Consider the following 144,179-nt stretch of genomic DNA (forward strand, 5'->3'; position numbering starts at 1 on the left):
TTTAACTAGTTCTAAGTTCTAGGGGACTGATGACCACAGATGTTAAGTCCCATAGTGCTCAGAGCCATTTGAACCATTGAACCACTAAGACAACGATGAAGGAGTTACATATTTTATGGTAGAGAAAGATTTAGAAACAATATGGACCAAAACCTCTGAAGTCTAAATATGCCAAAAAGGCTACAACAACAATATTATTGCACCTTCCATCACCTAAGAGTATCGCTTAAGGCACGACGGATGATAGAGATCTATTTCCGTTGTTTGTATACCTAGAAATGATCGATATGTTGGTGAAATACACAAACCAGGAAATCGAACGAATAGCCTGGCGATTCAGTTCTGTCCAATGGTATTCTGTATCCACAGACAAACTGGAGATGAAAGCAATTTGTGGGTCAATATAAAGAATCGGATATATGAAGAACTGTCGTTTGAGCACCGAAGAAATGTTTTCAAAAATTTACGAACCATCGATCTTTCGATTTACGATGTCTAACAGTCTGAATTTTTTATCCGTGCTCTTAGACGTAATGACAAGAAAGTTCTGGACTCACTTTACCAACCAGTATGAAGGCCACTATATGCCATCTGAATGCTTCACTGCATATGAAACGTTACTGTGCTGCAGAGGACTATATCCCTCAAAATGTTTATGCCAAAAAATCCTGGAAAATACAGCTTAAAAATTATCAGCATATGTAACTAAATAACGTTTTATTTTTTTCATATGGAATTCCTTACGTTGGTAATGTACGGAAGGAAAAAGGAACAGTAACCCTCTCCATGCAACCGAGATATGCCCTACAGGTTTTTAAATCTGCAAGAAACACAAATACAAATATTTCAACAGACAATTGGTTCACATCGTGTGAATTAGCAGAAGACTTGACCGAAATCAAACGCATATTAGTCGGTATTTTACGCAAAAATAAACCACAAATATCACCGGAAATGATGAACTACAGGAACGCACGTCCTAAGTTACCTCGTTTTCTCTACAACTTTGATAAAATGCTTGTTTATTTACACCACAGATATACAAAAGTGTAATTATTTTATCATGTATGCATGATTCACTTCGAATAGATGCCCAAAAGCCAAACCTGAATTCTACAGTATGACAAAATGTGGAGTGGACGTTTTCGACCAGCTGTGTCACGATTTACAAACGTAAAACTCCAAGATGGTCACTCCGTTATTTTTACGGGATTGTGGATGCCGCTGGAGCGAATGCATTGGTACTCAAAACTGAATCGCTCCCATACACACAGTTTCTTTTGTAGGAAACGCGGCCGATTACTTAAAAGACTTTCCCATGGATTAATGGAACCATTTATGAAGAAGAAGGATTACTTCTGTACAAAACGCGGTACCTGTTTGTGTGGTGAACGTAATGACGTGGCCTGCTCCAGTTCTCTTGCAATAAAGCAAAGTAATAATAATTCCAATTTCATTTTTTGTTATTTTTGAATTATTTTATAATACCACTTGTCTACCTTGTTGGACTATAGTTGACTAGTCAAGTGATATGATGAAAGTACCTATCCGTCTACGATTTGACACTAATAAAATAATACATGTAAGGCTGATGACTTTTGAAGATATACCTACATATTAATAATATAAATCAAATGTTGAGTTTTACTGTTTCTTTTTCCCAACAACATCTGATTTACTGATATCAGTTACAAGATTTAATTATGCTTGAAAATACAAACATTTTTCAGTGGATGGCATTCAACCCAACATAGTTGTTAAAGTCCTTCCAATGCAACTATTGGGGAGAGATTTAACAAACCACTTCAGTAGCAGAGCAGAATATGAGATTCGCTTCACCGATATTTCCGCGTACTTCGTTTGAGAATTCTAGCCACGGGGACGCCGTTTAACATCCCAGAAGTTTACTGCATCTACGTTGAGCCCACCTTGCACCTGACGACAAACATTGCTCCACGACCAGTAGAAAATCTGGTGCCAGCTCGAGGAAGTCCGAAGGCGTGGCTTGGAAACAGAGTGAATCCGCGAGAATTTCAGGTGACTAATGGCTGACGCTAGAGATCGGCACGTACTGACAGTATTAGTATGTTACAAAAACCATTACATCATCAGAGCATGGAATAAGGAAGACAAAAGAGATCTTCGGTACGGAATTATTATCCTAGGGATAACAAGACTAATATTCTTACAATCATATAGAAATAATAGTATTGAACAAGAATGCTGCTAGAACTGAGGGTGTTTAATTGCCCATTTCAACTCTATGGCCATTTTCAGGCTATCTGCAGTCAAATACGTTTTTTAAACAGTTGCAAAATTATAACTAATAATTACGTTTGATTGATAAATTATATAAGCCTCTATTCCTCAGAGAACTGTTTTCTTTTCCTCTCCAACACACAGCAGTAGTCGGCCATTCCATCTTCCCTGTAACATCCTCTCAAACTTCTTAATGTCGTGGTGAAGCCCTCCTACTTGTTCTTCGCTAGTTTGCCAGATTTTCAGGGAAGCAGTCAGTGTCATAGTATAGTTAATGAACTTCCGCACCCACGTTCAATGTAGTTTTCACAACGCTTTTGTAATTTGGCGGTTTTTTTTCGTTAAAAGATGTTTGCTAACTGAACTGAAAGCAACATTCATTGTACTCTCAAATTCGTGATACTGCTTCACTTTGTGAATTTTAGGACCTACAAAAATTCCAATTTAAAACGATTCAAAATATTTTGTTGACACCGACCTACATAGGGAGGAACGATCGCCACAATAAAATAAGGAAAATCAGAGCTCGTACGGAAAGATATAGGTGTTCATTCTTTCCGCGCGCTATACGAGATTGGAATAATAGAGAATTGTGAAGGTGGTTCGATGACCCCTCTGCCAAGCACTTAAATGTGATTTGCAGAATATCCATGTAGATGTAGATGTAGATTCTAGATTTCTGAAAGGAAATTTCGTAGAAAGGTACTTACACTAGGCTACACCTTGTGGAAGGCCTCTTAGAAATTGCTTCATCAAGCCCAATTTGATGCACAGCGGTGTAAGCAATGTTTATGTTGTCCGTAAATGGTTTATGCACGATTTTTTGGGGCCAGGCACAAAATGTTTCCAATTTAGGCAAACCTTTTCACTCCCATGTTTTCACTTCGTCTGGCAGCCCCTCTCACATAAAAAGCAGGGCGTTTTCGTGTGTCCAGCTAGATTTCCTAATAAAATTCCTATAAAAAGGTATAAAACTTGATTCCACTGTGAACAAACTAAGAACTGTTTTGAAATAAGTATAAAAAGTTAATTAAGAAAACAAATTTAATTCCATTCACCTGACATCACGCAGACCAGTGTCATCACTGAAGAGCATTGTTCATTAGAATTTGACTTAATACAGTTAAAGCACAGAAAATCAAATGGATGAAGAACTTAATTTTAATTAATGTGCAAATTAAAATTACCTTCACTGTTTGCTTTTATTTATCGGTATATTAAGTCGACATCTTTGTTTATGAGTGCTACATTCAAGGGATACGTATTTGGAATGTCTACCACATCACGGAGTTCTAATGTTACCATCAGTTAACATGTGCCAAGCAGGTGATCCCGGGTTCGAGTCTCGGTCGGGGCACATTTATCAACGCCTATAAGCAGCTAAAGGTCCTGATTTCATTATCATTTCATTTTACAAATGTGGTGTCTCAAGCTGCCTTCATTGTAAATGTTTCTCAATTTTTTCTTTCTGCGGCAGTCTGATTAATTATTTCTTATCAATGTAGCTTCAGGTTGAAAAAATTATGGTTCTCTCATTATATCACAGGTAGGTTTATTAGTTTCTTGACACATCTGAGTGACCATTAACTCAGTGCTCCCATCTTTTTATTAACTTTAAGCAATGTTACTACTCTTGTTCAAGTGCGGAAACCTTGTTCGTATGAGGTTCGTATCAGTTTTTATAGTTCTTTCGTGCAATGGATTTTTTCGAAGCAAAATTATTCTGGTCCCGTTAAATGTGATTTCTTTTCCAACTGGTAATCTGTGCATAACATACTACGTCATTTAGCTGGTTCACTGGATCATCAAACTTCATTTGCGGTTCCTCAAAACTTTTGTTAACTGGGGATTGCTTTTGCAACAGAAAATGCTTTTCCGTCAGAGTTTCTTGTTATCCAAGAGCTTCCGCTGTCAGTCTGAATCAGTTGTCATTTTATTCTGCAAGGTTTCCATTTCAGTTTTAATCACTGGTTGTTTAGCTTGAATTTTTTGAAGACGGATCTGTACACGTAATTATTGATTGGTCATTATTACTAACGACTTCTTGTGCCGTTCAGGTTTATCTCCCTTTAATACTAAATTATACTTCATTATAGAAAAGTTCTCAACTATAGGGAGGTGTCAACAATCAGTCAAGTTTCTGCTTATTTTCTGTTACGTTACCTCAGTGTCAATCATCAACTGATTCCCGAAGGGCTGTATTCGGTTTGTAATGTTCTTCATACGCTTAAAGAAATCATTCTCTATCTGTATTAAAGTCAGTGATAGTGTTGTGTATTGCTACTTGTAAGAGTACAGTTATCAATAGCTTATAAATATATCGACAGCAGAAGCCCAGTTCTTGTAGTATCGAATATTTCGTCCGTAAGGGACGGCATTATGAGGGCTGCGACTGTTGATTTATTCAAATAAAACAGTTTCTGCGTTAATAATTTGTTTATTTAGCCACTAAGCGTTTCGATGATTCACACTATCATCTTCAGATGGAGAATTGTTTATTTACTTGTCTGGTGTTGGTGAAGAGTACAGATGTCTTCTCACAGTAGAAGACCAAGGGCAGTGTGCGTTATTTTGCGTTTTTTGAGGGGCTATTGAGGTGTAAAAAGTCTGCATATTGCCGCCTAATGTATGCTCTCGCCCCACTGCACTTTCCATTTACAATGATTTGTGCAATGGGCTGAACATACATCTGGCAGTATTATCAGAATTTTTACAACTCTGCAGTCCCTCAAAAGCAGCAAAATAACCCTACACTCCCCTTGCTCTGCTATTGTGAAAATACGTCTGCATTCTTCATCAACACCAACCATGTAAATAAAAATTCTAGACCTGAAGAACCATCGAAACGCGTAGTGGCAAAATAAAGAAATTGTTGACGCACAAACCGTTTTATTTGTGTCTTATAGTATCGTCGATGTTCTAGAAGGTCCTGGAATTACATGTACAAGTTAACAGTAACGAATATAAAGTTTAGTCATGAATTATATCGAATCGAAAAGTAAAAAGAAAGGGTGTAAGATTCGTGTTCGCGATTAAAATTTCAAGTAAATAATTTGTATTCCTAGACTGTTACCTGAAATGCTCCTCCATGATATTGACAAGAGGGAGATTGAGTTAATAATTAAATCACTAAAGACCAAGAACTCTCATGGATATGATGGGGTATCTAGCAGAATACTGAAGTATTGTTCTATGTATGTTAGCCCAGTTCTCAGCCATATCTGTAACTTTTCCTTTAGGAGTGGTCGGTTTCCTGACCGATTAAAGTACTCGGTAGTGAAGCCACTTTATAAAAAGGGAGACATTGATAATGTTGACAATTATAGACCTATTTCTATGCCATCGGTGTTTGCTAAAGTTATCGAGAAGGTTGTATATACAAGGTTGCTGGAGCTTTTAAATTCACATAATTTGCTGTCAAATGTTCAGTTTGGTTTTAGAAATGGCTTAACAACTGAAAATGCTATATTCTCTTTTCTCTGTGAGGTTTTGGACGGATTAAATAAAAGGTTGCGAACGCTAGATGTTTTCTTTGATTTAACGAAGGCTTTTGACTGTGTTGACCACAAAATATTACTGCAGAAGTTGGACCATTATGGAGTAAGGGGAGTAGCTTACAATTGGTTCGCCTCTTACTTTAAGAACAGAAAGCAGAGGGTAATTCTCCGCAATATTGAGAGTGGTAGTGGTGTTCAGTCCCAATGGGGCACTGTTAAGTGGGGTGTTCCCCAAGGGTCAGTGCTGGGGCCACTGCTGTTTCTTATTTATATAAATGATATGCCTTCTAGTATTACAGGTGATTCAAAATATTTCTGTTTGCTGATGACACCAGCTTGATAGTGAAGGATCTTGTGAGTAATATTGAAACAGTACCAAATAATGTAGTTCATGAAATCAGTTCGTGGCTTGTGGAAAATAATTTGATGCTAAATCACAGTAAGACTCAGTTTTTACAGTTTCTAACTCACAATTCAACAAGAACCGATATTTTGATCAGACAGAATAGGCATATTATAAGCGAGACGGAACAGTTCAAGTTCCGAGGCGTTCGGATAGATAGTAAACTGTTGTGGAAAGCCCATGTCCAGGATCTTGTTCAGAAGCTAAATGCTGCTTTATTTACCATTAGAACAGTATCTGAAATAAGTGGCACTTCAACACGAAAAGTAGTCTACTTCGCATATTTTCATACGCTTATGTCGTACGGTATTATTTTTTGGGGTAATTCTTCTGATTCAAAAAGGGTATTTTTGGCTCAAAAACGGGGCTGTTCGAGCTATATGTGGTGTAAGTTCGAGAACGTCTTGTCGACCCCTATTCAAAAATCTGGGAATTCTGACATTGCCCTCACAGTATATATTTTCTTTAATGTCGTTTGTTGTTAGCAGTATTAGCCTATTCCCAAGAGTTAGCAGCTTTCACTCAGTTAATACTAGGCAGAAATCGGATCTGCATGTAGAATGCATTTCCTTGACTCTTGTGCAGAAAGGAGTGCAGTATTCTGCTGCATCCATTTTCAATAAGCTACCACAAGAACTCAAAATTCTTAGCAGTAGCCCAAACTCTTTTAAGTCTAAACTGAAGAGTTTCCTCGTGGCTCACTGCTTCTATTCTGTCCAGGAGCTCCTGGAAGAGCTAAAAAATTAAGCGAATTCCAGTGTTACATTGTTGATTTTCTTCATTTAAACTTACGACTGGTCACCTGAATATGTTTTTTTTATTTCATTTTATCTGTTTCTAATATCGTGTTATAATTTCATGTATTGACTCGTTCCTTGACCATGGAGACTTCTCCTTAATTTGGTCCCACGGAACAATAAATAAATAAATAAATAAAAGTGAGACAGTGGAAGGCAACGGACGTCTATCGCTAAACAAACTGAGTTTTGTTCGACTAGGAGCAGCTGATGAGGAGATATGAACTGCCTCGAGTAAATTAATAGAACTGAATTTGAACGAGGGACTCTTATTATACCAAGAATATTATTAAATATGATTGGCTATGAATAGAGGAAGCAGTGTGCACATTGGTCTTGTTACACGGTTCAAACAGTAGCCGCCTGTGTAGATGATGTTCCTAACTCCTTTACACTCGTCTGATAGCCATAAAATCGAGTCAATTTAACAATTTAAACCAATTCAGGGTGAGGTTACATGTTGCTACAAAGACCACATCTACTGTGGGCAGGTCGCTGGCAGAAAGGGCATCGCGGGCTGCCGCTGCGGCAGGCGGATCAAACACACACACACACACCCACACACACACACACACACAAAGCGGGCTAGCGAGGCGGTCGGTTTAGCTGGGCGGCGGCGGCGGTGACGGCGGCGGTGTCTGAGCGCGCACGACTGCTCCTGTTGGGTGGGGCGTGGGAGAGCGCACGTGAGCCGGGATTAGCCCCCCTCCCTGCCCCCTCCTCTTCACCTCCTCCCCTTTCCGCTACTGCACCACTGTATTCTCGCCGCGCCGCTAACTCTGCCGGACTGGAGCGCTTGCTGGTTCCTGCTGCAGAGTTAACCCCACGCACCTGGCAGCGACGAGTGCCACTCGTGCTAACACTGATGTAACACGACAGGCAACACGGCTCCACTTTTGCGCACGTATACGGATTCCAATTTGGTTGCCCAATCACCTGTAGTTATAGCAAACAGCTCTCCTCTTCCTCAAATATCTGCTGGCCCCTCAAATGAGTGGTCGTTCCAGCGATTCCTAATGACGTTAATCTGGATCTCAGATTAATACTACAGCCTGAATCTCTGCCTGCCACTAACAGCTCATCTAAGAGGTCCTGGTATAATTTACATTTTCTAGTTGGGCGTGTAGAGGCGGGAGATGTGTCGCACGCCCTCGTCTGCCTCTAGTGTCAAATGGTGGATAACTAATTCAGGAAAATGCTAATGGATAAGTGCCACGTAGCACGACGCGTAACCTAGACAATGCTTTTACTCCAGTCAAAAATGAAAATGATATTAGAAAGAGGATGTTACCAATTGGAACATAGTCTCAAGAGGGATCCGTGGGAAACGAAAGCTAATAGATTACTTACACATCTGCACAGCCACTCTAGCGTTTATGGAGGAGAGCACCTCACATTTCACTGTAGTTCCCCCATTTTCCTGTTGAATTTGCGTACAATTCACGAGAAAAAGACTCCTTGTAAGCTTCGTATGCGCTAGAATCTCTCTAATTTTACCTTTATTCTCATTCCTACAGGTATATGCATGCAATACGTTAGTTGACCCTTTTTTAGAAACGATCGCTTTCGGAAATTTAAAAGTAAAATACACCGCCGTGCACGACAAGTCTCTTTTGGTGTCTGCCGCTGAAGTTGGCTGAACATCTCTCTGACGCTTTCTTCCTTAATAAACAAACCTATGACAAAATGCGCTGCTCTTCTTTAGAACTTTCCTTTGGAACACTGTCAGTCCTACCAATTTAGGGTCACAGACTGGAGAGCGACGAGGCTTTCTTCGGATACTTCTATTGTATGTTATGAGCGTTCCGCCCATTTGCCGACGATCGCTAGCGCCAATCTATGTACCGAGTGTGACGTATAGCGTAACCTGTAGTGAAGTGCCGAGCGCTTAGAAGACCCAAGACAGAGCGATTACGTTGGTCGGCGGAACGCTGTTAGAGAGTCGTTGGCGGCTTGGAAAAAATTCCGACTGTTACAATTCAGTAATGGACGCAACTTACAGACCAACTGTACGCACACCGCCATGTAGAATAACGAAACAAAGCTTAATGAAGACAGAACCAGCGAAAGTACAGAAGAGCCAGTAACCTCATTTTAAGGGCGAAATTATGGCGATGGTGACCCTCGTGCCGCGCCACCGTTACCAAAAACACCCTTTGAATTACAGAAGTTTGAATAATTACTATATTTAGGGAACTTTTGAAAATTATATCTCAGCAACGCGTTATGCAATTGCAACAACTAATTTATCAGTAGAAAGGTCTCGTAGAGCCACATCAGGTCTCAGAATTACAATTATGACGCAAAAATTTTTAATTACGGGCAAAACACGTGTTTTTGCAGCAAAGAAGTTATTTTTCACTAATTACAAAGTACATAAATAAAATTAGCGGTAGTGCCCTAATTTAGAGACAAGTAAGGAATACATAAGCCTGAAACATATTTTCTTATATTCGTTTAATATGGAAAAAAATGGAAAAATTCGTAATCGTCTACCTAAAAATATCAGTTCTAAGTAAACTATTAAATATAGAGAGAAATCATGTTCATTAATGGAATGCTAAAATAATTTACATATAACTTCATAATTATGTAATATGTATACAACAGTCGAAATTTTAATTTTTGTATTTAAACTACATTAAGTGTCTTATTTGAATAACTCAGTAGGACACGGAGGATTCAAATAGACGGCAGCCATCTTGAATCGGGTTAGTGTGAACTCAGATATAGATGATGCAAAGCCTGTCTCGCATTGCGGCTCGGGAGCTGCAGTGCGCGCGTGGAAAACTTTTTCTGAGCATTAATTTTTTGACTTACAATTTTTCTACGATTCATAGCGCCAGTACGTTGCAAAAAAAATGGTTGAAGTGGCTCTGAGCACTATGGGACTGAACCTCTGAGGTCATCAGTCCCCTAGAACTTAGAACTACTTATACCTAACTAACCTAAGGTCATCACACATATCCTTTCCTGAGGCAGGATTAGAACCTGCAACCGTAGCGGTCGAGCAGTCGAATACGTTGCAGTTGTAGAAATTTCTCGAGTTTGCTACAGGATATTTTAGAGGTCGTTCGGTCTTGGAAAAGTTTTTGTGTCGTCCTGCATTCGTGGACTTGACTGTTTCTGTGCACAGACTAATGCAGACAGTTGAACTTGCGCAAATTTTGCCTAGATTCATTGGGTGAACGCCGAGTATTTTCGTGGTGAGAAGAAGTTGAACTAGTTTCATCGTGAACAACACTCGCGAACTTTGATTTTATTTCGCTGCGTCGGACATACTCAGTAAACTAGATTTTCATTTATTGATAAGTGAGACAGTGGGGACTTGCGATTCGATCGTATCGCTGGTTTCATAATATCGTCCTTCCTTTCGCGATTTATTGGGAACATTAACTGTGCATTCACGATATCTATCGCGAAAGTTAAGCCCTTGGTGTCGAAATATGCTTTTTTATGCAATTTCATGTGAGAGGTAAAAAAAATTGTTTATCCCATGAAACATTTCGAGTGCGTGTGCTGTTGACTACAAACAGTGCGTTTACGCCATGAGTGTTCGAGCTGGCCCCATACTCGATGACGAAGCCAGATTTACCGAAGTCCAGCCATACACTGGGAAGGCCCTCTGTTTAGTGAGACGGATGTAACAGTTGCTTCACATCTTTCTTTCTTGTGCTGCGTACCGGATATCATTCGGGCGGAGCGCACGTGGCGGCTCAGAGCTAAGTTACGATCTTCACAGGCTGGAGGAACGGTGAACAAGAGACAATTCTCGAACTGCAATTATTTCTGTTGCATTGTCATAGCCACCATCAAGAATGTAATTTAACATCATTATACATCGCCCTATAGTAAGGTGGGCTACACTTCTTGAGGATTATTCTGGTGTGTTTGAGTCTGGCATCTGCGTCTCCTACGAGTAGTTTGAAGTGTTAAAACCACATTAAATCACTCCGTACAGATGCTCCGAAATATTTAATATTGGTGCTTCGACATGTTGTCTAGGAAACCACTCTGCTGCTCTGTTGAGTTCTATAGTAGGTCGTTGTGAGCATCACATTAAGAACTCGATTGATTTCTTACGCCGATTAGAGGAGACTTTTCATTATTTCCCGCAATCATGCTCTGTATGTACACTCTAAGACAAAACAACGGCGCACCACGAAGAAATCGTCCGAATGGGTCGGAAGTCGATAGATGTGATGTAAAGGTACAGATAAACAAATTATTACAGTTACAGAGAAACTGGGGTGATTTATTGAAGAGAAAAAGGACAAAAATGTATATTTTGGGTCACTCCAGTTACTATCGTGTAGACTTTAAGAAACGCGTTTATTGAGGCAAATCTTCTTTTTCCTGAACTCAGATCTGTGTCGTGTAATTTCCACATGTAAAAGAAAATTTTCGAAAGTAGTAATGAACTTTCGGGTTTCTCATCCACTCTGATCTCTGCATAAAATGTGGGATACTGATGATATTACAGTATTGTATATTTAGACTTATCATACGCGATAGAACTTTCGACTTTCTAGATCTGATATACGAAGGGTCGCAAGAGAAAATAATGTTGAGTTCCTTTCAAGTCATACCTTAAGCTTTATGGAAACGTCTTTTCTTCTTGTATTTGTCCTGAATGGCGAATTTTGAGGTTCTTCACACATTACCTTTTGTTTTTCCACGACATTCTCGTTCACGTTCCCATTTCTCATTCGACGGTATTACATAATATTGCTTGTATTTTATACGTTTTTGCTTACGATATACTTTATCTACAATTTTCTTTCCGCATGAAGCCCATACATACGAAGGCAGCAAAGTATAATGAGGTCCGACCAAATACTTTTATTATATACACGTCCGCTAGAATCTGTATGCCACTTCAAGCGGCTGCGATAAGAGAAAGAGTAATATTTAGGGTTTAACGATGCATTAGCTAAGAAATCATTATGGACAGTAACGAGTAACAACATTATACTTTCATTCCCGCTCTTCCATAATCAATAATTCTAAAACTGGCTGTGACGATCTACGTCAGAAATAAATTTCTCCAGCCATCAGGTTATGACGAATATTTTCAGATGTTCCTCTTTGGTTGTGAGGAAATGTAGGAACTCGCTGTGACTTGGCTGAAAGAAGAGAAGGTGTATAATAGGCACGATTTTATCACTTCCTTCTTGCCACTAGACCAGGGAATGAAAAATCATAAAATTAAATTTGGCTCAGTACTTATAAATCTAAATGGAAAATAGACCAAAAGTTACAGAATAGCATTTCTATATATTTTTTATTCATATACCTATTGCACCATGCTGCTACCTACTTCAACTGTTTAGTCATGTTCACAAATCACAGTCGACATTTACTCAACGGGGCATTTATCAGCCTCCGTCTTCCAAAGCAACATAACCACGTTGCTAGTGTTTCTTTGAGCAGCTGCGGGACGCACACGACTAAAACTTCGCTGATCACTTGGAACATGGTATACTTAGATGTGCTGCAGGTGTCACTTCTTATGATACACAAACCGTAACAGAAGTTTCATATTTAGATGAGGAACCTTGGATGTCAAGAGTTCGATCACGATGTTGGACGATATTGGTATATCTGAAAGGAAATATGATGCATTCTTATAGGCAGAATAGTGCTTCCAATTGCTGCGAAATAAACGGATGACGTGAAATCTGTGTACCTCAACAGGAACTCTGTAAAGGGAAATTATATGCGAATATTGGTGCGGGTCACACTTCGCGCGTCAAATAGCTGAAAATTCGGCTGGACAGCTCATAACAATGATATAGAATTTCCTGCGACAATGCTTAGTTTTGAACACGGCCTTGTAATATAAATAAACCTCACCACTAGAAATGTCAAACAAAGAAGTGCTAAGTCTTATAAGTAACTTAGAATCTGTTAAGAGTGAGAAGTTTTAAGTACAGTGCACAGAAAATTACAAAAATTTACGTAAAGTTCTTTCATTTCGTTTTTCCAACACCATCAGTAACACTTACCGGCACAAACTGCTTTGAAATACATTATTTATTATCAGTGTGTAGACTTTATACTGAATCATACGTGAGATAAAATGTGCTGTGAGTTATGATCAGAAAAAAAAGCTCATTATAAATTAAATGTAGCACTCATTTTAGCATAAAATACGCTGAAATCACGGAATAGCATTTCTATATCGCATGTTGAATAAAACTTAATATATTAGCTCTTTAACAATCAACATCTAAGTTTTGTAACATTCGTCCATTGTTCAGAAGTTACCTGTACACTCTTTGTGACATAGTGCTGTTTTCTTCTGAGATACACATTCCTGTTATTTTAGTGCATGGCTTCACGCGTTCTTTTTTGGAAGTACTTCTTTCACTATGCTAACATCTTGCACGATGGCTGCCATTATATTCTCTATATGTAATAATCTATGACAAAAGCTAATACATAATTAAAAGTACGAGCATAAACCATCTTCAGATTCTGGATTATATAAAACAATACATCAGGAATAAGCCATGTTCTACCTAGGACAAACAGACCGTAATATCCACACCAGATATACCAAGAAAATTACGGCCTGTACCCATGGCAGACACAAAGCGTCAGCAATAGTCTTACACATACATAATGCAGCACATCCAAAGGGAAAAGAAGAGTAAAAGGTTAAAGCAGTCATGGAACAGATGTGTTGGAAGAACAGGAGGCACAGTCACATCCCACAAAATATGAAGACAAAATACTCAATTAAAAACTGGAAAGTTGCTAGTGAACTTCTTAGGATGCTTTGAATGTGTTCTTAAACAAGAATATAAAATATTGTTCTATGGAAATAGGTACCCTTTCAACTAATGTACGTACAAGCATACTATGATTCAGATTAAACACAAAAAAGTCAATCTGCACTGACGTGTAGTATACCTACTCTGTGGACAATCTCTACTGTCATGTCTCTTCTGGCAATATGTAAGATATGCTTGTGATTTTGTTGCTATTTCTTTCCGTTTTTTACGTGTAATGTGGACTGCAAACTGTGTACGCGATGTTTAACATATGGCAGCTTTTGCATAAGAGAGCTCCAAAGATATCGCCAGTGAAACGTTTTCCCAATTTGGTATTATCTATATACAGGGTGGTCCATTGATCGTGATCGGGCCAAATATCTCACGAAATAAGCGTCAAACGAAAAAACTACAAAGAACGGAACTTGTCTAGCTTGAAGGGGGAAACCAGATGGCGCTATGGTTGGCTCGCTAGATGGCGCTGTCATAGGTGAGACCGATATCAACTGCGGTATTTTGAATAGGAACCCCCATTTTTTATTACATATTCGTGTAGTACGTAAAGAAATAGGAATCTTTTAGTCGAACCACTTTTTCCGCTTTGTGATAGATGGCGCTGTAATAGTCACAAACGTATAAGTGGTCCAACTAAAACATTCATATTTCTTTACGTACTAAACGAATATGTAATAAAAATGGAGGTTTCTGTTTAAAAAAACACAGTTGATATCCGTCTGACCTATGGCAGCGCCATCTGGCAGGCCAACCATAGCGCCATCTGATTTCCCCCTTCAAGCTGGACGAGTTTCGTTCTTTGTAGTTTTTTCGTTTGATGCTTACTTCGTGACATATTTGGCCCGATCACTATCAATGGACCACCCTGTAGAAATATCCATCATCATTTGCAAAATTACATTTGTTTATAGATTACAGTAAAGCCAACAGAATAAACCAGCAGCTAACACATAAAAAATATCTGGTATAGGTGCCATAATACACGCAAAACCCACTCGAAAATGGAACTCACTTCCCGAAACGGGTCATGCAAGAAATAAAAGAAAATCGTAATTGGAGGCAGCATAAACCAGAGAAACATATGTTTCATAGCACTATGGGTAAATTTTTGTACTACTCATCTACATGACTACATTTTTTATTCAGATTCGCGAAAAAATACGTAAATCGAAAACTGTTTCTAACCAGAGGACAATGTTCCACTGACGCAACAAAATAGACGCCATTGGATACGTAATGCAGCGAGCGTACCGAAGGTCTACCGCCTCATAATTCCCGCTGTACTTGCTTGGATCATCCCGGAAGCACGCATATCTGTGCGTCGGCAGCCGCTGCTTTGTGAGTTTCATCACTGCTAGTAAGCTGTCGCCAAACCTGTCCTCATGACACAATCTGAATTAGGGTAGGTGACATTCCTAAGAAAAATAATAATAGTTTGGGCTGTTGTCTAAACTTATCGTAGAATCGGTACCATCTTAAGTTTCAAGCTTGGCAGTGTTCGCGGACTTAAGCCGGTTATGAACCATTGTATTGAAGACTGAAATTAGCTATCTCAGCCAGGATATGAAATGCTTGTGAAACCATGGATCCTCTGATCGTTCACGATCCAGAAGGCAACAGATCCCAGCACTCAGGTTGCTGTACTGCTCCTTGACTTACGGAAGCGGTTCCATAGCGTACCGAACTGTCGCTTAGTAAACATAATACGAGAATACGAAATATCAGACCAGTTTTCTGCCAGGGCGGAAGAGTTCTTGGCAAGCAGGGTTCATCTACGTTCTTAACGGGGAAAAAAACAGCAGCTTGGGAATATCCCAACAGGGTGTTAAAGGACCATCTCCATTCCCAGTATACAGATATGAATGACCTAGTGCATAACGTTACTATTCCCATTATCTGCCCGCGCATGGTATGTATTTACAGGGTGTCCCAACTAAGAGTTGTTAGGACCAAGTTCCTCTCGTTTTCGGCAGATATTCGTAATTTAGTTTTTGCAATGTATAGCTGCAGTCGCCCCAAAGATATACTGCTCATCACGTCTCTCAAGTGACACCCAGTTCGACGAAAAGCGTCGCAGTGTTTCCCATTACAAGCAAAATGATTTAGAAAACGGAAGTTTACGTGCCCATTCTATAGAGCAATCACCGACCTGTTTAGTGGGACGTTTGTTTTATCGATATGTATTACACATAGAAATTAAAACGTGAAGAATAACCGGTACTCCACTACTCTAGCAGCATCTCTGCATGCCAGTAGCAGCCAACATAGGCCAGGGCGCTGAGCAAATATATATGAATATACATATATAAAATAATAAATGTTATTATTATTATTATTACTAATCTAATGAATTACGAAGTCTTAATTTACAAATCTTATAAATCGTAAGTCAGTGGAGTCGCGGACTTTTGCTTACTTTACGCCGTTGAGATTTCTGGAATTTGGTTATATGCTTCTTCTTCCTCCATAACTACTTCTCATTTTTGACCGTTAATACAATACTGATGTTTATCGGACTTCCTCTTCAGATGCAGGCAGCTACAGTGACATGACTTTAGCATAATGTGCGGAAGAAAAGAAAACTTTCGTTGTTTTGCACTAAAAAGAGTTCTCACATTTCATACTTTCATAAAAATTATTATTCAGGTAACTCAATGTCTACTACACACTTCTCACAAGAATACGTCTTCTCCCCACGAGAACTAAAGACAAAGACTTCTAAATAAATGATAAAAGAATTGAATGAAGTTTCCATCATTTGTCGTTCGCCTTCTGGCGTAGCATAATAAATCTTATCCGACGCTTAAAGCGGTCGTGATAATGATTATTATCATTGGTTTTAAATTATTGTCGTAGTTAGTTGGGGATTTTCCTTATGTACTTATACAGTGCTTCTCACTCACTGCTGGAGTACTGGTTATTATCCATGTATTAAAGTCCATGTTAATACAAATCGATAAAACGAATATTGCACTTGACTAATTTGGAGAGCACCCTATCAAATGGATATGTAAAATTGATGTTTAAAAATCGTTTTGACCGTAATAGAAAATAAATCCATCGACTCTGCGTCATATGAAGGACGTGAAGAGCAACTTTTGTTTGGGGTGACTCCAGCTACACGCCACAGAAACGGTATTGCCAATATCTGTCGAAACACCAGAGAAAATGTATTTTATGACTCTTAGGAAGGTCACTGTCGCACAAAAGTAAAAATGCTACCAACTTTCAGTGAATTACAAGACGTTTTGCAGAGATTATGGCAGTTGACCGTCAACATAAACGTTATATGTCTTACACTGTAAGACAAAAATAAACAAATAAATGAAATAAAACGAGACGCACAACGAAGAAATTATCCGAACTGCAGAGAAATCAGTAGATGCAAAGACAAACGATTACAACTTCAGAAAAATTGGATGATTCATTTCCATTAAAGACCTTCACCGACTGAGCAATAACGCGTTAGTCCACCTCTAGCCCATATGAAAACCGTTGCTGGACTCGGCGTTGGCTGATAGAGTTGCTGAGTGTCCTCCTGGGGGATATCGTGTCAAATTCCGTCCAATTTCCGCATGAGATCGTCAAATTTTCGAGACTCTTGGAGGGCCCTGATCATAAGACTCCCAAGACTGATAATTGGTGGGAGATCTGGCGACCTTGGTGGCCAACGTAGGCTTTGACAAGCAATAGAAACTCTTGCGTGTGTGTGTGTGTGTGTGTGTGTGTGTGTGTGTGTGTGTGTGTGTGTATGAGTGAGTGCGGGGGGGGGGGGGGGGAGCATGTGGGCATCATTTTGCAGAAATGTAAACCCCGGATAGCTTCCCACGAAGGGTAACAAAATGGGCCGTACAATGTCGTTGACGCACTTCTCCACTCCAAGGGCGCCGCGATGACAAGCAAGGGGTCCTTCTATTAAAGGAAATGATATCCCAGACCATCACTTCTGGTTGTCGGGTCGTATGGCGAGTGACGTTCTGGTTGATATCCCACGACTGTCTGGGTCGCCTCCAGGCACGTCTTCGCTGGTCAGTGATACTCGATCCGAAGCGACACTCATCACACTAATATTCCAGTCAATGAGACGCCCCAAACATCGAATACCAACATATAGCCCGCCATACGGCCGGATAACCAGGAGAGATAGTCAGGGCGGCTATTACCTTTCGTAGCAGGATCCAACAGGTCGTCATAAGCGCCCCCTTTACAGCACAATGGTACATCGACGAGATTCTAAACCCCATTTTCTTGTCCTTCATGGCAAGCCATCCTGTGTTTACATTGCAGCAAGATAATGCGCACCCGCATAGGGCGAGAGTTTTTACTCCTTGTCTTCTTCCTTGAAAATGTTCAAATCTTTGTGAAATCTTATGGGACTTAACTGCTAAGGTCATCAGTCCCTAATCTTACACACTACCTAACCTAAATTATCCTAAGGGCAAACACAGACACCCATGGCCGAGGGAGGACTCGAACCTCCGCCGGCACCAGCCGCACAGTCCATGACTCGTCTAATCCCGCGCGGCGTCTTCTTCCTTGACAAAGCTCATCTTGACTGGCAAGGTCGCCAGATCTCTACCCAATAGAAAACGCTAAGAACATTATGGGCAGGGCCCTACAACAGTATCGAAATTTTGAAGATCTAAAGCGCCAATTGGACGGAATTTGGCACGCTATCCCTCAGGAGGACATGCAACAACCATATTTGTCAGTGCCAAGCCGAATAGGTGCTCGCATAAGAGGCGATGGTGGACCAGCGTGTTATTGACTTGCTCAATATATAATGATATTACAGTATTGTGTATTTTGACTTATCATGCACGTTAGAACTCTCGACTTTCTAGAGCAGATACACGAACAGTCTCTCAAGATGAAGTAATGTTCAGTTTCTTTCAACTCAGGATCTAAGCTTTCTGGAAACGCCTTTTCTCTTGAAGGGAGGCGCGCGGGACTTGCCGAGCGATCTTAGGCGCTGCGGTCATGGACTGTGCGTCTGGTCCCGGCGGACGCTCGAGTCCTCCCTCGGGCATGGGTGTGTGTGTTTGTCCTTAGGATAATTTAGGTTGAGTAGTGTGTAAGCTTAGGGACTGATGACCTTAGCAGTTAAGTCCCGTAAGATTTTACGCACATTTGAACATTTTATTGAAGAGACTAAGTGCCGATCTTTATTGAACTAATCAGAAACAAGATTCAGCCGAAATATACGTAAAGCGTTTCAACGCATTGTAAAACTTGCTTAGCGTCAAATTCTCTATGTACTCCTAATAAACTCAACACCACAACATGATCTCAGTTGATACAATCCGCAGACGCCAATCAGAATGGCTTTATTTTAATATACATATTCGGTTGTAGTTTAAGCTCAACACGCGACCTGTCGTAGTGCAGTAGACCAGCCAGATTTTTTCTCTGTAATCATTAAAGAACAACACAATTTTTTTTAAATTAAGCAAAACATAGGAGATATTAAATAGCGACAGCATCACTTTCCACATTCTGCTCGATTATATATTTTACTCCAATATATCTCACTCATTCCGCTCTGCTATCCGAACTGTAGGTTTAATTTCCATAAGGTAGTCAACATGAATATCTGCACGAATGGATCAAATAATCCAATTCATAAAATATTATTACGGGTCGGGTAGTAAATTCTGTAACATGTAAGGGTTGCACCTGTAGTAATATAACTCTTACAGGTCATGACTGGCGAGAATTAACACGTTATTATAATCACAAGCAGTAAAATATGAGAGGTCTCTAGGCATGCATTAGCGAATACTAATGACTCAGTGCATGAAATTCATAATTTCAATACGGTGAATAATTTCTCTTTTTTATTTACTGGCGTTTGGTGTTCACATTATGTAGACAACTCTGTCACGTAACCGGTACGACTGATACGAAAAAGTTCTGTAGAAGTACATACGGAGCACACAGTACATTAGAACAGCACATCATACTAATGAACATAGTAGGTACTTATATTTATATGTGCATCTAACAATATGTCAAAAGCCGTATGATAATTTTATACGTTGTGAAATTTCTAACGTGAAAGCACTGTTGGTGATTGACATGAAACTAACACTTTCTGATGTTCAGATGCACGATCAAATTGGGGAATTCCTGTTGCCTGCCCTGTTGTTACAAGTTTGAATACCACCGCAATGGAGTCGCATCCTTCCTGGACTTTTGGTACGGTCTGCTGCATTCCCCCTTCTTCAAGGAGCAGGTTGTAGCTTATGCGAGAGTCACCCGCTACTAATTCCTCCAATTTACTTTCATGGAAATTACAACAAGTATACAAGCATGACATCAGAGTTAAATAGAGCAAAAATAAGCTACATTTTCTCACACTTCCTTATAGTTGCCACCGTTCATTTTGCAGTTTTACCAGCGATGAACGACAACCCGCATTCTGGTGTGCTGCGGAAATTGAAGGTACTCTTGTTTTAACCAGGAAGAATGTTCACAGTGACCTTCACTTAAATCACAAACTGAAATCATAAAATGCAAATACGTATTATCAAATACTGAATATTCGGACAGATTGCTCCTCCATAGTAACTAGCAGCACGTAAAGGGACAGGAGGATGTTACACAAACGTTTCTGAGACTAGTACCTTAAAATGGAAAAATATAAAATTCTCTGTCCTGTAAATTCCGAAGACCCCTTCCCCCCCTTCGACTTAAAATTAATGAGCTCCTAGAGATGACTCTGCTGTAGAATAACCGACACTAACCTTGTTTCATATTATATTGTATTGTATTGTATGTTAACTGGGGTCCTATAAACGACGGAGAGGCTGCGTCCCCGCTGGAGCCGCAGTGGTCCACAACCCCACGACGACTACCTCAGTCCACTTCACCCCCCGACGGCCCCACACCGAACCACTCTTTCAGGATTATTGTGCGGTTCGGCCCCCGGTGGACCCCCCAAGGGAACGTCTCACACCAGACGAATGTAACCCCTATGTTTGCGTGGTAGAGTAATGGTGGTGTACGCGTACGTGGAGAGCTTATTTGCACAGCAATCGCCGACATAGTGCAGCTGAGGCGGAATAAAGGGAACCAGCCCTCATTCGCTGAGGCAGATGGAAAACCGCCTAAAAACTATCCACAGACTGGCCGGCTCACCGGACCTCGACACAAGTCCGCCGGGCGGATTCGTGCTGGGACCAAGCGCTCCTCCACAATCCGGAAAGCCGCGCCCGTAACAATTTGAACAAGCTAATGCCAGCCGCTGTCTTGCTGCTTTGGTGACAGCATTTATGTCTGGAAAATGTTGGTCACATAGTCTACCCTTCACAGGCCGACAGAGATGGAACTTCAAAGGTGCTAAGTCAAGACTAAACTGTGTATTTTGCAAAACAATCCAGCCGAATTTGGCGATGGGTTCCATAGTCGCAAAACTGTTGTGGAGCCTGATGTTATCGTCTTGGAAGCGGTAAGGAAATTCAGGGCTTGGACCTAGTCAGTGTCGTCTTCTGGCGTTCTGAATTGACAGACGCCTGAAGCCCAAAACTATCAAAAGAACCGTACCCTGTCTACCCTAGAAGAGAGTGCACGTAATTTTGAGTGCAGATACCAGTCTCTTGAAGATCGTCTGCGTTTCCGAATTCGCATATCGTCACCCATGGCTGTTTATTGGATTCCGGCTCGTAGCGTTGACACCATTTTTCGGTGGTGATGGTGTTCACAAAACTATCACCTTCAATCTCGTATTAGTCCAACAAGTCGTTTCAAATTTCCACTAGATGATTTTTTTTTGTCTTGTGTAAGCGTATATGAATCAGTCTAGCACACACTTTGCGATAATCAAAGTTCTGCAACATTTTATCTAAGGCATTACAGCCGACACTCAGCTGTGCAGTCAATTACTTGTTGGTAATCCGCTGATCATCGCAGATGAATTCTTATATAAATTGAGGATAGAGGGGTAGAGGGAGTTGGGGAGAGGGGTTGAGAAAGGAAAGGAAAGTAAAGGAACTTTTTATGTTTGCGATTTAAGGCAGAATCAGTGGCGACGACCGAAAATGTGTGTCCGACCGGGATTCGAACCCGAGATCTTGCTTGGCACTTGCTTTAACCACTGCACTATTCGTTTACAATATTAACCGCCGACTATACCGACACGTCTCTCAGCCGAACCACATTCCCATCTATCGGCACCTACGGCATGCTCACTACTTTGAGATTCCCGCAGGTGATCGAATGTAATTTTGCATCCGAACTAAAGGTGATGCGTTCATTGCCTATCGAGGCGAATCAGTTGTATGAATGCGTGGTGTCTAGTGTTTCATACACGTTCGAGAGAACAAACACCATGCATCGATATAAGGGATGAGTTACTTGAGGCGTCATCTGTGAAAGACGGCACCTGTGCAGGGTCGACCCTGCCTCGGGCTTGTCATGCACATCCCCTTCCCACTGTCGACCCAGTTTGTTCAACAGTGATGAATTCAGTAACACTGTAAGTAGGCTGTTTAGGTTTTTGTGTTGGTAACGCCACGTAGCGCTCTATATGAAAATCACTGACTGTGCTGTCTGAAGTCTGTGGCTGGTTTGCATTGTTGGAATATTTGCTATTGTAGTGTTGGGCAGTTACACGTGAACAGCGCGTAGCGTTGCGCAGTTGGAGGTGAGCCTCCAGCTGTGGTGGATGTGGGGAGAGAGATGGCGGAGTTTTGAGAGTGGATGATCTGGACGTGTCTCCATCAGAGACAATAAATTTGTAAGACTGGATGTTATGAACTAATACATATATTACGACTTTTCAACATTATTGTGGTAAATACATTGTTCTCTATCAAAATCTTTCATTTGCTAACTATGCCTATCAGTAGTTAGTGCCTTCAGTAGTTAGAACCTTTTATTCAACTGGCAGTATTGGCGCACGCTGTATTGCAGTAGTTTGAGTAACGGAGATTTTTGTGAGGTAAGTGATTCATGAAAGGTATAGGTTATTGTTAGGCAGAGCCATTCTTTTGTAGGGATTATTGAAAGTCAGATTGCGTTGCGCTAAAAATATTGTGTGTCAGTTTAGTGTTGATCACAATAGGTAAAGAGAAAAATGTCTGAGTACGTTCAGTTCTGCTCAGCTGTTTGAAAATCAAACGACGTAAGAGGTTTATCACCACAGTAATTGATGAAATTTTTCCAAGAGGACGTTTCATATGGCGACCTTGCCAGAATACCTCACTGGAATCTTTTGATGTTATCTTGCAGTTCGTGTAATTAGTGTAGTTATTGTTTATTGCTAGAGTGTAATTGTAGAGAGAATTTCCTTTGTAGTTGTAGTTTTTCATTGTTGTACAGTAAAACAGTTGTGGCATGCATATAGATTTGCACCAAGTATTTCGCAGCTGCAAGTGCAATTAATTAGATATTATTTTCAATGCCTTGTTAATGTGTATTCTTATTTTGCTCTTCAAATTGTGCTATTCTGTGTTATTGTGTGAAATATTGTGACAATAATGGCGTGTGAAAAACGCAATACTAGACTCCAAAGTAAACTGAGAAATGATAATGAAGACGAAAGCAGTGTGTTAGCGCCACCTTGTAATGAATTAACTAATCTTCAACATAGTAATTTGGTAATTGTGCGTAGGGGAATGGATCAGGCAATAAATAATCGTGTAGACAGTGAAACAACTAGTGAAGAGGGTAGTATTGTCGATCGGTCAGTCGGCAACAGCTCTCCACAGGGATCCAAAATGACAGGACACAATTTTGCAAATACCGTACATTCAGGTTTTGGTTCATTACCCGTTTCTCAATCAACTCAAGACACGTTTTCTGCTTAGCAAAATGCGAATACTGCCGGTGCACATGCATTGCCGAAAAGCACAGAGGAACATGTTCCAGGCACCTGTGCATTGTTGTTACAATTTATACAATAAATGGGACAACAGCTTCAAAAGTTAGACACAATAGAACAAAATCAGAGACAAACACAGCAACAGCTTCAAAAGTTAGACTCAATGAAACAAACGCTTGAACAAACACATGAAGGTTTAACTGCTGAGTTACTTAAAATTGAACCGACATATCAAAAAGTCTGTAATGACGTAAAAACACAATTTTGTGAGCATTTCCAACCAATTTTTTCGCGTCATGAAAATGCATTACAGAACCACGAAGCAGTCATAAAGGAACTGCAAGCTATTGTTCATGAAAGTCACGACACCTTGCAAGCTAAAATTTGCTCAGTTGCATCTACTGATTCGGTTACACAACTTGCAAAAACTCAGGAAAACTTAAAAGATACGATTTCAACACAAGTGGACACTCTGAAACTTGGTTCAGAAAAACACACAGAGGAAATAATTTCACTATCGGAGAAAGTAGCCGAACTTTCGGATCAGTTCACTAACTTATCTACAAAGGTAGATGATGATCTGAATGACACAAGACCTGTAGCCATCACTGACACAGAAGAGTATGAACAAATTAAGAAATTCAAACAAAATCAGAATCAAATTAATACGCAACACAAAAGAGAAATCCGGGAAGTACAAGATCAGTTGGCACAAGTAATACAAAAATTACATATTTCAGAGGACACTCGCGCTCCAACACGGGAAGAGGGACTTAGAAATACGGAACAACCACAAAATAATAACACAGGACACTTCGGAAATTATGAAAGAAATTGGCAAGGCACACCGAATTTTGAGATGGAACCGCCGACACGACGTAACAATGACCGACATGCGACTCGCTGACATGATGATTTTGACTATAAGCTGTTCATTACTACACGTAAATTCAAAACATTTAACAATTCTGGCAACGACATTCATCCACAAGCGTGACTCCATCAATTCTCTCATTGTCTTCCTCCCAACAGGTCATTAGAGCACAGATTAGAATTTATGTGTGGCTATTTAGAGAATGAACCAGCTGTAAGAATGCGATCGGTCATTCACGATTGTCACAGTGAAGGAGAATTTTATCATTCCTTCCTCTCAGCATATTGGTCTCAAGCTACACAACACCGAGTAAAACATAGCATCATAATGATGAAACACTTCGAACAATCTGAATTTTCCAGTCTTGTCAAATATTTTGAAGACATATTGCGTAAGAAAAGTATCTGTCAAACCCATACAGCCCCTCAGAACTCATCTGCATTTGCTTAATCAAATTGCCTGAACATTTATGACATATTATTTTGGCAGGACGTTGCAAAGACGACATTGAAGCTTTTCAGGGACTGTTACGAGAACTCGACACTGACAATCGCGGGGCGCGAAAACAGGAACACAACAATTACAGGTCACAATTCCACGATGTAAGAAATAATAACTGGACACGTCAAGGCCATTCTTACAACGAAAATCGTGACCAAAACAGACACCACCCGTATGACAACTGTTGGCAGAATAGTAGTTACAGAGAAAGATCGCATTTCCGTGGTAATGAATATGACACAGATAACCATAGAAACACACAATACGGGAACCAAAACAATTGTTATCAATGGAGACAGAATAACTTTAGACGCAACAGTTCAGCGCGCAGTTACGATTCAGGGAGAAATTCTCCACCGCGGGACCGGCAAGAAAGAAACTATAGAATCTACCGACATGACGACATACGATATAATCGTAACGACACACCTGAATTTCATCAGAACTGGTGGAATTCAATCAGGGCAGGGCCCTCTCGACAAGGTGGATTTGTAGAAGTTAGGTCTCCTAATCCTAATAACGACGCACGCCAACAAAGAGACAATAGGCAATGACTCGCACCGCAGGCAGCCACGTGCGCCAGCTGGCTCAGAGAAAAATAACATAGACGCTAACCCTCAGAAAAATTTTAGCATTCCTTACCGATGGTTACAACATGATAATTGCTTTGAAGTTAAAACTCGGCGCACTGGAAAGGGTAAAAGATTGCACCACATTTCACATGTAAAACCGTTTATTGAGAGATAATCTGCTTTTTAACTTAGTCTTTGCCATAAAATTTTTCACTTCACGTTACTAGTACGCTTTGCCAGACTTAAAAACTGTTAACATGCAACAATGTTGGAAGTTAACTATCCAGTCAAGAACCAAGAGAACTTATTTAAATAGTAATTACGAATGCATTGTTATAGTGAACATATGGCACACTGTTGTTATTTCTACATTCTTGCTTGTTAGTTGCAGGATTATGTAACGAATATACGGCTTACATACTTAGAACATATACTGCTAACGATATTTTAATGCAATATTTTGGTTTACTTGAAAAGCCATTCTTTATTTGAAGTACTTTCTGTAAGTTTAAAGATGACTTAGTATTTGGTTTCTTTGACAGCTACACGATTATATCACGACACTGCTAATGTGTGACACATTTTACATTGTTTAATTTGCGGTGTATCTGTTTTATATCTGCACAGTTTTTCTGTATTATTCTGGAAAGTAAAACATGTTTTAGTAGTAACTTTGTGGTGTAGCTACAATGAGACAGACTTTTCCGTAGCACAACAATGTGTTACAGTGCAGTACTTACTTCATCACGGCAATAAGCGTAATAACTACGATATCTATACGCATAGCATTTCACTTTGTTTATTACAAGGTACTGCAGAACTTTGCTTACAGAGGACGATAACTACGACACTTCCACAGAATTACCTTACAGTAAGATGCACATTTAGCGCTAAAGGACATGCATTTGAGTGATTAATTTTGTACTTAAAACATTTATTTTTAAAGATTTTTGAATTACAAAGATACAAAGATTTTCCATGACACATTTCATTCCAATGCTGTAATCTGTAACACCTGAGGGTATAATTGCATTAATCCTAAGGGGGGTACACACTTACTTTGTGTACCATGTGTAAAACAAGCACAAGGAGCCCTAGCTAACGTGGTATTTGCTTATACAACTTTACACATCGGTACGATATTTCTCTAACACATAATTACACAGGTATCTGATCATTTAACTGAGAGAGACGAACATTTTTTTTTTTTACTATGTCAGTGATACATCTTTATGTAACTACACAGTTGGATAACTTCACACTTATGAAATTGTATTTTGTCTGTACTTTGTGAACTGTTCATATTTTTTTGGAACAATTGTGACACTATGAGAACTCTGAATATCGTATTTGATAAGTGATCATGATTTTTGAAGTACGTTCGAGGTATATCACTTTATTGAAGGTTTTGAAATTATTGAAAGAAGCTGCAACGATTTTGAGATGTGATTCATCTGTTATTATTATGACGACAATGTGTATTATGCATTTGAGGTATGTTTATGATCAATAAGCTGATGCTATAGGAGGAATTTGATTATGCTATGTATTTATTATGACGAAATATTGAAGAAGTGTCGATGAATATGTATATGCGTTATAAGGTAAGGAATAATGAGTAGTGGTTAGGGAATCTGATTTGTGAGGAAGGATGTTGGAAACCAAGAATCGTACTTTAAGAGGTATGAAATGTGTGTACATGTGTGAATGTGTCATAATGCAGGCAAAAAGTTTTTGGACACTGTTATATTTATAGGAATTTATTTCTACCCTTTTGTAATGCAAATTCTCGACCTGTGAAATTTTTTTATATGAGACTGTCACTGTAGTGCAAACTGCTGTCGTAAATATTTCGGTAAAAAAGTGACCTTGACATAATGCATTGTGGACGCCCAGCTGCGCCAGTCGCCTGGAGAAAAAAGAAGCCATTAACCTCGCTTTTGACATTCCTTTGTAGAAAGCATCACAAATACGACATGCTCATTACTTGGAAACATATGATTACACTTTGGAGCTTGTACTTTGTGTTACTTACTTAAATGCTTATGAATTGATGGGAAATATTCTTACATTGGCACATCTGATTATGACAAGTGTCTTTCTACAAGAGTGGAGAGAATTTCTGTTGACTTATGAAATGCCAAATGGCTATTGAATAATGTTTTTATGCTTTGCTTTGTACATAGTTGCTTATTTTATTTGATATCTGGTTTCCAGCTGTGTTGCAGCATTGGTTTTATGAAATAAAATTAAATGCTTTTGCTTATGTGAACACTTTCTGTCAACAGATCTGTTAAATAATAATTTTGTGATCCACATTCTTAAAAAAAAGGAGCACTTGGAAAGGAAAGAATAATAAGAAGGAACTAATAACAGTAACTGCATACATAATTGTCTTTTCATGTACTTGGTAATTTTTTTTTCTAGAATAAGTTGTTTGTGGTGCACCTCTTTAGTGACACAGACATTAAAATGTGAATAGACATTTCCCTTAGCTGCATTGTTGTCTTTAGTGTACTATTTTTTCTGCTTGTGGGTTTCTCATGTTTAGATATAAGTTATTACATTTGCTGCTGCAGTTTGCCAGGCATAGTGCTACTAAATTTCATTTTGTATTATTCTGTTAAGCCAGTTTTACTAATGATTTATTTTTCTTGTTTGCTGCACATTGCCTTATATTCGTTGTAATACTGCATTTGCTTTGCTAATTTAGATATACTGCTGCTTGCTTTGCCAATTTGCATTTTTTTTTGTCATTGCTGTTTGTGTAATTTTTTTTTGCTGCTGCGTGGCATCGTCCCTTAGTATATATATCTGAGCTCAGTAAACTTAAGTTAACTTAAGAGGAGGTAGGCTATATAAGAGAATGAGTTGCGAAGAATAGGAAAAGAATGCATTGAGAGGTTATATGAAAAAGATTTGGGCCAAAATGAGTATTGTACAATGAGAAATAATTATTTTGAAAGAGGATATGAACAAAACAGTAGGCTTCAGGGACAACAGGTTTGGATAGGATTTTTTTTTTTTTTTGGGAACAAATGTTGAAATTAGAGGAAAGATCTATAGAATGAAGATTTGGGTTGGACTGCAGCACCAAATGCTACACTGAAAACGAACCCTGTCCTTTCCTTTTGTGTTATTCCGCTATGTGTTTGTGTACCCTTGCGTATTTGTGTTTTTCCCGTCTTTATGTGTTTAGCTAATAAGATTTATGTTGTAGAATTTTTCTAATACTAAGCTACGTTCACTATGATGAGGAATACTGTTATCCTCAAATATAATTTGCATTAATAACATGTTATTTACATTGGAAAGCTGTTTAGACATTATTTTCGAAAGCTATTCTGATCTTTTACGTATTTACTTATGTCATAATTCCTGTAACACTGATGAATATGTTTATTTCTTTTGTTTTGTAAAGACAGTATTACTATAAATGTATTCTGTATTATTATGTTTTTTAATGATATTTTCTGTACCTTTGTAATTGTATTCTCATGTTATAAAATTGTAATTGATACCATTTCATCAAATTAAGTAACTTGTAAGCATTCGTTTCAGTGCACACATTTCTGGTGGTCATAGTACATGCACAATATGTGAAAAAAGGGACTGTTAGTGCTAAGATGTGTGTTGATAATTCAGCAAAGGACTGGTTGACAGCATTACTTGTTCTAAGAACATACCAAAAAGTTTGTGAGTGCACAAGTGGTGGTTTATAGACTTGCTATATTGTCTGCAAGACTCTTTAATGGTGACTGTGCACCCACACTGTCGCAACAGGTGGCTGCTGGTCATCTCTACAAGGACTACAGTGGGTCTACACCTTTAATTACCCACCAATACCATTATTTCTACCAGGACTACAGTGGGTCTGCTCTGTGCTGACCTACCTACCAATATTCTTCGAAACTTCGACTGACTCTGCTGTGGGTTTGCTCTGTTGTGGCCCACTACATGTCTGCATGACAAGAGTCATCATTGTCTTTCTGTTGGAAGGACAACACTAATTCTTCAAGACTGCATGGAAATCCGCTACTTCAATGTGCATTTTCTTTTACCGCTCAGAATTTGAGAAAAAAGAACTGCAATTACTAATGTGATGAATGATCTGGACTGTATTTATGACAAAAACTTTTGCTTTTGACCAACAGTGTATCAATAATTGTGTGCATTTGATATGTTAGTTAGCGTTAATATAAATAAAGAATTACCAAATAATTATTGGGCACTGCACAAAACAATTTGTAAAATATTTTGTTGGGAGTATGGGGGCTATTTAAGTAGGCTGTTTAGGTTTTCATGTTGGTAACGCCACGTAGCGCTCTATATGAAAATCACTGACTGTGCTGTGTGAAGTCTGTGGAATATTTACTATTGTATTTTTGGGCAGTTGGATGTGAACAGCGCATAGATTTGCGCAGTTGGAGGTGAGCTGCCAGCAGTGGTGGATGTGGGGAGAGAGATGGCGGAGTTTTGAGAGCGGATGATTTGGACGTGTCACCATCAGAGACAGTAAATTTGTAAGACTGGATGTCATGAACTGATATACACTCCTGGAAATTGAAATAAGAACACCGTGAATTCATTGTCCCAGGAAGGGGAAACTTTATTGACACATTCCTGGGGTCAGATACATCACATGATCACACTGACAGAACCACAGGCACATAGACACAGGCAACAGAGCATGCACAATGTCGGCACTAGTACAGTGTATATCCACCTTTCGCAGCAACGCAGGCTGCTATTCTCCCATGGAGACGATCGTAGAGATGCTGGATGTAGTCCTGTGGAACGGCTTGCCATGCCATTTCCACCTGGCGCCTCAGTTGGACCAGCGTTCGTGCTGGACGTGCAGACCGCGTGAGACGACGCTTCATCCAGTCCCAAACATGCTCAATGGGGGACAGGTCCGGAGATCTTGCTGGCCAGGGTAGTTGACTTACGCCTTCTAGAGCACGTTGGGTGGCACGGGATACATGCGGACGTGCATTGTCCTGTTGGAACAGCAAGTTCCCTTGCCGGTCTAGGAATGGTAGAACGATGGGTTCGATGACGGTTTGGATGTACCGTGCACTATTCAGTGTCCCCTCGACGATCACCAGTGGTGTACGGCCAGTGTAGGAGATCGCTCCCCACAACATGATGCCGGGTGTTGGCCCTGTGTGCCTCGGTCGTATGCAGTCCTGATTGTGGCGCTCACCTGCACGGCGCCAAACACGCATACGACCATCATTGGCACCAAGGCAGAAGCGACTCTCATCGCTGAAGACGACACGTCTCCATTCGTCCCTCCATTCACTCCTGTCGCGACACCACTGGAGGCGGGCTGCACGATGTTGGGGCGTGAGCGGAAGACGGCCTAACGGTGTGCGGGACCGTAGCCCAGCTTCATGGAGACGGTTGCGAATGGTCCTCACCGATACCCCAGGAGCAACAGTGTCCCTAATTTGCTGAGAAGTGGCGGTGCGGTCCCCTACGGCACTGCGTAGGATCCTACGGTCTTGGCGTGCATCTGTGCGTCGCTGCGGTCTGGTCCCTGGTCGACGGGCACGTGCACCTTCCGCCGACCACTGGCGACTACATCGATGTACTGTGGAGACCTCACGCCCCACGTGTTGAGCAATTCGGCGGTACGTCCACCCGGCCTTCCGCATGCCCACTATACGCCCTCGCTCAAAGTCCGTCAACTGCACATACGGTTCACGTCCACGCTGTCGCGGCATGCTACCAGTGTTAAAGACTGCGATGGAGCTCCGTATGCCACGGCAAACTGGCTGACACTGACGGCGGCGGTGCACAAATGCAGCGCAGCTAGCGCCATTCGACGGCCAACACCGCGGTTCCTGGTGTGTCCGCTGTGCCGTGCGTGTGATCATTGCTTGTACAGCCCTCTCGCAGTGTCCGGAGCCAGTATGGTGGGTCTGACACACCGGTGTCAATGTGTTCTTTTTTCCATTTCCAGGAGTGTATATATATAATGACTTTTCAACATTATTAAGGTAAATATATTGTTTGTTCTCTATCAAAATCTGTCATTTGCTAACTATGACTATCAGTAGTTTGTGCCTCCAGTAGTTAGAATCTTTTATTCAGCTGGCAGTAGTGGCGCACGCTGTTTTGCAGTAGTTTGAGTAACGAAGATTTTTGTGACGTACGGGATTCATGAAAGGTATAGGTTATTGTTAGTCAGAGCCATTCTTTTGTAGGGATTATTGAAAGTCAGATTGCGTTGCGCTAAAAATATTGTGTGTCGGTTTTGTGTTGATCACAATAAGTAGAGAGAGAAATGTCTGAGTACATTCAGTTCTGCTCAGCTGTTTGAAAATCAAACGACGTAAGAGGTTTATCAGCACAGTAATTCATGAAATTTTTCTAAGGGGACGTTTCAACACATCTATGTATTATACGCATTCGTTGCCAGACTCAGTTAAAGAATTCTCCCCTAGTGCTGCTGCGAGTCGCAGGACAACGAAACCAACAGGACATTAGCAGAAGGTTTCAAAAATTAGTGGTGCATCAACATAATCTGGCTCTGAAAGTCAAAGTCATATTAAATAGGAAGCGTTACTTTCGGAATAGTATTAGCAGCGTTAGTGCAGCCGTATTTCTTCCTTCCCAGAGTCATATGTCCTCGCCTTAGTTACAGGGATGTTATCAGCTGTAATGTAATTGTGGATAAGAAATTTCGACTAAGTCCACGTGCCCATTAAGTTGGGGGGAGGGGAGGGGGAGGTGTTGCGATGGTGTACAAAGATACTCTATTAAGGTTCCATACCGCTTATACCGTGTATTCCTATGCTGAAAGTTGTTGTCTGTTAGTGTTTCTCGGATCGCCGATAATACACTTAACAAGAAAGATCTCGTTCAGTGTAGCGTGCGTACGAACTGGAGAACTCGTGTGATGGCCACAGCCTCTACGGTAAAAACACACGTTCAGTGAAGTGAGTACGGTTCTTAATCGGAATCAGGGGATAATTAGGTGCTAACCACTTTTTGTTGTCCAATTGATACGCATACATTGGTATTACTTTGAATATCTGACTAGCCGGCCGAAGTGGCCGCGCGGTTCTGGCGCTGCAGTCTGGAACCGCGAGACCGCTACGGTCGCAGGTTCGAATTCTGCCTAGGGCATGGATGTGCGTGATGTCCTTAGGTTAGTTAGGTTTAACTAGTTCTAAGTTCTAGGGGACTAATGACCTCAGCAGTTGAGTCCCATAGTGCTCAGAGCCATTTGAACCAATGTATGACTATGCTGCACAATGCGAGCACCTAACAAAATAATTTCGTAGTTCGTCCAGTGAACTGGATTGCGAGAAAGCTTTATCTGATGAAGTCATTAGTATTCAGCAGTGCGCTTCTAGGTTTAGCAAAGAAATCGATGACTGATCTGAAGAAACTCTTATAAGTTAGCCAATATCTGAACAATGGGGCTGCCTGCTTTGCATTCTCCGCAATATAAATTTATCCTTTGAACTGATGCTGAGTATGAAGAGACATTCAACTGCTTCCATAAACGGAGCTATGTTTGGTGTTAGAGGTATCGATGCGATACGGACTGTAACTCACCGGTACTGCGTTTTGGGGAATGTGGCGAGTGTTGGCTTGACTGGACTGTGGTAGTAGGTTTCACGGTAATGTAACTAGACTAGCGCTGTAAGGGTACACAGTGAATACTTCGTTTGCAGTTTGTGGCAGGTAAATGGGATGCACCTGTAACGATGTCCCCAGTCCTGCTAATGAAGGACAGGTAGTTCGCAGCTTTAGCACTTGCGGTCCAGTGCACACGAAGGGCTTGTTTAGCAAACTGCATCCGGCAAGAGAGCATGAAACAATTCTCTGGATTTCTCTATTAGGTCTGTATGCGCTGTTCACTATTCATTTGCCCTAAAATGTCGCAGTTTACTAAACTATCTGAGTGTGCTAAAATCAGAATATCATGAAAAATATCAGAGTTGTAACCTCCCCACAAAAATTTTAAAAGATATTATTTTAAATGCTAATGGACATTGAGCTAAGCGTAACCTCCCAGAGAAATTTTTGAAACACAATAATTGAATGTTAACAAGAATACAACCTAATGTAACCTCCCAGCAAATAAATTTAATGACAATGACAATTAAACAAAAATTAGCAATCTGACCCAAGTATAAGTTCCTCACAAAAAAAAAATAAAAGTCAATTCAGTGATAATAAAATCTCAGTGACAAAACAGATCGAAATGTCGACCTTAGGCCCTGTTCATTAATTAAACTGAAACTTTTACCTTAGTAAAGCTGCATCTGCTCTTATTATTTTTGCCATAGCTTGGAGGAAATTGATTGCAAAAATTTTGAATTTAAGGGAAGCTTTTCTTTAAGGAATATCAAGGGAATATCTCTTTCATTAAAGAATTCTTTGTTAAAAAATTGCTTTGAAAACCAAAATTATTATTGGGGCGATTATTGCACAAATTAGTTACAGTTAATTTACATTATTAGCTGAGCGCATTTAAAAATAATATACCTCATCCTGAATCTTGACCAGAGTGCCATGTCGACGCCCGCCGACTCCTCACACACACAACTGCACTGGGCTGCTACTACCGACATACTGCTTTGCCCTACTGCTACTGACAGACTGCCCACTGACTACTGCTCGCAACTGTACTGCACGACTACTACTGACAGAGTACCGCTCGCAACTCTCGCGCGGTCAAGCGCAGACTAGCCACGATAAATGGCTCTCTGGTCAGAGACTCTGCAATGCCTCGCCATCGCCGCCACACAACATACGTGTTTCATAACCCTCCACTGGGGGGGCAAAAAGTTGGCAGCTATGGTGAGTCATTTGGACTTGCCAAGTGCGGCAAAATTTTTTCTTTAATTAATCAACTTGTACAATTTACAGAATATTTTGATGTAGTACATGAATCAAATGTTGTGCACATGCACCGAGTACAAAACATTTCAGACAAAGACAAGATATGAGTACTAAACATATTCGCAGATCAGAAAAATGTATATACAAATTATTTGACAGATAACAAAGTGCACACGCACTGAAAAAATTCCTTAGCATTTTCAGAACAAATAAACAGAATGGCAGAAAATCATGTTGACAAGTGACATGAGTGCACATGCACTGCAGTTGAGAACATATCAGCAAATGACGAAATGTATATACAATGAGTAACAAATGACATAAGTGCATACGCACTGAAGTATTGAACATACAGAATGAGTACAAATCATATTGAAAAATGAGAAAAGTGCACAGGCACTGAAGTTCAGTAGAAAACGTATTAACACGTAACATAAGTGCACATGCACTGTAGTTGAGAACATATCATCAAAATAAAAATGTATATACAATATAAAGGACAAGAGTGCACATATACTGTACTTCAGAACAAATCGAAAAAATGTCTTTAGCATTTTCACAACAAATAAACATAATGGCAAAAAAATCATGTCGATAAGTGACATAAGTGTACTCGCACTGGAGTTCAGAAAATCGAAAAAAATGTATAGCCCATGAACATAAATGATGTTAGCAAAAAAATTATTTTCACTATTAGGATTGGAAGGGAAGGATTGCATCATGGTTGTAGCACTTAAGATTGCACACAGCTGTTCTGAAAGTCCATATCTTTCCACAGAAGTACAACACCAAGTGACACAATTTGAAGTTCTTTTCCCATCAGAATTTATCAGCGTAGCCAAGACACTGAACTGTCGTAGTAATATGCCATGTTTTCATTTTGGCAGTACATTAGGTACACCAAACAGTGGGACCATAATAACGTCTTCATCGCTCACGGTGGTGGACAGCATGTCGTGTCAACACCACGCTCTTACAAGGCACATCAACGTAGAATTAGTGCAAAACCAAATATAGTGCTCCATGATCATGAGGATGGACAGGACAAATGGAAATTGCAGTAACTAAGGGTAGTTAGCTCATAAGGTGAAGGACATTAAGTCACATAATAGGCTTCATTGAGAATTACAGTATTAGTTTGCGGCATTCATAGCCCAGTTATTGAACATTTCTGTACCAAGTATGTAGTATTACAGAATAATGTTCATAAAATTAAATTATTGGCATCATGGGTAATCGTATTACAATAAACAGTGGCAGTCCTTGGCCAGTTACAAAACATATTTAGTATGACAGAATAATGTTCATCAGAAATCTTAATTGAAAAGGAGAGTCAATTATTGGCCTAACATTAACATAATACATTGAGTGATACAAATTATTGGCACTCATTGGCCATTTACCAAAACATAAAAGTCAACATTGAAAACAAGAGCTAATTAATGGCATAATTAATAACAAAATTCATTTAGTGACATTAATTATTGGCACTCATTGGCCAGTTACCAAAACATGAAAGGTCATAATTCATTTAATTAGATTAATTATTGGCACTCAATGGCCAGTAAGTATTGAATAATATAAAACATTGTTCATCATTCAGTATTATTCAGAACTTTCTTAAATGAGCAGCATTATTTGAAACTGGTGATACACACCATTAAGAAGTCATGATTAAAAATCAGTTAATTACAGTCATAGCATTAATAATCATGGGCATTATAAGTAGTCTCATTACAGTAAACAGTGGCAGTTATTAGGCAGTTACAAAGCATTATATATATATATATATATATATATATATATATATATATATATATATATATATATATATATATATATATATATATTTTGTATCATTAAGAAGTCATTACTGAAGTGACATGCTATTCAGAGCTGATCAGTATTATTCAGAATTCTCTTAAACTAGTAACATTATTTGGGACTGGTAATACATTTTGTTTTTGTGCTAGCAATGCATTGCTTTGGGTAATTATAAGGGAAAGCAAGAAGAAAAAAAATTGTTTCTGGTTTGTTGGTATAAATGAAAATGTGTAACGTCATCCGTCATAAGTCAGCTGTGGCAAGATTATGAAACAAGTAGAGTATATGTATTCACATTCATAGATTTAATGAACAACTGCTTACAGCACATTAATCTCATAAATAATTTCTCCTGCAAAAAATATATAAAAATGGATTATTAAGATGAAAAGAGAAATGCATTTTATGCTGAAAAGTAGTGAACTTCGAATTAACAGGTAGTGAAATGTGTATAAAAATGTGTTCCATAGCTGTCCTTTCCAAAACCTTCAGTCATTATACTGTGCAATATAACACTTGCTGTCAAAACGAACTGCAACAAATACTTAAATAACTACATAGCCTAAATATAACTTCAACATTATCCTCATCTGCAAAGAAAAAAACTTCATTATACATCTCATCATAACACCATTATCATCATCACCTGTAAATAAAAACTTCATTATTCATAGCAGCATATTCTTCATCATTATTCATCAGCATTCATTATCATCTGCAAAAAAATCACTTCATTACTCATTACACAACTATTCCTTATCTCTAGCATATTTCATCACTAAAACTAAGATGTGTAGTTCTGTCTGACAGCCTGCATCAATCACCTTGTATTCTGAAAGAAAAAAATAGTTAAGACAGCTATTCTACGATGAGTATAGTAAATTCTTGTTAATGCTTGTTAATACTGATCCATTTACTTTTCCTCATAAAGTTATTGCATCTTCTTTCGTTTATTCCGTAGGTGAAGTTCCCATTTCTGTGTAATTTATTTCCTTTACACGTTATTTTTTTCTGAAAATGATGAACAGAGATTAATATCGTGCATTTACATCATATACCCATTAAATAATGACTAGTTAATGGTGACACAATTAAGCATACAGCATAACATGACAGAAAACGTAATATGTCAAAAGCATAGACAGTGTTCAAATGCAAAAATGTACACAGAATATCACAATGCATCGGCAAAAAAATGTAAAACAGTCACGATCTTGAGATGTCATAGGGCAACAAAAATGTCAAAGTCAACTGGTGTGTGTTATATCTTAACTATTTCACAGTGCATACAAACAAAACTGGAATACAATCATACACACAAAAAAAAAAAAATGGAAAATGTGCACGGTCTGATGTGTAACGACAAGAAAAGCGACCTGCTAACCTTACCTTGCCGGGCACTTGCCAAGAAAAATACGATAATCATCAATAATTAGTCATGTGAATACAATTGCATTAATAAATGGCATCATAGTGTGTTGAATCATACAGTGTCTTCATTCAATAAAGGGTTTAATATTTGTAGAATTGCATAATTATTCATAAAATACGTAAGTTCATGTGGAAAAATATGCACGGTCTGATGTGTAACGAAAAGAAAAGCGACCTGCTAACCTTACCTTGCCGGGCACTTGCCAAGAAAAATACGATAATCATCAATAATTAGTCATGTGAATATAATTGCATTAGTAAATGGCATCATAGTGTGTTGAATCATACAGTGTCTTCATTCAATAAAGGGTTTAATATTTGACCAATGGTGGTTGCCTTTCGATTTTCTGGTTCTCAAAGTTTCGACGTGTACCACATTGGGATGAGGAATGCTGCGAATCCGATATGGTCCTGCGTATAGAAGTTCAAATTTCATTAATCTTTCACAGGGGTTCGAAGAAGCATGGTACTTGGATATATATATATATCGGAGAAATTTTTCTAGCTCGTAACATACGTGTCCATGTAGCAGAACGAAATTGTGATCCATTGTCAGAAATTACTTTCATCACATGCCCTACATGAAATAGAAAATGGTTTACAAATGCTTTCGAAACAGTTTTAGCAGTAGCTTTGCGTAACGGAGTGAAAGTAACAAATTTTGAAGTGAGTTCAACAGCGACAAAGATGTAGCAAAAACCTCTGTTAGTTCTCGGAATCGGACCAAAAATGTCTACAGCGGCCATGTGTCTTAATTTAACAGGTATAATGGGATATAATGGAGGAATATGTGAAGTGGTGTCTGACTTAGCTTTCTGGCAAATTTTACAAGACGCTAAAACTCGTCGTATACGTTTCTCCATGTTGGTAAATTAACAGTTCTGTCTCAGTATAAGAAAACATTTTCGTGCTCCGTAATGTGCGTAACTTAAATGAGTGTACCAGATTAATTTGTTAACCAGTTCGTCAGGAATGCATAATAACCAGTTGTTGCTGTCAGGATGAGAGCGGCGAAACAGAATGTCATTGCGTACAGTGTAATGGTTTCTAATCGTAACATTATTCTTATCTTGCCAAAGGTGTTTAATTTCTTTCCACACGTTCTCTTTATTTTGTTCTTTTGCTATGTCCTGTAATGACGATGAAATAAAATTTTCGAATGCAACTTGTTGAATGTACATGACACTGAAATTTGCCTTGCAGAAGTTGGTTGCTACGTCTTGCTGATTGTTGCTCAGAGAACGCGATAGTGCGTCTGCTATAACATTTTGCGTGCCGGGAATGTGAACTATTGTAAAATTAAATTCCTGTAAATAAAGTTTCCATCTGCTTAATCTGTCGTGAGTGAATTTAGCCGAAAGTAAAAATTGTATCGCTCTGTGGTCTGTGTAGACGGTGGTATGTCTGCCATAAAGAAAGTGCCGAAATCTCGTAAAAGCCCATACAACACATAATGTTTCCAGTTCTGTGACGGAATAATTTCGTTCAGCAGGTGACAAAATGCGACTTGCAAATGCGATGTTTTTAATTACTGTAGAGCCATCTTCTTCTATTTCCTGAAAAATATGTACGCCTAAAGCGGTATTGGAACTGTCGGTGGCAATGGAAAAATTTCTAGTAAGATCTGGGTGCGACAAAAGTGGAGCATTCAACAAAGCACGTTTCAGGTTCACAACTTCAGATTGTGCTTGCTTATCCCAAGACCAAATAGTGTTTTTACCTGTTAATTGGCATAATCTGGGTGTGTCTAAAGCAGAGTGATGAATAAATTTACGAAAAAAGTTAATTAAGCCCAAAAAACTGCGTAATTGTTTTTTCGTTGTAGGAATAGTAATGTCACGCAGAGCTTGAAGTTTTTCCGGATCAGGCGCAATGCCTTCTGCTGAAATTACGTGTCCAAGAAATTTTATAGAAGTTTTGCCAAAGTGCGATTTACTGAGATTAACTGTGAGTCCTTGAGCATGAAAAGTTTGCAACAGTTGTTCAAGAATCAGATTGTGTTCAGACCAATTAGTTTTTGAATTGAGAATGTCGTCTACGTACGTCGTGATTCTGTCTTTAATGCAAACGTGTGTCGGATGGCGTCAAAATTAATAACATTTTCGTGAACAAGATTCTGCGTGTCTAAATTATTGCTTACGTTACTGGAATATGCAACCTGTAAAGTATCTAGTCAGATTCTATCTGACGTGTTATTATTATTAGGAGGATGTTGTGGCATTTCGACTATTTGAACTGTCCTATTACTTCTTCCAGACGTATTACGCTCTGGATGATACCTACTATCGGGTTCATTCATCAGGATATGTTGTTGCTGATCATTTTGTTGCTGGTAAGTCCGACTGTTATTATATGTACGCTGATAATTGTGCTCATCTGTTTTACGTCTGTCGTAATAGTCATTCCTATACGGTGTATTGCGATAGGAATTGAAATACTGTCTTCTCTGTACGTAGTTGTTTCCTTGCTGCCGTGCGTTACTATTTGTTGGATCTGGGACTATACGTGTACGCGGCGGAACATTAAAGCCTGGTTGACCTTGTGCATTCCATTGTTGGTTAGGTATGCTAACCGGCTGGTTTTGATGTTGTTGTTGTGAAACACCTCTATTGTTACTAAAGTGTGGTTCCTGCTGCTGATGATTTCGACGGAAATGATAATTGGAATTTTGTCTGTTATTAAAGCTCTGGGAGTTGTCATTCCTAAAACGGCTATTACTTTTACTATTAAAATTGCGTGACTGATCGTAATTACTGTAAGTTGGATGCCCCTGGTTATTACATGAAAAATTTTTGTTCACAAAAGAATAATCAGATTGCTGTACTTCTAAAAGCTGCAACAGATCCCTGAATGCTGAAATGTTTTCTTTCTGCTGGCCCGTTAGAAGTGACACTCGTAATGACCGTGGTAATTTGGAAATGCATAATTGTATAAGTGCAGATTCACTATACGGTTCACTTAGGTACTGGTTTTGTTGCACCATGTGCTCAAAAAATTGCGTCACACTGGGAAAATTTGAGTTCTCGTAATTTGGCAAACTAATTAGTTGGTCTTTAATTCCGCGCTGTGTCGTCTTCGACCAATACGCTGACAGAAAAGCATTCTGGAACTCTTCTACTGAGTAACATTGTCTCGCGATCAGTCTCATACGAGTTGCCGGTTCGCCTTCCAAAAAACTGCAAATAAATTCAAGTTTGTGTGTTACAGGCCAAGTCGGTGGAAAAGCAAAACTAAACTGTTGTATCCAATCAAGCGGATGAATCTGTGTTCTGTCATTCCTAAACACTTTAAATTTCCTCACCGATAGAAAATGTTTGTAATCGAAATTATCATCTCTGTATGACGGAACAGGTTCATGATTGTAAGAGAATCTGTTGAACTGTGGTTGCTCGCAATCTAAGTCCCGTACTCTCTGAAGATTACCCAAGTTATACGCGCTGCGCGAGTCTGACAAATGTTCACTAACTGGCGTCTGCTGTGATGTGTTATTAACTGAAATATTTTTTATCTCTGTTACCTCATGCTGTAAATCTGACAAATTTCTCCGTAATGAGTTATTAGCTGAACCGATCTCATTGACTGTCTGTTGTAGATTTTGGAATTCCGGTGTTTGACTGAATGAAACCGGTGAAGTATCATCTGATTTGTTGTCATTACCACTTTCTACAACATCAATACGACTGGCCAATTCATCATATTTTTCAGTCAGTAATTTTGCCTGATCATCGGTTTTAGTGTCAGAGGCATTAATCTGTTTTTGCAATTTACGCGTAGTTTCATTCAGTTTTTTAACGTCAGTTTTGACGACATCTGAATCCTGTGTTAGTTCTAATTGTTCGAGTCTGTCGGTCACTGTTTGAAAATCTGTTGTGTATGTGTCTGTTTTCAATTTAAGGTCAGAAATTTCGTCACGTATTTCTGTGTTCGACTGTTTGATGGAATTAATTTCGTCGGACACTGTGGCAATATTATTGTCTACATATGTTTTCGCTTTCGCGAACATTTTACGTTTGTCTTCTTGTCTCTGAGCAGTGATTGTTTCCATGACTTGACGTTTTGCTTTATTTTGATCCTGAATAAATTTGCGGAAACGCGTATCACTGTTTTGTATATGGTGACTAAATCGCTCGTCAATTTGAGTGTTCTGCTGTTCGAATTTCGCGTCTATCTTTTCATCCATTGCGCGCGAAAGTTCTGCTGTCATTGTTATAAACTCGTCACGTAATTGTGTAGCCTTTTCAGAGCATTGTTTAGCGACTCCGTTAATTTAGTCTCTAAGTGTTTCTGTTGCGGCTGTTTGCATTTCCCTTAATTCCTGAGCAACAGACCTAATTTCTTCGCTACTTTTTTTTGAACAAGCCTCAATTTCCACGCGCAACTGTTCCTTAGTGTCATGGCACTGCGCGGCAACGGCTCTAGATTAGATTAGATTAGATTTACTTTCATTCCAATTGATCCGTAGTGAGGAGGTCCTCCAGGATGTGGAACATGTCAGAAAAACAACAATACATGACAAATATTTAAACTAAAACAAATAAGCTAATGTACCATTCCACAGGTCCCAAGTGGAATGATCGTCATTTTTTAATGATCACTAAGAGTCATTTTACAAATACTATTGCACTGAATTTAAAATAAAAAAGTTTTATATTTATTTATAAGGTAAGAAACATGTAATACAACTACTGTAATACTTATTTACAATGAACACATTACTGCACTGAAATGGTGCAGAAGTTAGATTATACTTACACACACACACACACACACACACACACAAATTTTCAGTGAACACATTACTGCACTGAAATTGTGCAGAAGTTATGTTGTACTTATATACAAATCAGTTGGTTTTCCTCAGAAATTCATCAATGGAGTAGAAGGAGTTGGCCACCAATAAATCATTTAGGCTTCTCTTAAACTGAATTTCATTGGTTGTTAAGCTTTTTATGGCTGCTGGCAAGTTATTGAAAATGTGTGTTCCTGAATAATGCACACCTTTTTGTACAAGACTAAGTGACTTTAAATCCTTGTGAAGATTATTCTTATTTCTAGTATTGATTCCATGAATTGAGCTGTTGGTTTGAAAAAGTGATATATTTTTAATGACAAATTTCATTAAGGAATAAATATATTGGGAAGCTGTAGTTAGTATCCCTAGTTCCCTAAACAGGCTTCTGCAGGATGTTCTTGAGTTCACACCACATATAATTCTTACTGCACGTTTTTGTGCCCGGAAAACTTTAGCTTGGCTTGATGAATTACCCCAGAAAATAATCCCATATGACATTATGGAATGAAAGTAAGCATAGTATGCCAGCTTTTTCATTTTTATATCCCCTATGTCTGACAAAATTCGCATTGCAAACAGAGATTTGTTAAGACGCTTCAGCAGTTCTGTGGTGTGCTCCTCCCAGTTGAATTTATTATCAAGCTGTAATCCCAAGAATTTAACACCGTCCACTTCTTCTATCTTCTTGTCATCATATGTTAGACATATACTCTTGGGACACCCCTTACAAGTTCTGAACTGCATGTAGTGTGTTTTTTCAAAGTTTAGTGACAAAGAATTGGCTAGGAACCAGTGATTAATGTCTACAAATATTTTATTGGCTGATCTTTCTAAGACTACACTTGATTTGCTATTTATTGCAATGTTTGTATCATCAGCAAACAAAACAAACTTGGCATCTGGTAATGTTACTGATGAAAGGTCATTGATATACACAAGAAAAAGTAAGGGCCCCAAAATGGAACCTTGTGGGACCCCAAATGTAATTAGTTCCCAGTTGGATGATGCCTGATAGCTTGATACATGTCTCTTTCCTAATAACACCCTTTGTTTCCTGCCAGAGATATAAGATTTGAACCATTTTGCAGCATTTCCTGTTACACTATAATATTCTAGTTTACTTAAAAGGATATTGTGATTTACACAGTCAAATGCCTTTGACAGATCACAAAATATACCAGTTGCCTGCAATTTTTTGTCTAATGAATTAAGTACATTTTCACTGTAAGTGTAGATAGCCTTCTCAATATCAGAACCTTTTAGAAATCCAAACTGTGACTTTGACAGTATGTTATTTGAGATAAGATGGTTATAAAAACGACTGTACATTACTTTTTCGAAAATTTTTGAGAATGCTGGCAACAGTGAAATTGGATGGAAATTTGATGCTATTTCTTTATCTCCCTTCTTAAACAGTGGCTTAACTTCAGCATATTTCAGCCATTCGGGAAATATTCCACTGATAAACGACTGGTTACACAGATAGCTTAATATGTTACTTAGCTCAGAATCACATTCTTTAATTAACTTTGTTGATATTTCATCATACCCACTAGATGTTTTTGATTTTAAAGATTTTATGATGGACATTATTTCTGTTGGGGTAGTGAGGGTCAAATTCATATTATGGAAGTTACTTGAAATGTCTGGTCTAAGGTAATCCATAGCAGCATCTACCGAACCTGACAACCCCATCTTTTCAGTAACAGTTATAAAATGTTTGTTAAAAAGTTCTGCAACACTATACACATCTGTCACCAATGCATCATTTACTCTTAATGCTATTTTTTCCTCTTCATGTCTGGTTCTACCGGTCTCCTCCTTCACTATATCCCATATTGTCTTTATTTTGTTATCTGATATGACTATCTTTTCCTTGTAATATATTTGCTTTGACATCCGTATTACAGTCTTTAATATTTTGCAGTATTTCTTATAATGTGCTATAGCATCAACATTGGAAATGTTTCGGATTGACAGATACAGTTTTCTTTTTGTTTTACAAGATACCCCTATTCCTCGAGTAATCCATGGCTTCTTTGTAGACTTTGCTCTAACCTTGGTAAGTTTTGGGGGAAAGCAGTGTTCAAATAAGGTAAGCACTTTATTAGCAAAAATGTTATATTTTTCATTCATGCCATGAGCACTGTAAACATCAGTCCAGTGAGTGTCTCTGAGGAGTGTCCTAAAATAATCAATTTTTGGCTTACTGATTACCCTCTTGAGCTCAGATTTAACAGATTTTATATCCTGTTCAGTATTAACATTTAACAGAAGGAACTGCATGTCATGGTCTGAGAGGCCATTGACTATTGGTTTTGTAATATAATTTTGTTCATTTGACTTTTCTATAAAGATATTATCAATGGCTGTTTGTGAGCAAGTGGTTATCCTAGTGGGGAACTTTACTGTGGGAATTAAGTTGAATGATAGTGTTACTAACTCAAATAGGTTCTTATTGGGAGAGTCTTTAAGGAAATCTACATTGAAATCACCAGCAACCACTATTTCTTTGTTTTTGGTTGTTAAATGGGCCAGTACAGCTTCAAGGTGGTTTACAAACAGATTAAAGTTACCTGCAGGTGCTCGATATACACTTAATATTATGAAAGATTTTTTGTGAAAATCTAATTCTGTTGCACATGCTTCCATATGCTGTTCTAGGCAAAATTTATGAATGTCTATGTTCTTAAATTTATGACAGTTCCTGATGAATGTGGCAACTCCTCCTTTCTCCATTTCTGATCTACAATAGTGAGATGCTAACCTAAACCCTGTAACACTTAAAAGTTCTATACCAGTGGTCACATGATGTTCAGAGAGGCAGATTATGTCAGCTGGGTTTGAAGACTCTAATTCATCTATGCAGATAGTTAATTCATTAATTTTATTTCTCAGTCCTCGAATATTTTGATGCAATAAAGATAGCTGACATTTCACATTGACTGACTTAAAATTGAATGGAGTTAAAATATCTGCTGACAGTTGAAAATTCTTAACCAATGGCTGTTTATGTTGATGTAATAAGCTGGAATTATGTTTTTTGATTTCTTTCTCAAACTGAAGGTTTGTCTCAGTTCTAACCTCTCTTAAAATTTGTTTTCTTTCTGTCCTCCCTACCCTAAAAAAGGGTCTTTTCTGAATCCTATAACCACTGGTATTTTACCACTCATGACAGTGCCTCCCCCCTTTAACTTTCCTGCTATTTCCCCAGCCAATTTACCCTTCCCCTTCCTGTTGAGGTGAAGGCCATGCCTAGTATAATCCCACCTACTGACAGAATCAACATGAACCACACCAATGTGTGACCCCGCACCCGACATGAGCAGCCGTTCCAGCTCCAAATTAACTCTCTTGACAGAAGAGTTCAAATGAGGTCGGTCATGGCGCCCAAGAACAGATACAAACTCAACACTGGTATGCCTCGATGCTGATGCAATCTTCGCCAGGTCACACTCTATGCTGTACCCAGGATCTCTGTCAATACTGTTACCTGCCCCACCCACTATAACCACGGTGTCTTCCTTAGTGAAATCTTTGCAAAGTGATCCTAAATCCTCTGTCACCTGCTCCAGACCAGCACTAGGTTTAAAAAAATTGGTGACCTGGTATTCTGATCCTAGTTCATCCTGCAAGAGTTGGCCAACACCTCTTCCATGGGAACTACCTAACAACAACACTTTCTTTCTCTTTACTGATTTCCCTACATTCTTACTTTTCAATTTGCTGCTGAAAGTTTGTTGTGCCCTGTCTACACCTGTAACTGCTTGAGGCTCACCAGCTTCTAACTGAAGCAACAGCTAATTTGATCACTAAGCTGTCTGGAATTGATATCTAATTTTTCATTCTGTTGTCTGACCTGTTCACTAAGTTGTTTGAGATTTTCGTCATTATTGTCAAGTTTTTCATTTAAGTGTTTGGCCTGTTCACTAACTTTGTCTTGTTTTTCGTTCTGTTGTTTGACCTGTTCACTAAGTTGTTTGAGATCTTCACTCTGTTGTTTGTTACCCTCACTAAGGTTGTCTTGTTTTTCAATAATTTGGTTAACTCGTTGCAGCGATAGTGCCGTAATTTGATCCGAGCCAAAGTTAGCATTTCTTTTCTCTGTGCTAATTAATGGTGGATCTGGAATTGTCTCGTTTTGTGTGACCATTTGGTCATTCTGTAATTTACAAAAAGTTTTATCAGTCGGATGTACACTATCAGTTAAATAGATCCGTCGTACTTTCAGTACACTGTTCATTTTCACTAGAAAAATTTGTCTGTACATTATTTGAATTTTCTAAAACGGGTGTGTTAAGCTGGCCAGCGCTCATTACAATAGAGCTCCCCGCATCATCAACTGTCGTCAAATTAACACAGGAGACAATTGAGTTCGCTTGTTCATTATTAAGATAAATATCATCATTAGCGGTTGGAATGCACTGATCCTCAGTGAACGCAGGATTGTCATCATTACACTGCGTGTCACAAGTCTTATCGGTAAAGTTGTTTGAGCCGGTGATTTCATTCATAATACCTCGCGATACACTATTCACAGTCTTTCGCGGCATTTTTACAATAGTCACAAATATTCACAAACAAATAAGCACAAATGCAAAAAGGCAACAAACAAATACAACAGAGCAACGAATTGCCGTTGACCTGTAGAAAGAAACTCACAATATTAGTAAAAGCGTTGCGCCAAATGCTAATTATATCTAAGCAAATAAGAGCAGATATCTGACTGTTTTTCAAAAGATTCTCAACGAAATACGATCCTGGACTGGGTGTCGCCAAGTGTAACCTCCCCACAAAAATTTAAAAAAATATTATTTTCAATGCTAATGGACATTGAGCTAAGCGTAACCTCCCAGAGAAATTTTTGAAACACAATAATTGAATGTTAACAAGAATACAACCTAATGTAACCTCCCAGCAAATAAATTTAATGGCAATGACAATTAAACAAAAATTAGCAATCTGACCCAAGTATAAGTTCCTCACAAAAAAAAAAAAAGTCAATTCAGTGATAATAAAATCTCAGTGACAAAACAGATCGAAATGTCGATCTTAGGCCCTGTTCATTTATTAAACTGAAACTTTTACCTTAGTAAAGCTGCATCTGCTCTTATTATTTTTGCCATAGCTTGGAGGAAATTGATTGCAAAAATTTTGAATTTAAGGGAAGCTTTTCTTTAAGGAATATCAAGGGAATATTTCTTTCATTAAAGAATTCTTTGTTAAAAAATTGCTTTGAAAACCAAAATTATTATTGGGGCGATTATTGCACAAATTAGTTACAGTTAATTTACATTATTAGCTGAGCGCATTTAAAAATAATATACCTCATCCTGAATCTTGACCAGAGTGCCATGTCGACGCCCGCCGACTCCTCACACACAACTGCACTGGGCTGCTACTACCGACATACTGCTCTGCCCTACTGCTACTGACAGACTGCCCACTGACTACTGCTCGCAACTGTACTGCACGACTACTACTGACAGAGTACCGCTCGCAACTCTCGCGCGGTCAAGCGCAGACTAGCCACGATAAATGGCTCTCTGGTCAGAGACTCTGCAATGCCTCGCCATCGCCGCCACACAACATACGTGTTTCAGAGTTCATGTGAGACTATTTTTTTAGGTGTATGTTGAACATATGAAAGGTGGTGTAAATAAATATCTTGCCCCAAAAACATCTGAAACAAAGAAATTAATTTAACTACTCTAATTGCCTTGCAAAGACAACAAATAAGTCTAAGCTATATACAGGGTATAGGAAAGTCGTATGATAACCGGTGGTAGTAAAATGGAATAACTCGGTGGAATTAACGTACAGTGTGTGTAGAGACGCCATGTCACAAATCGGGCGGCCACCTCTGCCGGAGGTTCGAGTCCTCCTTCGGGCATGTGTGTGTGTGTGTGTGTGTGTGTGTGTGTGTGTGTGTGTGTGTGTGTGTGTGTGTGTGTGTGTGGGTGTTGTCTTTGGCATAAGTTAGTTTAAGTAGCGTGTACGTCTAGGGACCGATGACCTCAGCAGTTTGGTCCCATAGGAGTTCACAGACATTTTTTTGAGAGTGTGTAGAAAGCAGGTAATTTAAAAGCCTCTATCAAAGGGCAAAGGGCCCAGAGTCAGCGAAACGAAGCCTTTCCAATGGTTGTCGACTGGCGCCTATTGGTAGCTACTGATAATAAACGAATGACGATGAGAAGGCTAGTAAACGCAAGTGCACTGCAACTGCTTCCTCCGGAAAATAATGGATGTACAAAGTTTAACGCAATCCATGTATCGCTATATAGAAGCAAAAAGTGGAAACTCCATCCCTAGTACGAATATGAGACGTCTGATCTGAAACAATTCGTTAATCGGAAGTTATTGTAAATGCAGCGCCGCAGGAGTCGATCTCTATGTGTCGACATTTTGATCCAGGATCATTATCACTTTAAGCTGTAGGGAGGGTCACAGAACGATACAATTTAACTGCCCGCAAAGAATAATATGTGGATGTGTTGAGACTGACTACTTCACTCTACCTAGTCCCTTATGATTAACCGCCGTTGCTCATATAATGAAACATTTCCTCATTTGGCATGATGAAGATGTCTGAACCCATTTCAAGTTCTCTCAGCAGAAAAACTCTTGATGATCCCTGAGAAACGAATCTGGGTCATCGATATCAGAAGTCCAAGATACTAACCAGTGAACCTTGGAGACTGATCACTTATGTCATATTACGTCGAGGATCGAGTAAGTACAATCTACTTCCTGGTGACAGGCGGTCCAACACATGCGCATCGAAATATAAAAGGGTCACTGGTGTCAGCGCTGTACAACGTATATTTCCACGCAAAAATATCTTTTCACTACTAGCCTTATCGCTTACATGTATTGGCCCTTGTATCTCACATGTTCCTCAACAGAAGAACTTTACTAGATTAAACAAAGGCCTTACATTAAGAAATAAAGTTTTAAAAATGCATGGTTAGAACCCAGCATTTTAGAAGCGATTTAAGGATATTTGCAGAACCAGAAGAGAAGAGAAAGGAATCTTCTGAGATGTAGTGTTGCGGAAGAGTGCTGAAAATTAAGCTCTGGCACCAAATGAGAATGGGCGCGGAAAGGAATACAGGGTGACTTTTTCCACCGTGTACAGACACTAGAGATTGATCGATGAGATGATACGGAACAAAAAAGAACTGATGAACTCATGTCCGTAAGTTCACGTTTTCGAGGCTTGAGACCTTTTATTCAGTCATACATTGTTACAGAGAATGCAGTGTAGTACATGGTTTCCATGTACCTTAACGCATACGTGTACGCGCCGTAGCATGTTCTGTACCACACATTCACATCGGCACCTAAACATTGTCAAAGGCAATGATCGATGAGATTATACAAAACAAAAAAGGTGCTTCAATGTCTCCACGTCTGGAATGGGCTCTGCATACACGATACTTTTGAAATGGCCCCATAACCTGAAATCACAAGGCTTGAGATCCGGTGGACGAACAAGCCATGCAATGGGACCCCTTCGTCCGATCCATCGAGCAGAGAAGTCAAGATTGAGATGCGTCCGATTGTAACGGCGAAGTGGGCTGGAAGTCAAACAAAAGTTTTCAGAGTCCAAAAGCGTATAATACGTATTATTTGTGGAGTAAATTCACAGACGTCATGTAGAAATCTCTTCAAAGAACTGGGTATACTGACTACTGCCTCTCAGTATATTTACTCCTTAATGAAATTTGGCCTACATAATGTATCTCTTTTTCCAACAAACAGCTCAGTTCATACATACAGTACCAGGAACAAAAATGATCTGCACAAGGACATAAAAGCACTTACTGTAGTTCAAAAAGGGGTCCACTACTCAGGAACACTCGTCTCCAATAATTTGCCAGTAAACATAAAAAATTTAGTTAGAAATAAAGATCAGTTTAAAAGGAGCCTGAAAGACTTACTAGTGGCGAACTCTTTCTACCCCATTGACGAATTTTTTAATTGAAACAAATGATATATTGTATATATTCATACTATCAGTATTGTTATTTCAGCTTAAAAGAAAATTGACATGTTCCACATCCACGAGGATCTCCTCAGCACGGATCTATGGAACGAAAAACTAATCTAATCTAATCTAATCTAAGCACCATCACGCAGCAGCTACATATCCCTTCGAATTACCAATGACACTTCCTTCAGCAGAGGAGGCAAAGTCACCTGCAAGAAACGCGGGCAATTCCGGCCTTTTAGAAGAAGTGGAAGGAAGGCTGGTCCCAAAATACTGTCATCAATTATCACAACCCACACATTCCGGCTGCACCGATCTTAATGATTCGCTGTCACCATACCATGGGGGCTCTGCACTATCCCACAGGTGACTGTTATGAAAGTTGAAGATACAACTCCGCGTAAAGGCGGGCTCATCTGTGAATCGGATGGATGACACAAATCCCGGAGCCGCCCGTTGTGGCCGAGCGGTTCTAGGCGCTTCAGTCCGGAACCGCGCGACCGCTACGCTGGCAGGCTCGAACCCTGCATCGGGCATGGATGTGTGTGATGTCCTTAGGTTAGTTAGCTTTAAGTAGTTCTAAGTTCTAGGGTACTGATGACCTCAGATGTTAAGTCTTATACTGCTCAGAGCCATTTGAACCATTTTGAACATATCCCGGAATCGTGTTTGCCTGGTGAAGGAACCAGTGACAAAACTGTTCCCGTTGTGGAAAGTCTGTCGCTAGTAAGCCTTGCACACGCTGTAAGTGACAAGGGTAGTAACAATTACTATGGAGAATGTTCGATACTGTCGTCTGGTTCACTCTATACTGGCGGGCTACCTGCCTACTACTGAAGCGGCAGTCGCCTTCCACAGTGTTAATCACATTTTCCTCCACGTCTGGTGTCCAAGCATTTCGGGTACGTCCTTCATGATACTCTGCTTCGTGAAACGACCCTGTCTCAGACCAACGGCAGAAAACTGTTGCAAACATTGAATGCTATGATTTTATCGGAGGGGATAGGTCTCCAGACAGAACCTTACTGCCCGCCACCCGTTGCCATTTGTCTTTCCGTAAGTAAACACCATGTCGCCAAGCTACCCATTCGAATACTAGACCATTGTGTACAACGCTGTATGACATCCACTAAAAGATGAGTCAGCAAGAGAAGTGAATCAGATACAACATTGCCAATTACTATAGCAGGAGAGGGCGTTAGGATATGACGTATGAGGAACAGTGCCACCTTCTAAGAGGAAACCATGCATACTGCGACTGTGAGTACAGGGTGCAGCGCATAGTAGACCGCAGCCACTATAACAAGGTATGATTGAATAAATGGTCTCTAGCATGAAAACCATACATCTCCCGACATAAGTTCATTGGACCCTTTTTGTTCTGTATAATCTCATCGATCAATCCCTCGAGTTTGCACATGGTGGAAGAATTACCCTCTATACTGTGAAAGTAGAAGGCTGGAGTGGCCTCTGGTGCCCCAGCATGGTAGCTCAGCGTGTCGTTCAGAGAGCTGGTTGGCCTCTGTAATAAAAAAAAAACTGAGTGGAATGATCAACAAACGAGCTTAACGGATGTCATGTAAGGTCCGCATCGACCAAACGCAACGATCAACAACGAACAAAATGCAAAAAAAAACAGATGGGGTACCGTCTTTGATTTATAATGAAAACGTCTTCGGTCCCGGGCTCGAATCCATCCGCTGCTTAAATTTTGATTAATAATCAGCATTGGTGGCCGAAGACTTGCGCCATAAGTCATCCTCCTTCTGTCAACGAATTGTCAAAGAGGGCGGAAGAGTGGACAGATGTTCAGGGCACTCTCTTGTCCTACGGGTGGGAAAATGTCCGTGAAGGCGGAAGAATCAACGAAGATCAGTGGCATGAGGATGCAGAAGGCAATGGAAACCACTGCATTAAAGACACGTAACGTGTATCCACAGGACACGTGGCCTGTAACTGAAGAAGAGTCATGATAATCCCTCCTCTAGCAAAAGATTCCGGAATAGCCCCCCATTCGGATCTCCAAGGGGGGACTGCCAAGGGGGAGGTTACCATGAGAAAAAGATCCAATAATCAACGAAATAATAACATTCTACGAGTCGGGGAGTGGAATGTCAGAAGCTTGAACGTGTTAGGGAAACTAGAAAATCTGAAAAGGGAAATGCAAAGACTCAATCTAGATATAGTAGGGGTCAGTGGAGTGAAGTGGGCTGAAAGACAAGGATTTCTGGTCAGATGAGTACAGCAGCAGCAGAAAATGGTATAACGGAAGTAGGATTCGTTATGAATAGGAAGGTAGGGCAGAGAGTGTGTTACTGTGAACAGTTCAGTGACAGGGTTATTCTTATCAGAATCTTCATCAAACCAACAACGACAACGATAGGTCAGGTATACACGCTGACGTCTCAAGCTGAAGATGATGAGATAGATAAAGTGTATGAGGATATTGAAAGGGTAACACAGTACGTAAAGGGGGATGAAAATGTAATAGTCATGGGGGACTGGAATGCAGTTGTAAGGGAAGTAGTGGAAGAAAAGGTTACAGGAGAGTATGGTATTGGGACAAGGAACGAGAGAGGAGAAAGATTGAGTTCTGTAATAGATTTCAGCGAATACTCTGTTCAAGAATCACAAGGGAGGAGGTATATTTGTAAAAGGGCGGGTCATACAGGAAAATTTTAGTTACATTACATCAGGCTCAGGCAGAGATTCCGAAATCAGATAATGGAATGCAAGGCGTACCCAGGAGCATACATAGACTCAGATCGCAATATAGTAGTAATGAAGAGTAAGCTGAAGTTTAAGACGTTAGTCAGGAAGAATCAATACGTAAAGAAGGGGGATACGGAAGTACTAAGGAATGACGAGATACGCTTGAAGTTCTCTAAGGCTACAGATACAGAAATAAAGAATAGCTCAGTAGGCAGTGCAGTTGAAGAGGAATGCACATCCCTAAAAATGGCGTTAACATTAGTTGGGAAGGAAAACATAGGTACAAAGAAGGTAACTGCGAAGAAGGCAAGGGTAACAGAAGAGATACTTCAATTGATCGACGAAAGAAGGAAGTACAAAAATGTTCCGGGAGACTCACGAATACAGACACACAAGTTGCTGAGGAATGAAATAAATAGAAAGTGCAGGGAATCTAAAACAAAATGGCTGCATGAAAAGTGTGAAGAAATCGAAAAAGAAATGATTGTCGGTAGGACTGACTCAGTATATAGGAAAGTCAAGACAACCCTCGGTGACGTTAAAAGCAAGGGTGATATCATTAAGAGAGCTACGGTAATTCTACTTTTAAATGCAGACGAGAGAGCGGGTAGGTGGAAAGAATAAAATGGTTCAAATGGCTCTGAGCACTGTGGGACTTAACATCTGAGATCATCAGTCCCCTAGAACTTAGAACTACTTAAATCTAACTAGCCTAAGGACATCGCACACATCCATGCCCGAGGCAGGGTTCGAACCTGCGACCGAAACAGTCGCGCGGTTCCAGAATGAAGCTCCTAGAACCGCTTGGCCGCCGCGGCCGGCTGGAAAGAATACATTGAAAGCCTCTATGAGGGGCAAGATTTGTCTGATGTGATAGAAGAAGAAACAGGAGTCAATTTAGAAGAGGTAGGGGACCCGGTATTATTGTCAGAATTCAAAAGAGCTTTGGAGGAATTAAGGTCAAATAAGAAAAAAGGGATAGATAACATTCCATCAGAATTTCTAAAATCGTTGGTGTGTAGAATGTATGTCTGACGACATACCATCTGACTTTCGGAAAAATATCATCCACACAATCCCGAAGACGGCAAGAGGTGACAAGTGCGAGAATTATCGCACAATAAGCTTAGCAACTCATGCATCCAAGTTGTTGACAAGAATAATACACAAAAGAATGGGAAATAAAATTGAGAATGTGCTAGACGACGATCAGTTTGGCTTTAGGGAAGTCAAAGGCACGAGAGAGGAAATTCTGACGTTGCGGTTAATAATGGAAGCAAGGTTAAAGAAAAATCAAGACATGTTCATAGGATTTGTCGACCTGGAAAAAGCGTTCGGCAATGTAAAATGGTGCAAGGTATTCAATATTCTGAGAGAAATAGGAGTAAGCTATAGGGAGAGACGAGTCATATACAATATGTACAACAGCCAAGAGGGAATAATATGAATGGACGACCAAGAACGAAGTGCTTGTATTAAAAAGAGCGTAAGACACGGATGTAGTCTTTCGCCCCTACTGTTCAACCTGTACATCGAGAAGGCAATGATGGAAATAAAAGAAAGTTTCAGGAGTGGAATTAAAATTCAAGGTGAAAGGATATCAGTGACACGATTCGCTGATGATATTGCTATCCTGAGTGAAAGTGAAGAAGAATTACATGATCTGCTGAACGGAAGGAACAGTCTAATGAGTACAGAGTAAGGACTGACAGTAAATCGAAGAAAGACGAGGGTAATCAGGAGTAGTATAAATGAGAACAGCAAGAAACTAATATCACGATCGATGGTCACGAAGTGATAAAGTTAAGAAATTCTGCTACCTAGGCAGTAAAATAACGAGTGACAAATGGAGCGAAGAGGATATCAAAAGCAGACTAGCAATGGCAAAGAGGGCATTCCTGGCCAAGAGAAGTCTACTGATATCAAATATCGGTCTTAATTTGAGGAAGAAGTTTCTGATAATGTACGTCTGAAGTAGAGCATTGTACGGTAGTGAAACATGCACTGTGGGAAAACCGGACAGGAGAGAAGTATTTGAGATGTGGTGCTACAGACGAATGTTGAAAATTAGGTGGACTGATAAGGTAAGGAATGAGGAGGTTCTGCGTAGAATCGGAGACGAAAGAAATATGTGGAAAATAACTGATAAGTAGAAGGGACGGGATGATAGACATCTGTTAAGTCATGAGGGAATGACTTCCATAGTACTAGAGGGAGCTGTAGCAGGCAACAGCTGTAGAGGAAGAGAGAGATTGTAATACATCCAGCAAGTAATTGAGGATGTAGGTTGCAATTGCTACTCTGAGATGAGGAGGTTAACACAGGAGAGGAATTCGAGGCCGGCCGCATCAAACCAGTCACAAAACTGATGCTGATGACCCAAAAAAAAAAACTCTTGTTAGTAACAGAGGGAACATGGTACTAAAGACACCCACAGAGGTGAAAGATTCTGCAAGAAGACCGAAAATGTCAATACATCCTACAAATAATTTAAGACGTAGATTGTAAGTGCTCCGAGATGAACAACAGGTTACTCCAGTAAATTAAGTAGTTGCGGGCTGCAACAAACCAGTCGGAAGACTTGCTGATCTTACATATTCTAGAATATTTAGCACTTTTTATCTTGCCCTGCTTTGCCATGTATTCCGCATTATTTCTCTTTAGTTTTCTGCCTGATTGCACTCAAGGTGGATTTTTTGAGGAATAGGTAATATTGCTACAAAAAGTGGCTGGTTTAATTATATTTGTGCGATGTAACATGCAGCTGCCAACTTATGACACACTTTATTCGATCAACGGATACTGACAATCGCCTGAAGGAGAGCAAGTAGAAATAATGCAGCGAGCATTTGTTTATTATCACAGATAAACAGTCTCAATTTTATGAAAATACATATAATTTAATTATTTTCATGTCAATGTTCATGAAACATTCGCCAATGTCCGAAGAGCTGAAAGAGATTCTTATGTCACTGCAGGATTACGTCACTGGTACTGAAGTCACAATATGCCGAATTTACACTTTTTAATAGAAAGTAACATATTTTTTATTTCAGAGTTATAAGTAAAGTCTTGTAGCAATTATTTATTGGGCTTTGAAAGGACCTCGTAGTGAAATATTGTTTTTACTCTCATAGATAAATTCAATTATATACATCTATTCGATGTCTCATTTAAAAATACACTACTGGCCATTAAAATTGCTACACCAAGAAAAAATGCAGATGATAAACGGGTATTCAATGGACAAATATATTATACTAGAACTGACATCTGATTACATTTTCACGCAATTTGGGTGCATAGATCCTGAGAAATCAGTAGCCAGAACAACCACCTGTGGCCGTAATAACGGCCTTGATACGCCTGGACATTGAGTCAAACAGAGCTTGGATGGCGTGTACAGGTATAGCTGCCCAAGCAGCTTCAACGCGATACCATAGTTCATCAAGAGTAGTGACTGGCGTATTGTGACGAGCCAGCTGCTCGGCCACCATCGACCAGACGTTTTCAATTGGTGAGAAATCTGGAGAATGTGCTGGCCAGGGCAGTAGTCGAACGTTTTCTGTATCCAGAAAGGCCCGTACACGACATGCAACATGCGGTCGTGCATTATCCTGCTGGAATGTAGGGTTTCACAGGGATCGAATGAAGGGTAGAGCCACGGGTCGTAACACATCTGAAATGTAACGTCCACTGTTCAAAGTGCCATCAATGCGAACAAGAGGTGACAGAGACGTGTAACCAATGGCACCCCATACCATCACGCCGGGTGATACGCTTCCAATGTGCGTTCACCGCGATGTCGCCAAACGCGGATGCGACCATCATGATGCTGTAAACAGAACCTGGATTCATCTGTAAATATGACGTTTTGCCATTCGTGCACCCAGGTTGGTCGTTGAGTACACCATCGCAGGCGCTCCTGTCTGTGATGCAGCGTCATGAGTAACCGCAGCCATGGTCTCCGAGCTGACAGTCCGTGCTGCTGCAAACGTCGTCGAACAGGTCGTGCAGATGGTTGTTGTCTTGCACACGTCCCCATCTGTTGACTCAGGCACCGAGACGTGGCTGCACGATCCGTTACAGCCATGCGGATAAGATGCCTGTCATCTCGACTGCTAGTGACACGAGGCCGTTGGTATCCAGCACGGCGTTCCGTATTACCCTCCTGAACCCACCGATTCCATATTCTGCTAACAGTCATTGGATCTCGACCAACGCGAGCAGCAATGTCGTGATACGATAAACCGCAATCGCGATAGACTACAATCCGACCTTTATCTAAGTCGGAAACGTAATAGTAAGCATTTCTCCTCCTTACAGGAGGCATCACAACAACGTTTCACCAGGCAACGCCGGCCAACTGCTGTTTGTGTATGAGAAATCGGTTGGAAACTGTCCTCATTTCAGCACGTTGTAGGTGTCACCACCGGCTTCAACCTTGTGTGAAGGCTCTGGAAAACTATTCATTTGCATATCACAGCTGTCGGATAAATTTCGCGTCTGAAGCACATCATCATCGTGGTGTAGCAATTTTAATGGCCAGTAGTGTATTATTCAGTTAAAGGTTAAAGAATGCCATCAAAATTGGTTTCGGTAACAAGAGAAAGTAAGCATATTAAATTAAAATGTATCTTTACATACTATCTGATCGGAGGCATATGCGGAAATGACGCTAGAAGTCGCGAGAGACGAAAAGTGTAGGAGGTGAGTAGTACTGTGTTGTCAGTAGAGAGCCAGTAATAGCAGAACCGATCAGTCTGGACAGCTCAGTGGCTTCGAAAGCGGACCAATCGCTGAATGTCATCTGAGTAGCAAGTCGATCAATGACGTTTCAGGAATTGCAAAGCTGCTCATGTTGCCTGTTGGGTGATGTGAATGTGTAAAGGAAACACGAAGGAACTACCACAGCTGAACGAACACCAGACGGACTTCATGTACTGAAGGACAAGGACCGTCGAGCATTGTGGAGGATGGCTGTAAAAGATCGCATAAAATCAGCGGAAGGAATCACTAGCGAGTCCAGCTGGCACAATGACTGTACGTTGGGAGCTAAAGAGGCTGGATTACAGTAGTCGAGCTGCCTCTTCATAAGCCACATATATCCTTAGTCAATACTTATGGCCGGCCACTGTGACCGAGCGGTTCTAGGCGCTTCAGTCAGGCAGCCCGCTGCTGCTAAGGTCGCAAGCTCGAATCCTGCATCGGGCACGGATGTGTGTGATGTCCTTAATTTAATTAGGTCTAAGTAGTTCTAAGTCTAGGGGACTGATGACCTCAGATATTAAGTCCCATAGTGCTTAGAGCCATTTGAATCAATGCTAAGCGACTCTTGAGGTTGTTTAAAGAGCGAGTTCACAGAACAATGGATGCCTAGAAGCGAGTGATTTGGTGTGAGGAATTACACTGCACTCTGTGACAGTGCGATTAAAGTGTCTGGGCTTGGGGAATGGCTGGAGGACGTTACATGCCATCATGTCTAGTGGCAACAGCAGAGTACGGAAAAGGTGGTGTTATTTTATGGACACATTTTTCGTGGTTCTGCGCTTGAAGAAAAGAGCTAAACACGGTAGGATACGAGCAAATTTTACTCGTGACAGACTGGTTACGAATCATCAGCAGACGAAATAAGATTATTTTTCTTTTACGACGTTGTTGAAGGCCACGATTTCGTGACGCCTACATTGACACGTGATGTAAGAATGGTTGGATTATTTCCTTTCCGCTTACTGTTCTTAAATATTCCTTATTCTCTTTGCAGAAGAGAGTCTGAGTAAGCAGAATATGTTTATCTCAGAGAAGCGTAGGTAGCCATAGCGCAATTCGAATGATGAAAAGTGAAGGCAACGTTAAAGTTTTCTTCGTTTGCTGCATCCCATGAAGTTAAATTTTCCGTTGTCAGCTTTAGGGTCGTTACGCAGCGTATTAAAATGTCAAATGATAATGACGAATCTGCTTTTGTGACAATGAAAAATATAAATGGCATGTTTGGCTTAAGGATGGCAGCCTACCAAGTGTGAGAGAGGCTTGAGCAGTAACACCTGATCCAAGACGAAGACGTCGCGTCCAGGAGCATCCTAGGGTGTTCCAGTGTGGAGCAACAAGATGTTGAATGTTACCCGTTTGAGTTCACAGCTGCGTAGTTTCGAACAGGCTCGATTTGTCTTCTTGTTTTCTCTTTCTTCACAGAAGAATAGATGGTACAAAATATATATCAAGGCTTTTACTAAATCATACGTATACAGTGCATTGTAGAACAAAATTATATATGTTCTTTCATCCGTAAGGAGACAAATGGAAGGCATTAGTAAAAATTGAACAGTTTGAGTGGAAAATCTGTTGATAAAGCTTTGAAAACTTTATATTACCCAATAATGTCCAAGGTCAGTAATAATTTGAATTACAGTGGTACCTTGTCGCCAAAAGTGTCACATGTATGAATTAACCCAGTCATAAACCAATGACAAAATAATAGTGGCGCTAATTTTCGGCGATCTTCGAAGACATTTTACAGCATAAATCACATTAATCTTAAGAAGTAACTTCATTTGTATTCCGTTGAAGGCACAAAAAATACATAGTTTATTTCACATTTCACGAATAGAAACCAGAATCTCATTTCAAACATCTCAGTCACCTCGGTAAGATCTACTCGTATTCCACGGGGGTGTTATTACTGGAATTCCAGGTGTACTTATGTTGCCACTATTGCTGTTCTCATAGCTTAAGGCAAGAATCCACCCAAAAAAGAACATATGAACTTAGAGAGAATGGAAAGTGTAAAATAAAATTAGCCAAATACTTTTTTGTGTTCTTTTTAATAACAAGTTGAAACTAAAACTGAATGTTATTGATACTCGAACTAATTTAAATTCAAGTATTTTTCTTTTCTACGCCTGTTTGCTGCTTCTATGATCAAAATCTGAGGATGTTACATTACTTTGCATACGATCGTTCATTAATGGTGATACGAAACAATCTCGGAAGGGAATGCGCCCTTTGTATGTTGCTTAGCGTTGCTACCTACCGACGCAGAAATCCCGAGTCAAAACAGTACTGAGAAAGAGATTTCCGATCAAACAAAATGCGAAGCGTACAAGACATGAACCTGGTACAAGGCTCTGAGCCGTTCATAAGGGCCAAGCGGATGGAATAGACCAGTTACTGTTTTGCCTCATTTCCGTCATCCACGCGAGAGTTCCTGTTCTTAAGGATGTAACCATACTAACAACCACGTCGTAACACATTTTCCGATTCTGATGTTGTTCCTTGACAGCAATTCAAACTTTTAAACTACACTAGGAAGCAATAGAATTATTAAAAATAAGAATTATCTCGTCTATTCAGAATGTTTAACATGTGTTCGTTTCACGAGCGCATGTGTGGCATGCGCGTTTGTGTGTGTGTATGTGTGGGTTGGTGTGAGGTTGGGTGGGTAGGTGATTGTGAGTGTATCTTTCAATCAGCTGGTTTAAGGATCGCTTATGCATTCTGTAAATGTAATTTTAAACATCTTACGTAAGCGATTTTTCTGAGGTTTCGCTAGCACGAGAGGTGCCAACAGCAATGGTGGGTTATGTTTTGACAATGCCAGCAACTCTTTCTGGCGAAACGTCAGAAAAATCATCAAACGAACTTCGGCCAAAGAACTCGAGGCAGAAGACAACAAGCAATTTGTCAGCAAGTGGCCATGAAAGCCTTGAAAGTTCTGTAACTTTTGTAAACTCTAAAATAACTTACAAAGCAATAATGCTTGACCCAGACGGATAGCTGCGCTTATTAGCACGGGGCTTAAGGGATTCGGGGATAGCGCGCAGGCTCCGGATGGAATCTGCGGGCAGAGGGTCGAGTTAACAGCTAGCCCGGAGGTGGCTTTTACGCTGTTTCCCGCTTCCGACTGGGTGAATGTCGGGCTGGTCCCGATGTCTCGCATCAGCTACACGACTCGCAAACATTTCTAAAAGGTTTTCACACTTTCAAAAGGGATAACACTAGGCGCGTTGAGACGCAGTACAAAGATTCCGTCCCGAGAGCGAAGCGGTTACTGCAGGAAGGGCATCTGATCGCCCTTCACATCAAAAACAGCCAAATCCACAGTGACATGCCGAGCCCGCCGAGATACGAGATAAGGCCACGAAGAGAAGGAAAAAAGAGTAATACAGTTTTAACATAATACTGTAATAAATACATATTTATTACATTTTTAAAAGTTAGTACCATATTTCAAAGGGAACGGTTTCTAACATTTGAAGAATATCTAGAGAGTTGAAAAAAGGTTCTAAAGAGCTCCAAGTAGTCTACAGTATCATGCCATTGTTCCTGGAACATAATCAATCAGCGGCAACCGCTGTCTTATTGGCGGCGGGCAATGTTGGATGGCCGTCCAGCACGCTGTGCTCGTAGCTCACACGGGAAGCCCGTGTGACGCGACATGACAGGGTGTATTATGCAGCAGATAATATGGCGAGAGCTGCGCTGGCTGGCATTGTGCGGACCACGGAGAACACGGCTCTGAGGCAGACATCCGCCTGAACAATGCCGTGGCGGCTCATGCGGGCTACCTGCGTCTCTCTAAGTAGAGTTGCTCATGGCTAAAAGAAAGTCGCTGCGGGATCGCTTATAATAGCTGGTTGTCAAAAAGCCTGTATGGGACTGTTCATTTTGCTGCACGCATTTCAAAAGTGTTTATGTACATACTACACATAGTTACTGTAGCTCTCAGAAAACGGACATGCACTTCAAAACAGGCCCTCTTGGTAATGTTTTTGGGTGCTTTACTAAAACATAGGGTGTTTGAAAAATGTCCATCCAATTTCACAGGACTATATTTCCTATATGCATAAGTATATACGTGACGTTAATTGCAACGTACGCTTGGGGCTATATATATATATATATATATATATATATATATATATATATATATATATATATATATATATATATATATATATATTATTTACAGAAGAACCTTCAAATTTCATAGATGTACCCTCCACAGGACGTACAACAAACATGCAGACGTGAGTCAAACTCATTCTATACCTTTGCAGCATATCTGGAATTACAGCCTCAGTGACGTCGCAATCTACGTAGACAGATCCTTCCACAATTTCCATCCCTCTACCTTCCAATTTTAAGACCACTGCCGTGAGACCACGCGATCCTTGATACCTGTGCGCCACTTACGACATATCCAGCGGCGACGCATTCATTGTTAAGAAATTTTCTTATGCCCAGGCCCCGGTGTGGTCGTGCTCCGTTGTTTTTATGTTCTCACACTTTAAGAAAAATCCAAGTAGCAGACACATCCAAGTACAAGATTCCTTAATTCTTCTTTTGGTGAACAATCTTTTCCCCGGAAATAACACGAACACATGAAACTTTGCTGAAGCTATGTCACGCTGTACTTCCCCAAATTCTTTAGATGGGACGGCTCGTGTTTTCACTTAATTGGAAATTAACCTCATCACTTGATACTAAATTTGATTGGAAGATATTCTCTTTCATTTTTACCCCCAGAAATGAATCTAAAAATCTCTACACTTTGTTGTTTATCAATGTCATGAAGGGCTAATAGTAACTGTGTCCTGCATCGTTTGTAAAACAGTCTTTGTCGCAAAGCACACCAGACAGACTCGATATGAAAGCGACGACCTGTGGATTCCTCCTTACAGAAACAACCTGTGTCTTGAAACCAATGCTTCCATCGTTGAACTGATTGTGTTGTAATAGTTGCAGCACTTTAATCTCGACCAAAATTGCGCCACGATGTTTTAGGTGAATCACTCATTTTGAAACGGAGAATATAAAACGACTTTTGTCACTGCTTTGTCACTCTTCCGACTAGATGCATTTTGGGTAATAGAAGAAAGAGCGAATGAACAAGCAAGCTACACCAAGTAGACCAGAGACAGCGAAGAATCCAGCTCACGTGTGGCGTCCGTGCACGCATTACGGTCTCTCACGCCAGTGTGCACACTTCCCGCTCTGCCACGCCACGCTGTCTGAGTGGGCAGAGAGGGAAGAGAGAGGAGAGTGGGAAAGAAGGGGAACGTTACAAAAGCGTCACACGGGGCTTTCTTCCTTACTTCGCACTTATTAATACTGATCACGAAAACAAAACTTTCGTATTATTTAATTATCTTTGGTGTGCTGAAGACATAATAAAATTTATATCTGTCACAAACTGTCGGCATACGAACTGACGCAGACAGGTTTTCCAATTTTCGTCACTCAAGTTTCCACATAATCGTGACTTATCTAGTTTCCTAATAGAAGAAGCTTATTACGCACAGGTATCGATCGTAACATTGATAACATAATTTGAAGATGTTGAAAATCTTCCGAAGAAAACGACATAGTACGTACACCTTATCAGTTTCAACGTACAAGAATTTTTCTCTCAAGTGGGAATTAGTTTACCTGTTTCCGTGAGTAGGATAACTTCAACTGGTTCCTATGTAATTCAGAATAGCGTGTAATATTGCTTACGGTTATTATTTCAGAAAGTTGAGATCGTCGTACACAGGGCATTCTGCGACACTTTTTTCCACCACGTGAGAGTGCACATTACTCTATACAATGTCCACTGTGTTGTAAGCTCTAGATTATGGGTAGGCAAAATACATGTAGCACAATGGTGTAGTGTTAAAGATGACTTCGGATTCCGTAAATTATTTTGTTTTTATGTGTTATACACGAACAAGCGATTACCTGCTTAACAGCATTGATATTAACGTATAGTTCATATTTTCTAATTAACTGTATTACAATATTTTTGGTTTGCATAAAATGTGTTGACCTGTATTTCGTTGTAAACCCTTACTGATCTCAATATGGCCACTGAACTGTCTGAAGCTGGTTACCTATATAATAAAAAATTCGATATAGCCAATAAAGTGTTTTAAAAAGGTACTAGATTCTCAGATATAGAATATCACCTCCTGCTTATACTGACGATGACAGGTAAACATAAAAATGTGAGCTACATTGCAAGCTAATCAGTTACACTCAAAAATGCACAAACGGCACATTAACAGCCTACAGGGCATCATACACGATAAAATACAAACACATAGAACACAACAGTGGAATCAAAAACTCGAAGGGCTGGACACCGCACGACCTGGCGTGTGGCAACTAGCCCTACACATCACCAGGGACAAAATATACACCCCAACGCTCCAAGGGCCTGACGGACCTGCATACTCAGCGGAAGAGAAAGCAGAACTAATGGCCCGAACACTCGCAGCGTCATTCACACCGAACCTGGTACCATCAGATCCAGTGTTCACAGTTGCTATTGACCAAGAGGTTATACGCATTCTAGCCCAACCATCGCGCGACGACATTCGACATGCTAGCACAGCCGAAGTCTCCTGGGCTGTAATGCAGTCCGCTGATAGGAAAGCACCTGGTCATGATGGCATTCAAAACCGTGTCCTCCAGGAGTTCACGGATAAAGCAACTGAGTACCTAACACACATAACGAATGCCATACTAAAACACCAACACTTCCCCGCCTTTTGGAAGACGGCCAAGGTCCTGATGTTCAGGAAGCCGGGGAAAGACCACAGCCTCCCACAAAATTACCGACCCATCAGCCTTCTGAGCTCGCTCAGTAAGATTGTTGAGAAGGTGATTCTCAAACGCATCACTAGGCACTGCATAACAAATGACATCCTGAGACCGGAGCAATTCGGCTTCAGGAATCACCAGACCACAACACAACAACTCCAACGGGTCGTTGACCATATAACACATGGCTTCAACATAAACAAAGCTACAGGGGCAGTGTTCCTGGACATCGAAAAGGCTTTCGACCGTCTTTGGCACAACGGCCCCATCCGCAAACTCAGCGACGCGGGATTCCCCGGCGGGCTGCTGCGTCTAATACACTCATACCTCACAGACAGGAGTTTCAACACTGACGTGCAGGGAAAACAATCAACACGACACGGTATACACGCGGGAGTACCCCAGGGAAGCATCCTAGGGCCCCTACTGTTTAACCTCTACATAAACGATCTCACAACCACACACAACACAATGATGGCAATCTACGCGGATGACACAGCCATCCTTTCGCAGGATTGGAAACCATCAAACATTACGTCACGTCTACAGACTGCACTCAGAGTGGCCGAGCCTTGGTTGGAGAAATGGCGTGTTAGAGTAAACGTCGACAAGTGCGAAGCCGTTTTGTTCACTAGAAGACCGAAGCAACTGCGCAAACACCGCTACTGCAGACCAATAACTCTACATGCACGTCTAATACGTTTCCGCGAGAAAGTCAAATACCTCGGTGTCTGGCTGGACCGGAAATTACTCTGGGGGGACCACATACAACACATGACCAACCGAGCTAGCGCGAGGCTCAAACAGCTCTATCCTATGCTCAACAGGCGTAGCACACTGAACAGAAGGGTGTCGAGGTCCATGTACATGACACTTATCCGACCCCTGATGACGTACGCAGCTCCTGTCTGGGGATACGCTGCGCCTACACGCCTGCGCCGTCTGCAGCTCATACAAAACAAAGTACTCAAAATCATAAGCAATGCTCCACGATACACACGCATCGCGGAGCTTCACCGGGAATACCGACTTGAGACTCTCACGGAGGTAATCCACAAACTCATCACAAGACTATACAGAAACTCCAGACATTCGCAGAACCCGTTTATTCTGAATCTGGGGAACTACGACCACAACCATAGACGGAAACATAAAAGACCAAAAGACATACTTGTAAGGACATAACATCTATGGCCAAGCATTCGCAAACATAACGGCACATGCGAGCCCCTGTTAATCAGACGCCATTACTGGATATCCAGCTGAAATACACTGTCGAATAACTGGCAACACACAGGGAAGCCGTACCGTACACTGCATGCAAACAAGCTCCACACATCCCCCACACAGTGAGATGATCTATGGCCGATCTCCCACTACTGTATAACGATCTTGATTGTTACAGGAATGTAGCAGCTGCAGCAACTGGGACACATCGCCATCGCTTGTCACGGTAATGTTGCATGATACCTATACTAACAAATCCAACCTTGCATGAGCTATCGCAGCTAGTAAGCCACTACTGATCTTACTACCCATCCCACTGTCGCAGAGGTTTTTTTCCCACGGCACGACCCATGGCACTTTTTTCCCTCTGCTCTTCAAATCGCTACCCTCACTCGCGTTTCGTCCACTATCTGTCACCTGATGGACCGTGTTAATGAATAGCCTTACCCAGACGCACGGACAACATCACAGCCCAGCATCCTGTGATCCACATACTAGATAACTAACATGTTTACGGAGGTGACAGTAGAACTTTTGGTTTGGTCACCACGTTGGTGCGGGCGTGGAGGGGCCCCATCTCTATTTAAAGGGTGCTTTCAACTGAAACGGTATCCAAACCAGTTATGTGGACTACATTGCAGGCTAATCAGTTACACTCAAAAATGCACAGGGTGCTTTCAACTGAAACGGTATCCAAACCAGCTAGGGGTACATGTAAATCGGTAGTATCGTCAAAGATTTAAAAAGTTATTCTTGTAATTCTTCCAATGCCGCAATAGATTTTCGAACAGCGCGTTTTCTTTAACGCCAGTGAGCTTCGGGAAATAGGTACCGTTTCTTGTCTGAAGCTGTCCTTTTCAGTATGCGACTTTATTTTTAAGTGCATCCACTTTGCCATGGGATGAGAAATTAGTTGTTCCTCACCTCGCAATGGCTTACTGCGGACAGTCTACAGTGAAATCCACTGAAAATGCAACGTCCTGTTCCCTTTAGGTTCTTCTGATTTTCCGTCTTGCTTTCATTTTTTCTTCATAAATTCAACAATTGGGCGTAAATCGAAAACTCGTTCCAGGGATGTACTTTTCGACTCAGCCAACGTTCTTTGCAGTAATACATAACACCTCCGTACTCTTCGTTCAGTTCCATCAACAACTATTGCAACTGATGGTGTAACAAGCTCGCGACTTCAGAAAACTTCCCATTCACACCACAAATTCCAACATGTGTTCCACGGCTGTATATTTAACAAGTAGTACTTCCTGTTTCACAGAATAAAGAATGGTGAAACAAATCGTCCGCCAACGTTTTAGTTATTAGCTCGTTCATCGTCGACTAAATCATAAACTCTTTCTGCATGGTGCTGAACTGCCATTTCTGAGCAAATCAGCCCCACCTCTCGATTATGTATGTACGTAATAGATAATTAGAATTCTCATACTTCTCTTCTTTCACTCCATACTCATTTTTGAAGGCCTGTAACGATACCACGCTGGACCTTCTCTTTTTGTGTAAACAGCCACTGCACCTGTGAACCGCCTTCATACCACGAACAAATAGCGAAGAGTAAGCAGAGCTTACCACATGATTCTGCCGAAATGCAGAAAGTTGTACCGACCGATAATCCGCAGCAAATGCTTGAAGAAAGTGTCGCATCGTACTGCTAAATGAAATGTCACCCTATACCGAGAAGTAAAGAGCAAATTCGGGACGTACCGAGCAGTATAGAGACAAACCGAGTTTAGGACCGTAAGCGAGCAATATGTTGTGTATGTATGAAGTTCTGCACTTCACGGTCGATCCGCTCCATGGTCGATTTTGAAGTAGACCCTTACCGGCTACCAAATAACCCTACAACTTACGGATGAACGCCAAGGTAATTTTTAGTTTCGAAGTGTAACATAAAATTCATCTCTAATCCGTGTCTTCATTCGTTTAGAAGATTTAATATTGTGAAATTGGATGCACGATTTTGAAAAATCTTGTACTTTAATTTATAACACTGGTCAACACTCATTTTCTTGCCAAGGATATTTGAGTGGCTTTAGGATGGGTTACTGGTGCCGAGGACGAATATAGCAACCATTTATGCAGTTTGGCTCTAGTTTTTGTGATAATGCATGATTTATTCAAAAAATTAGAAAAAATTGCTAATACTGAACTCGAGCACTACAAACTACAATGAAAAAAGAAAATAATCTTTATAAATAGCTTCTATGAAAACCTGATAGGCATTTGTCCACGTATAAAACATAATTGAAAAGTTTCTCTATAAGTATATCATTTTCTGTCCATGACGAACCGCTTCCTGCGCGCTTTCCTTTTATAGGTCTCTTCAGAACAGTCACGTTGCAGATTCCAGCAATAATCTGCCATCATATGCCTGTCCCATCTTCCTTTATATCTTTCCTCTATTCCTTTCATATCTTGATGGAACCGCTCTCCTTGTTCCTCACTGAAATCACCTAGATTACGAGGAAATCGATCCAAGTGGCTGTGAAGGAAGTGCAATTTTATGCTCATGTTAGCTCCTAAGTTTTGAAAGTTAGTGAGCATGTTTTTGACCAGTTCCTCGTAATTGGGAGCTTTATGATTGCCCAAAAAACATTTTACAACAGCGACAAAACTGTTCCAGGCCGATGCTTCAGTGACAGTCATGACACTTGTAAAATTGGTATCGTTGATGAGCCTGCGAATTTGAGGACCATCAAATATTCCTGCCTTAAGTTTTTCACTACTGAGTCCAGGGAACGTATTGCAGATGTATGTGAAGCAATTACCATTTCTGTCTAAAGCTTTGGTGAATTGCTTCATTAGTCCTAACTTAATATGTAATGGTGGAAGAACAATCTTGTCCCTACTAACCAGAGGTTCATTAATGATGTTTGCTTCACCAACAGCCATATGTTCCCTTGGAGGCCATGTTTTCTGCTTCCAATGTTCGTTCTTTGCCCTACTATCCCACATGCAGATAAAACATGGGTGCTTTGTGTATCCACTTTGTTGTCCAAGCAAGAAGTTCACCATTTTCAAATCAACACAAATCAACCACTGGTGCTGCATATACTGAATTTTCTGCAGAACCATCTTGATGTTAGCATATGCTTCACAAAGTTTTGTTGAGTGGGCAATTGGAATAGATGCGTAACGATTGCCATTGTGTAGGAGAACACATTTTAAACTTCTAGTGGAACTGTCTATGAAGAGACGCCAGTCCTCTGGTCTGTATTCCGGCAGCCCCAATTCAAGTAAAAGTCCAGGTATATTGCTGCAATACACTATAACCTCGTCTTGGTTGAAGTATGGAAGAAGGTTTTCTTCTCTCGTCCGGTAAGCTGTTATTTTAACACTTGGATGAAGACAGTTCTTTTCCTTAAGCCTGGATGCTAAGAATTCTGATGCTTGCTTTGAAAGATTGAGTTCTCGTATCAAGTCACTGAGCTCCTTCTGGTCGAACTGCTGGGGCTGTGTCTCACGTCCTTCGTATTCCGAACCACTACTTGTACATTCCTCGCCGTGCACATCGTCATCTGATGATGTTAGCGTGGGTAATGTTGTGAAGGTTGGTACAGGAACATCGTTGCTGTGCACCACCGGTCTTCTTGCTGACTCCAAGTCGGGATATTCCCACTTTCGTTTTTTGAACCTATTAAAATCTTTCACATTAACAATGCAAAAATAGCAATCATCTGTATGGTTCTTCTGCTCTCGCCATACCATAGGCACTCCGAAGTTTAAGCTTTTCCTTTTTCGTTTTGTCCACTGCCGTAAGCACTCCACACAGCATTTACTAACTTTATGGGGTGCCCACGCCTTGTCTTGATCTCCAAGTTTAATTCCGAAATATGCCAGATACGCTTCCTTCACAAAAGGAGTGATATTCTTCCTGTTCTTTTGAAGAACGTATTCACCACAAATGTAGCAGAACTCATCTGGATGGTTCACGCAAAGACGGCGTGAAGAACTCATGTTTTCCTAAAACAAAATTGCACAAATACTACATATTATGCAGAACATTCTTGTATTTGCATGTCAATCACATCCAACAAACATCATTAATTGTTTTGTGTGAAATGAATACTCACCTCTTATTTGCTACGTCACGATGAAAAGGTTCTATCTCCTTGAAGCTGCACTGCACATGTGTGTGACTTTCGACCATCGCCATTTTTCTTGTTTACACTGAACGCTACCTATCGGTTGTTGCGGGGATTACATCGGCCAACAAATGAATGTCGAGTACCGCCGAATTCAAATCTGCACAACCCTCAATATCTTCAACACACGCACCGCACAACAGGACTGAACACATGCTGACAGTGTGATGTTTGCATGATGTAATCCTCAACCACACAGATGCACACCCTGAGCACAATTGTTTAATAAAGATAGTACAATATCACTAATTAAAAAACAGGTAGCAAATACATTACACCATATATGGACCCTGCAGTCGATATTATCCACATGAAACTCTCATTTCCACAAATAACCTATATCTCAAAAACCAGAGCCAATTTGGAAAAAGTACAAATATACTCGGAATGAGTATCATAACAATATCCCATTTTCGTTCAAACTTCCCTGGCAACGAAAAAAAAATTTTATTTTGTAGAGCTGTGTAATATGACTTTCTCTTAACATATGTTACTTAAATACATCAGTATAGGCCACACATTTATCGTTTCTTAAAACGAAACAAACTCTTAAAAATGTAGTGGAAAATTGTTGTCCAAGTTAATTAACAATTGATACATGAGTATGGGACTGAAGATCCAATAGCCGGCCGGAGTGGCCGAGCGGTTCTACACGCTACAGTCTGGAACCGAGCGACCGCTACGATCGCAGGTTCGAATCATGCCTCGGGCATGGATGTGTGTGATGTCCTTAGGTTAGGTTTAAGTAGTTCTAAGGATCGTGCAACCACGTTTCGATCTCTGAGTCAACAGATGGGACGTTAGCAAGACATCAACCATCTGCACGAAGTGTGCCTCCGGTAGCTGAGGGGTCAGAGCGACAAAATGTCAATCCTAAGGTCCCGGGCTCGATTCCCGGTTGGGTCGGAGATTTTCTCCGCTTAGGGTCTGGGTGTTGTGTTGTCCTAATCATCATCATTTGATCCCCATTGACGCTGAAGTCGTCGAAGTGGCGTCAAATCGAAAGACTTGCACCAGGCGAACGGTCTACCCGAAGGGAGGCCGTTGTCACACGACATTATATTATCTGCACGAACATTTCGACGACGTTTGCAGCAGCATGAACCATCAGCTCGGAGACCATGGCTGCGATTACCCTTGACGCTGCATCACAGACAGGAGTGCCTGTGATGGTGTACTCAACGACGAACCTGGGTGCACGATTGGCAAAACGTAATTTTTTCGGACGAATCCAGGTTCTGTTTACAGCATCATGATGGTCGCATCCGTGTTTCGTGACATCGCGGTGAACGCACATTGGAAGCCTGTATTCGTCATCGCCATACTGGGTGTATTCGTCATTACCCAGCGTGATGGTATGGGGTGCCATCGGTCACCTCTTGTTCACATTGATGGCACTTTGAACAGTGGACGTTACATTTCAGATGTGTTACGACCAGTGGTTCTACCCAGTATTCGATCCCTGCGAAATCCTACCGCATGTTGCAGGTCCTGTACGGGCTTTTCTGGATACAGAAAATGTTCGACTGCTGCCCTGGCCAGCACATTCCCCAGATCTCTCACCAATTGAAAACGTTTGGTCAATGGTGTCAGAGCAACTGGCTCGTAACAATACACCAATCACAACTCTTGATGAACTGTGGTATCGAGTTGAAGCTGTACCCGTACAGGCCATCCAAGCTCTGTTTGACTCAATGTCCAGGCGTATCAAAGCCGTTGTTACGGCCAGAGGTGGTTGTTCTGGGTACTGATTTCTGCACCCAAATTGCGTGAAAATGTAATCAAATGTAAGTTCTAGTATAATATATTTGTCCAATGAATACCCGTCTATCATCTGCATTTCTTCTTGGTGTAGCAATTTTAATGGCCAGTAGTGTACTTATTTTAAACTTTGTGTGACAATACATATTACTTCTCACGTTTTTGACGTTTTTTGTACCGTTTCTTTTTTTAATTTTAAATTTACCAACATAATCTATCTTCAATATGACGGTCTTACGCCACGTCAGCATTCCCGCATGGTACCACTCTACAGACGGAAGTTGATGTCAACTTCTTGCGTCATCGCCGGCCGGAGTGGCCGTGCGGTTCTAGGCGCTACAGTCTGGAACCGTGCGACCGCTACGGTTGCAGGTTAGAATCCTACCTCGGGCACGGACGTGTGTGAACCGCGCGACAACTACGGTCGCAGGTTCGAATCCTGCCTTGGACATGGATGTGTGTGATGTCCTTAGGTTAGTTCGGTTTAATTAGTTCTAAGTTCTAGGCGACTGATGACCTCAGAAGTTAAGTCGCACAGTGCTCAGAGTCATTTTTTTTCTTGCTTCATCAGTAACCTCCCCATCATCCACGTACTGCTTCCCTCGGCGTGCATCCTTCATTGGGCTAAACTGATGGAAGTCGGAAGGTGCGAGATCAGGGCTGTAGGGTAAATGAAGAACAACAGTTAAGTAAAAAAAAAAAAAAAAAAAAAAAAAATGGTTCAAATGGCTCTGAGCAGTATGGGACTTAACTGCTGAGGTCATCAGTCCCCTAGAACTTAGAACTACTTAAACCTAACTAACCTAAGGACATCACACACATCCATGCCCCAGGCATGATTCGAACCTGCGACCGTAGCGGTCGCGCGGTTCCAGACTGTAGCGCGTAGAACCGCTCGGTCACTCTGGCCGGCAGTTAAGTAAAGTTTTGTGAGCTTTTCTCAGGTGCGCAGACATGTGCGAGGCCTTGCCAAGACATGGAGGAGGAGAATTTTGTTTGCATTTCTGTGGCGACGAACACGTAGAAGTCATTTCTTCAGTTTTCTGTGGGAAACAAAATACAGTTTAGAGTTGATATCTGCAGCGTGGGGGAGTCCCAGAAGACCATCAGCATGACTTTACTGGCTGGGGATGTGCCATTTAACTTTTTCATCGGAGGAGAGGTGATTTGGTGCCAGTTTATGGATTGCAGTTTGGTTTCTGGTCCGAAGTGATGAACGCATGTTTCATCGCCTGTGACGACGTTCGACAAAAAATTGTCACGATCAGCCCCATAATACGCAAGCAGTTCAGCAGAGGTAGTCGTTAGTTGCTCTTTAGGATCTTCTGTTAGACGGTGAGGAACCCAGTGAATTGTGCTTGGAGGTGTTTGATTTCTATCGGTCAATCACCTCGAATAAAAGTGTCCGCATGTTCCAACATTGCAGGAGTCACAGCCGCGTGTTGCCGGCCGGCACTCCGGGCATCGGACAGATTTGCGTGACTCTGTTGCGATGACGACAGACGCCTCGCCCAATGGCTCACCGAGCTTTTGTTCATTACTAGATATCCGTAGGCGTTTTGCTAGCTCCTATGAATATGTGCGATGCTCTTTTTTCCGCCAGTGTATAGCGCTGCCATCTATCAGAACTTCATGAAACTATAGAGGCTGAAGCGGGAACATTTCACGATATGTCACAACAAACTCCGCAAGTTTTCAGCTGAAACTGGCCAAGAAAAAAAAGTGACATTATTTGTTGAATGCATGTCATACGGGGTGACAATTATTGAACTATATTTAAAAAAACGTAAATTAGTTACAAACTACCGCGTGCACACACTTTATTCAACATGTAAACATCACTACAGATATTCGGCTCTAGGGTGTGACATGTTAGATATGCCTTCCATCATTGACGATAACGTGGTGCAGACAAAAAGCGAAATTCTGCATGATGCACTGAAGTGCCGGAGCACCATGCTGTCTATGACCTCCTGAATTGCTGTTTTCAGCTCAGCAATGATTTTGGGGTTACTGCTATACATCTTGTCTTTAACATAGTCCCACAAAAAGGAGTCACATGCCTTCATATCCGGAAAATATGGCGGCCAATCGAGACCCATTCCAGTGACCTCTACTTCTGAGTCACAATGCGGACCCCAAAGTGCTCCTCCACGACGTCAGACACTCTCCTTCTTCGATGACGTCGTGCTTCGTCTGGTATGAACCACATTTTGTCGAAATCAGCGTCACGTTGGATAATGGGGATGGAATCATCTTCCAAAACGTTCACGTACCGTTCAGTAGTCACCGTGCCATGAAGGAATAGCGCACCGATTCTTCCGTGACTGTACATTGCACACGTCACAGGCACCCCTTCAGAATGAAGAGACTTCTCGATCGCGAAATACGGATTCTCGGTCCCCCAAATGTGCCAATTTTGTTTATTGACGAACCCATCCAAATGAAAGTGGGCTTCGTCACTAAACCAAACCATACATGTGCATACTAATTCCCATCATATATCAACCGTGCAGTTTGAAGTCGTAACGGAAACCTTTCAAAAGTTATGACAATTTTCTATCATTCAGTTCAATAATTGTCACCCTGGATTTTGTGATCTATCTGAACAAGGTGGGCTATTTATTCTACCCACAACACGTACTCACAACTGTAATAAAAGTTTGCATTTAACATGACAGCACCTAGTGCTACAATACGCTGGCTTTCTTCTCTCTACGAAATTCCTACACGATACTGAATAAAATGAAAAAGTGTGACTAGATTCTTTTAACTTTCCGTGGATGAGTCACACATGGGCTCTTAGTAGGGTGAAGTGTAAAGGGTATGGTGTGTCGCTTGAAAAAAGCTAAAGAGCTGCACTAACGGACTTTTGTTTGGGAACTGGAAAGGAATCGACAGAAATCGCAAGAATTTCTGAAATAAATATTACTTTAGTGGTTATTTGTACACTGTTGCATCCCTATCCTCGATGAACTTATCTGAAGGAAACGTAATACAGCGTAAGTCGGAGGTGCTGGGTATTCAGTTTATTATATTTTCTTCTATTTGGAATTAAAGTGAATTCTAGATCGTCTCTAACGTCCGGCACACAGCTCCGTAAAGAGCGTAATCTGTAGTTATATTACATAGTCAGCAGTCAGTTATCTTGTTGACATTGTTGTTTCGCTGAAAATCGCTTATTTCTAACGATTCGTTACAACTGAACAATAGCAATGCTAACGTTATTCAATTAGCTACACATTACATGAATATGATGGAAGACTACGTCTTTTAAGCTGTGCCTGTGACATAAAAACTGAACTACTACTAATGTGAGTAGGCAGATAAGTATAAAGCTGTGAAGTGTGCTGCAGAAAACAAATTACAAACGCTATACGACCACAAATATTTAAGAGAACAGTCGCATACACATGCATTTACGTAATCTAAGCGAAATTGAAATTAATTTTCTAAAGCTACTTATCTGACATTAAATATTAAGTATTGATTGTTGTAAGACGTCGTGGTCTCCTGACCTTCATTGCATACATATTCCGCACTCACAATCATATTCCGCACATCAAGACGCTTCATTCCAACCCAAACACGATAAGATAATGTAAATGTTGTGTCAATTCATGTAAACAACATGCAAATAAAAGTAAATTGCTCACTGAGGTTGAAATACTCGAAGCTAACGCACACACACACATTCAAGACACGACAGTCACAATAGCTTTTAGTTAGCGAGAGGCAAACCGGACGCCAGGAGGCTGGTCCCTTCAGAGGACGAGTCAACCTATTTATGTCGGCCGGCGACCGCCGGTAAAGCAGACAGCGTTTGCCCGAGTGAAAGGGAGAACTACCCCATGTTCGGCTTAAAAGCAAATTCCGCTCCATTATGTGGGAGCGCCCAGCCTACGCATTCTTTACAAACACAGCACGCAGTTTCAGAGGTTTTCACAGGGAGACAGTGAACGCCAAACGCCGATGCTACAGATTTCCAGATTGTTCGCCTTAAACGAAATGTCATTCTCCCGTTTTAGAAGAGCAATGCTGATTGGCAGACGATATTCCTGACGCCTTGAGCTGAAGGAGTAATGGAAGAGACCAAAAGATATACCCCTTCACATCTGGCGTGGAGAGGGGCCGTTCTGTTGTCGCTCTTGGAGCGAGAACACGTAACGAGTGCGTGTGAGCTCGTACGTGTACTCAAAGAGCGAGGAACAAGTCCCTCCTCTGTACTTCACTGACAGAGCACCTCTGTCAAGAGCGAATCGGAGTGTGACTCTATAGTGAGTCCTTGCAATTAAGCATTGTTCACTGTGTTGGCTGCCACACTTATTGTGCAGTGTGAATGGTCAGAGTTATAGTTAAACGCCTGCGAGCGAATTTTTGAGTGGCATCGCGGTGGACTGGTTATCTGACCGATGTACCACGCCAATCGTTAGACTAGGAGCGAATAGGAGTCCTTGACTTCATCAAGGCGCAGGGAGAGTTTGATTGGCGAAGGTCAATCCAGATAGAACGAGAGTTATCTTATTTGTCAGCAGCGAGCGACTCAGACAGCAGTCATTGCAGCTTACGGTATTGTGCGCTACAGCTCTAGCAAGCCCCATATTTCTTCCACAACAGTACACTTCACTGCATTTCACACGCAACTGCCTTGACCGTATCTAGCAACATTCTAACGGATAATGATTCAAGTTGAGTAGGCGCGGCGCCCAGCCATTCTTCCAAGTCAATAACAATCTTAAACTTTGTATAGAAATTTCCTAGCGAATGCTATCCTTAGAGGTAACTTCACATTCCGAAAAGAACCTGGAAATAACTTGTTCAGATCATAACTGAAAGTGCCATTGTGATTTATCAGAATTTTTGCAAAAAAATAATGATTTTCGTTAGTTTCATGTTAATATCGTTTAAAAATGTGTATTCCAAACATACAATAAAAAGTGTTATAGAAAGTTATCAGGATAGCAAAGTTTATTCGCACAGTCATATTCTGTTCATTATTCCGCGACGCGCCGATCATCCTGCATCAAGTGGGTCGAAGCTAACAAGAAGAATTTGCGTGAGCAGAGGAGGGGCGATCCGGAACCAGTATTGTCATACCAGTCTCCATTCACAATAGCGGTAGCAAGAAAAGGATGTACGTAAATTTACAAATGTTAATCTACTAACGTATTAAATGTTGAAAGCCTGTTGATATCAATGAGGGATAAAGTATACTCAGGATATGAGTACTTTCCAATTTCTTTCAATTAGTCTTTCAAAATTTCTTTTTTAATTATTTAAGCAGCAATTTTTGATCAGTTTCCATTATACATATATTATATTTTATGAACCCCGCTCCCCCTATTCCCCTCCTCTCCTCAGCAACTATTCAACGTGTTGAGGTAAGGACTTCTTGATGGCCATTTCAAGAGAGCTTGTGGTGGTGATGAACTACGACGTATTCACCGTTCTGGAAAGTGTTCATTTAGTAACTCGTGCACTGTCAGAATTTGTGAGGAGGCGCTCCTTCTTGCTGCAATCATATGCGCTCTGTGAGGCCCCTTACCTCTAACTGAGACATTAACCATGTCTGTAGCACATGTATATAATTTGTGCCATTCATAGTTCCTTCAACAAAGTACAGTCCAAGCAGATGTTGGGGCGTCATCGCTGCCCATATCATTACGTGAGGCAGGTTCTTTTCTACCTCGACTGTGGAACGAGGATTCTCTTTGGCCCAAACGACTATATTTCTAGCAGTGAGCTGAGGTAAATGGCGCAGTCACCTGAAGACATAACTTTGGCACGGTTCACTAGATTTGGAAACCGAATTTACAAAACACCGTACTCTAAAACGCGCTCAATACGTTATGAATTGCCGGCTGGTGTGGCCGAGTGGTTCTAGGAGCTACAGTCTGGAACCGCGTGACCGCTACGGTCGCAGGTTCGAATCCTGCCTCGGGCATGGCTCTATGTGATGTCCTTAGGTTTAAGTAGTTCTAAGTATAGGGGACTCATGACCTCAGATGTTAAGTCCCATAGTGCTCAGAGCCATTTGAACCATTTTCGATGTGTATCCCATAACTTGTTTACGATCATCGGTTGCAAATGTCTGACAGGAAAGTCTTTTTTATCTGATACCGGACTGTTGTCCTTGGCATACCGAGCTCCGAAGTACGTTTACGTTCATTGGAGATTCTTCAAGCAAAACAGAGACTCTGGCACATGTTTCTTCTCGAGTGTTTTTCCCTCCACTCTGCAGCTTGTCTTTAACACTGTCAAAAGCAAAAATGCCTTTCTGAATCCAGAGCTTTGCCTTCCGCAGTGAAGCCTTATCAAAGCTTTTCTGGAGTTCTCACATAATCTGTCTCATTTTTCTGCCCTGTGTGTTGCTGTTCGAGCACCTACACACTTGTCACACGGTAACTATGACTGCTCATATCTGCCATGGCTACGAATTAAAACTCAACTATGACTGCGGCTTCGTAAATATGTAAGCATGAATTACAGCAATTGATTCCAACAACTGATAAGAAGTAACGTGGCTATCAACCTGCACAATAACATTTGACACTGAACAGGGGTTACAGAGGTACAGGGAGTTCTCACCCACCCTGTACATTACGAATTATTTAGGAATAAACGAGTCGATTGACTGAAAGGCACTTCTTCGTCGACAGGTGCACAAACAAAGGGAACAGAGCTATGCTAGCTTTCGGAATGAACTTCGTTTTTCAAGCTTGCAGCGAAAACATGCACACACACACACACACACACACACACACACACACACACACACACACGCCCACACACACTCTCACACTCACATGCACATGCCTCTCTCCTTACATTGTGTTCAGTCGACTGCCAGCTCTTTCCTGACCCGAGGTGAGTGTACTTTAGTTGGACAAGTGTGTGGGACAGAGTGGAGTGAGGGATGAAGAGAGGGGGGAGACAGGGAGGGAGTTGGGTTGGAAGCGTCTAGCGGCTCGTGGGAGAGTATGGAGACGTCTTTGGGCTAGCTATGTGTGCAGGTACAGGGGCAGGCGACAGACAGCTGGTCACTCTATTTCATAGACTAGGGCGAAATAACAGCACACTACTAGCTGATGTGGAGACACAAATTGGGTTTGGGTACTGGGGCAGGGGATTGTACACACACACACACACACACACACACACACACACACTATTGTGAGGATGGCCTGCGAGTTACCTTAGGTTTAGGCCATGAACGTAAAAGGAGCGAAGGATGTGTTGTTAGGATACCTACCATCTGTGCAGCTCAGAAAAATTGGTGATGGTGATGAGGATCCAGATGGCGCACGTTGTGAAGCAGCCATTGAAATGTCACATGTTGTGTTCTGCTGTATGCTGTGCCACTGAGTAGTCGACATTCTTTTTGGCAACAGTTTGGCAGTGGCCATTCCTTCTACTTGATAGTTGGGTGGTTGTCATACCAGTGTAAAATGGTGTACAGTGTTTGCAGCAGAGCTGGTACATGTTGCATTCACAAGTGGCTTGGCCCCTGATGCAGTAGGATAGGCCTGTGATGGAAATGTAGGTGGCACTGGGTGAGTGGATTGGACAGGTCTTGCATGTGGGTCTTTCACAGGGGTATGATCCCTGTGGCAGGGCATTGGGGGTGGGAGTGGCACAGGGATGGAAGTTGGGTACGCAGTAGAAAACCACTATGAGAGGGATTGCCAATTTCTTGGATAGGATGTCAAAATGTTCAAATGTGTGAGAAATCTTATGGGACTTAATCTGCTAAGGTTATCAGTCCTTAAGCTTACACGCTACTTAACCTAAAGTATCCTAAGGACAAACACACACACCTATGCCCGAGGGAGGACTCGAACCTCCGCCGGGACCAGCCGCACAGTCCAGGACTCCAGCGCCCCAGACCACTCGGCTAATCCCGCTTGGCCGGATAGGATATCCCTCTTTTTGGGGCATGACCATAGATAATCAAAATCCTGATGATGGATGTGGTTCAGTTGTTACAGTCTGTGGTGATATTGGGTGAAAAGGGGGTGACTGTGAGGATCAGGTGTGTCTAGATATGCTATGGGAAATCTGTTTGTGAATTAGGTCTGGAAAGTATTGTCTGTCCGTGTAGGCCTTTGTGAGTCCTTCAGCATACTGGGCGAGGACGTTCTCATCACTGCAAATGTGTCTACCACAGCTGGCCAGACTGTATGGGAGGGATCTTTTTGTGTGAAAATGGGGTAGCTGTCAAAGTGCAGGTACTGTTGGTGATTGGTGGGTTTGATGTGAACAGAGTTGTGGATGGAACCATCTGAGAGAAGGAAATCCATTTATGAAAACTATATGGAGTATTTCAAAAGTTACGCTCACTAAATAATTGTGTACTTCACAGCTTCACAAAGTACTTTGTTAAAGAGAATAGTTGCTTTTCGGGTGTGTAAAATAGGATACTCGGATTTATTGTAGTACTTACAGTGTCTAGATAAGTGGCTAAGGATAAAATATAGTCTCTCAACATAAACCTTACAGAATACAAATTTATTACTGAAAACAAAACCACGTAACTGGTCCAAGCAATAAAACAGTACTCAAGTGATAATTTGAGATGAAGGTGGTGGCAGCGTCGATATCCTGCGCTATTCAGAAAACGGCGGCAAAAGTATCCATGGCTATTCCCGTGTAACAAGCTCTGAAAATTCGCTTCTTATCGTCGGATTTTCGTAGTACATCGGTAACCAAAGGATGACATGAATAATAAGCCGAATTACTTTAGCAGCCGAAACTATATTACGTAGTCTTGCAGTTCTTCTCGCCTCTTTTAGTTCACAAAATGCGCACCCTATGCCTGCTAGCCACCGAGTGACTCATGCCACACACAAGTCTTGCAGTTCGATTAGAAACCTACTTTCCCTGTACATGAACCAGTATTACAATTAAAGTTTTAGCTTTTACATTCTTTCACAGAACATAGCCACCCGGGGTGGCCGAGCGGTTCTAGGCGCTACAGTCTCGAAACGCGCGACCGCTTCGGTCGCAGGTTCGAATCCTGCCTCGGCCATGGATGTGTGTAATGTCCTTAGGTTAGTTAGGTTTAAGTAGTTCTAAGTTCTAGGGGACTGATGACCTCAGATGTCAAGTCCCATAGTGCTCAGAGCCATTTGAACCATTTCTTTACGAAGAGTCTGCGTCTGTGCCCACGTCGGCGATGTGGTGGAAGTCTTCCCTGTAATCATAACACTGGTTAAGGAGTTATATGCCGTAATGATTACAGAGATTAAACATTAAGAATTTGACAATGGTGTCCCGCAGGGTTCTAAGTAAAACTGAGGCTTAAGACGCAATATGCCAGGGTGCTGTGTCACTGCTGGTTGGTGTGTATTGAAATTCTAAAAAAGAAAAAGATTTAGAATCGCTGTTGCCTAAAAGGACCACCTCTTTAATCTTAGAGGTGGTGAACTATGGTATCGGGCATGGATGTGTGTGATGTCCTTAGGTTAGTTAGGTTTAACTAGTTCTAAGTTCTAGGCGACTGATGACCTCAGAAGTTAAGTCACATAGTGCTCAGAGCCATTTTGAACTACGGTAATTTGTTGTTTACTTTTTGCTTTAAGATAGTTTAAATCAGTAGAAAGACTGGTTAACAAGAACTCTTTACCATAACTTTATCTTAAGATGCGCTCAGGCATCAACCACCGCTGCGTGATTTGTTTACGTTATGGTAAACCCAGAGCTCTGTGGATCGAAACCCTGCTCTGTTATTGGCAAACAGAATATTTGCGATTTGGAGTGGAAGGCTGGGCAATTAAGTAACGAAGCTGAGCTGAAAACATCTTCTTAACGAAACATCCCTCGCGATTGCATGGCCGTCAGCTCAGGGGGACTCATTGGGCACTACGGTTTTTCCGGTAATAACAACCAATCTCAACCTAAATCTAAGACAGGTATATGGCAACGACCCACTTAAAATGTTTCCAGAGTCTTTAACCATAATGGAAGTAATCAATCGAACCGTGTGGCTCGATCAGCGATATTCCCGCCACCGGTATGGGTCATCTTTCCGGTGGTGTGCGCAGAGCACGCGGTGGAGCAACCTACCAGGCCGATCTGGAAGCAAGCGGTAAGCTCTAGCAAGTAACGTGGAATTTTGCTTTGGGACTCCTAGCGGTAACGTCGTTTGGCGGACAGTACAGGCACCGTGCGAGGCAGCAGGAAGAGTACATCTAAAAGGGGCTGTTTACCCAGGTGACGGCGCCGTAGCAAATATCGCCGGCCGTGGAAGCAGTCGCGTTACTGGGAAGCCGTTGGTGTATTTCGCTTGCTATATGTCTCCTGGCACAGGGACCTGCGGCGGCTGGTTTCGTCGAACAAGCGAGAGGGTGAGGGCCTTGCTTGTGCTGTAAATTGTGGCCGGAATCGACTGCTGGGTTCCGTGCTGTTGACTTCATTTTCTTGGCTGGCCGTTGCTACTCCTACTGTCTGACCTCAAATGTGTTTAATTTCAGCTTGCTTAGTACGAAATGTTCTAGTGAGAGCTCTACGTGATGATTAATATTTACTAGGGCCTGGAGTGCTGATATATTCTGTTTGTAGGTTGCTTCTGTAGTGTTTAACCGTCATTGAAAACAGTTTGGCTGGACGTTGTCTAAGTGCCGCCTGATTTTGTATTTATATCACATGACGGAGTTAAGCTGGCCAAATGCTACACATATACGAGGATGGATGAAATTTTCCATGGATATATTTTGCCGTGAACTGCGATAACATCCGAAGTTATAGACACGCGTCTACTTCTAAATGAGTAGTTTCATAAATTCTGACGAGTTACTGAGAGGCCAGTTGTTATTGTGTGCTTAACAAACAGTGATACAGACGGACTGCGAAGTACTTTAGATAGTTAAAACTGAATTCAAGTGACCAAAGCAGTTTCATTTACTTTAAGCTGTCAATAACATAGACAAAAATTTTTAAATCTTCTATCCTGACAGACTGACATTATTATATTTAATATATATCCATTCATTATTAAAATTTCGAGTCAATAAAGCAATAATTAATAACAGTTTAATTTCCTTGGCCCCATGGACAAGAATCACAACACACGTAGACGAAATACGACGGGCAAACACGCACCTTGGACATTAACCACTGAAAACCACACATGTGCAACACTATTACTAATGCTCGCTGCACCGGGTTATCGTCCAGAATTGCGCTTTAACTCGTTAGTGCGCAAACACCACAACCCAACAAATTGTGCAGCAGTATTTGATGGCTGAACGCAGCTTAAGATAAAGCTACACTAAAGAGTTCTTGGTTGACAGAAGGCTGTTAACCAGTCCCTGATTTAAATTATCTTAAACAAAAAAAAAAAGAAAAAAAGATAAACAATAACTCAAATTACCGTGGAGCACCACTTCTATGATTAATGAGGTGGCTCTTTTAGGTACCAGCGATTCTAAATCGTTTATTTTTTAGGAATTCAGCACCCATTTACCACCAGTGAAACAGTACCCTGACATACCGCATCTTAAGCCTCATTTTTACTTAGACTCATGCGGGACACGACTATCACAACCTTAATGTTTAAGCACTATAATCCTTATGACATATAACACTATAACCAATGTTATGGTTACAGAGAAGACTTTCACTGTGTTGCCCACGTGGAGCCAGACGCAAACACTTCAGTAATTTTGTAAAACTAGATAGCCTTTTACACAAATAATAGACAGTGGTTTGTGGCCTGTCGATGGCGGAACCCAGGACTCCAGTTGGCAGAACTGAAGCTGGGGCCAACCGCCCATTTCTTGTCAGGAGGCCGAGCAATTACAATAGCATCAAGGGGCAGTGCAGAGTATTTGGAAGTATTCCTCTATTCAGCTAGTTTACAGAAGCGTAGTGTCGGCGCTCCGCCTGCGCGCTGTTCCGCAAGTCCGGCCATCTGAGCACTCCTGGACTGCCGACACCGCTGCTGCGGTCATCAAGGCCACCCGAAGATGGAAGCCAGCCGCGCCCACCCGGTTGCCGCCCGCCGAGGAGTAGCGACTGGTGCCGCTCTTCTGCCCGCGATTCCGGAGACCGTTACAGTCCTTGGTCCCCGCCGCCCTATGCCCCATTTGGCCTGCTCTGTCTGACCGTGGGACGAAGGTGGTTGTACTGGTCACCCTTGGCCCTCGGCCGCTGCTACTCCCACGACAGGACCGGACTCAAACCCACGCCCTCTTGAATGCCGTGCCGCAACTTGCCGCTAGTGGTGCTTGCCGGAGGGCACCACGCGCCGCCGTCCCTAATGTTGTTTCAACGCTGCTGCGCCTCCCGCAGCGTATGCCTCGACACTTACGCATCGCCACTCAGGGCTCTGGCCTACTGCCTTGCCTCGTACATTGCAGTAACTTACAGCAACACTGCAGTTCCCTGCCTCGCTGTTGCTGCACTCCAAACAAATCGTACGTGTAATACGCCGCTGCATCTCCGCGCCATGTTTACCCTGCCTGACCTACTGGCTGCCAAACATTACCACACACTGCCAGTGGCCCGAAACTTCATCGCCCAATTCCGCCTTTACCGATGTTTTAAGAAAATTCCCCTTTCCTACGACTAAGTCTAATACTAGCTCAGTAGTGGGAAGATGTGTTCAAAAAATGGCTCTGAGCACTATGGGACTTAACTACTGTGGTCATCAGTCCCCTAGAACTTAGAACTACTTAAACCTAGCTAACCAATCCATGCCCGAGGCAGGATTCGAAACTGCGACCGTAGCAGTCGCGCGGTTCCCGACTGCGCGCCTAGAACCGCTAGACCACCGCGGCCGGCCGGAAGATGTGTAAAAACACATTTCCAAGTAAGGGCATAAAGAAACACTGATGGTCCTTACTGCAGTGAGAAAAATAATCACAACTTTTTGTAACTTCAGGAAACCAGACCAGTAGCAGCAAGCGACATGATGACAGCTAAAACGGCCCCATTTCGTGATACCACTTCACATCAGACTCAAGCAACACAAACCTTGTTCCATGCCGATTCTAAGCTGCACAAAACATGTAGCGACTAGCAGTATTTGTTTTGTATTGCCGACCATACAGCAATTTATGTAATTCCTAGTACTGACTATAAGTAAAACAATCAAACCACCTTGCATTACCAGTGCCGATTCTGTATGAAAAGTGAACACTTTGAGAGAGTGAAACTGAACGCTTCAGTAATGGATCACACATCAGTAAATGTGTGTATATGCATAACCCAATATCGCATTAGAAGGCGTTCCTGGACATATCCAACCCATTGGTTTCACAACGTTAAGAACTCTCGCTGACAAACATTATAAATCACCTGTCAACTACAACATTAATAATGAAACAACCTTATTTCAACACATAATGTCCGCCTTCGCATTATCAATACCTCAGGCATTACGAAACAGTTCATTTAGAGGGATACGTGAAAAAAAAAAAAAAAAAAAGAGAAGAGACTAGGAGCAATCTTCAGATCACTATTTTCGGCCATCGCCGTGTTCCCAAAATGGTTCAAATGGCTCTGAGCACTATGGGACTCAACTGCTGAGGTCATTAGTCCCCTAGAACTTAGAACTAGTTAAACCTAACTAACCTAAGGACATCACAAACATCCATGCCCGAGGCAGGATTCGAACCTGCGACCGTAGCGGTCTTGCGGTTCCAGACTGCAGCGCCTTTAACCGCACGGCCACTTCGGCCGGGTTGTTCCGAAAAGAAAAAAAAATTAACATTCCATGCTACGACGCCCTACTACCGTCCATCACATTGGCGGCCCACAAACAGGAGACGTTGTGATAAACTAGTCCCAGAGCCAACTGCTGCTATTTTCTTCCCTCAAGCACCCTATGCTTCTTATACAGGGCCCTTCACCGACAACAAAGAGGTGCGTTGCAGGCCAGGAGCACACAATTTCGCGGTCTGGCGGATGGGCTCACTAATTCGAACTACTGGAACGATGAACATCCGGAACAAGTCTAACCATACATAAGAGTATGATAAATTTGAAATGTCGTACTGTGATTTCAATGTGTTGATGATTATACCCGACCATAAGGGAACTTACATGGAAAATTAACTCCAACCATAAGGAGGATATAGATTTATGCAGAAAATTGACATTTCCAGAGCAACAGTCGTCATGACGTCATGACGTATTTCCAATACTTCGCTCGCTGTAAAATGTCACCATGTTGGTGCTGCGCTCAGAATATTAATTGTCATTAAACTGATGAATATGTCGTTGGTTGCTTAGGACTACTTTGCTTGGCGTCAGGGCACACGGCAGATGTTAGCAGTGGCTGGAACGAAAGGACATTTCCGAGTTAATGCGCGAACAACCTCTGAACTTCCCAAGCCCGTCAGGTGGTGTTCAAGAGTGCAGATGATGTACATGTGACGCCCTCTGGGTTGGAGAATAGCGAATAACACTCAGTATGTGTTGGGCAGACTTCGCAGTCGCTGTGTAGTCAGTGTTGTCCCATTTTTATGTGATAATTTGAGAAGATACAATACGGCAAGTGTTTGCACCAGACCATTATTTCCACTCTTGTAAATTGATCGGTTGATCTCTGGACACTCATAGCGACACTCTGACTTGTGGTGGGGGTGGCCAAAGGAAGTTTCTGTGATCTCTAACGTCTAACTGTGACAGCTACTATGGAATGGTTTAAGTGTATACATTTATAAAGTGCACTGTCTATGAACTACCAGCTGCTGTGTGTGGTGTTGAGTGCCTCTCAACACATTCTAGTGGGCTCTGTCTTGTAGCAGAAAGGTAAAGTGGTATTTTCTTTTACGTAATGGTGGATTGTTGTTGTTACTATATTATAACTCATTAGGCCCTCACTGCTCCTTCTTATTCCAGGCGTATGAGAGAAAATCAATTTGGGAATTCTATAGTGCTTTTAAAAAATGCACTTAGCAGACCTGTAAGTGGTCGCGAATTGCACAACCGTGATGGCATAAATTCCCGCCGAAATTTGAAATTACAACTATTATTTTCTAAGCTACTACTTTCCATTGCTATGTCAGATTCCCGATCAATTAGTTAATTGTTTCTGATAGTAGTATTGTGAGCACACTCTAGTCAAACCCCTGTGCTGTCTCCTGCAAATTTTTTTTAAAAACTTAATGTAATGGAGCTACCTCCAGTGTTATGAATTTTCCGTCAAACGATCTAACTGTGACAGTATTCACAAAGAGGACGCAAGGAAAATCCAGAAGAGGGGAAGAGTACAGTTTTAAAACCAGCCAGTTGCGGGATCAAGTCCCAGATAGCCCCATAGTTTCCCACCAAATATATCAGACCTAGTAACCACCAATAGGAAGCAAGAGAAAACTGTCTTTGACAGAAGGTATCGACTTACTTAATTAGCCAGTCAATTTGATTGAGTGGGGGTAGCGAAAATGGAATATTTCTGAGACAAACAAACTCGCATTCCAAGGAGGGATGGAGATTTACCAAGTATACAGGACTTAGTTCAGGATGAAAGAGGGGTTAGTGTTGTTTCTGGTGGCAATTGACAGATGCCTGTTGGGCAGGCAGTAGCCACCTGAGAGAGAGAGAAAGAGAAAGAGAGCGAGAGAGGGAGGGATCCTGTGTTTTGACAGGAATTTCCCCGGTATCAATATCAAAGAGCTGCCACCGTCTGATGCTTTGTCCAATACTAGGTAACCAGAGGGGTGAGGGTGGGTGGGAGGAGGGGTTTGAGGGAGGACCGTTGAGAGTTTGTTTCTCCCAGCGTCTTCTACTGGTAGTATTTTGAACTAACTCAATCAGTAGCTGCACAGCAGGGTATACACATATGGCAGCTGCTTCCACTGACCTCATGTGGAAAGTGTGTGTTGAGGAACAAAACAGGAAGAGAGTCTGGAATCAAATTTCAAAGGAAGCCAACATGTGGTATCATGCATTCCTCCACAGGTGACAGGTGCCTCCCAGTCCAGCGCTCAGGACTGAAACAGTTACGAGTGGTCTGGTGCATGTGGTGTGGTGCAGTGCATGGAAAGACATGATCAGGTGGTTTTTGCCAGATATAGGTTGTGGTGGCAGAGGAGAGTGCTATTGTAATCATGTCTCAGTGCATACAAGACCTCCAATGTATATAAGTGTTTTTCCTGGAGGTTGCAGTATTCCACACAGTCTATCAATTTGATGTTTCCCACCAAATATGCAAGTGATCAATTAAAAGAGCTTCAATATTTTCAGGGAACCAATGGGTTGTGGGATTGATGCTATAAGGATTTTAGCCTAACTGCACAGGTACCCACCGATAGGATGTGCTTCATCATTAGAGTGTAGGTACCGCAAAAGCTCTGTTTCCCACCAGGGAGGAGCTTTGCCTGTAACAAACTGATTAAATAACGAATATGCTGCAATATAGTGTTGACATTGATTTGAATTTCATGTGTAGATATCCTTCCTCTTCTTCAAAGAAGAATTTAAATTTCCGCAATTTCTGCATGAGGTGGGGAGGGGTGACATTAGGGATTGGAGGGGAGGTGTGGGGATTTGTAGGATGGGGAAAAATGCCTCAGACCAGAGCCTGTGTCCCTTTTCCCAGAGGGCTGGGGGAGGAAGAGGGACAGGGGTTGGGGGGGGGGGGGGAGTTTCTCAGAAGGATAGATTATTCCCAGGGGGTCATAAATCAATTAACATAACAATAGGTGTTACCTGGGAGACATAAACCACTTAGCAGAGAAATAGGTTAAGGTCATAAATCAATTAGCTGTCACAATTTAAAAGTGGTGGTAGGACTGGCTTTGCCCTACTACTGACATCAACTTTCAGATGTTGAAACAAGTCAACCAACTTTCGCTGATGTCGGACAAATCCTTCTTAGTGGTGCGACTTTTCTCCCCATTAATATAGCTCTTTCAAATGTGAGATCCTCAATAAAGTACAGAAGTGATATTACATTTAATTGGATGTCGAAAGATCGGCATACTTTGAGATTCCGCTCGAGTGCGGCTGGCTACTGCAGGAAGAAGTGGAGGAGAGGTGAGGGTGGGTTGGGCGCAGGACCGCTTACTTGAGAGAGGGTGCCGTCTGCTGTTCTTTATTGGGGAGCGCCATTACAGGTGCCTTAACGCTCAGGCCACGTAACATGTGAACGTTCAAAATAAAACAAGGCTCGCGCTGCCAGGTCGCCCACATCCGCTCTCTTGCAGCACGTTTTTGCCGTCTATTCTGCGATTGCCGACCCCTTCACGGACAAGCACGTTAAACTAGCGGCTCTCCAAGGTCTGGAACAAAAGTTTTATCAGCCACGTAGCTTATCTTTTGTACCTCGTAGCAGTAAGTGACTTGTGATGTACGTCCGACGCCATCTAGTACGTAGAAGACTCTTCCGTAAAGAAACACATTTTTTTCTCTTCCTACATCCATGTTTTGTGAATCATTGTGAAGCACATAGTAGAGGGTACGTCCCAATTCAGTAGTTGTTAGGCCTTTTACCGTTTCACCCGCTTATATAGCTCGGAGAAAACGAATTTTTTTTATTTTTATTTTTTTATTTTTTTATTTTTTTATTTTTTATAGACAGCTTTGCAGACGTCCACGAACCTTATGGAGCTCAAGCTCGCCTTCAGATATTTTTAATAACGATTCTTCATGGTCTATTGTCCATTTTATGATTGTCAACTGATTAGTCCTTGAGATTTTTGAAGAGAATATGTAAACAAATATTGTAAATTTTCCGACGAAAAGCGAGTTCCGAGAAAGAAAACGGATCTGGTTCTACTAGACCACTCTTATTCCTTCGGCAACGCTAAGGAAAAACATCAAACGTAGAACCTGATTTCTTGGTTTCGCATCAACAGTTAATGCTCCTCAAGTAAGGGTACTAAATTGTGAATTTAGGTATACTGTTGTGTATTTTTGTATTAGTATAATTTATTCAATTCTTCTCTTACTATATAGCATCACTCATTTATTTCCCTCGTTTTCTTGTAAGCTGTGTGAACGCAAAGTATCTTGTAACTCCTTTAATCCAGCAACTCTCTACGTCTAACAAAAAGCGTAGGACCACACTCTAACAAATCAAATCGTGACATTTCTATTCATTTTTGGTATACACTGCGACAACAACACCCGAAACGGATAATAAACAGCACTGTTGGATACAACATCCAAAGAATGCAAACAGTATCGTCTATATTGATTTGGAACGTGGTTTGCATGGAAGGGAGCGTGCATAACGCAGTAAATCGTAGCAACAACAACAGAAAGATGTCCAAAAACACTATTTTCTTGCAACCTACAGATGGTTGCTGAAGAATAACGTTTCTTTTTAAAAGGAAGATATAGACAGTAAACTGCAGTGGACATAACGAATAACGAAAAGATGTGTATCTGCACAGTAGTGTGAAGTTTTGTTTAGTACACTTCAAAACAAACCAGTTCGTGAATGCGTAAAATAGGCAACTCATGTGGCAATCATTACCTACATTATTTAACGTACCGATTGAGTCACTGTAACTGCGACCCGAAGAGAAATTTACCACACACGTGTGATAACAAAACGACAAAACCGATGTGTTTCACGACTCAGAGGGAAACAGTTCCGCAGGTGTTGATGCCTCAGAGCCACAAACGTAAGAATTTTTCAACTCAGTCGCCTTTCGAAGAAGAAGTCAGTGTTCGTGAATTTGACACTCGTGTGAAGTCCAGCAGAATTGTCGTGTGTCAATGAAAGTCTCAATCATAAAAATAGTCAACAACAAAAATATGTGCGTCTTATGCCTGAAAAACGTGTTTATGATCCCTTGCTTTCAGTAGAATAAGCTGCAGTTATATGCTATTTTCAGAGTATTTCCTCTTGAAGGCAACGTAGCTTGTGTCATATATTTCACAAATTTTGGCACTTTTTTAAATTTATTTTACGATTATTCAAATCTATTGATATTTTACTAATGCTTGGGACGCAAAAATACAAACATATTTTGTAAATTCAGTGGAAAGATGAATCAAAACAAACATTAATACACTGCTCAAAATAAATAGGGGAACATGACTTTGGGCAGTTGCCAACTCCACTGAGCAATAATTACTGAGTGGGCACGTTACGAAATTATAAGTTTCTCTTTCAGAAATGAAGCACACAACAGAACTTCATTACATCCTCGATCTTTTACGTTGAAAGAACTGAAATGTCCGACAGGTGTCGAAAACAATATAGAAACAATCATTCATCCCTTCATCCTAGACGCTCTTCATTGGACTTGGAGAGTTTCAGTGACGTGTATGTCCTCCTTGAGCGTTTGTCACTGCCTGACACCTACGTGATACACTTCGTGTAAGTGTACGAAGGTCACCATGGGATTCCCAGTCCTCATTCTTCAATGACAGTCCATGGGGGTTCCCAGAGAGACTGTGTTGGAACACGAAAACCATTAACACGTGTGTCAAAGATGTTCTACGTATGCACAATGGAGTTTAGGCTGGTATTCACCGCTCGCCATTCCATTACTTCGGCGTTCAGGCTTCGCAACACATCCCTGATGACGCCCGACACATGGGACCTGGCATTAGGAGTTCAGGGCCGCCACCGTTTGCAGCAGCCACAACATGATCCAACAAAATTTGTTCTATGCACTGACCAGCGTTAAAGCTACCAGGGTAGAGACAAGGTCCGTATGGGTGTCAATGAAACCTCCGCGCCGGCCGGAGTGGTCGAGCGGTTCTAGGCGCTTCGGTCTTGAACCGTGCGACCGTTACGGTCGCAGGTTCGAATCTTGCCTCGGGCATGGATGTGTGTGATGTCCTTAGGTTAGTTAGGTTTAAGTAGTTCTAAGTTCTAGGGGACTGATGATCTCAGAAGTTAAGTACCATAGTGCTCAGAGCTATTTGAACCACTTTGAAGCCTCCGCACAACAATTTGTCAATTTGGCAGGTACCGCTCACCACCGGTCTTCGAACACAGACACGGCAATCATTTTGCGTCAGAGGATATCTGGACTCATCTGTGAATAACACGTTTCGCCAGTGACGAAGTTGCCTGTTTACTTGGGAACAACAGAACGGAAGGTGAGCTGTAAGATGTCTCTTCAAGTGGAGTGTATTGTGTATTGAACCGGGGACCTAGAAACGACAGAGAGCTTTGTCCCCCCATAGCTCTCAGTGGTTCACAAACACTGGCTACAGCAGTCCACACACCCCACCGCCACCCCACACCGAACCCATGGTTATTGTGCGGTTTGGACCCCCTCACCCCTCTCGGGAACGTCTCGTACCAGACGAGTGTAGCCCCAATGTTTGCGTGGTAGAGTAATTATGGTGTACGCGTACGTGGAGACAGTGTTTGCGCAACAATCGGCGACAGAGTGTAACTGAGGCGGAATATGGGGAACCAGTCCGCATCCACCGAGGTAGATGGAAAACTGCTTTAAAAACCATCCACAGGCTGGCCCGCACACCGGACCTCGACACTAATCCGCCGGGCGGATTCGTGCCGGGGGCCGGCACGCCTTCCCGCTCGGGAAGCAGCGCGTTAGACCGCGCGGCTAACTGGGCGGGCTTTCGAGTGGAGTACTCGAACAGGACGTCTGGGCCATATGGTCCTTCCTCGTAACATGTTCATTATAGTCTGATCATACACAGCGAGTCCAGTTGCCCTTCTGATATGGTCTTACAGTGCACTGGCGGCATCCGTTCGATGCCACAACACAGAGACGGCCAGATATCGGTCTTCGCTTGGTGCGTCAGTCGACCTTGTTCAACTCGCCTTGTGTAATGACCTGTCTCCCTGCAGAGTATCCACAACCTATGTATGACAGACATATGGCGAGAAATTGGTACTCGCAGCAACATGATCGACAGTCCATCCATTCTGGATCAAACAGACCGCCCTTGGAACTTGCACTGCGTCAAGATGTCTCATTGCATGTTCTTCGTTGAATAAAGTCCCACAAATAACCGCCATCTTTGTACCTAATTAGAAACCACTGAGACACCGTGTAACACAACAGCACAGAGCCTAACAAATTTTTCGCCTGATGAGTTCTGTAACTACAACGTTACTGTGATATAATTTCTGTCCCATGTCCCTTTTATTACTTTATTACTGTTGTCATATAATTAAATATCAAAGAATAAATTCAGACTAACTAATTAAAACAGAGCATTGTAATTGTGATGCAGTAAAAACTTTGACCTAATTAGGGAAGTTTGCTATTTTATAGAGCCAAAGAATACGTTTGAAGTAAGGAGTATTGTCGTTGAGCGCGTAATCGCCGAGTGGGTAGAAGTAGTCGGCGGAGAAGAGTTGCTAGCGACAAAAGACCAAGTGCAGACGCGGTGTGCGGGAACGTAAGGATAGACCGCCAGATTTTTAATATACTGCCAGACATATTTTGTGGTTGTAAAAGGGCGCAGCACATTGTTATCAAGAGTGAATAATATTGAAGAAGAGTACTAAAGGCCCAAACTCGTTATATGGAGCGACGATAAAGAAGAGTCTGTTGCCATGTATTGTCGACGAATAATGCCATACTTCGCAACACCAGCAACTCATCAGAGCAAGTCTGACCCGTTTATCTTTACATAGTACACGGATAACCAGCGTTGTAGTTTTTCTTAACCCTCCGGTATAAAGCCCGGGTGCGGTAGACCACACGGGCCGCACCTTCGTGTATAACACAGAGATGGAGTCACAGGCACTGCTGAGGTTCTGAATAGTTGTCAATGGCACTTATCCAAGTGCGCTCCATCCGTTTTCCTCATTCGTGCGCAAAAACTTCACGGGTAAACATCTTCGTTCTCTCCGTTGCGGTTTGCTACACCCCACCTTTTCCTGCTTGTTGCCTGGACTTCCAACACTCCTGCGTCAGACGTAAGTGACAGATGCTTCGTAGACCCGTAATACTGTATCATAATACATTATTACAACAGTCTTATACTTTCTAATGTAAACAACAATTGTTGTTTTGTAACTGGGTCACTGATCTTCGTTTGTGGTATTATATTATATTATAATTATTTGGTTATAGTTTATTACAATTATGGATGTTATATTACATTTTAGACGTCATCGTATGGATGGGAAAGCGCTAGGGTGAAGCAGCTACTAAAGAACGTGGAGTAAGAGGAGGAGGAAGCCGAGAATATGGAAGATCACCAACTGCAGGAACCGCTACCTGTTGATGATGGGGGCGAGGAGTCTGATGGTGAAACTGCAGAGAGTGGACACGACACAGACTCAAATGAGGATGCCAGCGACGATGGAATCGATGGAAACATCAAATGTGTCGACTTCTACCTCGGGAAGGATGGCGTCACCAATTGGATGAAGAATTCTCCAGGCTCTTAGAAGGCTAGGACCAGATCTTGGAACATAATCAAAGAAGCCCTTGGTCCGACGAGAAACGTAAGAAATGCAAAGACTCTCGAGGAAGCCATTAGTCATTTCATTACACTAGAGATTGTCGAGATCATCGTCGACTGCACCAACAAGAAGAGACAGACGTGTAGTTTCAAGACTAAGATGGCTAGCTTGTATGGGAAGACGGACAAACCTGAGGGCATGGCTCTCCTCGGGGGATTGCAACCTGGAGAAACGAACCTGGCTTCTGGGCCACTGATGGAAGTACTGTTGATGTCCTCCCTCTGACGACGATCATGATCAAGTCAAATTCCTCCTCTGCTGTCTCAGATTTGACGATCTCAGTACCCGACAGGTTTTGCGTGCTGAGGATAAACTCTGTCCAATCAGTGAAGTCTTCCACCAGTTCAACAAGAACTGCCAAGACAGTTACATCCTCGATTGCAACGTTACGATCGAAGAGAAACTGAAGAGTTTCGGTGGTCGATGCTCTTTCATTCAATACATCCCGACAAAGCCGTCATCTGTGACTCCGAGGTGTTCTACACCTCCAGCATGAAGGTGTACGTCTGAAAGCAACCTGACGGAGCTTTCCACAAGAGCAGCTTCCAATGTTATGTGATTGAACGCCTCATAGCCAAGATATCTGGATCGGGAAGCAACATAACGACGGACAACCGGTACACCAGCGTTCCATTGGCCACTGCACTGGTACGCAAGCACAAGATAACGATGGTTGCAACGGTTAGGAAAAACAAAACGAAATTTCTAGGGTGTTCACTGAGATCACTGGCTGCCCAGTCTGCAGCAGCACGTTCGAATTCAATAATCACATCACCTTGGCGTCCTACGTTCCAGAAAAGAAAATAGATAGTGGTTCTTCCCTCCACTTTTCACCACGATGATCATATAGACGAATCGACTGGGGACAAGAAGAAACCTGAGATGATCACCTACTATAATCGGATCAAAGTCGATATTGATAAAGTCGATCAGTTGTGCAGAACTTTCGACATGAGTCGAACGTGCAGAAGATGGCCACGCACGATCTTCTTTCCGCTACTCAGCGTCGCTGGGATCAATGTGCAAGTAGTCCACTCCTGCAACTCGCCTCGGGCAACCCTCAAAACCCTCGCCCTCGCCCTTCTTCGAGGTCAGCTTTACAGGCACCACGAGGCATCCCGTTACATTTCTAAACATTTGCGGCAGAGCCCCAAGGACTTCGTTCCTATTTCCAGCAGCCAAGCCGTGACATGGACTCCACCAAAAAAGGTGAAGAAGAATTCAATTTGTGGGCCGAGTGGCAGCAAGAAGGACAGAAAGGCGAACTACGTATGCAAAGCTTGCGGTCAGTACATTTGTTTTCCGGACATGCGACCTTCCTTTGTCCCAAGGCCGTTGCGAAGGAGGAACACAAGCACAGATATAGAACTTTGACGTTTGTTGTATGTTGGATTTATTATGTAAGCACTAATGTGTTCACTGTCAAATTTTATAAAGATAAATAAGTTATTCATCGCAAAATATTATCAAAGTACGTAAACTGTTCATTGTAAAATGTTCTAAAGCAGTAATAAAGAGTGAGAAAGAAACGCAACTTAAAACAACAAAGTAGTAGAGGTCTTATACGGAAAATGAATGAGGCAGGATAGTTGCAGGCACTGGGCTCTAGCCGGCCGGAGTGGCCGTGCGGTTCTAGGAGCTACAGTCTGGAGCCGAGCGGCCGCTACGGTCGCAGGTTCGAATCCTGCCTCGGGCATGGATGTATGTGATGTCCTTAAGTTAGTTAGGTTTAATTAGTTCTAAGTTCTAGGCGACTGATGACCTCAGATGTTAAGTGGCATAGTGCTCAGAGCCATTAGAACCATTTGAACTGGGGTGTACTAAATCTCACTTTTGTGTATGTGGTATAGAATTCACCTTTGTAAAGGAGGATTAACTGAATAACAAAGTGTATACTGCAGCAGTTGTAATAGTATAAGTGAAGTTCACGTCTATTATTTACCTAACAGGGTCCTATCCTATCACCATTATTAATACCGACAATACCACCAGTGACGGAAGAGGAAAGCATTGAAAGTGTTGAGTACAATTTACAAAACTGAGAACCATTCAAAACAGTCATTTAACAGCAGTGGACTTTGTTGCTTGATGGGACGACTAGTTAAATAATAACGACTAACGGCAAAATGATAAAAGCATAATTTAAATGAACATTGAGAAAATAATACTTCAGAACAATATATTCCACGTTTTTGAGTGGGCTGCAAAATCTGTGCATATTTGCAAATTACGTTACAGAGCACGGTAAAATTACTTAAACATAACTATCCATCGGTAAATGAAACTTTATGAACTATCCAGAAATCTACTATAACAGAAAACAAGTGTTTGTAGAGACTCACATTTCTAAAATCAGTAACAGTTACCATTACAGTGAATAACATAAAGCTGTCTATTACTGAACTGTTTTGCAAATAATTAACATTTACGTGCGTGTGTTCAGTACAAATTATTCTGCCAATTTTCTGATTAATTCGTGTTACCAACTGTGTTTTTACATCCGAACTCGGTTCAATGTCTTTTTTTTCTCACCTGATTAAAATTCAGTGATTACCTGTCATTACAGTCTATAAAAAATTTATAATCATACAGTAATTTTTGCTTACACAATTATCTAGTCGCCGTACGTGAGTAATATGCAATCTAAAGCTATAACAGATTCAGTTCATTTATGCCATATTTCACTAACTATTTCTCATATATACTTTTTTGGCAAAATTTCTTTCGATCATTATTCTGTTGTAACTGTATCGGCACCTACACATATTTTAATTGTTGTTCGGAATAGATGACTTTCCGAAACAACAGGGAATATTAGGTGCACATGTCATTTAAAAATCCTAGTTAACCGGAAATGTAGATCCGTCATAACTAGTACTCACTTTGTTCTCAGAGGTAACCTAACACTGTAATGCTCAACACAGCCAATAGATAACGAATGATTTTAATTGTTGCTTATCATGAAAGTGTAGATCTCAAGTCATGCAATAAGACCGCAGGTTCCACCTATATCAAAATACATATAACTCATCCGACGTTGATACTCGGATTCCCCTAATTATTTTGAAGGGTATATTACGTGACAAATTGCTTTCTTATCACTAGGAGCGCTGTAGTTACAATGTTTGTTCTGTACACCTGACGTTCCGCATTCAGCCAATGAGCGTAGTGTTATGAGCGCTCTGTTGTGAATGTCGTAGCCAGTGCGAACATTAAACGTGATGGTAGTGAAGTATTTAGTGAAATTTTATTCCATTTGTTGCGAGTTGTCATACATGATGATGGTGGTAATCGACCATTTCCACATAATCAAGGGGGAAATGCGCGATACAAGCTTTCATCAAGTGCGGGGCCCCCAATCTGTGCATCGATCGGCGCAAACCAGTGTCGTTCGTGAATTGTCTCTTCAAACGTCATACGGTAACAACATTCACAGCAGTGAGTGTCACGACTGTGTGATAAGACTGCGTCCGGCCAAGATAGCCCTTTCTGTGTCAGTCGTGGCCAAGTTGAGTACATGACGCCACTTATATCTTTCATTCATATTTTATTGATGCAGTTGCAAGCTCAAGCAGTGGCACACACTAGTCGTATGTCAGACGAGATGTTTAGTTCGGTAACTTATGTACTTTAGCACTAGATAAAATAAACTGTGTTACCCAAAACGCAATTACCTGCGTTAGTGGAAAACCTCTGAGTCATACCTCATTTACTGAAAATCAGTTATTAAGACAATTATTTTTAGTCGAAGCCTCCATGAAATAAGAGTTAGGTCTGGTCATCCTACGATTTTCCAGTTACAGACTTCTGTCTGTAATCTGATGCTGTCAGACGTGTCTGCTAGAAAGTGAAACATTCATTATAGAGTCATGGGTAGAAAAGTAGGGGACAGAGTATACCTTCCACTATGCACCCCTGTGCACGAAATAACGAAATAAAGGGATATACGAAAACCGTATGTCGAAATGGGGTCCACATCGTCTATAACAAGCAAGATATGGGTTCGAATCCCTGTTTATATGTAAAAGTTCTAATAGCTTAAAAAAATTTAGTTAGCATACTGACTGAGATCTGCATATGACTTACGTGAACTTGTATGTGCAAAGGTTCAATCTTAAAACAACTGAATGAAAAAAATCGAGTTGAGACTGTTATCAGCAAACTAGGAACCATACATTTTAGTCAATAATCGAACCTGAACTAATAGATAACTCCTCTTGACAGGCGCAAGGAAGTAATTTCTTCGTATTTGCAACGATGGGTGGGAGAGAGGCACATCATTTTTTTTGCAAATAAAAACCACACACTATGCTGCTGACGAATGACGACACTCTCATTGACTGCACATTAGATGATCAATAGTTTATTGACAGAACGCAGACCACCCACAATGCACACTCACGATGTAAAGAAAGCTATCGTGTTATTACTTGCCAATGAACAATGACGCGTTTTCAACCAACACTGTGATGTTCCAAGCATCTAAAAACTAAAATACACTCATGTTCAGAGAAAATAGAACATCTTGAACGACTAGAGATAGAACGTTTATATTCACAGGAAACGTACATTAGCGTGTTCTACAGAAGTGATTAGCATTTGAACCATGTCGGCGCGCGGTTTCAGGAACAACATCGGTATCGCGATGCAGCACCCACGACTGGTAAACTGTGCCTGCGGTTCTCGTTGTCACTATAAACTAAATGTAATGGATCAGAGTGACTTTAGCAGACATCCTGGATGCTTCGCAGATATATGCGCGAATCATACATTCAAATCAGTGAGTTTGAAAGAGGACGCATTATTAGCACGAGAGAATGTGATGCATCCACCGGTAAAATTTCTATTCGTGTGGGACGAAATGTTTCGGAAACGCAACGGGTATGTGCAGAATGGTTCACGGAAAGTCGAGGAACACGAGATGGCTGAGGTCGCACCACCCAGACCACCCCCCGAGAATATCGACAGCTCAGACACCTCCTCGAATGGCATTGCAGGACAGATCTGCATCTTCCTCGGCTTTGTCGCAACAGTGGAACAGTGTTACACATCGTACATTATCAGGGGTGACAGTCCGTCGCCGTTTATTGTGGCATGGGTTACGTCCACTTCTCTGCCCACCTTTGACGATGGTGCAGGAACATTCTAGACGGCAATGGTGTATGGAACGACATCACTGGAGACAGGAATGACATGAGATACTGTTTTCAGACGAACGCAGGTCTTGTTTCTTTGGAAATGATAGCCGCATTTTCGTTCACCGCAGACAGGAGGCGGAGGGGGAAGCCATCACGGAGACTGCATTCGCACAAGACATACAGCGCCAAATCAATGCCTAATGCTGTAGAGTGCTATTGGGTATAACCAAAAATCACAGATGGTACGTGTCCAGGGCACTGTGATCGTTATGACCTACGTGAATGACATCCTGCTACCCGTGGCCTTCCCTTTCTGCACAACACCCCAGACGCCAATATTCAGCAAGACAATGCGCAACGACATGTTGCTACACGAACACGTGCCTTCTTGGTGTCACAAACTGTCAGCCTTTTGCCCTGGCTGGACATATCATCAGACTTGCCGTCAGTCGAAAATATGTGGGATACGTTGAAACGACAGGTGGAGCGCTGTGACCCAGTGCCAGTCACCACAGACGAACCTAGTAGCGAGGTGAATGCAGCATTTGCGCCTTCTACACGTCGATGCAGTCACACGTGGAACAAGTTATCAGGGCCTATGTCAGACCCTATGCCTACTTAGCAACGAGAACACAAACTGAACTGAGGTGACTTAAATGCTAATCACGTCTGCAAAACATACTGACGTACATGTCCTTTGAGTATGAACGTCCTGTCTCCAGTCGTTCAAGATGTTCTGTTTTTCTGAACGTGTGTGTGTTTAACATTTACTCTGTAAGCCAATTACGAGTATACAAGACAACATACGAGAAATTCGGCACTGTTACTGGATGTTCCCTTACATATTACGTATATGGAAAGTACGCATCCGCTTGCCACTACATAAACCACAAGATGTCTTATCTATCACATGTCCTTAAGAAATTTATAAAATCCAAGTACAACATTTACTCTAGAGTTTATCTGAAACACTATTTTATTAACAGCGCTTTCCGAGAGGAGCAGATGAATGGTACCGTTATCCTCCGATTTCCATTTATGTTGGCTGAACAGCTACGGAAAATTTTTTATTCAAATGAACTGAATCTTAATGGCACGTTGTCCATCCTCGGAACACTTCCTGTTCAAACAAACTGAATGTCATCGAATTCTCGTGCCCCATGCTTCATCGCTAACTGTATGATAGACGTTCAAGCAAGAAGATGAGTTTATAATTTTCTGAAAACACGGTTTTTTGTCATTGCAAACTTACTGGAGGTCATTGAATTTGATACAGTGAAAGTCTAGTTAATTTTCTTTGTCTTAAACGGGGACTGATTCCAATTCTTAGTAGGCAGCTTCTTCATTCGAGGAAAATTCCTTTCACAACTGAAGCTTCTACAGTGTCGGAGAAATGGGAAACATCCGATGGAATAAACAAAAAATAAATAAACTGTAACATCATACTTTTTAAAATCAGCCCCTGCGTTTTTGTCGTTGTCACAGCTGATGAGTGCGCAGATGCAGTTTGCCGAAGGGAGAGCAGCATTCTGTACAGTAATTCTTTGTCGATTCCTCTTTAATTTGCCTCGTTAATGGTACTCCCATTTTTCGGGCGAGTATTCAATGAGAAAAAATCATTACCGGGTGCTTACAATTAAACATTCCCTATTTAACAGTTTATAACATGGAAAGTAATTCCCGTACGAGAACCAAACTTGGTAGCATTAATGTCCAGAGTATGAGGTGCACGATTTCCATGCGTCATAGCGCCACCGTCCAGTTGCAAGCATGGCCACCAAGTCCCATGATCAGTCAAGGTGATTCATAGTCCTATACACCTGACCAGTCGCAGTGCACTTGTTGACGTGTCAACATGAGCTTGGACAAAAGGAGCAGTGCTTTACTCGTAAAGCTCTATTATCAAATCAACAGTAATGCTGCAGCTGCATTTCGAGAATATCTTCAGATGGAAGGGTCCTCATTCTCCACCTGTTGTGCGGAGCATCATGAAGTTCGAATCCACTGGGGAAATGGGAAGAGACCAATGACCGGTTGCACCGCAGGTGGTTCATGAAATCGCTGCAGCTACGGCAGACAACTCTGCGCGCTATTCCCGATCGTCAGGCAGTGCGCGAGGTCCACAGTACGGAAGGTGCTTCGAACCGTTCTCAAATGGTATCCACAAAAGTTCCATATCGTGCAGCAGCTTGCACACAGGACGCACAAAGACAAGTTGACTTGTGTCTCCACTTTCTCGCAAGGATTGAAATTGACGAGGGCTGGCTCTGGACCATCCTAAGGACAGACGAAGCTCATTTTTCTGTGACGGGTGGGGTGAACACACAGAACTGCCAAGTGTGGCGATCTCACCTCCAGTTACGGTTCATGAAGTTTCTCTGTGTAGTGACCGCGTGATCGTATAGTGTGGCTTCACGGCTATGTTCATCATTGACTCATTCTTTTTCGAACAGGTTGGTGCTCAAGGACCAGAGACGTGCAGTGTGACGGGCCAGCGTTGTTGCGATATGCTTCTCCAGCATGTCATACCCGCTCTACAGGAGAGACGCATTGAATTCAATAGTTTTCATGCAAGATGGCGCCCCACCGCACATCGCTCGTGAAGTTTTGCAAGCTTACTACTTTCTTTTGTAATCTGGACTTAAGTAAATATGGCAGAGGCAATGTTAATCAGAACACAGGGAGGAGTTGTGATCTAAATAACAATAGCTTTATTCGTTCTTAACATCACATGAAAAAAATGGCTAAAGAAAGGTCACACAAACATTTTTACTTCACAAACACTTTCACTAATATGGGGTCTATGGTGGACAGTGATCATCTGGGGATGAACACACGACACTAACCAGAACACTAATCGCTTTATCTGACTTAATACACATCAATCCGGGGTATGGCACAGAAACTATACCATCATCAAGCATCTATACTCTCTACTATTCCAAAAATGAAATATGGTTCGAAAGAACAGGGTGCTGAGCAACATATATTGGAGGCCTACGCTCTAGCAGCGAATACTTTACCTTTCTGCTAATCAGGGCGGCACACCAAGATGCGTTCGGTGACTGAAGTCATGGGCGGCAGCAATCCGTTATTAATGGCGCGCGTCCGAAAAATGAAAGCACACGACCTCACGTTCGACTAATTCGGGGCCTCTATGAGCCTCTGAAACCCTGGTGAATTTCAGTATGCAGCTGGACCCGTTCTCTGGTCTGCCAAACCAATTTCACTCCAAAATGGTTCAAATGGCTCTGAGCACTATGGGACTTAACATCTGAGGTCATCAGTCCCCTATAACTTAGAACTACTTATACCTAACTAATCTAAGGACATCACACACATCCATGCCCGAGGCAGGAGTCGAACCTGCGACCGTAGCGGTCACGCGGTTCCAGACTGAAGCGCCTAGAACCGCTCGGCCACACTGGCCGTCAGTACACCCACACATCACTTGTTGTGCGTGATGGTAGGAGCAGTACCTCTGACAGTTCAGAAGGCGACTGGTACAGGCTCCAAGCAACACACTAACAGAGGACATAAGTCTCACCGTTTAGATAGAGACCTGCAGTTCTTTACTAGCGAAGTGCCAGTACAAGAGTGACCTCTTCTCTTTCTCTCCGCTCTCCTCGCAAGCTCAGTACCAAAGCCCATTTACATCTTAGACTACTCACACTTTAGCACAAGCCAATCACGAGTTAGAGCGCTGCATTCGAAGATGGAAGACTGCTCCTTGCTCTGAATACCCAGATTTGACCAATCAGAGACTTTGAAGTTGATTGGGAGAAAAGAAAAAAAAAGATCCAGCTTCGTGGCCTCTTTCCCAGGCGTTTACGCCATGTCTTTGGTTAACATGACCAGGACGGAACCAAAGCCCTCCATAAAACAATTATCTCCCCTGTTGCGTGCATTTCGAAGTTTCCAAACAACGGCCATAAACTCTCTAAAAGCCTCGTGCCTTCACAAATATGTTTTTGTAACAGAGTCTGGACGTCTGGGTGCCAGTGACCAGTCCCACGGAAATTCGCATAATGCTCACAATCGTCTCATCTACTTCCTGCCTTACTAGGGCCCATCCTCTGCTTTACTGCCAGTCAAACTCTTTGGCCATTGCAGCGGCATCTCCTTGGTGCTAGTCAGCCTGCCTGGACGCGACCAGCTCTATCCAAACGTGTCTGCACAATGAGACCATGGGGCTCGTCAGTCGAGATATGTTTTCCCTCGGCTCTCAGTAGCCATACGCTTTTATTGCAGTCGTTTAAATCGGCACCCTATTCCTTTGAATGCAAGTAAAGCTTATCGCTATTTCCCCACTAGAGCACACAAGCAAGAGCGTTACTACTGCCCACCATTTCATCATGATGTATGAACTCAGACCATAAAAAAGATCATCTTCCCTAAGAACATTAAGCGGCATGACACCGAATCAGAACTGAGAGAGCCCTGCAATCTCTAAAGTTCACCTGCTTCTCCGAAACACATTTTGAAACGATGGACTTATCAAGCGATCACTTCCAAATGCTTGGCGGGCACGATCACCTGATTTCACTCCCTGTGTTTTCTGGTTGTGGGGCTACCTGAAGAACAGAGTTTATCAGGGGAACATTGACACGTGTGCTGATATGAAGCAAGGCATATCAAGAGAAGTATCCAGCATACTTATAGACATGCTTTGTTCTGCTACGAAAAATGCAATCCTGCACTTTCAGGTCCTTCTGAACATTGACAGGCGCCGTACTGAGCCCCTTTTGTAGCAGTAATGGTACCTGTAAGTAATGGTACCATAGCAGCACTTTAATACCTTTTCAATTGAATTGATTCGGCATTATTTCTCTTCCCCATATCCTTGACATTGAAGCTTCCAAGTTTGGTCCTCGATCGGTAATTAATTTCCATGTTATAACATATTAAATAAGGAAAGCTTAATTATAACAACCCGGTATTTATACTGTTCTACACCGTTGGTCGTGCTGACACATTGCGAGTTCCCAAAAATTGTCGCAATCAAACATGTTTTTATATTGTAATATAGTTTTACTACTTTTTACCCCATAACTTCATCTCTGAATTGAAATGTTCTTCTCGAGGATTTCTGTAGTGTGCTCAACCCGCGGTGCGCCCAACACACACTTACCTTCACATGCATAGGACTTGCCTACGACCTCAAAATTCTCATGAATATTAATTTCATTGTTTTGAGGATTCTGTGCCTCAGTTACGAAACATGAAACACTGAACAGGATCTCTTTGTTGTCCGTCTGTCTGTGGGTCTGTATGGCTGTTAAGAAACCTTTTTCTCAGTAACCGGTCGGTGTGCCAAGTTTGAATTTCTTACGTACTAAGTCAATAGTGCCACGGCGGTAGAGAAATGTAAGCTTCTAATTCTGTACAGTCAAAATATAATGCTATTTATGTCATATATTTTGATACTCAGCAAAACTTCCTGTTCCCATAGAATCATAGAATCATGTAATCAGGCGAAGAACAAATTTTCACAGTACTAGTAAAGGAAAAAAATCCGAAAATTGTTAATTTGTAATTAAATCACATAAAACTGTATTTTTGTTATTAGAATTTCATCAGTGGTCAAAAGCATAATAGACGAACATTCCCGCATGCAAACATAAAATGCAGGTTGTAATCTTTTTAGTAAGTAAATAAAAAATATTTTATCAAGTCTTATCTCTCCAGGTATATGAACCGAAATCGCCTGCGCACTTCTTTCTGTATGTCACTGCTGTTCTGATGAACAGTTGTAGATATTTTGATAAGGTCTTGGAATACCCGGTATTCCAGTATCGATATCGACAACAAGTGGAAACCGTTGACAGAGACGAAAATGTTGAGATTTGCGGGGCCTGAAATGTATGGACACACTACATGCTTATTTATGTTTGTACTGAATCCTCAGTGCGCGAGTACTACTCGTATCTGGCCAATTTCTGTCACAACACCTTCAGTATCATATCAAATTTCTTCTCATAAAATGTCGACCAGGCTTCGAGGTTCCTGAGCAAATTCTGAGGAACGTATGACTCAGATAACAGAAGAAAAAAGCCATCAAAAATATTGAATGACGTCCTTGTCTGAAACTCAAACCTGTCGCATATATTGTGATGACTGAAAATGGGACGATCTGAGTAGAAAGTATGGCATGTTGAACTAAAAGAGAGACAGGGATGATTAACGTTTGGTTGGTTCTGAGCACTATGGGACTTAACATCTGTGGTCATCAGTCCCCCTGAACTTAGAACTACTTAAACATAACTAACCTAAGGACATCACACACATCCATGCCCGAGGCAGGATTCGAACCTGCGACCGTAGCAGTCGCGCGGTTCCGGACTGCGCGCCTAGAACCGCTAGACCACCGCGGCCGGCATGATTAACGCAAGAGCAAGGAATTTCGCCACAGGTTTTATAAAACTAAGGACATCCCGCAAATGTTCAGGAACTGACAGTGGAACATCCTACACGCATTGTGTCGTACAACAATTGTACACTGCAAACTCAAATAACATAGTGTGATTTCCTTCGCAATATTTTCAAACCTTACTGGAGAAGTTTGGTCTCACTCGGAGATGCACCGATAGCCATCTTCGCGCGCACGCTGCAGCAAGGAGTAAAATGTTGCTGGTATACAACGTACCGTGGCTCAGGGATTGCTGCTGTGCATTTAGAACGGCTCGCACATTTCTGCGTTGTCAGAGTGAGTTTGGGAAATAGTGCAGCTGAACACGCAGAACACAGCAAACGTATTCCGACAGAATCATATGGCAGAGATCAGCAGCGCGATGCCGGTACAGTCGCGAGAGGGCACTCTGGCGGTATCTGCTCTGAAGGTCTTTCCACGCGCCGAAGCAGTGGAGGCTGTGCTCTTCAAATGCGACCCACGAAGTGAGCTCCACCGCAGAAAGGTTTTTCGGCTGGATCAGATTCCGTCTTCCAGAGTCCCAGCTGATAATCATCACGAGGTCGCCGCAGCGCTGACAGCAGCAGAGACGGGCGGCGGGAATTCGGCTTTATAGCGAGGCGGAACTGAAGACTCGAAACATCGAGATGATGAAACTTCCCAGTGGAGTGGCTCCACAGGAACTCTCTTCTTCCTACTGTGTGCCACTGACTACGCCACTCGGAAACCCATTCTGCAAGAGTATCTAGAACTGTACCCATCTTTTGAGAGTCATTATGATTCGTATAAATTATCATGTACTGGGCATTCTTACATGGCACTGCACAGAGATTTTTTTTATTGGTGGCGTGTTTTACATTAGTTACATGCTTGAATTATGCAGAAGAGAATGGAACGACGAAGATGGGAACAGGGTTATTTATAGGTTAGCAGCGCAGTGCTTTACTGATACTTGAAATACGTAGGCAATGGAAAGATAACGTCAATATGGCTGAAATTGTTTGAAACTCAACTCCATCACGTCGATCTTGTCAGTATTCGGTGCAAATGTGAAGCTAACGGTTTTCTTTAGGATATAAACTGGTCAAGACCAGAAAAATTTAAATGCATGTACCAACTTTCATGTCAACAACATTTGTATCTTCGTGGGATAATATAAACGGCGTGACAATGCCTTAATATCAAACTTATACAGACGGTAGAAGAGCCTAAACATACTACATTGCCGGCCGTTGTGGCTGAGCGGTTCTACGGGCTTCAATCCGGAACCGCGTGACCGCTACGGTCGCAGGTTCGAATCCTGCCTCGGGCATGGATGTGTGTGATGTCCTTAAATTCGTTAGGTTTCAGTAGTTCTAAGTTATAGGGACTGAAAACCTCAGTTGTTGAGTACCACAGTGGTCAGAGCCATTTGAACCATTTTCTTGAACATATTACACTGAGATGCTCGAACTCCAGGCCACATCTACATACGAAATCCGGAAGCTACCATGCGTTATATAACGGACGGTATTTCGTACCAGTGTTAACTGATTTTTGTCCTGTCCCACTCGCGTGTTGAGCCAGGGAAACGTGACTGTCTATATGCCTTTGTAAACGCCCAAATCTCCCTTATGGTATTATCTTGAGCCAAACGCAAATGTACGATGCTGACGGAACGATGGTCACCGGCATCTTCGAATTAAGCTCTCCTAAATTTATCCAAAAGGGATTCGGGACAACTAGTTTGTCTTTTCTCACAAGATTCCCGTCTAAGTTCCCACTCCATCTGTTCTACACACGGGACTACGCCGATCTGCTAAGATCCTGCCAGCCCGTCTTTAAACTTGTTCGTAGTCTGTTGTCCTGCCTACTTCATAAGGACTCCACCGGAAAAACACTCGAAAAATAGTCGTACAGGACACTATTCCCTTAGAGAGGCTTTACATTTTCCCAGAACTTCTAACAATCTATATCTTCCATTCGGATTTCCTAAAAGTGACTTTTATGTCTTCGTCCCATTTCATATCTCTTCTTAGTATTACCCCTAAATACTGTACTTAAACGATTTGACGTGCTTTATGTTTTTGTTATTCTTGGGTACTCTCTTGTATTTACCTACAGTTAGAGAGAGCTGCTATTCGTCACACCAAGTGGAAATTAAAAAAAAAAAAATATTTTATACCAACTTTAATGCTATGTAATAAATCATTTATGTGAACTATGAACATTAGCGATTCTACAACGTTTCCGCAATTAATTCGTCCATGTTATACTGAAACTCTGTTTCTTCACAATGTATATATGAATAATGGCTATCAAAGCTCCTAATTGCGGTGTCATAATTCTTCAATTACGATTATTTGTCCAAGACTCGTATAAGTATTTCCACACTTGCTACTATTTTCTCAAAATAAATCAGAGTTATACGGATGGCTTCACTGAATTTATGCGTCTCACTCCATACGTAGACACACACAATGATAAAATTGTAATTAATGCAAATTTTCCTACGTGAAGTTATGAATGCCTTACTTGTAAATTTATTAAATGTTTTTGAACAATCTATGTATAAATAACTATACTGAACAGACTGCGAGAATTATTTTAACCTCCCTTGTAATGCACTTAAGAGAGAGCATTAAAGTTTGTTACTAACTCTAGGAGTAATTATCATTGTTCTGGTATACTTTACTGTTGAGTGTATTGTAATACCATCAGCAGTGTGTTTTTAACTTCACATGGACACATCCTTTTGTTTATTTTGAAAATGAGTTCACCGAAGATGTGCAGTTTCGTTTTTCTTTCTTTCTCTCTCTCTCTCTCTCTCTTATCTGTGACTGCAGCAATGGCACTGGTTGAATAACGTCGCTGGCAGCAGCTCGACATATGCTTTGCTGTAGCTGTAGCTGTAGCTGTAGCTGTAGCTACTAAGATGGAGGCAAACAATTTCGTAAACGGACGAATAGTAATGACTCGAATCAAGGCTTCCTAATAGCGTCTTACTGCCAAAACTCATTTCAATGGGTTAGAAATGTTATTTAAATGGAATTTGGAGGATTAATTTGTGAATACACACTTTTACAATCACATCAACGAACAACCAGGCGATAATTTATTTACGTGACGCGGCGTCGGTTTATTTATGTTTTCACATTCAAAGTTAATCGTTGCATGGGCCTCAAAATAAATGCTCTGACAATAACTAAAATATTCAAGGTAAACTTCCTTAGCACAAAGACCGCGTAATAGTCAGTTCTATTTATACAGTCCATTTCTATATTGTACTTCACCTTGTCTCTGCTTCTCTCAGGAAAGACAAACAGATGTCGTCTTGGGTATACATAATCACTGCTGTTGTTCAATATACTCGCTCTTCTTTGATGAAAACCATAAATATCTGGTTCATCAAATGTGTAATTATTCGTCACTGATGATAGCACTGGGTCGATTCTCTTCATAAATCTTCTGCGTCGATAAATTTTTATTCTTCTGTCTTCTCTCATCCATCTTCCCACTAGTCAGGTACTCCTCTCCATCGAAAACTTCAAATCCGCAATGTCATTTCGAAACATTTATTTCCGCCATCATCCATCTCTATGATTTCTTCATTCTGTACGTTGGTAAACTTCAACAAACTGTTTTCTACTGTCTGTTATTCTATTCTCTTCTCCAAGCATTACCAATCGACATTAATAAAAAAAGAAATTACTTCCAAAGAATACACTCGATTCTCCGGTAACTGTCTCTTCCCTGTCGACAAATTTACAAAGACAGAACTTTACCCTTTCGGACTACAGCAGTTTCTACATACAAATGATATTACACAGAATTCCACATTTGATCTTACATATAATATAACGAACATAAGCATTTGTACACTAAAAAATTAAAACGCCGTTTACGTTTGAACTTATATTAAAATCTTGAAACATGGATGAAAGATACTACTCTAATTACGGTGCAGAAAACTTCTATTGCACCACAACTGATGTTACTTTAATTTTTGTTTAACGTTAGGCTTCCATTACAACGTACCGGGTTCTGTTAGTCATTTATTCATTCAGCCAATCTCAAGTTCGTGATGATAATCTGTATGACTGTGTCTTGGTAACCAACTGCCAGCAACAGTGTTGAACACTTTGCTGAAGTCTAAAAAGGTGGAATCTACTCCTTCACCTGTATTTAAGCGGACCGTACAAAATCATAAACAAGCACCGTTAATACCGTGTAATCCCACACCTGGACTTCATAACTGCTTCTATTCGCTTAGGTTACGCAGGTACGTCGCAACCAGGTTTAGCAACTCCCTGTGGATTTAATCGCGCTGTTCCACCAAGTTGTGGCGATGCTGATGTCGGTTGTACCAGCTGTCCAAACACGTCAACACAGATTATCTATGGGGTTCTAGTGTGGTGATGATGTAGACCAGTCGAGAAATAAAAGGGTGAAGGAGGGGTCAGGAAAGCAACCACATATTCTAGTAGCCCGATGAACTCTGCTGCTGTCTCCTTACAAAATAGGGGCATCAAAAACATAGTCATTATACAGATGTTGACTGAAAGGCAACACTTAATCATTCAGAATGTATAAGTAAACATACCGGTTCATATTACTGGTCACCTCAATGTACGATAGAAAGACATCCGCAAAATATCACAGACCCACTCCAATTTGAACCTGAATTTGGACACGTTCAGGATGAAATGCATCATTTGGCCTCTGGTGCACTCGACGACCTGTGTCATTTGAATATACAGAAGACAAATACGCATTTCGTCAGACGACATTAGGTTCCGCCAGTCAGCTACTGTTCACGTGGGATGATTTTTAGTCCATTAAAAACGCGCACCTTTATATGCCTGTGTGAGCTATGGCCTCTTTCTGGGTGACCGACTCCAAACGCTCATTGCGCTCAGTTCCCGCTGCAATTTTCTCTCGCTAAGAGTTGTAATGGATATTCATTTGCTGTCTGCACCAATTCCTGTGGGATTTGGAAGCGATTTTGAGCGATTTTCGTCTCTGGTCTCTCTGTCAGGGTCAATTTCCGTCCACAATTGACATTGTGTTTTGTGGCCACGTGTGTTGCACTACTGCTGGCAGACGTGTTGAACAGTCCGCCACGAAACACCAACAAATCCAGCAACTTCGCACATCGTATGGCTATAGACACTGCCAAACGCATTTGGCCCTTTTTGACACTCTTGTCGCATCCTTACATTTGTTCGCGCTTAAATACAACGTTCGCTCGAAACATAAATATCTCACTAACGGGGTATTTCCTTATACTGACGTAGAGGCAGTGAGCAGGTGACTCGATCGATGCGCTGTCTGTAAAGGCTTAACGAGTATTCTGTGCTTGCGCATTGGCGTGATTAATTTTTTGTCCAGTAAGCTTATTTTTGCCGTGATGGACGCGGCGCAGTTCCATTTCTGCCCGCATGGTGATGAATTATCTAGCGGTTCCATCGGATGACCTCACAGCGTCTTCTAGAGGACTCGGCTGTGTACTGTACACTTGCGGTTACAGTACGCTTGTTCGCCCACTGCTTGAATACTCCTCACCGGAGTGGGATCCGTACCAGGTAGGGTTGATAGAAGAGATAGAGAAGATCCAACGGAGAGCAGCGCGCTTCATTACAGGATCATTTAGTAATCGCGAAAGCGTTACGGAGATGATAAATAAACTCCAGTGGAAGACTCTGCAAGAGAGACGCTCAGTAGCTCGGTACGGGCTTTTGTTGAACTTTCGAGAACATACTTTCACCGAGGAGTCAAGCAGTATATTGCTCCCTCCTACGTATATCTCGCGAAGAGCCCATGATCATAAAATCAGAGAGATTAGAGCCCACACAGAGGCATACCGACAATCTTTCTTCCCACGAACACGAACAATGCGAGACAGGAATAGAAGGGAGAACCGATAGAGGTACTCAAGGTACCCTCCGCCACACACCGTCAGGTGGCTTGCGGAGTATGGATGTAGATGTAGATGTAGAAGGTATACTGAGCACAAAATGCCGTGGCTGCTAGACGCGAAGTCGGCCGGGGAAATGTGGAGAGAGCGGTAGTGGTGAGTCGCTCAGAGTACTGCAGCGAAATTGCCGAGCGCTGGAAGAGAAAGTGCCCTTCTGAATTGCGGCCTACGCTCATATTTTTGTAAATATTAAGTGGGGCCCCACCTCGCCCAAGTCTGCGTGGTGACCTTTCAAAAAGATCTGCCGTCAACTCTGCTTTCGTCAGTAGCTAAAACGAATTCTGCCTAAAATACAGCGATCATTTTCGCCTGCCTTCTTAACAACTTGTAACTTTCAGAGAAGCGTCATGAGTGTCGAGATTGGAGAGAAACCTGCACATTTCTCTGGTTGCCATGTGAAAGTTTGCTTTTTTTGCCAAAACAAATCGGAATTTACACTGTCTCGCCTCACTAACATGTCGTGCAGACCCAATTCCCAGAGAATTCTGAAACAATGGTTTGTTAAATTTGTTAAATGAGGAACTGAGGAAAAGTAAGGTGAGTAGCTTATGAAAATGCTCATCAAAAAAGTTGAAATGGCTCTGAGCATTATGAGACTTAACTTCTGAAGTCATCAGTCCCCTAGAACTTAGAACCAGTTAAACCTAGCTAACCTAAGGACAACACACACATCCATTCCCGAGGCAGGATTCGAACCTGCAACCACAGCGGTCGCGCGGTTCCAGACTGAAGCGCCTAGAACCGCTCGGCCACAGCGGCCGGCAAAATGCTCATCCTTGGTACAAAATAAATGTGAATGTCTTCACTTCAGTTGTTGCAAAACCCACAGCATTTCTCGTTTCACCAGTTATCAAAAATGGTTCAAATGGCTCTGAGCGCTATGGGACTTAATTTCTGAGGTTATCAGCCCCCTAAAACTTAGAACTACTTAAACCTAACTAACCTAAGAACATCACATACATCCATGCCCGAGGCAGGATTCGAAGTTGCGATCGTAGCGGTCGCGCGGTTCCAAACTGTAGCGCCTAGAACCGTCGGCCACTCACTTGCTATCGACGGCTCTTAAAAATTACATTCTTTCCCTGAAAACGTCTGTAGTTATTGGAATAACAAGGGTGAAACTGAAATTTACATAATAACGATATTCCTGTTTGTGTAGTATCATTTACCAAACTCTCATTCGATATCTAAAACCTTTTATGAATTATGGGGAAAGTTATGAAAATTTCACTCTGAGTTTATCGCCGGCGCAGTGCGATCGCAATTGAGTGTGCTACATCACATCAATTTTCTAGAGATTGGAGCAGATGGATACCTCTACCCAAACCTAAAGAAAAATTCAATATGTTAGCTAAATTTCATACACAACAAACATTACGTAATATGCACCAAACGCAAAATCATAGCGATCCCTATATTTCATTGCACAGTTTTCCGAATTGCGTGCAGTATCTTACTTTCACGGAAATATTACAATAATTTTGACCATTAACGAACTGATGGGCACACGATCATGAACCTGACATATAAAGCTATAAGTAAAGCAAGAATGAAAAGTTTTTGCCTAATAGTTTCTCAAACGATTTTACAGAAAATTGCAGGGTGCGCGCCTCGATTCTGTCATCAGTGACACGACGAAAGGTGGAAAACACTTACAGCCTTCTATTCCGAACTAACGAATGAACTCGCTCAGCGCTTTGGACGAAAACTGGATCACAACGCGGTGGCCACCGTATGCAGCGCACGGCGGTGGACTGTCTGGGAGCGGGAGTAGGTGGAACGACGCGAGGTCGAACAGGCATCCTTGCCCGTTATAACTGCTGGGCGGGAACACCGATCCCGTCCGGTGATCGAGGCGGAATTGTTGCTGAATGTCGTCGGCCCGGCACCACATCTATGTCGCTAGTAGTCTGAAATAGCGCGTAGCTGCTTGGGAGGAGCTTTTCGAGGTAGTTTCCTCTTCAGGTTAAAGTAGCTGAACGCAATGTGAAAGTTGATTAAACACATGCTAATATGTATTATTTGTAATTTGAACAAAACTGGTGCACAGCTTAATTCGATTGTTGTTATAATTTCTTTTAAACTGACAGTGAAATCAGATTTTGTGTGCAATTGGGCTATGACACTTCATAATTACCCTGGAAAACTGTTTTCTCTCACATAAATGATGTGAAGGATGACCCACGTAATCCGCGCAGGTCTTGGACTCAACTGTCACTCCACTACACTATGGCGCCAGAGCGCTGGTACCTCAGGTTACCTGGGATATGGCTTGGTTGTACAGTTATTTATTTCATCGTATGGTGATTTTGTACAATATGCAGTTGATATACGGCAAATGATTTTATACAATATAAATATTATATAAGACAAGATTAAACCTTAAAGTCCGTGTTTTTCAAGCAGTTAATTAAGCTGGGTGTGAGAGTGAAATAGCTATCGGGAATTCCAGGATATGGAGTGGACAGCGTTGGATTAAATGTTCAATTGTCTGCTCTTCTTGATTACATTCACTCATTAGTGAACTGATCCAGCCCCATTTGTACCTAAAGTAGCTACAACAACCATGTCCAATCCTTAACCTGTTGAGGTGGCACCAAAGTTTCCCCGTTAGGTCAAAACCTTATGGCTTCTTTGTGGGATGAAGGTGATGGGCGCTTGTTCCCAATGTTTTTGTCCAAAATTCATGCTTCCAGCTTTCATTTAGACCAAAACCATCCGCGATGAGTGGTCTTGCAGTAATACTTCCTGGTCTTCTTGGTCGCAATCGTTGCTGTGGTGGATGACAGAATTCCTGGTACAGTGGTAGAGAGGGTGGTGCAGAGATTTTCTTGGCCTCCATCAGTAGGGCTTGTTTCCGCCTTAAGTGAGGTGGAGGGATGTGACTCAGTACAGGTAACCAGTGGCATGGGGTTGATTTGATGGAACCAGTAATGCAGCGCATTGTGTCGTTAAGTTTTGTGTCTATCTTCTTCACATGTACACTTTCCAACCAGACAGGTGCACACTACTCGGCAGCAGAGACTGATGCCAGTTAAACGCAGACAGTCAGCAGAGGATCCCCAGGTGATACAACTGAGCTTATGTAGTATGTTGTTCCTTGCAGCAACTTTATAAGAAAGCTTGGTGATGTGCGCTTTGTAGCTCAGGGTTCCATCTAGAATGATTCCGAGATATTTTGGGAGAGGATTGTACCTCAACATCTGTCCATTGAGCGGAACTCTGGGTTTGTAGTTCGCAGCACGATTCACTAGATGGAAACCGGATCGCAGACCTCACAAGGGTGGTCCAGTGGTACAGTGCGAGCTTGGAGGCCGTAACGTCGAATTTCGGCCAGACGCCGAAATTTTTCTATGTGCCTTTACGGTATCATTCACAGGAACGAAACGTGGTCCGAATTCCATATTATACAGCAGGTCCCCTTTCCCCTGTAGAATTACCGAGTAGATTAAAAGGGCATAAGCCGCCCAAGTGGGGTCCAATTGAAAGAAAGTACCAACAGGCAGCAGAAAACATCTCCTGACGGACTCCCTATCAATCGTGCCATAGGAATTCAGTTTTTAATTTACTGTTGATTAGCAGCAAAACTGTATCCACATAATTTTGGAACACAGGTACCAGGCAAAATTTGGTTTTTTCAGGATGAGTGACTGTACCTGAAGTGGGTGACCTAAGGAGGTAGGAGGTAGAATTAGGGGTTGCAAATCCTTGGAAGTGTAGCAGACCAAGTGCATATGTTGAAGGAAATATTGTACCTCCCTACTGATATACAACTGGCGAATCTGAATGAGGTGTGTGAGTCCGTGAGTTGTAATGTATAAAAGAGAACGACCAAGGAAGCAAACAGAAAAAACTAGGTACAGGAACAAGCTGTCTTCTCTGAACACAATGACAAAATGTTCTCTCAAAATGTCTGAGAGATTAGAAACGAAGCGCTCACAGGTTACTGGAAGAAAAACTGAATAATGTCGTCTGCTCAATCAGAGAGCAGTTGGCGTGGGGTAATGGTGCGCAACGAACCGAGAGTGCAGTAATATGTTTGTCAAGCTATCAAATCCTTTATTTGGCTTGCCACAGGGGACTAGAAAAATGTCGATCAATACCTTAGCACTGATGCACCACCTGTTACCATTCTCAGTTGATTTACGGATACCAGGTGAAAATCCCGACGTGTGAAGTCTACCGTTCTGGGAGTTGCCATACCCGAAATTTATAGAGAAGTTAATGCACTACGGTAACAGAGCAAGATTGACGCTGCGTAGCGTCAGTGAATTCCGTCACTATTTCTGTAACGAACTGGTACCCGCTCGCAGATTGTAGGAATTATGCAAATATCCTATTGGAGGATACATCTGCATCTACATCTGCATCCATATTCCGTAAGCCACCCGACGGTGTGTGGCGGAGGGTACCTTGAGTACCTCTATCATTTCTCCCTTCTATTCCTGTATTGTATTGTTCGTGGAAAGAAAGATTGTCGGTATGCCTCTGTGTGGGCTCTAATCTCTCTGATTTTATCCTCATGGTCTCCTCGCGAGATATACGTAGGAGGGAGCAATATACTGCTTGACTCCTCGGTGAAGGTATGTTCTCGAAAGTTCAAGATGGGTTGTTTTTGGGGAAGGAGACCTGACAGCGATGCCATCGGTCTCATCGGAATAGGGAAGGAAGGAAGTCGGCCGTGCTCTTTCAAAGAAACCATCACGGCATTTGCCTGGAGAAGTTTACGGAAATCATGGAAAACCTAAATCAGGATGACCGGACGCGGGATTGAACCGTCATCTTCCCGAATGCGGGTCCAGTGGAGACTTCAAGAAAAGCCCGTACCGAGCTACTGAGCATTTCTCTTGCAGAGTCTTCCACTGGAGTTTATCTATCATCTCTGTAACGCTTTCGCGATTACTAAATGGCCCTGTAACGGTGCGCGCTGCTCTCCGTTGGATCTTCTCAAAAATGGTTCAAATGGCTCTGAGCACTATCGGACTTAAGTACTGTGGTCATCAGTCCCCTAGAACTTAGAACTACGTAAACCTAACTAACCTAAGGACATCACACACATCCATGCCCGAGGCAGGATTCGAACCTGCGACCGTAGCGGTCACGCAGTTCCAGACTGTAGCGCCTATAATAGCACGGCCACTTCGTCCGGCGTGGGATCTTCTCTATCAACCCCATCTGGTACGGATCCCACACCGGTGAGCAGCACTCAAGCAGTGGGCGAACAAGTGTACTGTAACCTACTTCCTTTGTTTTCGGACTGCATTTCCTTAGGATTCTTCCAATGAATCTGTCTGGCATCTGCTTTACCGACGATTAACTTTATATGATCATTCCATTTTAAATCACTCCTAATGCCTACTCCCAGATAATTCCAGCTGCTGACCTGCTATATTGTAGGTAAATGATAAAGGATCTTTCTTTCTATGTATTAGCAGTACATTATACTTGTCTACATTGAGATTTAATTGCCATTCCCTGCACCATACGTCAATTCGTTGCAGATCCTCCTGCATTTCAGTACAATTTTCCATTGTTACAACTTCTCGATATACTACAGCATCATCCGTAAAAAGCCGCTGTGAACTTCCGATGTTATCCACAATGTCATTTATATATACTGTGAATAGCAACGGTCCTACGCCACTCCCCTGCGGCACACCTGAAATCTCTCTTACTTCGGAAGACTTCTCTACATTGAGAATGACATGCTGCGCTCTGTTGTCTAGGAACTCTTCAATGCAATCACACAATTGGTCTGATAGTCCATATGCTCTTACTAGTACTCGAAAATTAAAGCCTTCTAAAAGCCAAAACACACGGAAAAATAAGTGACAAGTAAGAAAAACACAGTTAATACTTAAATTTACGTAGCTTGCTGCACAGGACATACAAGAAACTGAGAGCCGCTACTAGAGTATGTGGAAGTGGCAGACACACGGTGAAGAGATTATGCTTACCGTGAAGCAGAGTTTATAAACAACAGTCTCGAAGGGATTTTCCAGAGGATAGGTCTAGGTTTTGTTTGTGTCGATATCACAGTCATTCGACAGTTTACAAGGTGTGCTACGGAACGCTTAGGCCTTCTGTCACGCGGACGTATAGCGAAACGAAGAGACTCGTATATGCGAATCGAAGATGTAAGTGAAGCGCCGCAAAGCCTATTGTAAGGACTATAGAACCTCGTTTAGGTGTTTTTGGTGTGGGAACCTTGAGTACATTAAACGAGATTTTCTAGGCTTCCAGTCAAGGGACAGGAAGAATACTGAGTAGGTGTGAGTAATAGGGTCAAGGTGGCAAGGTTGAAACGGACAGACCCTAAATGTGTAATCGGATATTTTGCTTCTTCTGTTACTCATGTTCGAGTTAATCGTCTTAGTGCAAATGAGGGACCGGTATATGCTCTTCGTGACATAGGGAGCACATTATCATTAATATGCAAAGAATGGTACCACAATTAGCAATCACCACGTCGATTTCCCCCGCTGACGAACGACCTGGGGATTGCAAGATGGCCAACACTGGCAAATTGAACTTGTTGGGGGAATTCACAGTCAAGTTGCAGATCCAGGGTTTCCTTTGAAGTGACGGTAGCTCGTGATTCTGGGTTTTGACTTTATGCAATACAGTATCTAATTCTTGATCGAGGAAATGGCAATTTCCACTCCACTTTTATGTAAAGCGAATTTATAAATTTTTGAGCATTATCATGAGGTCCTGGTCTATGTTGATGGCATCAGAGAAGAAGATAAACAATACCATGTTATTTTTGGGCATCTAGTTCCTGAGTAGGCCTCGCAGTTGCGCCATGTATGTAAGCCACTCCCCAGATGTGTTTACCAGTGAACTGGAGGCTGTTAAATTGTGAGAGTAGATGGGTATAAGTGTTGATCAATAACAACCATAGTACCGTTTTTCCCCTCTGAGTATGAAACAAGTCAAGTTGGACATTGACGAAATGCTTCATGACGGAATTATTAGACCTTCCATCTCCATATTCTTGCACCATTATCTTCGCTCCAAAAAGCCAATGGGAAATTCGGCCTGACACTGATGATCATACTATGAACAGAAAAATAGTTTTACAGGCCACTCCGTTGCCCCATTTACATTCATGCCTCTCTTGGTTTTGAAAGGCTAAATCCTCCACTGCCTGTATGTCAACCAGAACTTCTATCAGATTCCAAGCCGATTACAGCATTTGGTACGAAATTAAATCTGTATGAATTTACCTAGATTTCTTTTGGTGCTCAGTTGCATCGGCAGTTTTGTTTATCTGTAAGATACTGTTTCTTCAGATAGCAAGTTTAAGTTCGACTATCACTATTTAGCTGATTTTTACCTGCAATGAAAATTTCTCAGAGCATGTTTAGCATAATGAGGAAGTATTTGGCTGGTTAATGGGAGTGAAGCTCACGCTTAAGAGTCTACTATATAATTTTCTGAGATGCAAATGTTATTTTTGGAACACACAGTTTCTCACCAGAGTATTAGTGTTGATCAGAGCCACACCGATTCTTACCTAAAAATACCAAGGCTCTGGGAAGGTTCATGGGAATGATTAATTTTTTCGAATTTTCATATCTAACTTTGCTCAAATTGTGATGTCATGATTAGTCTTAGTAGTAAATAAATAATAAAGTACAGTTCTCAGATGTTTTCTCTGACTGTTAGACTGAATTAAGAAAGAGAAGGAAATTTGAATGCAGTCCATCCCGGGAAACCGCCTTTGAGGGACTGAAGACTGCTTTAGTAACAGCATCCTTGTTGCAGACTGCTGACTTTTGAAAACAATTTGTAGTTGGAACTGATGCGTCTATGTTCGGTGTAGTATCAATTCTTTTACAGGAACGCCCATAATAGAGACATCCGTCACGATATGACCCTCACTCTCTATCAACTTCTTCTATTTCTTCTTCTTCTTCTTCTTCTTCTTCTTCTTCTTCCTGGCCTTATGCCATGTCTCCACAGCGTCGACACTTTATTTCTGTTTTGGCAGTGCTAGTGATAGTGGATGGATGGCTGCCCTTTCTGACGCCAGCATTTCCACCTGGTATGAAATTTGTGTACCCCATCTGTCTGCAGCTAGTTTTGTGTCTTCTGCAAGTATGAGAACGTTTTCAGTATGTTTTCTAATTGTGTAACTGAGGCGGGATTCGGATACCAGCCCAGTATTCACCTAGTCGGAGGTGGACAATCACCTAGAAACCACATCCAGGCTCGCCGACCCTCGTCATTAATTCGCCAGGCGGATTCAACGCTTCCCAGGCTCACGCTGTATCAACGTCAGAACGTAAGTACTCAGTTTACAAGTTGGAAGCGTTGGTGGAGCTTTTCGCCCTTGGGAAGTTTCGTATACATATGGCATATTGCCCATTTATTCTTGAGACGGATAATCAGGCTCTTGGTTTTGCGTCTGGGCATATGGAATGCACTTCCAGATGAGCAATCAGGATATCCGCCTTTAGACTTACAGTACGTCACATACAAGGAGTGGATAATGTTACATCTCACAGTGTTAACCGCGTGGATGGGAAGATGATGCCGAACAACCTGGTAGGCAAACATCTAAAAGAAATGGCCATCTCCATTCTGAGTACAGTACTGCGGCACTCATCCATCTTATTAATGCACACCTCACCCATCTTCTTGTTTTGTTTCAGCAGAAAAAGTTAAGCCCTATTATTTAAACGGAAACGTTCTTTGTTGTCTCACCTGAAGGAGCAACCACAGTAAGATATTGTTGCTTTTAAAACCAGTACCCCAATATATATTTTACCACGAGTCACCAGTAGTTGGTCATTTGCATACTTGTGAAATCCGGATGAAGGTTTGGTCGAATTATGTCTGGCATGAGTTAGTTAAGGAGACCATTGAATGGGTCAAGTCTTGGAAGTTCTATGAAATTAGTAAACCAACAATGACAACATGGCATGGATTATTAGCTTCATTAAGTGTGATGTCAGTCTTCGAGGGATTGTACCTGGAATACGTAGGGCCCCTTCGTCGACGTTAGGTTCATACTGAAATATTCCCATTCGTCCATCCTCAAAGATTCTTTGGCAGCCAGAATCAACATACCCCCATCTATGTGTGGTGCGTTACACGAATCAGGCGACGTACTGCTCCACACAGTTAATCAGAAACGTTTATTGCTGGTCACGGGTTAACACTCTACGCAGCTTCACAGGTAAAAAATAGTGGTCTCCAGCTTCATCTTAACCTGCGAGACAGTTTTAAGCTTCTCACAACAGTAGTAAGTGGATAGGTTGAACGCACTAAGAGATTATTTAATGATCTAACCCAACCCACTCAGAAAAATAAGATATAAAAAACTAAATCAATAAAAATTTATTCAATTAATGAACTCTAGATCGCGAAATACGTCATCGTTATGTTTAGGTCTCTTCACTCCTTTATACTTTAGTTTAATATTACCATCTTATGTTTACATTTGTCCTCTGTCAACGTCAGCATGTGGATGTGTTCCATTACCCCAAGTACCTGCACTAGGAGCTTGGAGCATCAACATATTATGTAATAAATAACGTTGTGTTTCAGTGAATGGTACACTGTGATACATTTTTGAATAGGTCTTTAGGAGAGGAACTTAATTACCGAATAAAAAATACAAGGTGCCATTTACAAAAGTCATACCACTGTTCATATCTTTGTAAAAACCAAAGCTACAACGAAGGCAATCATCCTGATGGATGACCCCCTGATGGCTAAAGAACATTTGCTTGAAACATTTCGTAATTTGCATCTGGACAAACAGTTATTTACGGTGGTCAAGATAAATGGGAAATGCTGTATATTGACAATTGTGAAAATACTGTGGAAGCAGGTTGTATGTTAGGCGAATGGACTAATGAATTAGGAAATAACTGGATTACAGACTGGGCTTCAACTGACCTGAAAAGTTACTATTATGAGAAAAATGATAAAAACCAGAGATGAAAGTAAAGGGTTTCACTTTAAAGTGTAAGAATATTCAAGTTCTGAATGGCGAATCTATGATAAGATTAAGTGAGAGTGAAGTAAAGGAAAAGATACAATTAGAATACAGTCAAATCACAAGATATATTGATACTAACAATCTAGTCAACAAACATTCTAAGAAAGAATTCTAATTTAAGTATGATAAAAGAGTAGGTCTGGGAAATTATGATACAATGCCTTATGGATATAAAAATTATTTTTAGTTAATAAATATTAATAAGATTAAAATATTTTGCTATATCTTCTAATGTAAAAAGAAATTCATGCCACATTTCTTGTATGTATCAATAATATAAATTTATTAGTTGATTTTTGTTGTATTCTCTATGTTCTAAATCTCTAGTTATTGACTGAGAAACTATTTAAAATAACGAATACAATTTAATATATTTTCATATTATTTTTGATAGATTATTTATTGGTAAACTATAATAAGCTACTTTTTTAGAGTCATAAAAAAGAGAACTGATGACCTCAGATGTTGAGTCCCAGTGCTCAGAGCCATTTTTAACATTAAAAAGAGGGAATCTGAGTTTTCCGTTTACCCCTATGTTTCTATAACAGTTTTATCGTAACTATTAAATCTCATTTTGTATTCTTCTCCATAAATTTGCTTTAATATATTAATAATTCCAGTACAGATCTCACTTCTCAAATGTTCTATAATTAAAGATGGTTTAAAATATTCTTTGCAAATATTACATTGAACTTGCTTCTCTCTTGGTTTATTATTTCTATCGACAAAAATATCAAATTTAAATTCATCCCACACATTAGCCATATTTGTATAGAATAAAAATTTTTTAATCATATTATTTTTTTATTCTATATAAATGGATACTCAACTGAAGAAGTCAAATAATTCAAGCAATTCTGATTTGTTTAAAAAGATTAGTGAGCTAGAAGTAAATGAATTGTATTGTATTACAGGTTGTGAACATTTAAAAACTAGATTTGGAGAGCAAATTTTTATGGAGCTTGATAATAAGTTTAAAATTATTTTGCCAGACAGGTTTCATAAAATAATAAGTAACTGGGACTTTGAATTTTTTGACGATGTTAATATTAAACTAAAGTATGAAGGAATGCAGAGAACTAAAACAATGATAACGAATGTCGCGATCTAGAGTTCATTGCTTGAATAAATTTTTGATTTAATTTTTTATATCCTATTTTCTGGGTGTGTTGGGTTTGCTCAATAATAATCTCTTAGGGCGCTCAACCTACCCACTTACTACTGGTAAATCACGTAACTAATTAGGAGATACTGAACAGAAGTGAGGAGAAGAGGAGTTTGTGGCACAATTTGTCTAGAAGAAGGGATCGGTAGGGAGGACACGTTCTGAGGCATCAAGAGATTACCAATTTACTATTGGAGGGAAGCGTGGAGGATAAAAATCGAGGAGAGACACCAAGAGGTGAATACACTAAGTAGCTTCCGAAGGATGTAGGTTACAGTAGTTACTCGGAGATGAAGGGGCTTGCAGAGGACAAAGTAGCATGGAGAGCTGCACCGAACCAGTCTTTGGACTGAAGACCACAACAATAACAACAACACTCTTTATCATTCCGCTTCCTGTGAGCGGGCTTACATAGTCCGATACTAACAGTTTAATAATCCCACGTGAGGAAGTATTAGTGACCCACTTAAAGAAGCATATTCATTGCAATGGAAATGGTGTAGAGCTGGTATCAGACTGCCCAGCGTCTCTAAGAGGAACGATGTAACATTCGTAGCCGTGTAAGACGACGTGTGAACTGTGATTGTAGTAGTAAGTTCTTAGCCGACGAAGACAAGTGGCATGTCTTGTCAGTAACAATCGGTTTCAAACCCAACAGGAATTACTTCTACCCACGAATGCAAAAACCGTCTTCATTAGTCAACGATCGAATGTTGCGAAGGAAACTGCACGCAACGGACGTTTGGAATCTGATACCTCATAAAAGGCCTTTGCTCATAGCGGAACATGTAGCTGCAAGTCGTGACCGGCCAAAAAACACAGAAACTGGACAGGGACTGACTGAAAGAGTGTTGTGTGGTCCGAAGAGTCATGATTTAGCCTCTTTTCAAATGATGCAAAATGTCATGTGCACCAATAGCCTAACAAAGCGCTCAACCCGCAGTTTGCAGGGTGCAGATCAGGCTGAGTGTGGTTATGAGATGTTATGTTGGTATTTTCCGTCCCATGACTTCAGTCCATAAATTAAGTGAGCTGTTGTTACGCTTTTCTCCATATGTCTGTGATAAGTATACTCTGGACACTCTCGTCTTCCAAGGTGGTAAAAGCAGTGTCCACAAGTCTGTACGAAGGCGTTCCTGGTTTCGTGAACAATCAGGCACCATATCGTTCGTCAACTGAGCGCTGAGCCACACGGAATAAATTCAATAGAAACTGTGTCGGACTGAAATAGTGGGTGAAACGTAGCAACCTACATCTCCACGATCTGGTAGGTCTGCAGTATGTAATGATCCGCGAGTTGATTCAGCTGTATGTTGCATATCTGAAGAAAGTTGTACACTAAATTTCTCGCCGAATTGACCCCACCATAAGAATTTGTACAGCGTGGTTCTGAAAACTAACAACGGAATAAAGCTGGCAATGTTCTTTGCTGCTAGAGGTTAAAGCCTAGAATTATCCAGTTTACCTTGCACATTACTCCACTCCACTGTGGCGTGATGCAGCAACTGTGGAGCAACTGTGGTTGAATGTTCGATAACACAGAAAACAGCCTCTTTCTCAAGTGTTTTGTTAATATGACGCGTTTCGCACTGTTAGTTCATCTTCAGATTATCTTGGACAGCGGGGACCGCGTTAGTCATAATAAAAAAAAAACATTGATATGATGACGGTGAAACGAAAATCGCAGTTCTCTTATGTCGACATAAGAAAGGCAAACCTCAGCAATATGCGGTGCGAAGACAGGTTAACCATCACAGTCATGTACCACAGTGTTGAACACATACACTGATGTGATAAAAGTCATGAGCTGTCTTCTAATATCGTGTTGGACTTCCTTTCGCCCCGTGTAGACCAGCAGCTCGACGTGGCGTCGACTCAACATGTGGTGTCACCGCCAGACACCACACTTGCTAGGTGGTAGCCTTTTAAATCGGCCGCGGTCCGCTAGTATACGACGGACCCGCGTGTCGCCACTGTCAGTAATTGCAGACCGAGCGCTGCCACACGGCAGGTCTAGAGAGACTTACTAGCACTCGCCCCAGTTGTACAGCGGACTTTGCTAGCGATGCTACACTGACGAAATCTCTCCCATTTGCCGAGAAGATGGTTAGCATAGCCTTCAGCTAAGTCAATTGCTACGACCTAGCAAGGCGCCATCACCAAGTTATATTGAGATGATAATACTGTATCAACAAGACCAATGTTCACCAATTGGGGATTAAAGTTAAGTATTCCAGCAGCTACGTACTTTTCTTTATAGCATTCATTACGTATCCTGTTTCAGACCTCACGCCAGTCTGCGTGAGTTTAAGCGCGTGCCTTTCGGCTTCCTCTCATTGTGTCTAGGCTGTCTTGTCTAGACACAACACAACATGTCTTTGAAAATACCTGCAGAAATATTGAGCCATGCTGCATCTACGGCCGTCCATAATACCGAAGATGCCGGTCTAGGATTTTCTGCACGAATGACCTCTCGATTATGTCCCAGAAACGTTCGATGCGTGGCAAAATCATCCTCTCGAATCGTCCAGAACGTTCGTGAAACCGATCGTGAGCAGTTGTGAGCTAGTTAACTGGCATATTATCATCCACAAAAGTTCCATTGATGTTGGGGAACTTAAGGTCCATGAATGGCTGAAAAAGATCTCCAAGTAGTCGAACATAATCATTTCCGGTCAATGATCGGTTCATTTGGACCAGATTTCACAGTCCATTCCAAGCAAACATAGCCGACATCAATATAGAATCACCACCAGCTGGCACAGTGTGTTGTTGAGCACCTGTGTAGCTGGCTACGTAGGGTCTTCACCACAGTCGAAGCCCATCATCAGCTCTTAGCAACTGAAAATCCGGACACGTCTGACGAGGCTACAGTTTTCCAGTTGTCTGTGTTCCAACCAATATCGTGACGAGCCTAGTGCAGGCGCTGCTGTGATGTGCTTTTAGCGAAGGCACTGGCGTTGGTCGTCTGCTGCCATACCCCATTAAGGCCACATTTCGACGCCGTGTCCTAACGGATATCCCTGTCGTCTTTTTCCCATTAGTTTCTTCAGCTATTTCACGCAGTGTTGCTTGTCTTTCAGCACTGACAACTCTATGCATTCGCTGTTGCTCTCGATTGTTAAGTGAAGGCCACCGAGCACTGCATTTTCCGAGATAAGAGGTAATGCCTGAAATAGTGTATTCTCGCCACACTCTTCACACTGTGGATCACGGAATACTGAATTCTCTAACTATTTTTGAAATGTTATGTCCCATGCGCCAAGATCCAACCATACCGCGTTCAAAGTCTGTTCAATCCCGTCGTGAGGAAATAATCACGTCGGAAACCTTTTCACGTGAACCATCTGAGTACAAACGACAGCTCCAGCAACATACTGCCCTTTTATACCATGTGTACGCGATACAACGGCCATCCGTTTATGCGCATATCACTACCCCCTGCCTTTTCTCACCTCAGTGTGATGCTCTATTGCCATTGCTGCATATTTCTATGGTTTGGCTTTCTTATATCCATATTTGGCGATTGAGGTTTTCGCTGCAGCCTCATCATATCAAACGTTTTCTAATATAATTAACGTGGTCTCTGCTGTTCAAGATAATATGAAGATGCCTCATTATTAATAAAAGAGATGGAACGGACAGAATTTTTGTTTTCTTTTTCTTAACAGTTTACTTTAGTGTTTCATATTTTTAATGTTTGAAAGATTTTATTACATTGTAAACTGCAGTAAATTAATCGATTTACAATATATATATGAGGATTTCTCTTTTTCTTTGTTAAGGATGTGCTTCTACTTTCGAAACCACTACTATCTGTTGTAATTTAATCAGAGTGCATAGCAAGTTCTGACTCGAACATTAACGTTCTGAAACTGTTCCCATCTGTATAAAATCTGAGTAAACAACGACGCGATCTGTCTGCACGGTATACACAATAGCGTGTTTAACATAAAGGAAGAAACATTCCAACGAAGATTTTCAACTGTTCTTATACAAAGTGTCACTGTAAATGTGTCTCGCCATGTAGCAAAAACAGCGGGTCACGGTGACGTAACTGCATTTTACATGGCTCATTGTTCATGGCACTTGTAAAAAAAAACATTCTTCCTCTTAATTTGCCGAAAACGTACATGATTTATACAGTGGCTGTGTACAAAGTATAAGACGATTCGTGCAAAGACCAAACGAGCAGCAACCCACTGTTAATAACGCTACATATTTACACAAATACCAGCGTTACTGGTTTCGAATCGATAGTTTCTTCTTCAGACGACTGTTCAAGCTTATAGTACACTAGCTGTGCCCCGCAATGTTACCCACGGCTAAACAATTGTTTGTAAAGAAATACATATCAATGCTGAAGCTCACTATCAACGCGTATGCGCCATCACAGAAGTTATAGCGACGTTGGAAGAAAAGGAAAAAAGATAGAGAGAGACGATGGGAGAATATGAGAGAAAATATGTCACTCAAAACTCATTCATTTCGTTAACGCGAAGAGATTAAACGTTTCGAATAATGTATTTAGGAAGCAGACTATTGGTGACTGACTGAAGAACCCGCTATGAATTTCCAGTGTGACATATATTGGCTTAAGCGCCTCAGAGCCCGCGGTGTAACTGTCCTGCGTCGTGCCGGTGACGGCGAGGCCCGTCTGTGTGGCGCTGGAGAGGCGCCGGCCGTCGCCTGGAGGAGCGGACGCTGACACCTGTCAATGCGCCATCCCCCTCTCCCCCACAGCCCCCGTGCGTCATGCCACGCCACGCCAAGCACGCACGCCGACACGTGTGTCACGCACTGTCAGCCGTCCCAGCGCTGCGCCAGTCCGCGCTCCTCGTCTCTCCGCCTGCATATGCAAATATTCGACGGAAGTGCAAAAGCTGAAGGTGCATTTTGCGCTAGCAGTAACTGTCACTCAAAGTGAGAAGCCGAATCTCTGAGGCACTAGCATTCGAGACACGTGAGGCGAAAGTAGATCGCTACTGTTTCGCGATGAGTGTCCATCATATTTTACCATGAAACCAGGCAGATTAGCTTTTCATGACGAACAAATCCACTCCAGTTGCACTTGAAACATGCTTTTCGAATAAAATCGTACACGACGACACGGTTTTCAAGATGTAAATCCCATCTTCAGACTCTCGATTGCGTGCGAGAAAGCCGTAGCAGTCGTGTAAAAAAAATCCAGCATGCAAGACCTCGTGCGGAACGTGCATTTTTTACATGACTGGTACGGCTTTCTCGTGGGCAAAAAAGCTCCTGAGGATGGGATTTACATCCTGTAACCCAGGTCGTTTGTACGATTTTATCCAAATAAAGAATTTGTGCAGTAAAATTAGAGCGGTTTATTCATCATGAAACATTTTAGCAACAGTCCTGGATGTCCCGAAAAGAGTACACTAGCAGATTAAGGTGTCAACAGAAACAGTCAGACCACACGAAGCCATTGCCATGTTACGATACAATGGCGGAAAGAGGAAGATGTTATTAACATAACGCGTATTAATTGATAACGCTTTCATTCCATTCTCAACTGAATTAAAATTATATTAATACCTTCAGCTGCTGACAGGGGTTGATATACACGGTGATTCAAAAAGAATACCACAACTTCAGGAATTTAAAACGACAAAAGGCAGAGCTAAGCACTATCTGTCGGCGAATTAAGGGAGCTATAAAGTTTCATTTAGTTGTACATTTGTTCGCCATATCAGCCAATAAAGTTTTTGGTCCCTTTTTCTTCGAAGGTCCTACTGTAACTGGACTACAGTATCTGGAGATGTTAGAGAATTGGCTGTTCCTTCAGCTCGAACAAGAAGCACAACAATTCATACTGTATTTCAGCAGGATGGAGCGCCACCACATTGGCACTTATCTGTCCGTAAGTACCTGAACGTCAACTACCCGAGGCGATGGATCGGCCACCAGGCAGCCCGTGACAGAGCACTTCATCACTGGCCTCCAAGAAGCCCTGATCTTACCCCCTGCGATTTTTTCTTATGGGAGTATGTTAAGGATATGGTGTTTCGGCCACCTCTCCCAGCCACCATTGATGATATGAAACGAGAAATAACAGCAGCTATCCAAACTGTTACGCCTGATATGCTACAGAGAGTGTGGAACGAGTTGGAGTATCGGGTTGATATTGCTCGTGTGTCTGGAGGGGGCCATATTGAACATCTCTGAACTTGTTTTTGAGTGAAAAAAAACCTTTTTAAATACTCTTTGTAATGATGTATAACAGAAGGTTATATTATGTTTCTTTCATTAAATACACATTTTTAAAGTTGTGGTATTCTTTTTGAATCACCCTGTATATCAACGGGGACAGGCGAAAGTTAGTGCCCCGACCGGGACTCGAACCCGGGATCTCCTGCTTACATGGCAGACGCTCTATCTATCTGAGACACCGCGGGCACAGGGGATAGTGCGACTGCAGGGAAAATCTCGCGCACGCCTCCCGCAAGACCCACATTCTCACCTTGTATGTCCACACACCACACTCGTAGTGTCCCGCCTCTACACACTCATTACTAGTGGAAGACATTCTTACCAAGTCCTATAAGAGTTCGGGGAATATGTGTGCATCCGCACAGAAGAAGGAAGTCACGGCCGATATTGCCAGAGCTATATACTCATATGGATATGGTGTCTATTTTTTCGACATTTGCGAAAGAACAGACACCATATCCATATAAGTATATTCTCAACTGATGTCCATCAACAACATCAGTATGTGGCGTGAACCCCTATGGGCACGAATACGCACTTCTGTTCGATGTTGCCTGGATGCAAACAGTCTCCGAATATCATCATCAGAAATTTGTTGCCATGCCTGAAACACACGCTGTATCTGTTCGTCAAGACTACTGGTTTGAAGCTGGTACGAACGTACTGTATATTTCTTTCCACAGCATTCTAGACGCATCTTCTGGGTAACAACCCAGGGTACTTGGCAGGCCAGTGAAGGACACGTACGTATCTCATGGCCGTTGTGGTGTGAAATTGCAGCATGGTGCGTTGCGTTATCGTGCAGGAATGTCATTTTGTTCCCGGTAGGTAATGACAACCGATTTTACCAATCTCGTCACATACTGGCGAGCATACATTTTTCCTTCAACAGTTAAGAAGTCAGTCCTGTTTTCATATCCAATCACTTTTTCCGTTCACCTTTCACCAGGTCGCCTAGGGACACGTTGATTTCGATGCGGTCGCCACAAACACAACAGCGATTCATCGCTGAAACCAGAATGCGACTCACAAGAGAACTGCGCCTACTCGTCGTCACCGATTTCGTCCAAATTAATTGCGTATGCAGGCCTTGGTAAGGAATGAAACTGAAAGAACTGGTAGCTCCAGATGGCCGCCGTTTAGAATAAGTTAACATTTTTGGAGCGGATCGAGAGAGGTAAGAGAGCCAGTAATGTTAGCGTGGTATCCAGACAGTGGCTGGAGCAGTGGAAGGAGTCGGAGAGGGTCGTCCTCGAGTCACTATGCAGAAACTATTTTCAATTTCAGGTTTTACTTTACTTACGCTGCAAACAAACCGAAATAATGCTCAGAAAATGATATTTCTTAATATCTTCACAAAAGGCATGAAGAGAAAAGGCGAAAGGAAATTTTAGATTCCAAATAATTTCCATAAAAGTATTGTGCTGTTAGATACATCGTCCACAATGACTCTGCCAATGAATGTCCAAGAAGGGATTCTAATTGTAGCGTACAGAACTTCGTATTCCGTTAATCTTATTTTGACATCCGAGCAGCCCACAGCAGCTGCAATCGATCAACAGGTTCCACTGTTGTTACGATGAGTATCGGTACAGCTCATAAATCGTTAATTGTAAAATAATCATAGAATCTAGTTTCATATACGAAGTTCTCGTGGAGACCTTACAAACACTTCCGGAAATTTATTTGCATGCATTTTATGAAAATATTAATAAATACAATATATTAATTGTTATTTCAGTTTCCTTGCAGTATAAGTAAAGTAAAATTTGAAAATAAAAAAGTTAAAATCTTTGCCGCTTAATTACTCCACCCCATACATTGACGTTGTAACTCTTTGCTCTTTCCGAGGTGCCAACCGCTGCCTGGAAACTTCGTTAATGTAAGTATCTAATAACCCGACCCGCCCCAAAACTGCGATATATTTCTAATTGCTCGACCTTATGCAGTTCCAGCTTCTGTCTCTTTCATTTATTGCCACACCCTGCATAAGCCACAAATGTGGACGAGATCAGTGACGACGGCTACACGCGATGTCCTTGTTACTGACTCTGCCTCTACACCTTATGAGTGTCGTATGTGTGGTTTGGTGTCAGCGATAAACGATAAATGGCTACTCAGAATGTCGACCGGTTTTCCAATAACCTGCTCTCGATGGTTCGAAGTGACGCTCTGCCCGTAGGCTTTCCTCGCATTTTACTTGTTGTGGTCTATTCGTCAGAGACTAAACGCTATTACAAAAATACTTTTTTATTTACTATTATTATAATTTCTTCAGTTGCTATTAGCTGACCCTCTTGGTTGGTAATTGTCTATGATACCGTCAATATCTGATTACTTATGCGCTGTCTTATTGCCCTCATGCACTTCAGCGCCTCTGAGCGCAGGTGACTCCAGTATACAAGAAAGGTAAAACAACGGACTCGTAGAATTACAGACCAATATCCCCAAATTCTGTTTGCTGCAGAGTCCATGAACGTATTACCATTTCGGATACAATAAACTTTTTTAAGACTGAGGAGCTTATGAGCACGAATCAGCATGGTTTTAGAAAGCATCGCACGTGCGAATCTCATCTTACCCTTTCCTCACAAGATAAACTGGGAACTATGAATGAAGGGCAACATGCAGATTCCATATTTCTAGATTTCCGGAAAGCATTTGAAACGCTGCCCCATTGCAGGCTGTTAACGAAAGTACGAGCATATGGAATAAGTTCACAGATATGTGAATGGCTCGAAAATTTCTTAACTAATAGATACCAGTATCTTGTGCTCGACGGTGAGTGTTCATCAGAGACAATGGTATTGTCAGGACTGCCCAAGGGAAGTGTGTTATGACAGCTGTTGTTCTCCCTGTACATAAATAATTTGGTGGACAGCAATCTGGTGTTGTTTGCTGATGAAGACGAAGTGTATGGTAAGGTGTCGAAGTTCAGTGACTGTAAGAAGATACAAGACGAGTTAGACAAAATTTCTAGTTGGTACGATGAATGCCAGTAAGCCCTAAATGTAGTAAATGTAACTTAATGCTGATGAATAGGAAGATCAAACCAGCGATGTTCGCTTAGTGTTACTAGTGTCCTGCTTGACACAGTCAAGTCGCTTAAGTAACTGGTATAACTATGCAAAGCGATATGAGGTGGAACGAACATGTAGGGACTGTAGTAGGGAAGGCGAAGGTCGACTTTGGTTTATTGGGAAAGTTTTAGGAAAAAGTTGTTCACCTGTAAAGGAGACCGCATATAGGACGCTGGTGCGACCTACTCTTGTGTATTGGTCGAGTGTTTGGGATCCGTACCATGTCGGATTGAAGGAAGACGTCGAAGTAATTCAGAGGCGGGCTGCTAGACTAGTTACCGGTAGGCAACTCAAATGGGAATCGAGACGACGTTCTTTTCTGAAAACACTATTGAGAAAATTTAGAGAATCGGCATTTGAAGCTGACTTCTGAACGATTCTGTTTCCGAAAACACACGTTGTGAAGAAAGGGTTGGGGTTGGGTTCTTTGCGGGAGGAGGCCAGACAGCGAGGTCATCTGTCTCATCGGATTAGGGAAGAACGAGGAAGGAAGTCGGCCGTGTCCGTTCAAAGAAACCATCCCGGCATTTGCCTGGAGTGATTAACGGTCGTCCTCCCGAATGCGAGTACAGTGTGCTAGCCACTACGCCACCTCGCTCGGTCTGTGCGGAAAGACCACGAAGATAAGACACGAGAAATTAGGAGTCATACGTAGACATACAGAGAGTCATTATTCCCTCACTCTGTTTGCAAGTGGACAAGAAAGGAAGTGACTAGCAGTGGTAAAGGATACCCTCCCCCACGCACCGTACTATGGCTTCCGGAATAACTATGCAGAGGTTGATGTACACCAGAATATGCATACAGCTACTGGGAAGGACAATAAATCCTAATGCCGCGTCCTCACTGTCAGTAGTAATGAAATTAAAACGTGACGAGCTGTTACCTTCTGTTTGTACATAAGCACCTTGCGCTGTAGCTGTTAAGCACTCAGTACTAAAATCATTTCTCAATTCAACACACCTCTAGCTTACCTCAGTATCACCAAAATAATTTGTTACTATGCTGATGCTTCGGTAGGACGTAATCGCTAGTAGCCTCACTCCTACCTTGGTCTATAGTCGGATCCGAATAACAGAGTGATAGGCGTCTAGCTGTTCACAGGGCTGCTACGACAGCAGCAGCCAGTCACAGAACGCAGTTGAGTGCGCCTCCTGGTCTGTTCACCGCTGTCAAATCTCTCTCTTACTGCAGGTACCGCTCGCTGTAGTCAGTTTTAGATGACGCTCGAGGCAGGTAACACAAACAACGGTGGTCCGTTTCTTTGTGTGCTTTATTTCTCTATGCGGTGAGTTTGTTTTGCGCTGTAGAATGTTTGAAGCATGTAGCGGAAGTGTGCAAAAAAAGTGTGGCTGGGAAACCGAAAGTTCAGCAATGCACTCATGTTTTGCGTGGTCAGACATGTGAGCTTGTGTGCTCGGTGCGAGGATATTTCGAGAAAGAGAGGTCATGGTGCCGCTCTATTGCTTCTAACGAAGGTAGTCGAAAGAACTGCAGACGCCTTGATGACACACAAAAATATTACCGTCAAAATTTGTAAGGAGAAATACCCTGCAGAAGGGGATGAGCCTGGTTCATCGAAACTGCTGACAACCGCAAAGAAGAGAAGGACAGATCGACGTGTAACGAATTTTACTCTTTTCAACAAGATGCTGATCGTCACCACATATATGGATATTACGAGAGGAAAGAGCATTCAGCCGTTAAAAAACTGTGCGTTACTCTTCGCGAGGTAGAGATATTCAGTGGCAACAAAACGTCTTTTTTAACGGTTGTCAGAGCCTCTGTTTTCGGTTTAGAAAAATTAATGGACGGTGGGAAAGGGCGCAAGAATTATTGTCTTGCGTGTTGCAACTACATCTGGTTTCGTGCCTGACTGTCTCCTCGTTTACAAATGGAGCAAAACAAACGAATGCCACGAGGAGATCAATCACGCTAGTTTTCTGAAGTAGTTCAAGGGCACTACTGGAAAACTTAAATTGGCCATCTCTTATTGTAATGGATAACGCCCTATACCATTCAGTTATTAAAGATAAAGCCCCAATGACGACAATGAAAAAAGCCGACTTTGTTGAATGGTTGAAACGTCACAGCCCAAAAATTCAGGATGATTTGTATAAGGCGGAGGTCATGGAAATAGTATAGAAGAAAAAGTCAAGGTTTCAACAGTAAATTGTGGACAAGGTAGCTAAAGAACATGGTCAGAGGGTTATCAGGCATCCACCATACCAATGCCACTTTAACGCCATCGAAATGACTTGGGTATAAATTAAAAAGTACGTGGCAACAAATAATAAAAGCTTCACTGTGGAAGAAATTCAAAGACTGTTAGAGGAAGCAGTGGCACAAATAACACCAGAGAAAGGGCAAAATGTTGTACGCCACACAGGAACAGTTGTCAAAGAAGCGTGAAAATGTGAACGGAGTTTCGGAAGCGGTACAGAAAATACAATTGCACCCTTGGGCAATTACAGTGGCTCGTCAAGAGCTCAGATAACGACAGTGCCGAGGTAGAAAGTGATTATGAACTAAGTGGCACTTACTCTTTGCCTTAATTGTCTTTATCTTTGTGTTAGTAGTTCGTATTTTTGACTGAATGGTGTGTACTGCAGTTGACCAACAAATCTCATCTCAGTATGAAGGAATACACCTCTGGACAAGTATGACGCTCTACATGCAAACTACTGTGACTTTTACGTACTCAAGCAGTTTATTTTATTTTAATGTTGTTAGCTATTGTATTTACATGAACGATTGAGATCCATTTTAACGCCCCTTTCATACTGAACACGGCAACTGAACGTGATTCATACTGATTATTGTAAAAACAGTGCTCTTCCTGTTGCTTTCTTTGAGATTTACGGATAATAGGCACTCGGTATCATTTTACACACGGGAAGATTAGTACACCTGGAAAGAAGGCATCGATTTTGACCCTACGACGGCACATGCCACGTGGACGATAGTATATGTGCTGATAAAGGCTTCAACGTCGTCCGCCAACAGATAGCGCAGTGGCATAGCTACCAGAGTGTCATATGGGTCTACCCTTTAATAGTCACTGTTCTTAGCCAGAACGCTTAGTGTGGTACAAACGTGTGAAGCAAGCAGACAATAATGGCACAGAGACACACTCGTGCTTCAGAAAGCCAACTGAGCGAGTTTCAAAGAGGTCAAATTGTGATCTTCCGAGTGGTAGGGAGGTCCTTTCAGAGTATTTCCACACAAGTTGGACGTGCTGCATCAGTTGTGCAACGATGCCGCCATCAGTAGTCATGTGAACATTTTCACACCCTTAGACAAATTTCTGGACGTCCACGAAGCACAGACGCCCTGTGATATCCCTGGCTGTGGCCGCCAGTATTTTATCTTGCTATAATCTCGCCTTGTTGCAGCTTGATGCACGTGAAGTAGCATATGGTACAAAAGTGGAGTGAGGTACAAGCAGCAGATGGTACAGTATGTACCATGTCCGTGAGAGAGTCCGCCAATTGTACAGAACTTGCTTCTGATTGGTCGGTACGTTCAGGTGTTAGGCGGCAAAACACTTAACCTCTGTTATTAATTATTTATATACTTTTCATTGTATTTAACCCAATTTTCAGTATGACAGTCTCTCATGGTTACCCTAGGAGTCTGCCGTTTTGTTTATTAAATTTCACTAGTTTTGAAAAACGTAAGACTAATGATACTACAACCTTCGGGTCGTTTTGGCGCGCGGGGGGGATGAAGTACTTCGGCTGCGCTAGTCACTCTGTTTCCGATGGTCTGGAGAGCCGGAAGTGTGCGTCTGTTTCGGACGGACGTTTCGTACTGTATATCGAAAGTTGTCAGAAAAGTTACTGTACTGTTAAGAAAGCTATATCGAGCGTTGTAGAAGACAGTGTAAAAAGAGATTATTTAAAAGATAAACAAACACGATACATTAATGAGAGGTGTCGTCTACCACCATTGTAAGTAATACAGGTCTTGCCCTCTGTAGACACAGAGACTAACCAGGGCAAGTGGCACTCCACAGAAAAAAAAAAGCACACACACAAACACAGGTTCAAGCTCGAGATGACAGCATAGTAGCCTCCGCCGAAGAGGATCCCATGACCAACGAGCTGTCTTCTGTGCTGGGGACGTAGCTTTAGAAGACGACAGTTTGGTGGAAAGGACGTTTAGAGACTCTTATTCAATCTCTCCAGCTTCCAGATCTGATTTCCAAAGGGCAACGCATAATTTATAGCCCTACAGGATCGTCGTATTGTAAGGGCAGCCGTGGCAGACCGTACAGTGACCAAAGCACAGGTAAGAGGGTTTGTGGGTCCAGGCGTGTCAACATGAAATGCTGCGAACCGATTATTAGCAGTAGAACTAAGGCCAAGCGCACCTCTAACCCGTCTTCCACTCACGCCACAGCAGCAACGTGCACGATTCGACTGATGCCGTCAGAGTATCACTTAGAGGATTGAATGGTGCACCGTGATTTTCAGCTATGAACGTAGATTCTGCCTGTACGCAACTAATGGTACTCTGCTGACACGATGTAGACCTGGTGAGCGCTGTCTCGCAGAGTCCATTTGTCTACGACATACTAGCCCCACCTCAGGCCTTATGCTCTACTACAACTGTAAGCTTCAATAGTCGTTCATCTTCTGTGTTTCTGAGGGGACGGCACCCAGCGTTCGATATCTGCAGAAGGTTGTTAGATCCCTTCTTTTGCCGTTCTTGCAACAGCAAGGTGATGTGTTGTTCCAACAGAATAATGCTCGTCGACACACACTGCCCATGAAACTCAGGGTGCTCTGCAAGACGTGTAGCAACTTCACTTTCCAGTACGATCTCAGGACTAGTCTGCAATTGATCAGGTGTGGGATATGATGAAGAAGAAAATGACTCGTGTGTCCCATCAACCAATATCTCTTAGAGATTTACGTGTGGCGTAACATCTGTACGATCGACTGTATGCCGGAGTCAGTGACTGCACTGCCGCCTGTAGGGTCTACACTACGTAATAGTACGGGTGTTACAGCATGGGTTGATACCTGGTACCTCAGAACGACTTGTACTATAGACCTGTAAATGTGATCATTTCATGTACTCCATATGCACTGTTGCAACAGTAAATGTTGAGCGAACTGGAAATTTCTAATACAGTGTACCATTTTTTTCTGCAATGTATATACGATGGCTTATTTATATACAACTACTTGAAAGATAGAGTGTTTCTAAAGTCTCCTGGAAAATGTCCCAGTGCACAAGTATATTTAGTAAGCATTACACGGTATGAAACTAGTGCAAACAAAAGTGAGCTGGTAATGTAGAATGGTTAATCTGTGCGCTACGCAGTACTCTGAACGAGAATAGTAATATGCACTGTCTCTCAAAATATTGGTTGCCTATGAATGTGCACAATTTCACTAGAGCTAAGTGATTGGCGTATAAATAAATGTGAATTGTTGAAATTTATTAAACCCCTTCGATACAAAATCTTGAAACTAAAAGACGAAAGACAGGAAACAGTAATCTACTAAGAAACTTCTGTTATATCCTGGGGTCCTATATAGCTTTAATCCTGTTCCCATTGAGTATAAGTGAACCTGATCTTTCGAAAATAAATCAATTTAGAGAAACAAACGATCGAATAAATACAGTGTTACATGTCGTAGTAGCTGTTCAGTGTGGTATTCTGCATTTAAGCAACAATATTTTCACAGTCCACGTAAATAGTGCAATAACAACGTTTAACCGCGGAGAAATTTTAAGCTGATGGGAAACAAAACTATTAAATTTTCAGTCGTCCTAATTTGTTAACTGATTTGATTCTACCGTACTCTGTATTTCGTAAAAACCCACGTAAGTGTCTATGGTATTGTGTTCAAGAAACAGTGTTTAACGCCGCAGATAACTCGTTGGAGTGCTCTCTTGTCCCATCTGGTGCCGCCGGTACTGCAGATGATCTCTGGAATCGTAGCACAGCATATGTTCTTGAGTATTCGCAGGAACAGAAGAAGATGGCAGATGGTACCTAATCAACAAGAATTTAAATTTGAAAAATACCGAATAAATTCTCGCCATTGTTCCGATGCACTGTCGCACTGTGGAAATGTCACAGTTCAACTTAAGATTTATTTTTGATCAGGTTTTGGGGTTAGACACAGTTTTACAAACATTCAACTCTGGTCCACCGCACAATAATATATTTCAGTGGCGTATCATCACTTCATTAGTTTTTACTTTCGAATAATGTACGCTTAGGTCCTCACTCAAAACAGATCAGTTTTATCAAATCTCTTCGGCGTTCGGCCATTCAATACACAAGATAACTGATAACAGTTACTCTTCGCAACACACTCGTTAGTACTGACGTAATTTACAGTCACCGCTCTACCAGAAGAAGGCCGATAACTACCCAGTACAACTCACAGTGAAATCACAATCTACTTGCGTTTTCTTGGTCAGACTGTTTCTATTTCTCGTTCCTGACGTGTTGTTAGTCTTGACATCCCTGTGTCTCTAGAACCGCTTATGGAAAAATCTTCTGTCTTGAAAATATTGTTTCTTGCTTCGCTTCTTTCTACCCTTCTTGCGGCTCATCTTCTTCGCTGAAATTTTAGGATCAGGCGTTTTCTCAAAAATTTAATGTTTCATTACAACACTGTCGATGCAATAGTTTTCTGGAAACTTCTATGTTCCGCCCTCTCCACAAGCTTGTACTTCACTTTTCTTCTCAATGTCTCCAATCTTCACCACAATGATATGCCCTTCTCCTCCGACGAAATTATTTCTTTTAGATTTATTAACGCAATGTTCGTTCCCGTCCGTCATTATACCACCCAGTCTCCATTCAAATATACTTCAAAAGTTTGTATTCTCCTCCTGACTATTACTCTGTCCCTCATTATTACAATAAAACACCTTCTCCTTACAAAATACAGCAGGCTGTTTCTTACTAACACTCAGACATGCCCTTTCCGTCCATCATTACACATCAAAGCCCTGGCTTAGATTGTCTGTATTCATTTGTCCTCCTCTATCTGCCAAATTCACAAAGATTCCTACCAGACCAAAGCGGTTTTACTTATAGATTACAAATAAATTCTGCACAACGAAATTTTCATCAAAATAATACACCAAATTCATGTGATACTTCCACTTTATTCATAGTAAAACATTGAATAAATAATTAATGAATTTTTCTTTTTCTGAACCACGGTCGTGTAAAATTTTCTAAAGGATATTTCCACCATTTGACTGTACATACTGTATTTATTTCACTATTTAGATTTCGGCCTTAGGCCATTTTCAAATGTTAAACTAGAATAAATTAACAATAAAAAGTACAAATAACAAAAAGCAGGGCAAACATGGAAAGTATAAGTTATGTATAGATTACACGATTTTTACACTACTTACACGTCAAAAATCGTCTGACTTGGGTGAAACACCAATAATCGTTGATTTTTTTTCCTTTATTGACATTTCTTCCACCTCCGCTCCATATGGGTGGATATACGTATAATCACAGCGTATTTCTGTCGATTTTATATGATGCCCTTCAGGAAGGAGCTTAATGTACAGATAATAATTTAGAAGAATGTAGTATATACACTAAGCCCTTTTCTAGTGGGCTTTATATAAAATCCTTAGAAATAAATACTCGGTGATTATTCCCTTGTTCGTGTCTCGTATGTTACCACTTACAACGAAAGAAGGTTTATTGATTTTTAAGGACCTATAACATCGAATTTTGAGGCATTGTGTAACTGTTCAGCTTATGAATTAGTGGCCAAAGTTTTAGGTAAAGCGCATTTTTGGCACAGTGCAACACTTTCATAACATGATTCTGAACACTAGCAATGAGCTCTGCTGAGTACTCCCAGAACTCCAGTTGCTGATCCTACCACACGCATCTGTGCAGTCTCAGAATGATGTGCCTCAAATTGAGTAGTTTGTGCCAAGATATTGTGATTGAGACCCTAATGTTTCGCGATATTTGATTTTGCTGAAAAGCGTATTCCACACTATGTACATGGTATTCACGTCTTACTACGGATTCATGACCAAAGTATACACCTAAAGCCGCATTCCACAAACCAGTGAGAAGTGCATGGCAGAGCCCACTTCCCCCCTTTAGGGTTTCTTCCCACCCCATTCGCATACTGCTTTATGCCTACGTGTGTACTGTCATCAATCTAATCTGGTCTCCATCGTCCCAGCGGGAGTTTTTGTGTGCTCCTAGAACTCTCACTTTATAAAGCCTGTGATTCAAAGCACGTAAGCTGGCTTTTTCCGGATGCTCTCAAGCGCCTGACAGTGTAATTTCTTTTAACATTTCCGCGACGTTCTCTCGTTAGCCAAACAAGCCTGTACAGCTCTCCTTCATGTCCTTTCAATATCGTCTTCTATTCCTTAACTAAGGACGGCTTCGCGCAGCTACTCTGGAAATGCGTCAGCACACATTCTCATACGAGTGAAGGAATATCACTCCCTCCAACCAGTAACTCACATAATGGCCAAAACTGTAAAATTAAAGACATCACGAATTTATAGACGATCAACAACACATTCCTGCGCAGCATTCATTAATGGACCCAGCGTCATCGCTGGCAAACGTACATTGTGAACCTCCGCCTCTCTGACGTTTTAATAAGCTACAAACTCGCAGTACTGTCCTAGGTGTGGAAAGACGTTAATGATATTGATCCTTGTGAACGACTAGTACTCAGAGCCAATCTTCGTTTTAAGGAGTATGCATTCTTTAGCCATTAGGCTTATCTCCGCATTTAGTTTTCTATCGGGAATTTTCAGAGTGAGTTAATCGATAAGTTCAATCTTCCCTGGCAAATTACAGCAGATGGAAGTTTAATCTAGGAGGAATTTCGATTTGAAATACATTCGAGCGGTCTCCAGTCTTGTCTGTTGTCCTACTGAATGCAAAATTCATAAAACTAGAAATTCTCCAATTCCGTTATGAACATCACTTAGTCACGCTACATAGGACGTAAGATGAATTGTGCGCATTCTGAAATAAGTTATTTCGTTCGTCTCAGTTATCTCTGAAAGAGAAAAAACTTATGTTCTTCTGTGTGTGTGTGTCGGTTTTGCCCATGCGTTCTAGCTTACACCCACAAGGAAGTTTTTAAAAAAATGGTTCAAATGACTCTGAGCACTATGGGACTCAACGTCTGAGGTCATTAGTCCCCTAGAACTTAGAACTAGTTAAACCTAACTAACCTAAGGACATCACACACATCCATGCCCGAGGCAGGATTCGAACCTGCGACCGTAGTGGTCTCGCGGTTCCAGACTGCAGCACCTAGAACCGCACGGCCACTTCGGCCGGCAGGAAGTTTTAATTGTTATCCTTAATGTCTTACGGAGCGACGGCGTAAGTAGCTGTTCTGTGGGATTCTTGTATTACATGTGTATTTTAAGAGAGCGACACTTTGGAACTTTTATAAGGAAACACCTACCGTTGGTCCCATCATCCCTTCTCCTGTATGAGGTAACAAATATAACATTACGTGCATAGTAAACTGACGTACTCTTCGTTGACAGTAATCGCAAGTTTAAAGTTACCTCATTACCTGAAATATGCATTGCGTTTCAGGAGAAATAGTAAATATTTTAGGAGCTGTTCCTAAAGAATAATTGGAATAAGACATTCCACGTAACATGTGTCTCATTGTTTTTGATTATAGAGATACAGCTGACAGAATGCAATCCAAACAAATATTCTCAGGAGATGTTAAGCAAAGGCAAAACAATAAGTTCAGACTGGTTTTCATAAATTCCACCTCCGACTTCGGTGTAGTGTCGAATCATTTCACTGAGCGAGGTGGCGCAGTGGACTCGCATTCGGGAGGACGACGGTTGGTTCAAACCCGCGTCCGGTCATCTTGATTTTAGGTTTTACGTGATTTCCTTAAATCGCTTCAGGCAAATGTCGGGATTTTGCTTTGAAAAGACACGGCTGACTTCCTACCCCATTGTTCCTTAATCCGATGGGGCCGATGATCTCGCTGTTTGGTCCCGTCCCCGAAATCAACCAACCAACCATCGATTCCTTTTGACAACATCGCAGATACCTCTTCCGGGGTTCGTTTATTCTTATGTAATGTCCCCCACATTCTAACATTTGGAACACGATACATATAGAAATTCTGCATGTGGTTGGTGAAGGACTACGTTCTACCAGTGGAATAACGTCCGCTATTTCATTCACGCTCTGCTGATTTGCGCGTTCAAAAGAGATATGACTGCAGGTCACTGAAACAGTCTCATAAAGTTCATTGAAAGCATGAGCAAACACCATTGAATATGGTATGCTGCGGTTAGGGGATCGTCTACCATATTCTCTATGAGCAGCAGTGTTTGCGCTACGAAACCCGTACACAAAAACCATATCGGCACACTCATCATTTGCAAATACGCGCATCACGCTTAAACGCTATAGCTGAGTTATCCAACTCGTGGCAACCAAAGTTCCAACACGCGAAATGAAAACTGATCTCTGTAATCAGCTGTAGCTCTGTAAGTAATAATAACTGGACGAATGTTAGGCTGAATATTTTACTAACGGGGCACTTACTTTTATATGTGGTATCTTAATACATAAACACAACAACGTGTTGGGCGTTTTTTCCCTGTGTCAAACAGTCTTCCCACTAACACATCACAAGCTTTAGGCCTGATGTTTGCTGCACAGTCGTATCTGGACGATTATGTAGACTATACCAGTCAGTATAGATTAGCCATTTTGCATCCACATGTCCATAGTTCAGCACCTGACCTGCCACCCACAGGGAAACAAGCGTTAGTGGTTTGATCTTGCCAAATGTATTTGGAGGTACATACGCCTTTTTATACCTATAGTTATTAGGTTTCAAATGAAGTAAATACTAGTGTAATGTTGTTCAGCATGTAGAAATATCTTCATTTATATATCTCGCAGCCCTGCAAGAACAGTGACACAACTCAAAAGTGCAACGCTTTAGAAAATGCGACTTAAAAAATTAATTTCCTAAAACTTAAATTGAAGCACTATCAGTATCTTTTAAATTTCAAGAATTATTATTGACATAAAATACCATTATGTTTTTCATATACATTGGGCATTTGACACGTATTTTCATTCACACAAACTAAGAATACTGTATCCGTTTTTCGAATTGTGTCACATTCCTTGCCGGGCGAGAATAAAGTACCCAACAGCAGAACACCGAAATGCGGTTTGAGGAGTTCGATTGTTCATGATCATGGTAATGGCACGGTCGTCCGTTACCATGAATCAGCCCTGTAGTCCTCTATGTATTGAAATAATGTAATCTAAAACGGAAAGTGGTACTTCTGACAGAACATCATTCGCTCTGATTCATAAAAATGGCTTCATCCGGGCGGATGATGTTTAAAAACGAATCCTCAATCACTACTGTACATTGAAAGATAATGTGAAGTATGTGACAGAGGGATTGCGATCTCTGTGACGAGAGCTCTCTTGCCACCGGCAGCAGTATTGGTCATCTGAGCAGAAATGTTCCCCCTGATCTAATAAACTCGTGTACTGCGACACACAGGCGCATCTGAAAAGCCTTTTTCACAGCGGATTGTGCAGTACGAACGGCGGGCTGCGCGATTTAGCGGTCGTATCTTTAACCACCGGTGCAGAACAAAAGACGAGTCCGGTGCCAGAGGGATTAGTCTGCGGATCCGTAAATCGCTTTTGGGTCTCGGAGCGAGTAATTTTTTTCCCTGACTCTCTGGAAAGAGGACCGTAGCAAGAGAAAAAAAGGGATGGTAGAGTGGAGATATTTAGCTCACTATATCGGCGAGTTTCGCCACGGAACGTACCTTACATATTCGCATTCGCTTATCACTGCTTTCTATCACTACAAGACTATAAGGCGTCCTAAAGCCTTTAACGTAGCCTTCTGAACTCAGAACAGAGTGAAACCCCTCTGTTCAGT

Source organism: Schistocerca americana, chromosome 1 (genome assembly GCF_021461395.2).
Source record: "Schistocerca americana isolate TAMUIC-IGC-003095 chromosome 1, iqSchAmer2.1, whole genome shotgun sequence".
Lineage (NCBI taxonomy): Eukaryota > Metazoa > Arthropoda > Insecta > Orthoptera > Acrididae > Schistocerca > Schistocerca americana.